Source organism: Urocitellus parryii, chromosome 4, assembly GCF_045843805.1.
Source record: "Urocitellus parryii isolate mUroPar1 chromosome 4, mUroPar1.hap1, whole genome shotgun sequence".
Classification (NCBI taxonomy): domain Eukaryota; kingdom Metazoa; phylum Chordata; class Mammalia; order Rodentia; family Sciuridae; genus Urocitellus; species Urocitellus parryii.
In genome coordinates, this window is record NC_135534.1 from 167,627,113 (window position 1) to 167,771,291 (window position 144,179).

The window sequence follows — 144,179 nt, forward strand, 5'->3', positions numbered from 1 at the left end:
ACTGTTAATCCCAACCCTTTTGCTAGATATTTAAAATAGGTTCTAACCAGCTTAACGAACTTACAATTGCTACTAATTTACTCATCATAAATTTGGAGGTAATCAAATCAATAAAGAATGGTCCATTCTTACTAGGTGACATTGTATACCAAGTACTGGAAAGCTAGAGATCTTAAAAACAATGAAAGTACTCCCTATCTAGAAGAGCTTACATGCTAGTGGTAGGGTATCCTTTTAAGCATAGAGAGGGAAAAAAAAAGAGAGAGAGAGAGAGAGAAATGGAGACCTTTTCATTTTCCACATCATTCTTACCTCATTTTTAACATCCCTCCAATCAGAACATTCTATGGGCCTGGCACTAGGCCTGGTGTTACATGTTTATAATTTTCAAACCCTGAAACCAAAATGATAGTTAATTTAGCATTTGCCTCCACACCATGTCTGGGAGGTGCATATTCCATAAAGACACACACACACACACACAAATCTACATTTAAAATAAAAATCCCCTGAAGGGCTTCTTACATCACTCCAGCTGGAGGGAGCCAGGTTCTCGCCCCTCAAACCAGGCTCCATCCCCAAAGCCCTCACAACTTCTGTTAGTTACTGAATTCCCAGCCTGAGGGCCTGAAAAATCATAACCATGGCCCTGACACAAAGCTCTGCTCACAAAGACTGTTCAAAGCCATGGGATGCTCTGGTTCTTTCATAATCGTAATAGATATTGAAATGAAGCACATTCTATTTTTTCCATAGGGAGAGTTCTTTCTTTTTTCCCCTTTTAGTTCAAAGACTTTTCCTCGTACCCTGATAGCATAATAATTTGCTTTTCTTTCCTATTTATGCATGCTTGTAGACAGAAACTCCTCTGTTTTTGTCTTATTTCAATAAAAATTATTGACACAAATTTTACAATGAATGGCTCTGATATAACTGATTGTTCTCCCGTTGAGTAATAATACTCATAAAAAGAAATGGAAAGCACGAGAAGAATCAGAGTGGGTAGAAATTGGAATCGGAGAGGGAAACTGTTTAGCATTTATAACTTCCATAAACTTAACCTTGTATTTGTGTCAGCTACTTTATAGTTTTCCAATTTACTTTTTAATTGAGTCCTTTTTTTAGCCATGTTTGGAGGACATAACTCTAAGTCGTCTTTCAAAGCCGTACCACTTTAGTTCAGTTCAATTGATCTCTCCTTGTATTTATTATTCTTGTGCCCAACATATATCACTTTCCATTTGGCCAACTGCAAATGCAATTTACCATGCATCAAGCCACTTACACAGCAGAATTGCATTAGTTAATATTTTATTTCGAGTGATCCTTTTCATGGTTGCTGTTAGCCCTGATCAGTGCCACGTACCAGGTTGTTTAAGTTATAAAGACAGAAAGAGTGACTTGAGTGAACTGATTCTCTTGACTGACTGCATAGTTTAACCATGTGAAGTGAGGCTGTTGCTAGAGGCACAGAAATGTGAGATAATTTTACTAGCTTTCATCCCAGATTCTCAAAATTCCATAGAAATGTACAAATTGCCCTTCCACACTTCCTTTTCAGTGTTTTCTCCTCAAAAAAACCCTGGAGCTGAAAGATCAGAGACCTGGAGTCTAGTTCTGGCTCCATGGCCCACACTCTCTGGACCTTGTGCCTTTTTCTCCTCCTTTGCTTTCTGCCTAGTACCTGATCTTAGGATTCCTTGCAAAGGCTTTCCAAAGGGAAGTTTCGCTGTCATTTCCTAGAAAGATAAATTGAGACAATTAATCTACAAGGAATGGAATCAAGTGAATATCAGAAAGAAAGAGGCATGGAGCCAAGGATGAGCATCTTGAAAATCCAGGAAAGGACAATTCAAGAAACTTGAAGTGGGAACACACAAACAGAAAGTGACCATAGGGTCATAGGCATTTAGAGACATTTAAAGACATATGTTGATTCAAACCCACACATTCAGGACATGTAGTTATTTGACCGGCTTCTCTTAATTACTTTCTGCACAAAATAAAGGCATTTATGGCTTGCATATTTGACTGAACACACCTCGGATTTCTGTTTATGTTGGCAAGTCCATTTAGGTTTCTCCTTCTTCTTATGTGCCCATCCCACTTCCCATTTGTATCTATTGCAGAATTTATCTGATTGTATTATTTCCACTGGCTCCTGGAGGACAATTATTTATTAGCCATTTTTATGTCACTGACACCGAATGCAATTACCAAGCACCTATCATGTTACAAGCACTGTGGAAACCCCTAGAGATAGAGAGATGATTCAGGTATTGTCCTTTTTTTCAGGGGTTCATAATCAGCGAAGCAGACATATTTACAAATGAATAATGCAATAGCATGTTCCAGGTTGCATCTGTTAGCATGCTTTAGGCTGCAAAGTGTCAGAAAAGCCAACCCAAACTGACTTTAAAGAAGTGTCCCAGGACTTTTAATCTTTATTTCCCTTCCCTTCTCTCATTAACTTTGTTTCCCATCTTGGGGCAAAGATGCTGGCATCTTCTCCCTTTGTCCCTCCCATGTCCCACCATGCCGTGGCAAGATGGTGGGACATGGGAGGGACAAAGGGAGAAGATAACAGGAATACTTGGAAGATTGGGTAAATAAGTCAACTGAAGAGCAGATAAGTAAAAATATACAGAATAACAGGAACCAGCTTGTCTATAAAGGGATTTTACAACCATGGAGAAGGGAGGCTAAAAAGAACCTTTAAATATTACACTGGATTTAAAGCCTCATAGGCTTTTTGACAAATACATTCAGATAAATATGTGAATTGACATTGGTATAGATGTGTGTATGCACACACACCTACTGGCCCTTTCTGAGAAGGCCTAGAAGCAGTGGCAGCCTGATGACAGGGATCACATTGAACACCTTGCTAAATTCCATTCTGCACTGGAGGATAGTCATGGGGAAACATGGACAGGCCCAAATTAAAAGTCATCCTTTAAAAGTAAAAATCCACGTTCTTAAGAGCATGAAGGATGTGCAAGTCCCATCCAAACTGAAAGAGACTGATGAGTCCCTGACAGCTAAATGCCCCCGTGTTCTTAGGTGGGTTCCTGGACCAGAAAGGAACAAGAATTATGGCAGCAGTTGATATGGAAGGAAGTTTGACTGTATTTAGTGCCTCCGAGATTTTATTAAAAGATTCAAAACTAAAATGACTTAAGTCAACTGTTTTTACCTCTTGCAAAAGTCTAGTCCAAAACTTGCAAAAGCAAATAAAGGAGTAGTAACTGATACATCTGATTTAAGAAACATTGATCCTGAGAACATTACACAAAAGCCTTATTGCTAATGGCAATATGATGAGGCCACATAGGTATTAATGCCAAAATTACAATTACTTAGTCCCTCCCCACATTGCAGATCAAAATAATATACTTGTACCCTTCAATACTTCTGAGTCTATTCTGTTCTTCCTGCTCTAATTCTTCGTCAGCCCTAAAGCTTCAATAGCTCTAGGACCATACCAGGGCTGTGGGTAATGGGACTGGAGAAATATTGGTCTCTCTGTGGTCCCTGAAGCTGCAGCATGGGAAAGATGCTCCTTTGATTCTTTATGATAGCACAGAAACTCAGCTTCATTGTTTTTTCACAAAATTCTAAAATTTTACGTGAAAAATAAAAGGGAATTATATTACACCTATTCATTCCTGATACTATATGTGATATACTGAGACATGAGCCTTAGGCTCTTCCTCAGTGGTGTTTCCTACAGTGTCACCTTGCCTATCTTATGCCTCCAAAACATAATCTCCACCTTGTTCCCCTGCCACATGTTCTAGGCAATTCTATAACCCTAAGTCCAGGCCCATCTTTCCTGAAGCCCAGGATTTTTTCTCTCCCTAATCCTTGCCTTGACTTCTAGATGTTGGGTGGGTACTGGAGTTTGAACTCAGGGACACTCAACCTCTGAGCCATATCCCCAGCCCTATTTTGTAGTTTATTTAGAGACAGGGTCTCACTGAGTTACTTAGCACCTGGCTTTTGTTGAATCTGGCTTTGAACTTGCAATCCTTCTGTCTCTGTATCCCCCACCTCCAGCCACTGGGATTACAGGCATGAGCCTCTGTGCCCAGCTTTTTCCTTGAGTCTCCCCTAACTCAGGCTATATCACCTCTATGTACTCAATCACCTGCATCTTTTCCTTCTCTTCCCTAGTACCCATCACTCTCCTTTCTTATCTCTGGATCCATCTCTTCCAGAACAGTGACATTTACTACATGAGAAACCCTGACCATAGGCTTAACCTATGGCCTCAACAGAATAATTGCAAAGTGATCAACTCTGAAAACTCTAAAAAAAAAATCTAGCTTATCACATCTGAAATAATGTGTGGGATATTGTCATGATCTGAATTATGTCCTCCCCAAAATTTTACATTGAAATGCTAACCCCAAGTACCTCAGAATTTGAGTATTTGGGGAGATAGGAACATTAAAGAGGTAATTAAGTTAAAATGAGGATGTTAAGGTGGGCCTTAGTCCAATATGACCAGTGTCCTTATAAGAAAAGCCTTGGATATAGATGCAGATGGGAGATGACAATTTTTAAGACACGGGGAGAAGACAGCCATATACAAGCCAAGAGAGAAGCCTGGAACGTGTCTTTCCCTTAAGGCTGTCAGAAGGATGCATCTCTGTCAACACCCTGATCTCAAGAGTTCCAGCCTCCAGAGCTGTGGGAAAATGCACTTCTGATGTTTAAGCCACCTGGTGTATGGTTCTTTTTATAGCACCCCTTGCAAACTAACAAAGACACAGAGTTTGAATTGTGTCATGCCAAATCCACTTTCCTTCTTCTGATCCCTTCTCCAGTAGATGGAAGATAATCTCCAGTTCTCATTTTTCTCTTTGGGTCTCATACTTTGCTAGTGAGTACTACCAGGAAAATGGAATTTTCCACATATATGAAAAGTCTTAATAGGCACAAGGTATTCTAAATCTAAAATTCACATGTGAAAAATCATTTTCTTCTCTCTTTCCCCACCTTCTTAAAGAATATAAAAGCCAGTTAAGTCTCCAAAATGGATTAGTGGCTCAGTAAAATAGCTGTTTATATTTTCAGACAATAAACTAAGTTCCAGAGTGTGAAAAATATACCTCATTATTTCCATTAAATACCTTTACATATATGTAAGACACAACAAAGGAATGATATACCCCAAAGAGGAACTCAACACTCCAACCCATAAAAAAAAAAAAAAAAAGATGAGTTGGTTTGAAGCTTTGAAATAACTCTGCTCACTTTTGGCCAATGGAGGGAGAGATGGCATACCATGGACTAAAAGGAATCCCCCTTCTATTTTTTCCCCCATCCTTTTTCCTTGAGTCTCCCCTAACTCAGGCTATATCACCTCTATGTACTCAATCACCTGCATCTTTTCTGTCTCTTCCCTAGTTCCCATCACTCTCCTTTCTCTGCATTGCTCATGTATGGATGTCACACCTATGTTCTGAGCCCTAGTTCATAAATTCAACATGACTGAAAGCCATCAACACTCAGAGCATATGGGTTCACAGTTGGGTAAATGGCCCAGTGGCGGCATAAGAGTTCATTTTAGGTATTTCAGAAATGAATTTTTAAATTAAAATACCTGATAACAGGTATTTTCATTTAGATGTATGTTAGACAAAAAATAACAGGCACATCAAACCTTTAAATCTTGGCATAAAGATACATAAATAATTTTGAAGCATAACAGAGTCTTCCAGATGTCCTTAAATTAAACTACATTAGATTTTATAAGTCTAGGTATTTTTTATAAATCTAAGCATCATGCCCTAACCACTAAAATGTTGCAGGTCTCATTGTTATAAAGTATTGGAGCACCACATACCCATCCTTTACAGCTCTTAGTCCAACTATAATTTATTCTTTATGTAACTACTTGTCAAGGGACCATCTTTAGTACCAGACAGTTGGCTGGGAATACATCCCATGACTTTGTGCCTTACAACACACTGTCTGGGAAATATTTCCATTCCTTAAGTGTTCATAGAATAAATGCATGAAGAATGACCCAATCACACAATATACCAAACACTTCCCTGAGAAGATTTCTGAGCAGAAGGAAACCATTATCTGAGAATTGGGCTCACCAAAAACAAGTGCACAGTATAAAGAAAAGAACTACAGGCTCAGAGAAGTATGAATTGGGAATTGTCATTCAAGGAACAAACTTTTGGTTGTACAAATCAATAAGTTCTAGAGATTTGCTGTACAAAATATGACCTATAGTTAACAGTGTATTGCACATTTTAAAAATTAAGAGATTAGATCTCATACTAAGTGTTCTTATCTCAAATACACACACACATACACACACAGAGGCATAAAAAACTTTCTGGCAGTGGTGAATATGCCTATTATCTTGATTGCAATAAAGGTTCATCAATATACATGTATGTTAAAGTTACTCACAACCTATGCATTAAATATGTTTACTTTTTATATATCAATTATGTCTTCATAAAACTATGAAGAAAATGAAGTAAAAATGATTCAAGAAATATATCATTTTCTTCACAAACAATAAATAAATAATTCAAACTTCACATCGGTCCCCTATTCCTCTAGTTGGACCCACGAGAGGTCTGCATGCAGAGCTCTAAAGAAATGAGTATGGTTTAAAAGCTCCAAATTTAGAAAAGTCGTGTTTCTGTGGAAATGGTTTTGCTTAAAAATAGCAGCATACACAGAGATGTTCCCCCATTTGCCTTCCCTGTGACATTGGCACACAATTCTTCCAGGACCAGAGTTGCTGTGATTTCCACATGCCAAGAAACTACACCCATGGGAAGAGATACGCATCCTCCAAGAGGCTCACCAGCTTACCACGCACATCTGCCCATGTCCTTCAAGACCAGTCTTAAAAAACTGGACAAGCGTCACACTCTACAGAAGTTGAAGACAAGATTCTGTTTTGAATTTGTTTCCCAAACGGTTGGTAAGATGACTCATTTGATGCTTGAGAATGTGTCTTTGGAAACAGCATTGATATTTTGCCACATGACACATAATGTCTCCAGGTGGTACTTACAGGATCCGTTCACGGATATGCACCTATTAAACACCTAAATTATGTTTTATATTTTTTCCTTTTCCTCTTCCTCCCTTTTGTTCGTTTTCTGGTTTGTTGTTGTTATTCCTAATCATAGAAACAATGCAGATTCACTTTGGAAAATTTGGAGAAATGAGAAGTTTTAAAAAATTATTCAGAGTCCCACAATCTAAAATAAATAACTATTAACATTATAATGTTAATCATTTTCATGTATGTCTAATGATTCAGTAAAGTTCTGCTAGACATTTCCCATTTGATTGTCTTTCTCTGCAATTGAGGTCCTGGGTGATATGTCAGAAATGTTTTATTTTCAGACATTGGATTTTGTGCTAATTACTCAAGAAACAATTTTGGAACAGTGTAGCTCCTTTAGTAAAACAAAACAAAACAAAAAAGCAGTCCTATCTTATAATCCCTAGCCAGTCCCAATTTACAGTCACCTCCTGACAGTATCAGGGAAACCTCATACTCCAGGTGAAGTTAGGCACCTACTTATGTACTCTTATAGTGCCACCTGTGCTTTTCCTTCACGGCAACCATCACAATCAACCATGTGGATCATCTGCTGTTCTCAGTAACTAGAATGTAGGCTCCCAGAAGGAAGTCACTGACTGATTCCCTGAAATTCTCCAGTAATTGAGTTTAATGTAAATGATTACATGAAAGTTAAGTAACTTATAGCAAAGGGATAAATAAAAGAAAGATGAATGAATGAAGCAAAGAACAAACCTACTCAGGGATTCAATGTGGGACCATGCCTCAATGAGGAGATGAGACTAGTGAGACAGTGTGATTACATAGATAAGAACTGAGTTTATACCAGAATGAGTTACGTCTTTAATCCCTCTCAGACACCAGGACACTGAGGCAAGATCCCTGTTGAGGACAGTATGTCTACTCAGAGGGAATTTATCTGCTATAATACATGAAACAATGGGACCTCCGCCCTGGACAAGATGGAGTAAACAAAATAGAAACTTGAAACAACTTCAAAACAGTTTTGGGATAACTACCACAAAATAGGCAAGATGTGGCTTTTAGTCATTGGACATCAGATGGCACAGAACAATGATCTCTAAAATAAGGAAAAAATAAGATTGAGCCATACGTGCATTATACCTTATGGCCTGGAAAGTTTTCACCAAGGGGGATCCTGGGAACCCAGCTGCACCTATATGTTCCCTGAGTTGAGGAGATGGAACTGGTTGCCTAGGGAAACTAAGGCAGCCAATGTTCATAGAGCAACCAGGAAGAGCTGCACACAGACAGAGCCCTAGAGATCTGCAAAAGGTCCTCTGTGAGTCTTCAACTGAATCTATACAAATAAAGAAACCAACCGCAACAAGAAGAAAGAACCATGAGAAAGGAACAGAGGAGACCATCTTTGGTACTCACACAGGACTAGGAATCATTCTTATTCTCACTGGTTAGAGTGAAGAGCCTCACCCTTCATGGCCATTAAGCAGCATAATCAGAAGAGTAATGCCTCCCTGGTGGGGAAAAACAGCCCCAATCTAAAGGATGTTCTGATCCCAGCACACCCAAAAGGAGCCAACTGTTTTCACCTAGCCGTGTGCACTGTAACAGAGTTCAATAACACATTCAGGAATCCAAAAATATCTATCACCTACAAAGATAAATTTACAATATCGGGCATGCCTCATTAGGCATGAAAGAAGCAGGAACAGATGACCCATAATGAGGAGAAAGACAATGGGAGAAATGGAATCTATGATGGAAAACTATAAATCCAGGCAGAATACCCAAAACTTAACAGTAGACAGAAAATATGGAATATAAAAGAGAACAAGCATTTGGATTTGCAAACCAGCTCCATTACCACAGAAATCTTACTCAAAAAACTCTTTTCATAACCATTGTTTCTCTTCTACTTATTGACCCCTGTAAGGACTGGGAGAATTAAGGTGGGTGTACAAAGAAAACTGCTTGAATCCAGGCAAACCTAGATTTTCTATTTTGGATGGCCAAGCCTCCCGCACCCCTGAAGCTGCTCCCACAACCTCGAGTTTGCAAGAACTGACAACCCCCACCACCCCAGAAGAGGAGGTTGACATTTTAAAAGGATTTCTACAGTCTAATCAGTGTTTGTCCCCAAAGTTTCCACTCATCTGTCCTGAACTTTGGACTCCTTTTATTTCTTTGCTAGCAGTTTTCATAACATGATTCAAAGAGGATGGATTTTTCATCAATTAAGTGACATAGCACATTGCCCTCATACGTCATAAATTTCATGGATTTCTCAATATCTTGTCATGAAGAACCCAAATTTAGCAATATTATCAGACTGTAGCTCTACATATCAAGATACTTAATGTTTGTGCCAATAACTGAAATTTATGGTTTCTTGAATTTAATGGACCCGATGCCACTGTTTTTTTTTTTTCAGATTGTTTCAGCAGGGGCTAAACTTTTTGAAATCAATAAATTATTTTCTGTCTTTAAGATAAACTCCAAGTGTCCTCTCTTAGTTTGCTTTCATGGCCAAAATATTGCTTCTCTCCTTGAGCAACGTGCTATTGTGAAGAGGTAAGTGAGCCACGGGACTAGGTTAGATTATAAGAGAGGGACTCAAAATCACCCACAGTTACAGCATCGGTGGGAGCCCACAAGGGAAGAAATCAGCGTGTTAGGTGGAGCCTCTGAGGACCCACGCAACTAACAGAGCCAATGGTTACAGGACCATCGTCTCCCTCATCCATAGTCCCCACAGACATCTTGAGTGAGAGAGTAGTCTTGAGCTATCATTCTCACAACCAGTGAGTTAGAGAATACCTAATTAGGAAAGCCATAAAATGGCTGAGGGTCATTAAAAAAAAAAAGCAATTAGGGAACAAATATGGATTTTTAGCAGAGGCAGAGTAAAGACAAAAGCAAATCCTAGCACCTGTTCAATCACAAAAGGAACACAACCACCAGAAGTCAAGCATGTGTGTGTGGATGCACACACACACACACACACAAACACACACACACAGAGACCCTTCACTATACTCGGAAAGACAATCCTCAAATTGAAGATATACTAGCTATTAAAATCGGCTTTTCAAACAGGATTTTCTAATTTTTTTGTGGAAAGATAACCGGTGTCACAGAGTCCTCATTTTGAAAGTCACCTATGCCGATGACTTTTGAAAGTCATTCCAGGAAATAATAAAGTTATATGGTCCCTTACTCTGATTCTCAAGACATGAAACGAAGAACATATACAGGTCACAATTCAATGTAGTCAGGAGAGGAACAAAGGTAATAAAAACAGGAAACAAATGATTATTTCTCACACTTTATTGTCTATCTTTTCCACTATGCTTCAGATGGTAGAAACTTCCTTTGGCTAACCACTGAATAGACAGTGCTTTCTACAATGCCTGATGTATAGTAGATGTTCAGTGGGATCTACGAAATGAACTGAAAAGGATGTCATGCTGTAGAGAAACAGAAAACCATAACAAAGACCTAGTTCTTCAAAGTAGAAAAAAAAAATCGGTTTGGCTTTGTTAACTAAGAAATCTAAAACACAGGTGGCTTAAGCAAAATATAATTTCCTCCTCGTTCACATTAAAAATTCAGAAGGTAAGCAATACTGAAGCTGGTACTGTGGTTACGTAAAGTGACCAGAGGCAACACCAACACACTCCTTTGCTCTCCCTTCATCTAGTCCTTTTCCTCAAGGTCCAAGATAGCATTTAGAGTTCCTGCCATATTTTTTTTTTGAGAATCAATTAAAATCTTCTCTAGAATGAGGAAGATGGAAATCATTTGTTATTAACAGCATTTTCTCTTCTGTTCAGTGTTCTTTAGAAGAATAAGCTAATTCTCTTGAAATTTTTAAGAACATAAAATAATTACCAAGTTCACATACTTCTCAGCTAAGAAAAGATAAAAGGAAAGGAATAAATGGTTTTTCTCCTTTGTTCCACTGCTTTATAAAAGTCCTGCGCAAAGACTACTTGAGCTCAGGGAGCTGGCCATGCCCATGTTTTTGTTCCCAGCAATCTGCAGATCTGTCAGTTGGATGGAAGCCAGGATCAAACTATTCTGTCCCCACCAATTTTCAACCAACCACCACCAACACCTGCCTCCTTCAGAGGGCTTAACTTCTCTTAACTCCACCCACAACCCAGAAAGGCTTGTGTGTTTTTCACTAGCAATGGACCAACCCAATTTATTGTGATTAAGAAAACTGAACTAGAAAGGAAAAATACAATAATAAGTTCCAACTAATGTTTATTTATCTTCCCACTCAGGATTTTAGCTGATGGTGTCAAGCTAAATAATTTTTAGAAAATAAAACAAGTGCAAAGAAACATCATTAAGGTCATACTTTCAATCTGAAAGTTTGAATATCTGAGGTTTATTTGAAATGTGAATTCATGAATCAAAAAAGAAGAATTAAAAAAAAAAAGCCTGTGAGAGACTTTTTGAATTTTTGCCTGATGACAGACAAGGCAAAGATTTTAAAGTACGTCCCTCAAATTTCTAATCTTCCTCAGCCTAGTTAGAAGGAACAGAAATTTTTAGTGGCTCGGCATGAAACAATAAAAATTTCTATAATTTTTTTCTGCTGTAAAAATCATAAAACCATTTTAAACATCACAAAACCCTCTAATCAGATGAATATCTAAATTGGATAACCTAAATACTAGGGTGGCTTGTCTGGGTTACCAGGAAAGAATGTGTTTCCTAATTCAGGAACTGAGGTTAGAATGGAATATCAAGGTCTTAAGGATTCAGTTGTAGGGAGCTCTATTCTGGGGTGATATTCAATATCCTTAGCAAATAGTACTACTTAGGCAGAAAGCCATCCAAAATAGCCCTGGCCAGGTGTTAACTCGGGGAATTGGAGGCTTCCTGCAAAGCCACACATTAACTCTCTAGTTTCTGGCTTGCGAGGAGCAGGGCAGGACAGTGTAGAGGCTCAAATCATCAGACACTTACCAACCAGTATTTTCACACTGTCTGTGGCAGTCCTGAGGCAAACCAACTGCATGTCGGCTCCAGCCTCACCCTTCCCGACACTGTAGAAGCCAGGCCCCTAGTCATTATGTCCCCACCCTTGCTTCCCAACATCATTCTACATTCAGAGGGTCACTTAGCTCTTGCCACTTTCTACTAGTGGCCATTCAGTTCTAGAGAGAGCACACGGGAAGACACAGCCCTCCATCCTTTAGACCATAAGCCATGGTCACATTGGAAACATCCCAGTGGAGACAGGAGTTTCCATTTAGTCTTTGGCATTCCCATATTCACTCTGGACTGAACAGAAATAGGAAGCAGTAGCATTTTAAAGGCAAGCCCAGAACAACATTCAAGTATTTACTCTTACTTTAATCATGTCCTTCCCTACTTACATCTTGGTCTCCTCTGGACAGGAAAATTAGATTAGAATATGTTCTGTGTCTTCAAGCTGCCTGTTTAAATCAGTGTTGCTTTAATTCTCACTTTTGAATCTGTTCGAATAAGATTATGGAATTATTAAGAGGGAAAAACACTTAACAAGAAAGACTCATTGGTGACACCAATCACAGTGATCAGGATATAGTGACTCGTTTAATTATTGTCAGGAAAAGCTTTTTAATAGCTTTCTGTTTGATGTCTTCCAATACATAGTAAATCCTTTTTCCTCCCTGTAGACTTTCATTTTTAATAAAAGTTTTTAAAAGGATTTACTAATGGCAGAATGGCTACAGAAGTTTGGTTTTGCTCCCTGTTCTATTATCAGTGAGTCAAGTCCCTGACTTATTCAACCATTCTTCATGTTATCCCTTTTTCTATGTCTTCATTGTCTCCATCTCAATCAGTTTCTTTCCAATCTCTGTTTTGTTGAGGTAAAATACACATCATACAAAATTCATCATATTGTACAATTCAGGGAAACTTAAAAACAGTCAAATATGCAGAGTTAGACAATAAAATGGTGGTTGGGACCTGGCAGGTGGGATATAGATTAAATGATACAAGTTAGCAGATATGTAGATGAACAAGGCTAGAGATCTAATGTACAAGATGAGGACTATAGCTAAAAATACTCTATTGCATACTGGATTTTTGCTAAATGAATAGATTTTAACTGTTCTTGCCACACACTAATAAATAAATAAAATAACTATGTGAGATGATGGATAAGTCAATTTGCTTCACCTTAGTAAACATTTTATTATCTATAATTGATAGAAAGGAAAGGGATGTGTGCACACCTCTGCATCTGCAGTGCCAATCAGGCCCATGAAAGCCACATATGAAGTATTTCTTGGACAAATTTGTGGATAGGAAGATTATTTATTGAATATGTTATATTTTCCTCATTACCCCCAGGAACTTCAAGTGGATGAAAGGTGATAGGAAAGAAAGGTGATAAATTTGCCTCAAGAAACATACAATCTAACTGGAATTTTAGAAAATAGTAGTAGTAGGCACCAAAAATGATACAACAAACTTAAAGACCTACTTGCAATACAAGTAATAATAAATGTTGGCAAAGATATCTGGGGAAAGGTACACTCAAGCATTACTGGTGGGACTGCAAATTTGTGCAATCACTCTAGAAAGTAGTATGGAAATTCCTTAGAAAACTTGGAATGGAACTACCATTAGACCCAGTTATCCCACACCCTGGTACTTACCCAAAGGACTTAAAATCCACATACTACAGTCATACAACCACAGCAATGTTTATAGCAGCTTAATTCAAAATAGATATGGGACCAACCTAGATGCCCTTCAACAGATGAATGGATGAAGAAAATGTGATACATATACACAATGGAATATTACTCAGCCATAAGGAAAAATGAAATTATGGCATTTGCCAGCAAGTGAATGAAACTGGAAACTATAATGTTAAGTGAAATAAGCCAAACCCAAAAAACCAAAGTCCAAATGTGCTCTCTGATATGCAGATACTAACAAACAGTAAGGGGGTAGAATAGAAGTTCATTGGATTAAACAAAGGGGAATGAAAGGAAGGGAGGGGGCATGGAATTAAAAGAGACAGTAGAATGTACATAACTTTTGGACATAAATTTTGAACATTCCTATGTTCATATATGAGTACACTACCAGTATAACTCCACATCATGTACAACCACAATAATGGGAAGTTATACTCCATGTATGTAAAATATGTTAAAATACACTATACTGTCATGTATATCTAAAAAGAAAAAATAAAATAAAAAAGCTATTTGCCATTTTGTTGTGATTCTAGAATCAGGAAACATGTAATTCTAGAACATAGAATTAGTGTTCCAGAGCAGAGTTGTTTACATTTATAGGCAGAAATATGTTAAAGAAAGCAGAAACAGAGAACAGATTGTGGACCAGTTATTTTGAAGCTAATTTCTTTAAAGGCTTAACCAGGGAGAAGGAGTTCTTATGCTGAATCACGTTGATTGCAATCTCCTATTCCCTCAAAAATTGGACCATTTCAAAGTTTAGTTTGATCAGGTGGCACTTCACACAAGTGGATGCATTCTGCTTTGGTCTGGTCTGCCAGGGCCTAGTACAGAAGGCTTGTCCAAAACAATGACCTCCCATAAATTTTGTTCAGCATAGGAGATAGCCTATAGAGAAAAAAACTAGAGTGAGAGGAGAACGATAATTTTAATATGTTGAACCACACATAGGGCACCTATGGAATGCCCAACTATTCAGAAGATAACTGGAGAAAGAGCATTAGAATTTGTGTGAGAACTCATTGGTGTTAATGTATGATAGGTAAAGATGTTTTCTCCAAAGACAATGGATGGTATAGGATTCAGCTCTGGAGGCAATGTCTTTGGTCACAAGATATCTTAGAGAAGGTAAATTTTCCAAGGCCTAGAATCATGCTGAGTTTTCATAAAAATGAAATAAATGTTAGTGAAAAATGATGGACAGAAGAGCTAAATGAAACAGAAATAGGAAAAGACAGAGAAGAAGAAAGCTCAGGCGCAAAGACATGGGAATGAAATAATATTGCATAACCATAAAAATAAAGGCAAGAAATGCTTCAAGGAGAGAAGACCCAATGGTATCAAATATCCCAAAGAAATCAACACAAGAACCTGAGAGTAGCCAGTAGCTCTAGCAACAGTGAGGTGTCATACAGCAAGCCCCTTTTGGAGAGTGATAAAAACACAAGCCAGATACCCAGAATGGAATGAAGGCCACAGGGGAAGGAAGACAATGACAGAGTAATGCAAAATAAAGACAGCAGCAGTTTTGCTCCCCTTGTTTCTCATGGGTAGCCAGATGATTGGTTGTTTCTTTTCCTGAATGAGAGTAAAACATGCAAATTTAAAGACACGTTTCTGAGAAGAAAATCACTTGCCTGAGTATGTCATGTGCCAGAGTTGTGCAGCTGGGCAGCTCAGACCTCATCAGGTTGGCCTAGGAAAGCAATTCCTTCCCACATACATACACACTCGTCACATAGCCATGAGAATGGACGAGACGGTCTCACGCATGAAGATGTTGAATCTAACTAATCCTTCAAGTCCACCCTCTGTCAGCTTTGCGGTCCTGGGACTGGGACTCTGGAAATCAGTGTTTTCCCTGCCCAAGGGCTGGTAGCTGATTTCTGCCATTTCTCCCTACTGTGGTACTTCAGTTCTTGCTCTTTACTTTTTCAGTTGTTCAATACCCTTTAGCAGTTGTTTATATGAAATTATCTCTGTTAAAATAATTGAAAAGGTTCATTTCCTGACTAGACCCTGACTGATCTAGTTTCCTAGCAAGTTGCTTTCTGGTCCTGTTTCTCAGAGCAGCTACAAAGAAGTCCATTCCCATTTCTGGGAAGCCAACAGTGACCACTGTGTCCACTCTACCAAGAAATGTGGTCTTATACATTCTCCCAACCCTTGTGTGAATCCAAGTGCTTATAGCCTCCAGAGAAATCAATCTAAGGAAAGAGAAAATCTAAAAACTACACTCGTAGATTAGTGTTATACTGGAGAAAAGTGTGAAAATAGAATTCAAGTACTAATGATGATATCTAATCTGAAAAAAAAAAAAGACATAAGACGGAGTCTTCATGCATATGAAGGACTTTCCTGCCGAAGAATAATTATACATATTCTGAGTGGTGCCTGAGGGCAGGCTGGAACATTTGATCTGTAGTCCGTCTTCTCAAAACGGTATTCAGTAGGATCCACAGCTATGGGTTGGGATCATTTATGCTTTGTGTATAGTCATTCTGAAGCCCAGTCTGAAGGTGTAGTGGCTACTTACAGATGACCTTTTCATGCTGATCAAGCCAAACACAAGCACATACAAGTCCTCTGTTCACATTTACCGACTAGCAGGCCATGTCCAAACCAAGTCCCATAAAGGTGCCCAATTCCAGTAGGATGTACACTTTACCCAAAATGCAGAGGCCTTGTATGTAGCAAAGTGTATGATTGTATTACCACAAACTGAAGCAAAGAATTAAGTCTAATAATCCAATCTCTAACAACTTCCAAAGTCTTTTCCAGTGCCCCAGGGTTACATTTCATTTTCTATGACAGAGATTCGTGAAGATGTGTGAACTCACAGTTATAATTTTCTCTCCTCAATTAACTTCCCAAAAGACCATAGATAACTAATTTCAGTCAAGCCTATCCTTTTATTGGCCCCTCTTCTTTCACAGGATGTGTTTGTCCTTCTCTCTAACCATGGTCAAGCTTTGTTCTCAATTTCAACCCCAAAGTCTCAGAGACTTTGATTCATCTTTATTGCCACTTCTTTTCTCCTAAATCTTTACCATAGCTTATTTTCCAATACACAATCAAGCATTTGACGTGTGATTTTTAAAATAAAAGCTCTTCCATGACATTACATCTCCTATAGCAAGCATCTTCTTCCTTGAATTCGTGTTTCCTAAAAGAATATATTTACTCACAGCCTATTTCCTCTCTCCCTATTCATTCTACAGTGCTCTAAAATCTGACTAAAACTGTTTACACAGAGAACAACAAGGAGATCATAATTGCCAACTTTACTATTTATTTTTGGAAGGTTTGGTGGAGCACAAGAAAGTATATTTTTCTTTTTTTCTTTTTTTAATTAGTTATACATGAAAACAGAAAGCATTTTGATTTATGGTACACAAATGGAGCACAACTTTTCATTCTTCTGGTTATACAAGATGCAGAGTTGCACCCTAAGTGCAGTCATACATGAACCCCGGGTAATGATGTTCATCTCATTCCACCATGTTTCGTGCCCCCATTTCCCCTCCCTATCCTCCCTCCCCTTTGTCCAATAAAAGTTCCTCCATTCTCTCCACACCCTCCATTATGGATCAGCATCCACTTATCAGAGAGAACATTTGGCCTTTGGCTTTTGGGGATTGGCTTACTTCACTAAGCATGGTATTTTCCAACTCCGTCCATTTACTTGCAAATGTCATAATTTTATTCTCTTTTAGTGCTGAGTAATGTTCCATTGTGTATATGTGCCACAGTTTCTTTAACCATTCATCTTTTTAAAGGCATTTAATTTGCATCCACAGTTTAACTATTGTGAATTGAACTGCTATGGACATTGACTGGCTGTGTCACTATAGTCTGCTGATTTTAAGTCCTTTGGGTGTAGACCAAGGAGGGGGATAGCTAGGTAAAATGGTAGTTCCCTTCAAAGTGTTCTAAGGAATATCCATACTGCTTTCCAGAGAGATTGCACCAATTTGCAGTCCCACCAGCAATGTATGAGTGGACCTTTTCTTCACATCCTCGTCAACACTTATTATTGCTTGTATTCTTGATAATTGCCATTCTGACTGGAGTGAGATGAAATCTTAGTTTTGACTTGCATTTCTCTAATTACTAGAGAAGTCAAACATTTTTTCATATAGTTGTCTTTCAATTGTATACCTTCTTCTGAGATGTGTCTGTTCAGTTCCTTAGCTCATTTATTGATTGGGTTATTTATTTATTTAGGTGTTAAGTCTTTTGAGTTCTTTATATATCCTGGAGAAGAAAGAGTACATTTCTACTTTATGGAATTCTGCATCAGAAGAGAAGGAAGAAAAAATGATGAAGCTAATATTGAAAAATATGGCTTAGATGTGAGAACCAACAGAGCTTATCAACTTCCTACCTCCTCAGGACCAGTCAACCCAAGGATAAGTTTGAGTCTATAGGGCAGACACACTGAACCCTGCTTTCCATTTTATTGTCTTAGGTAGAAGAGGAAGGAGGAGGAGTCCAAATCTCATCCTGCTCCAGTGGTCGTGTTTGTTAATATATAAGCTCCAGTCCAGAAAAATGGTCTAACAGCTATTGCTATTGGTCAAAGAAAGAGATGAGAGAATAGGTATAAGTACATGGGAATTGCACCTTAGAGAAACAAGGGGACTGGAAAAGAAGTGCTCTGCTGTGAGAGTTACTTTTTTGATCTTTAATTTACTTGACTTATCTGGGATATTTGCACTACTCTTCTTACTTTCCTCCAAAAAAAAAAAAAAAAAAAGCCTTTCCTTTAACTTCCAAGAAACCTCCTTTTCCTGGAATAATATTCTATTCTAATCTATTTTATCATTTGAATGGAGAGTCCATAGGAATACTGTTTTGACTACTGTATCCCTTGGAAATCCCATTCATTCCTGCATCTTTAGCCATAAATCACGTACTATAGATCAGTTTAACTGGACATTCATCTGTGTACTAGGCTTTTCATTCAAAGATGCCCATATACATCTCAAATGCAAAAATGCCAAGGTAAGAGTTGTCATTTTTTCCCCAAAGCAAGCTTTTATGTCCATGGCCTCTGCTTCAATAAGTGGCACTGGTAAGTATCCACTCAGTCTTCCAAAGCAAAGCTTAAGGAACATCCCGACTCTTCTCTGTTCTCCCTCTCAGCCCTCTCTATCATATAAATTTTACTTCCTAAATAATTTCCCTATCACTCTCCCTCTGTGCATGCCTACTACCTCTACCTTAATTTAAACCCTTGCCATCTGTTCAAATCTAATTTACTAAAATAGTTCCTCAACTAATATAATCTATTTCAACCTTCTTATAATGAACATATTTTGTTTTGGGGTTTTGCAGGGTTTTGTTTGTCTTGGAGTGTGGTATATGTGTTGATTTTGTTGTTGTTGTTGTTGTTGTTGTTGCCTAAAATAATTTTTCTCTTCTTTTGTTAACAGCACCTAAATTTTTCAGAATGAATATAAAATACCAGTATGTCTTTTCATTTTAAAAAGTTCCTTTCAATTGGCATTCTATGCATGATGTGTATGACAGGTCCCCATGGACTAGAATATTTCATTAACCAAAACTGTTTATTGCTTAATAATGGTGGTGAAGAGAAAAATTATAGGATGTGTTGAGGCTCAGGGAATTAGAGAACAATAAAGGATTTCATTATAAAAATGAAACCCATCAAACTAGAGGATCAATGATTCTGTAGTTTCCCCTTCTTGGTCACTAGTAATGTTTTTAATATCCTCAGGGCTCAATTGTGTAGCTTCTGTGGGTTTTGTTTTAAGTGAACACAGTTCCTTTGAGTAGTATTGCTTCTGTGGCAATATCTAAGTCAGTTAAACACACTCTATAAGCTTATGCTATACAAATTTGTGCTTTCATCCCTGTAACTCCTCCTAAAAGACTTCATCAAAGTAATAGTCACCTTAGATATATGTTCAAACCCACCCAAACATAAAGCATTCACTTTAGTCTGTCACACACTGTTCCCTCCACCTTACATACTGAAGAGAAGTCCTTTGGTTAGAAAGCTTTGCTACTGTTTGAGAAAGTAAATCACTTTCAAGTTCAGGGTAAATGCTTTCAAAAGGATTTTTACAAAGGGTCTTAATAACAACACAGTCTCTCTTCCCCCACCCTCAACTCAAACCTGATTTTGAACTCTTTAATTCAATATGAAGCTTAGATTCTCAGATTATAAGAGCTGAAAAGAACTTTACATTCCATCACCATCTCACCCACTCATTTGACAGTCAGGGTTGACAGTCAGGGGACAGAGACATTTGTTCATAGCCTTGGTAGGCTTGATTATAATTGAAATTTATTTCCCTGATGGTTTTGGGATTTTAAACAGCAAGGGAGTTCAATACCGTCAGATTCTCACACCTGTTCTATCTGATCCCCAGGCCTCTGACTCCAACTTAGGTGCTACTCATGTTATCCCATAAAAGGTCAACTTCCTTCTCTTTTCCTTAAACCTGAAGGGCCCTCTTCAGTTCTATCTCACAGAGAGGAGCCATGGGGCAGGATGATTTCTGCTGAGGCTCAACAAAGAAACATGGCTTCTGGAGGCTGATATTCCTTCCCAACCAAAATGTCCATGGTACTAAAAGATGTCACCAGAGCCTCTAGCTCAGAGAAGCAGCTGGGTATTTAAAATGAGAGACAAGTGATGGATCTAATTGTGCAATTATGGGGACAAGGGAAGAGGAGGGGAGGAGTGGTGGCAGAATTTCCTCTTCCCAAATCATAAGAAGAAAAAGATTAGGGTCTCCCTGTTCCTTTTTGCAATTCCCCCACATATAAACACACACACACACACACACACATACACAAAAACTATAACAACCACTACCTGTCCTAGCCAGCTGTCATTCATAATTCTGTTATCTTTTCATACTTGCTAACCTAAAAGTAGGGTGGGGAAACAGAGATATAAAGATGCAAGCTAAATGCCTCTAGGATAAGACCCATAGAGGTCCTGAATGTCAAAAACACTCTGAAGCCCAGATTTGAATTTTCTTTCTCCAAAATTTCCACTTTCACTTTATAACCTAATGAATGCATAAGGAATATGCATGGAATAATCAAGATTCCAATAAACTTCTAACTTTCTACTTCTAGCAAACAGGAAGTACAATTGTTTGCTTTCCTTTCCTTTTTTTTTTTTTCTTTTATCACCCAAGAAGACAAGGAGTGGAGAAATTTTAACTCAAAATAAGAATGTCTAAGAACTAGAGCTTCATACTATTATACCATTAAATGAGATGTACCTGGGAGCAATACTGTTCTCATCACCAAGAATATTTGACTAGGGGCTAAAAAAAAAACAGCTGGCCAAGATTTTTATTAGAAGGATCTCAAACCTCTAGCAAAAGGAGAGAAAAGAAAACCTTCAAGTTGACTTCAAAGGCAGTTAGTCTTTATTTCCAGTAAGTCTACCGGTATGCTGGGTGAAAACAGCATCTGGGATGGGAACATGGGTTGTGTGGGTGGTCTTGCAGCTGAAGAGCAAACAGGTCAACTTCAGCTTCACTAGTAAAGTCAAACTCCTCCCTAATATCTCAATCCTACTTCATCTTTGTTGGTGGAAAATATTCCTAAAGTGACTGCTGTATGTTAATCTCAGCTTTCTAACCCCTACAGAGCCGCTTGTAGACATACACTGAATGCAGTTGCAGCATTAATTGGAAAGTGGATTACAAATAGGAACAAAAAGTTCACAGCAAATCTTCATGGAAGCTAGTGATGTGGATTTCAAGGTGATATCTGCTCTAGAAAATAAAAACATCAAGGCAATAAGTCCTTGCTTTAGTCAATATTTATTTTTCAAGTTAATCAGTCCAGAAGTTGGAAAAAAAAAAGAATTAAGTGTCCTGGCTATAGCCTCCATATACATAATCACTTAAGCAATACAAGTTAGATTGGTGTCTGTCTGCATAAAAATTGACTATTGGGGATGTTCTTTCTGCAAACATTCTAAAAGTAAAACAACCTAAAAAGCTTGTAAAAAGTCATTATTCTCTTTCTGGGAATTGAGTACAATTATAGTTAAGGCAAACAATTGTCATTAAACTCGGCAGCAGCCAATGGGGAGAACCCGTTTGTACATGTGAATTGACTTGTTGATGCTATTGCAGAGTGTCATTGATCCTGGACAGTGTGACTAACAGCAAGGCTCACTTCTGTCTCCTTTCCCATCACAAGTAACAGCTCTGTTCTTGTCATTACCATGCTTATTGTCATTATAGGGAGAAAATCCATGTCGGTTGAAAGGTGACCTTCTACTGCACAACTTCCTCTTCAGAGAGGAAACCAGGCAGACAAAATGGGTTCAGAATAACATGGCAGAAGAAAACTTCAGGATCTAAGAGGAGCAGTCATTTAACGCAACAAAGACAAATGAAAATCAGTGTGGGACTAGAACAAGAACTCTGCATTTCTGAGCCATGGTGTGCAAAGGGTAGGAGTAGGTATTTCACTACTGACAATGTTAGAATTGCTGGTTCATAGTTACAATACAAAGAAAGTCAACATTTGATATTTTGCTATTGTTTTTCAGTTTTATAGAGACAAGTCATTCCTTCATTGCTGCACTCAGACAGAATCCACCCTATCCTCACCCTTGGCAAGGCATTGGCTGTGAATATTCCCCAGCCTCTCTTCTCTACAATCTCTCTCCAACACACTTCCTTTTAGAGAAATGTGCCATCGTTGCCTGCTAGTCCTCTGGGCCTCTAGTTTTGTTAATCGGGATAATGAATTAGAAGATTTGAGAAATGAAAGAAGTCAGAGGTAAACTAGAGGATTTTAATTAAAAATTTAAATTTTTTAATTTTTTAATTTAAAAAAGGTAGATTTCCAGAGGAACTGAGAAGGAACCAATCCAAAATTTTGCAATGAATAAGAGACTGCCTCTGTCTCTCCCCTTCTCCTACCATGATCACCACACTGGATTTAGGAGTGGAGACAGGATTCAGGAGTCAATATCTTCATTGGGAAGGACTGAGTTTTAGGAAGAGATAGGAATTGGAAGTGAGGAAGTTTTGGGAGCAATATCTCAGAAGCCATTTAGCTTACATAAACAAGACTGGAGAGATTGCAAAAAGAAGAGATATGCTACAAATAAGCAACCTGGTCTTATGTGATCAAAGAAATTGAAAACTACTTATTTTGGGTATAAAATTGAATTTTACCAAATGATTTATCTGCATCTATTGAGATGATCATATGTTTTTTATTCTTCATTCTGTTAGTGTGGTATAACCTGTTTACTGCTTTGCCTAGGTGGGTATTTTTTTATTTTTTGTTATTGGTTATACAGGACAGTAGAATTATTTTCACATATTATACATACGTGGAGTATAACTTCCAATTCTTGTGTTTGTACATGATGTGGAGTTTCACTGGTCGTATATTCACATATGAACATAGGAAAGTAATGTCAGATTCTTCTACTGTCTTTCCTATTCCCATCTCCCCTCCCTTCCCTTCATTCCCCTTTGTCTAATCCAATGAGCTTCTATTCTTTTCTCCCCCAACTCTTATTCTGTGTTAGCATCCCCATATCAGAGAGAACATTCAGCCTTTGGTTTGGGGGGATTGAGCTTTGCCTATTTTGAACCATCCTTACATTCCAGAGAGAAATCTCATTGGATAACAGTATGATCCTTTTAATATGCTGCTGAATTTGGTTTGATAGTATTTTACTGAGAACTTTTAGATGAACTTTTAGTTCATCAGGAATACTAGCCTCTATTTTTTATTTTCTGTGCCATGAGCTTATCTGGCCTAAAAAGACACTGGCCTACTCTGAGTGCAGAAGTATTCCTTCCTCTTTAGTGTTTTGGAAGAGTTTAATTTGGATTGGTATTAACTCTTATTTATTATTGGTCTGTTCATATTTTCTATTTATTCATGATTTGGTATTGAAAAGTTGTATATTTCTAGGAAATTATACATTTCTTCTAGGTCATCCAATTTCTTGGTGTAAAATTGCATATGGTAGTCTCTTTTGAACCTTTTTTAATATTTCTGTAGTATCAGTTGTTATATCTCCAGTTTTATTTATGATTTTGTTTGAGTCTTCTTTTCCCACCCCACCCCCCACTTTTTTTTTCCTTAAAATCATTCCTTTGAATTCTTTGTGAGGCAATTTATCAATTTCCTTTTCTTTGGAGTCTGTTGCTAGGTAGTTATTATGTTCCTTTGGATGTTACCTAGGGTTTTGTTTTGTTTTGTTGTGTGTGTGTGTGTGTGTGTGTGTTTCTATGTCGGTATTTGTGCATTTGGTGGGTTAGTTACCTCTACCAATTTTATAGGGTTGCTTTCTTAGTAAAAGGCTTTCTGTTGGCAGTGTGCTCTCATGTTGATTGGATATACTGTGTTGGCTTTGGTTCCAGGTGGGTAAATTAATGTGGTGTCAATGCAGCTTTTCAACTTGAATCAATGTTGGAAGTATCTGCCAATGTCTCCGTAACCTAGGTTCTAAGAGGTTTTAGATTTTACTGTCAACTGGAAATATAGCTGCCTTAGGCAGGACAAGCTCACTGGTAGCTCCAGATTTGTTGTATCCAGCTTTGTTATACCCAGATTTGTGGTTCTAACAGGTTGTGTAAGGATGGGCCATTCTAATGGGACCAGTTAGGTGGGACATTATGCCCAGTAGCAGGGTGCAGTACCTGTCTGTGTCTGAAGGCTCTGTAAGGTCTGGATCACACCAGTGGGCCCATACAGAATCCTTGCAGTGCCCAAGGACAGCATGAGGAACTTTCTGGGGCTTCTAAGGACCAACCCGCTTAGAGATGTCTGTCCAACTGTTTCTTATGGGTGAGGATGCATGAGCAGGGTCAAGAATCTATACTTTTCAGTGTCTCAGGGCTAATGCTTCTGAGAATGCTTCTTGTGTACGTGAGGATGGGCAGGGCTCAGTGAGCCAAAACACTTAAGAAATGTTGCTCAACTGTTCCCCAAGTTTGGAGGTGGGTGGGCTCGTCTGCTTCCTTGGATCTCTGGATGCCAAACCACTCCAAGCTGATTTCCTGGATGCTTCCCAGGGCTGAATGTGCTCACAGGACACCCAGATGCTTCTAGGACAATAGGAAGTTGAACAAGGCTGCCTGGTTGCTTTTTGGGGCCAAGAGTGGGTGGGTAAACCCATCTGAGCATTTCTGGGACAGCTTGTGGGTAGAGAGGGCCTCTGGTTGGTTTGTTGATCTGGGTCAGTCAAGCTGCCAAGGGCAGCTTCCCAGCTGCTTTATAGGGCCCTGTGTAGTAGGGTCTCAAGATGGATCCATACATCAAGAGTCTGAGTGGGGGAGAGTACAACATTGGATGGGCCCTTTCTCCAAGGCAGTGCATCAGTGTGGTAACCTGACAACTCTCCAAACTGGGTTCAGGGCATGGATAGGGCACAGTGTTCTCCAGTAGCAAATGCCTCAGAGACTGTGGTGTGAGGGGGGACTGCCCAGAGCTCCATGCTTATCCTTTCCCCACTGAATAAAGCCCCACTCAGGGTTGATCTTAAGAGAAAAAGCACTAGATGCTATGTACTTAGTTCTCTTCTTTATAAGGACATCATGCATTTCTATGCTCTGAAACAACTGTGCCACTACATCCCCACTACACTCTGACACTGTCCCAAACACTTCAGTGCAATGCCTTTCTCCTTGTTGTGGTATTTTGTGTGGAGGGAAATTTAATAAGCCCATCCAGTCAAAGTTCTTGCTGACATCCTGCTGCATTTCTTAAGGACAGCCTTGCCAAGTATTTTTGTTTATTACTTTTTCTTTCAGCACTTTAAGCATATCACCCAGTTCTCGTCTGGCCTTTGTAAACTTTCTGCTAAGAAATCTGCTGATTGATAGGCTACTGGGAATTGCCTGTGACAGTTCTCTTTTCTCTTGCTGTTTTCAAATCTTTGTTTTGATTTTGGCAATCTGATTATAATGCATTTCAATGAGGCCTTCTTTGGGTTGAACCACTTTTGAGACCTTTGAGACTCACATACCTAGATGTCCTTATCTCTTGCATCATTTAGGAAGTTTTTAGACATTATCTCTTTAGATAAACTTTCTCCTTCTTTGTCTCTCTCACATCTCCTTCTGCAACTTCTACAATGGTGAGCAATAAGTCCTGTATGTGATTTTTTTTTATTACTTTTCTTTCTTTTCCCCTCAGTTGCCACTGTGACTTGGATACAGTTTGAATGTCACCAAAAGGTTTTTGTGTTGGAAGTTTGGTCTTCAATGTGACAATGAGAAATAATAGGGAACCTTTAAGAGGTGGGGCCTAGAGGAAAGTCCTTAGGTCTTCTTCAGAAAGGGTTAAGATAACTCTTGTGGGAGCCCTGAGCTCTCATGAGAGTGGGTTGTTATAAAAGCCTGAGTCTCAACCCTGAATCTCTCACTTCCTGCCTGGCAGTGTGATTACTCTCTCACACCCGCTCCCAGCATTTCATCTTCCATGAAGTGACAGAGCCAAAGGGAGCCGCCCAAAAAGTTTACATAAGGCTAGTTTGACTTTGTACTTCCAAAACTGTGATCGAAATAAACCCTCTTTTCTTTATAAAGTTAGTCCACCACAAGTATTTAATTATAGTATCATGAAACTGACTAATACAGACATGCAGTCCTTTGTTGAGTTCTGAGCTCTGGTTGCTGTCAGTTTCCTGTTCTCCTCTGCTCCCAGCCTCTCTGATTCACTAAGCCATGCTGATTTATTTAATATTCTGGACAGGACAAGAAGTAGGTAGGTCCCTTGGGCAGTGTTCTATACATCTAGGCAATCCAGGTGCTCATTCAATATACTTCTACTTTTCTGTAGCAGAAGAATCATGAGTTGAGGGGGTCTCTCTTGGCATGAGCTGTGCTCCCTTGGGTGGGGAGGGAGATGATATAGGTGAAGTGAAATGGTTTTTCTTACCCTCTTAAATGCATCTATTCTCTAAATTTTTGCTCCAACAGTGTGTGCTAGAACTTCTCTGCTGGAGTCCCAGACTCCCAAAAAATGTACTCTTTACCATGGGTCAAATCAAGCACCGTGGGGAGATAATATTAGAAAACTTCTTATTCTGCCTTCTTGCTAATGTCACTCCAGAGTTGTTGGATTTCTAGTTATCCCTAATCTCATGTTCAAACTACCATACTACACAATATAGGAGCTGTGGATGAAAATGTTCCTCTCTCAAATATTCACTAACTTACTTTCCCTGATTTCTTTGGATGTTCTATACTTCTAACATTGCCACCATTAGGACAGGTTATACAAAGGAACTAATGTACTCCATAATCCATTGGTTTAACCATTAATAATGGCCACATCAGTATCCATTCCATTTTATTTTCCTTGTTTCTATAAGGAAAAAATTTTTCTGTCTCTCACTTCCCTCTACCCACTCACATCATCTCTCTCTGTACTTACCAGAGAATGATGACATATTTGAAAAGCACATTTTGATAAAGAGAGGTATGATCTTAAACACCAGATGTGATATACATTGGAATATACCATCTGAAAAATAAAGCCAACATTTCTAAACATAACACATATCTAGTTCTTATCTGCTTCTCAACCAATCCAATTTTGATCCCCAGAATGAAATCCATGCTACGTAATTCTCACATTGTTTTCATCTCCAAGTCGTCTCTAGTGCATTTTATTGGCCTTAAATGTCTTTTCCCAACCCCTTTCTGCCAAAAATATGAGGTGTCCCCCATAAGCTCATGTATAAAACAATGCAAGAAAATTTGGAGGTTAAATAAATGGGCTTGAGAGTCTTAATCAGTGCATTTATCCACCGATATGGATTAACTAAGTGGTAACTCTGGGCAGGTACATCACTGGGGGCATAGCTTTGGGGTTTATATTTTGTCCCTGGTGGGCAGATCCATCTCTGCTTCCTCATTGCTATGTCCTGAGAAGGCTTCCAACAGCATGCCGCCCTACTGCTATGGTGTTCTGTCTCACCTCCAGCTCAGAGAAATGAGCTCAGTTGGCTGTCTATGTACTGAGACGTCTGAAACCACGAGCCCAAAATAAACTTTTCCTCCTCTACTTGTTTTTGTTAGGTCCCTTGGTCACAGTGATGACAAAACTGCTAAAACAAATGTTCTACAACATCACTCAAGACTCAACTCAAGAGCCTTTTCTGTAAAGGGTCCTAACTTCAGCTGAAAAGCATTCATCAGCAGCTTTTTCTGTGTGCCACCTATTTGTGCCTGATTGCTCTTATATCCTATATTTACATTTTTTCCTTATAATATCATGCATTCCCAATACTTTGACTTGTTTTTTCATACCCATAACCTGCTCTGACGTATATTTACATAGCAGGCCTTCACAAATGAATAAACGAATGAATGAATGAGAGTCTATCTTCCCTTTGGACCCAAATAAAATTTCCAAATTACTTTAGGCCTTTCTCGTGAGACCTAGAAAGCTAGCAACTTTGCATCATCATTATTGAAGTCTCATAGGTTATCTGATTTGATGCAGAGAAAATTAAAATAACAAAAGCAAAGATCTTATCCATTAGGAAATGTGTGTAGTGCTGATGCTCTGATATTTATCTTTCTCACTTCTAATTTCTTCAGATCCCTCACATCAGAGAAGCTAAGATCTTCCCTTTTCTTCCCTTATCTCTGAATAAATTAAATTTCTGATTAGAGCCAAAGGAAAGCTTTGCATAAAGGAGATTTTGTAAATGAGAAAATTCTTAACAGGAGTGATTTCAGAGGTGGATCCTCAGCTGCAACAGGACAACATGTCACTGACCTTTAACCTTAAGAAAGGATCTGCAGCCCACAGTCTTAACTCTTCACCTCAGAGTGATGGTGTGAATGTTCTGGGAGTCTTGCCAAATGCCCATCTCTAAAGTCTAGGTCTCCATGGATAAACAGAAGGAATACATAATTTCCTACCACTTTAACCATTCAAATTTTCATTACACAGTTAATTACTGATCTTTTTGGTTCTTTGTGACCCAGAAATTTTGCCGTTAGACTTCTATACTTCTGTAGTTAGATCACACTTAGTGGTTCAAGGAAGAGTTTAAAAATTTAGAAGAGATAAAGACAATTTTACTTGGTGGATAGCAGTAGTTTGGAGGGACCAGTAGCCATAGGTTTGACATGCTAAGTATACCCTTTCTCCTGCCTTCTGGGACAAAGGGAAACTTTCCAAGTATGGAACAAGAAAAGAAAAGAAAAGAGAGAGAAAAAGTTATCTTAAGAGATATGGGCTTTCTAGTGACAGATGTGTTTTCTTTCTGCTTCAGTTTTCAAGGACAAGACAAATAATCCCTCCCTAGACTCTGAGACGGAGGGATTGTCCATATTCAAATATCAAAAAGAGCTGGCTTGTAGTTCTATCTGGATTATAGTTAGTGTGGCTATCAGGCAGTGTAGCCAAAGTAGTCAGAAAGTCCTGAAAAGTGCTTTGGTAAATGTCATCAAATCTTTTCTGGAACAGTATAGATTATAATAAGCAAATCAATTAAAAGGCAAAAATATTATTGAGATCATTAACCCAAGATCCATATAGCCAAACAAGCGTTTGTGTTCATACTCAGCCGAGAGTTATAAGCAAATGGTCAACAAAAAGTGCAGCCTTATCAGAAAAGACACAGAAAGCAGCTCAAGAATGAGGCACAAAGATCAGGAAGCTCTTCCCAGGCAACTGGAGGGCTTGCACTCTGAGAAGTGTTGCTTGTAAAGGTATGTGACAACAAAGGAATGTAAAATCACAAAGAGATGAAGAAGAAGGAACAAGAAAAGAGCAATCAATAAAACAGCAAGAGGTAAAGCAGAGAAACTTCACATTTAAAAATTAAATAGTAAATGTATAGGGAAACTAATGAGCCTCTATATACTAATAGACACATTTTCCTCTATGTAAAACTGATTATTAAGGACCTAATGAAGGGATGGTCCCTATGTTCCATAGATGTTACCGGATTCCCAGATTCTAATACTGGAAAACAGTAGTTTAACAGAGTCATGCCTGTAGATGGGCCTAAGCAAATTATTCAGAAAATCTGTTTATACTTCACCCTTTTTGTAAGTCTAGTTATGGTCAATTAATTCCTTTGTGGCTCTGATCCCCAAGTTAAAGGATCCTATTCAAGTGTGAAAGGAGAAACACTTAAAAAGAAAATGAGCAAACCAGATTAAAAAGGAGTCTGATTTCAGTACTTTGGCAGCAGTAGATGAGACAAGGTTTTTCATAACACTCGTACTTGTGAATTTCTTATGCCTAAACCAAAACCAGGATTCTGCAACTCAACACATTTGGCATTCTAGACTGGATATTTGTTGTGTGGAGCTGCCTGTCCATTGTAGGATATTTAGCGGCATCTCTGGCCAATTTCATGCATGCACGCTCAAAAACACATACAGACATACACACATATTCACATATACTTGTGTTAATCAAAAATGTCTTGGAAAGGGGGAGAGTACAAAAATACCTCTGATTGAGAAATAGGAAGACTAAATCTAAATCTAATTTAAACATTGCCTATCAAATAATGGTGATAATTGCTACTCCACATGCTGTCCGTGGAGTAATTCAAATTTAGATTCTTGGGCTTATTAATCTCTTCAAATCTAATTTCCAAAGGGGTCTCTTGTTTTTGCAAATGTCATTATATATTTGCATGCAGGAAGTTAATTAAAGTTAAATTGTCAATGTTGAACTAAACTTCCAAAACTTTCTTGCCACAATACAAGTGTAGTGGCACAAGAAAGAAATTGAGTAATGCAAAATGCATGACCTTTTGGGGTTTTTTGCTATTGTTTAAAAATATTTGCATTTGGAAAAAGCATTTATGATCACTCTTTGAGGGACATTAAAGTCTACTCTTGTCACTCTGAGAACTGTTTACTTGATTGTCAAATATAATTCAAACTAAGAAAGGAAGAAATGGTCCTGAACTCTGATAAGCACTTTAAATCTATGTAAAGTTGGGCTTAATCACCTATTGACCAACAGTTTCACTGCTTTCTAGGGCATTTCACTGGAGAATGAAAAAAAAAAAATAGCAGAGATACTGTCCTAATAGCAAAGTCATTTTGCAATGGTCAAATCCAGTCATATGGTTTCCATGAAATTGGCTCATAAAGATGTATTCTTACAAGAAGACAGAATACCAGTAGTTAAATTGTGACATTCAGAAAAAAAAATGAAATGTGATTGTATTTTCCATAATAGCCATGTCCAGGAAGGAAGTAGCCATTCACACTTTTTCCTTCAACATTTCCTTTATCTTGAATGTCCTTACTATCCTGGCCTCTGATCCATTCACATATCATACATTGACCAACTAATAAAACTTTATTCTACAACATGAGGTTAATAGTGCACCTGCGGCTTTGGAAATGGCATCTGCAATTGGTCTCATTGGCCTTTGATGGCCTTCTTTCTCAAATGCATTTTTATTTAACTTGTTCCTCTTATCTCTTTGATCCTTAAGACCCTCTCCAGTTTTAGAATATAATCATTTTGCTGACTGATGGGTAAATCCCCTAAATTTTTACATTTCCTTTATGAATTATAAAAACAGAAAAAAATGGCTATCAATAAAATACAAAGGTACATGACCTACTTCAAAATTCTAAATCCCATTTCACCCTATTTTTACTACACTTTATTTCAGATTGTATTTTTCAAAAGTGGCAGCAATATCTTCCATCCCATATACTCTTCTAAAACATTTCCACTTTCCCTATCATGAGGTCAAATCTATGGCCTCCTTTTGAACATGGATGGGTCATTGTGATAACCTTAACCAATAGAGTACAGTGAGGGATACTCTTTCCAACTTTCAAGAGTAGGTCATAAAAATGCCATGCATTTCTGCCTTGTTCTCTTAGGACACTCACACTTGGGAACTCAACCACCTTTCTCTAAAACAGTCAAAGCAGCCCATGTAGAGGTTCATGTGAAGAGGAACTGAAGACAAGGCACCAAACTAGTTCCCAGCTGAAAATCAGAACCAACTTCGTAATTGAGCCATTTTAAAAGTAAACCTGTCATTCCCAGGTGAACTTAACTGGCACCACAGAGAGATAAGCCTGAGGCAATTTGAACCCTAATTAAATTGCACATCTATGAGCAAAATGTTTGTCATTTTTAAGCCACTAAATCTTGGGAGAGTTTTTTATGCAGCAATAAATAACTGGTATATACTTTCTATTTCAAAAGCTAGCATATATTTCTGAAACACAAGGAATTCTATGAATTTCTCCAGATAAAACACATGGACAAGGGTTTAGTGAATATTTTAATGTGATGTCTATCATGTTACAAGATTATTAACATTAAAGAAAAATTCATAGAAAATCAAAATGCCCAATAAGCAGGAAAGATGGTGGAACATGATGGATATCATTACCCTAGGTAGATGTATCACTGCACAGACGGTGTGATACTACAGTGTGTACAACCAGAGAAATGAAAAGTTGTGCTGCAATTGTGTACAATAAATCAAAATGCATTCTGCTGTCATATATACCTAATTAAAATATTTTTTAAAAAATGCCCAACAATTGGGTACTGTTTCAAAAACACTGCACAATGTACAGCTGGGCAATACTGGATCACTGTTTCAAAAAATGACATTTATGTATATCAAGATAGATATTTATTAACAATGACCAAAATAATAGTCTTAGAACTCCATGCATGCAATGAGTCCATTTCTGTGATGTTTGTGAATGTTTAAATCTATATATGGGAAAAGTCTTAAAATCTATTCTCTAAAATATGTGCCAAGGTTCTGTGTGAGGAGTGTATGAGTAATTTTCATGGGGCTTTTTTTTTCCTGTTCATCTGACTAATTTTTCTTGACTCATCAAGATCTTTAATAATTTTTACAGTCTTTAAGAAAATTAAATCAAGGATTCTTTTTATGATTTTAGTGCAACATAAAGAATGGTGTTGGACCATCTTGCTTATAGGTGTTTTTCTAGGAAGCAGATTGACCTGAGGATTGTTCAAACACATACCATGGTGAGCTGTGTCATAACAGGATTCCACTGCAATTCCTGATTCCTTATTTCCCCCTATTTGATTTTTTCAGAGCCTCTAGACCAGAAGGATGCAAATTCTTCTTCTTTCCAGAGTATCAACTAGGAAGCCAGGAGTGCAAAGGCAGGCAAAGAAACTCCTGTGTGAAGGATCAGGGCCAGCTGCAGAAGCTGCAGTAGGCATGTCAGTGTGCAGTGGTATGTTAAAATCTGTCACTATGGGGAAAGCTAAAGTGATGGTTTTGTGTGGTACAAAGGTTAATTCTTTGCATTTGAAAGGGCAAGTCTAGATAAAGCTCGAGATGATAGGCAAAGAGAAGAAATTGGACCGCCAAAATGAGGCAAGCCTATTTAAAACAATTAAAACCAGCTCTCAGAAGCAGGCTTTCCCACTTCCCACTTAATTATGTACACTCTGCCTTGTTCAAAAACCCTCATTTCCTTTTGTCTTCAAAAAGTACACTCAAAAAACCAAATGTATGTGCTGCCTTCCCCTGCTTACACGAAGAGCCCATATTATTAATGCATTAACACATCACACCTCAGGGCTTTGAGCAGGTGTGTGTAGAGCATGTGGAGTGGGGTGGGGGGATGTCCTATCACAGGTCCTGTTTTCTGAGCTTGAAGCTCATGCACTTCAAGAAAAGGATTTCTGACTGCATAATTGAAATGGCTGCTTTGAGCATGGCAAACTCATTTCTTCTGGAAGAAAATGAAAAAGTAGCTGCTATACTTTTCTCTATTCATACCCCTTTTCCACCTCTGAAAAGGATCTCTTATTGATCTGCTGTAAGACACAAAAATTCTCAATATTCTCTTGCCACATGGGCTGGGGTTTCGCTGAAATCATCTGATCTGTCATCAGAGCCCAGCCTTAGAGACTTCAACTCTATCTAAAAGCAGAATTGGTCCTGATGACCTATACTGGATCACCAAGGATTGAAAGGGAAGAGCTGCAGGTTGGAATGTATTACCTGGGGTAGTTGCCTACCTGGGTATTGTCACAGACTTTCCCAACCTCACGTAGTTTAGGATCAGTATTTCCAATGTGAAGAGGTGAGGTAGGAAAGAAAACCAGAGGAATATCATTTGTCAATTGCCTATTGACTTTATAGTGGCCTAAGTAATTAGCTACCAAGCAGGAAATATACAAACTTTACAAAGAAGCTTTGGGATGCTCCAGTGTTGAGGTTTTGTCCTTGTTCTACCACTTAGTATATAATGTGTAATTATATACTAAATAATCAATTGTTTACCCTCTGTGATGGTTAATTTTATGTGCCAACTAGTCTGGGACATAGCGTGCACAGATATTTGGTCAAACATTATTCTGCACGTGCCCATCAATTGTTTCTAGATAAGATTATCATTTGAATCAGGGGACTAAGTAAAGCAAATTGTTCTCCCTAATGTGGGTGGGCAGGTCTCATTCAATCAATTGAATACCTGACCCGAACAAAAAGACTGAATAAAAGGTAAATCCTCCTGCCTGACAACTGTAGCTGGTACAAACTTACATCATTGGCTATTCTGATTCTCAGGACTTTAAATTTGTTCTGGAACTTGCAGCATTGGCTCTTTTTTGTCTCCGGTTTGCTGACTATAGATTTAGGAATTTCTCAGCCTCCAAAACTGCACAAACTAATATACATGTGTGTGTGTGTGTGTGTGTATGTGTGTCTCATTTCTGTTTCTCTGAAGAACTCTGAATCATACACACTGCTTCCTGAACTGCAATATGTCAATCACACCTATCTTTTCATGCCTCTGCAAAAGAACTAAAATGCAATATATGGAGCCTAGTAAATAGTAAGTATGCAATACATGTTGACTTTACCCTAGCCCCTAATTGCCTGCATTAAAGTTTACTTGGAAGTTCTCTTCTTAGTAAATCAACAGTCTAAGAGATGTTTATGCCAACTTCACTGAGTATGTATTGTCAGGTGTATATTAATATCACTTTATTGCTTTTATAACAATTTTATTCAGACCCAGATATACATTCTAAAAGACTACAGGCAAGTTGTCAGTCAGTGCTGATATTTTTTCAACTCTCAGGGCCTAAGCAGAATCTAGAATATTTTATGGTGTGGAAAATCTCCAGATAACTGACATTTCCATTTCACTCTGTGAGGTCCAGAGCCATCAGCTTCAGTACCGTGCATGGTTCTCTAGAATTTGGGCAGAGGTTGAACATCTTGGTGTTCAAGGACTCCACTTGCCCAGTATCCGCTCCTCACCCTGCATGGCTTCCATAATTCTGAAACCTCCTCAGGCACTGCTACTCCACAGGGATCTACTTATGTGAAAATACTCATATACATATATCATTTGGTTTGAGAAATTTTAAAATGTACTGATCAATGATTTAATAAGAGATACTGAGGGAAAAGACATACTCCCTGAAGAAAAGGAGAGATAATTTCTATTACCATCTTGTGTTTTGGGTAAACCTAGTTCTGGAAACCAATTCTCAGCAGAAGTCTGGAGTGAAAATAAATGGTACTTACTTTTGAAGGATTAAATAACAGTGTTTTATGATCCTATCCTTCACAAACCAATGCCATTGAGGATGTATAGTCACAGTTTTGAAATTCATAGTATTTGTGCATCAAAAAAGTCAGAAGTGTGCTCATATAGGTAGTAGTAAATATAGCCATGAAGAAGCATAAAGAAGAAAACTGGCAGAAACAAATTCTTTTTAAGAAATCATACATTTAAAATATTTTAAAATAAAGAGGTAGAATATAAGACCAAAGATGATCAATGGAGTGTCTATATTTTAAAGAAAGTATTTGAGGTATGCCAGATTGAAAAGCCCATTCAATTGTGTCACTTGCAGCATACTAGCAACTTCAAATCAATTTGACACCTAAGACTGGCAAACTTGACAAAATTTCACATGACACAAAGCTGACAGAACCAAAGTTCAAAATCATCTTGTCAATATGAAACATGTTTCTGAAGGTTAAATCTATCTATGTACAATGATTTTCAAATATTCTAAACCAGGAATTGGGATTTTAAAAATTAGCTGTTCCTGTACACCAGGCTTAGTAGCCTTTCCTAACAACAGAAAAAAGAAAAACAAAAGTGAGAGATTTTGATTCATGACAATATACATGTAGTCTGTATAACACACTATAGGTGAAAGATAAATTTCATCTTACATTAAAGAATGTATAGATAATTAAATCATCTATAGAAATCACTAAGTACATGCCAGTCACATCTTACCTAAAGAGCCATGTTCATGTCTCCATACTAGGTTCTAGGAATAACACAAACCAGTATAGAAGGTCACTAAGAACAAACTGCATTACTGCTTGCCCAGCTCCACTGAAGGAATAAACAATCGCTTTGCTCTGTACTCACCTCCACTCAAGAGTCAAGCATTCTGGGAAAAGGCAACTCAATGACTGAGCTGAGGTCCCACCACCAATCCTTTAGTAGACTGAAGTGGTGATGGAAAGGACCTGGGTAAAAAAAAAATACAACAGTACCCACAATCTTCCTTGACTTTTATAGCAAAAGTGTTCACATGTGGACTTACTGTGATACCAAGACAGCTCACACAATAAAAAAGGGATAAATGTATTTAAAAAAGAAATTTGAGGGCTGGGGATGTGGCTCAAGTGGTAGCGCGCTCACCTGGCATGCATGCGGCCCAGGTTCGATCCTCAGCACCACATACAAACAAAGATGTTGTATCTGCCAAAAACTAAAAAATAAATATTAAAATTCTCTCTCTCTCTTAAAAAAATTTGAGAAGAGATGCTGAGAAACCAAAATATTTGTTGCTAATAGATGCAATGAGAACCATTTTAGATTAATAGAGGAGAAAATTAACTGTTGCCTTATAAGTTAGCTATTTTTTCTCTCTCCCTACAATGAATACAATGACTTTGAGGAAATGATAGACTTTATTGTTTCTCTTTGAGTCGTATGTTGTAACCAAAATCCCATAAGTAGTAGGGGACTCTTAGCTTGAACACTTACTTGTGTTCCCCTTCACAGACAGACACTGATAGGCAAGCCCACTAATGAATCTCAAGAGGAATAATTCTTCCTAAAGAGACACAAGGACAATAGACCAGAAACAGGTAGAAGGCAGTTTTGAACACAGTGTAGTACTTATTAACAAGAGTTATCCTCCAGGCCAGCCAAGCCCAAGGGGCTCAGTCCCAAATCTAGTAGAGAAAGCAGCCGTGGTGTAGAAAAAAGTTAAAGGGCACCTTGAGGCTACAGTGGCATCTTTAAGTTCACAGTCTGTCTCCCCTGCATACCACGGTTTGCTCCAAACAAAAAGCAATAGTGGATGGTATTCTTAAAAAGAGAATCTAAACACATGATCATATCTGTTAGTGGAGAATACAAACCAGAACACAGGCAATAAGTGGAGCTGAAGCTACAAACTCTCTGGGCTCTGGGTCTGATACCTGTCAGACACACACCATAAGGGACTGGGGCTGGTCTCTCCCAAAACCAACAGCTGGCCGGGCATGATGGCGCACACCTGTAATCCCAGTGGCTGGGGAGACTAAGGAAGGAAGATCTCAAGTACAAAGCCAGCCTCAGAAACAGTGAGGTGCTTAGCAACTCAGTGAGGCCCTTTCTGAAATAAAATACAAAATAGGGCTGGGGATGGGGCCCAGTAGTCAACACCCTTGAGTTCAATCCCCAGTACCCCCCCGTACCCCCCCCAAAAAAAAAACAGCTAAAGTGGGACAACTTTGCCATGAAAAGAAGCTAACAATGCTTACCAGGGCCATGCTGGGCCAAGTTGGGCTTCATTCTACATAACAGCTGAATAACTGAGATGTGTAGGGAAAACTGAGGCAAACACAGCCTCCCAGTCATGATCTGGGCCAACCCACCTCCTGGCTTAGTGACCATGTGAAGAAAAGTTACCATAGCACCTCTGAGGCCACAGACAGAGAAAGTTCTGCTCAACAAAGTTGGCCCTTGACTGTCACTGCAAATTAGGCACTCATGCCTTAGCTATTAAGGGAGGCTCTCCATACCCAGGCTGCGGGTACCAACAAAGTGATTTGTGGTTAACACCTGCCTTCCTTTTGGGTGTCTAGAGCTTTGGTGTGAGTTAAACAAAAGGGGCCTATATGATCAAGCCCCCCAAAAAGTCTTGAGCTCTAATACTCCAGAGGCTCCCTTTGGGAAGAAATATCACACATGTTTCTACAGTGTTCACTGTCAACACACACACACACACACACACACACACACACACACACACACACACACATTCATTCCATGGGTCTCCTCATGGGAGGGAAAGCATCTAAAGACATGTGTGAGTGGATTTCTCCAGAATCCAACTGGCTTTTTTCTTCAGTGATTCTGTCATATATCCGATAGTAAACTTTAGCCAAGAGTCCAACTACATGCTTAAATCTAAGAGTGCTACTATATAACCTTATAATGACCCAAACCTAGAGCTTCCCTAAAACTGTGATAGCCATGAGATGCACTAAAACAACTCCCAGTCACTGAAATATGGCTACAGTATTATTCTGGGGAACAAAAAAGAAGGGGAAGGGCATGGTGGAAGGCTGGTGCCCTGACAATTATGGAGTTATCCACGATTCGAAACAGCCGCTAGAAGGGGCTGCAGGTATAGCTCAGTGGCAAAGTGTGTGCCTGGCACACAAGGAAGCCCTGAGTTCAATCCCTAGCACCAGATAAAGAAAACACACACATACACACACAGAGTAGCTGAGCTTTTTAAAAGTTACCTATGAATTTTGAAAATGATAGATTCAATCCCAGGGACTTGGTTCATTCTCTGGCTATTTGAGGCCATGTCAGCTAAAATAAAAAGAAAAGTCTACCTAATGTCTTTGCTTTTTCGTGCTCTTCAAGTGGAAAGGAAAAGAGCCCAGCTATTTTTAAAGGTGGGTCTTGAATGACTCAGAAGAAATAAACATGAACTGATTATTTGCTCTCTGTCCTCCAAGCAAGAGAAAAAGGGAACTACTCAAGTCGTTTCTCCAGCAGACCCTAATGGCAGAACCCCTTAAGCCTTTGCATCCCGGTTGGGATCTCTTTGTAGCTATAATTTAACTCTGTAAAGGCTGAATTCACTACTAAGGCTTGGAACAAAACTTGCTATGAAGAAGAAAAGGATTTTGTTAATGGCTTTGTATTTTCTGGCTACTCCATCTATGTATAATAAAAATTGATTTTAAAATCACTGTATGATTTCATATGTGCTACAGAGAGAGCAGCCACAAAGAAAAACTGTACATAGCTCCTTTTGTTTTTTCCCATACATGGGTGAATGAGGTGAAATTTAACACTTGGAATTGAACTGAACAAATCTCCATAACTGATGATTTTTGCTATGGCTTTTGTCTATTGGAGCCTCTGAAGAATGGGATAAAACATGAAAATAGAGGCACTCTCCAGATGGAAATATACTTTTGTAGTTTTGAAAAGCAGTTTTGAGCTTTTCTTAAAATCAAATGCCCAATCCTTAAAGGCTCATGATTTTTCAGCCTAATGTGCGTATTTGAGAGTGGGTCAGTTTGGACTCTCAGATCAGATCAGGTGAAATGGTTTCAGGAAAGCCTTATGACTTGAATTTTGTAGATATCTGACTTTTCAGTGCCTTGCATTTGCTACTGCAGCAGAAATGCCACTGGCATTTTTTGGAATTCTGAATTCCAGATCCTAATTACCTAGACCTGACTATACAGTGAAGCCAGCTACTGTCTGCTCTGGATTGTTTCAGGCTTAGCACTAATACTGCTGAACCGAAATTAGAGATCTATCTACTCAAGGAATGAGAATCAGAGTTTGGGACTGTTGGAGGTTTAGCAAACCCCTCAGTGAAGTCACACTGAGAGGACATTGTGAGAACATTGTGCGTACTGAATGGCCTAAATGAGCTACATAGAACTGCCCTGGAAAGGGGCTTACTCTCTTTGGGATCATTTGAAAATGAGCCGCTGGCTGGCTCTATACTACTGATACAGAGACTAACTGCATTCATAGCTGTGCCTCCTACCAAAAGCTACAAGTTGAGAGAGGACACATCACTTGAGGAAGCCACTAGGCTTTCTAAGATAAGCCTTTATGGTTAATGGGATTTGTTTTAACTGGCTAAATTCAGGACCCCAGAGGTCATGACAAAGTCAATACTGTATAATTTGCTGTAAAAATGCCTTGGATATGGGTGAAAGGAGTAGAATGTACACAAAATAGCTGAGTAGAGGCTTGGAGCTATTCTCTTTAGGGCCTGCTTACAAGGTTGGCCCTTAGCTGGCATCTAGGATTTAACACTCAGATAGGTCCCTAATACAGAAAGCTCACTGTGCCTAGACTGTTTATATAAACAGTTTGGTCTATAGTGAATACCTGCTTTTCTTCTTGGAGCCTGGATTTTTGGTACATGCTAAAGCAGAGGGTGCCTATGTGCTCAGACCCCAATAAAAACCTTTGACACTGTGGTGAGTTGCATAGTGACACCCCAACATTCATGTCATGTCCCAGTGAGCCCCAGAACTTATAAATGTGATTTATTTGGCAAAAAAAATCTGGGCAGATGTAATTAAATATCTTGAGATGAAATCATCCTAAAGATAAAAGGGCCTTCAATCTGATGGCAGTTGTGATTATAAGATAAAGACAAGAGATTTAAAACAAAGAGACAATGAGAAGAAGGTCATGTGAAGATGGAGACAGCAATTGGAGTGATGTTTCCATAACCCAGGAAGACTCCCCATTGCTGGAAGCCACCAGAAGCCAGGAAAGGGCACAGAATTTCTCCTCCCTCAGATTCTCCACAAGGGACCAACACTGTTAACACCTCAATTTCACACTTTTGGCCTCCAGAACTGTGAAAGAATAGATTTCTGTTGTTTCATGCCACAGGTGTGTGATAACTTGTAAAGGCAGCTCTAGGAACCTCATGCAGGCACAGAGTTACCAGTGGAAAAACCCAGGTAGAAATGTTGAACACATCTGTCTGCATTTTCTACTGCTGGAGAAAGAAGCACGCAAGATGTGTCCCGTCATGGGAGAAAGAGAGTATAAAGAAGTTCGTGCATGGATTTGTCCCTTCCTGATCCTATCACATAACCATCAGTAGTAACAAACCTTAGGCATGAGTAGAACTATATACTGAATTCCATGAGGCTTTTCAGCACATCATTGAACATGTTGGTAGGTCTTGAGAACCTATAGAATAGACTGGAGGGATAAATAACATCTTCTGTGTCTCAATAGAACATGAGCTCTGAGTCATAGGTCCAATAATGAGGGGCAGACCTCAAGCTACCCAATAGGGGAAAACATGAACATCCATATTCAGGGTGGGGCTAGTACAGAGGAAAAAAAATTCTTACTCAAGATAAGACTGTAAATACAATTTCAAAACACATGAGAAAATTAATGGTGAGAGAGAGAACCTAAAAAATCTGCAACAACCTATTAACTCCTCCCTTAGCCCCACCAAAAAAAAAAGAAAGCAATTTCAAAATAATTTTAAAATATTATTTTTCATTTTTAAAGATAAAAGAGGGAATAAATCTGTGATGGACAAAACATGAAACAAAAACTGGAACAAGGAAAAAAAACAGTTGAAAATCACCAGAAATGTTATATGAAATATAAAGTAACTAAAATTTAAAAATTCAGATGAAATAGATGTCAAAGTCAATTAGACGGAATAGAAGTTAAGTTGGAAAATAGTACACTAAGGAAATCAATTTAAATGTGGCATACGAAAATAAAAATACCAAAAATATGAATGGATCCAACACATACTTACATAGGAGGAATGAGAGCTCACATAGAACAAAATAGAGGGAGTGGTAAGAAGTAAAATTGAGGGATTAAAAGCCAGAGCTGAACAGATAAATCCCCATTAGCACATCTAGAGACAATGTGAAGCATGAAGGATAAATTAGGAAAGTCTTAAGCCCCATGAGCAACAAAATGATCCACAAAGTAATGACAAATGGACTGAAAGCAGATTTTTGAGTCAGTAACAATAGACAGCAAAAGACAATGAAATAATATCTTCAATTTACTGTAAGAATTGTTTCCAAGAATTTTATTATGCTGTTCAAATTACACATAATATCTTCAGTTTTTTTTTTTGATATAGCAAAACTAATTGGGTTTCTATATAGTCTCTTGCTTAAAAACTAATAAAAGAAGTGTTTAAACAAAAAGAGAAGAGATTTAAGAGGGAAGAAAGAAAAGAAATCTGGTTGTGCAGAGAAATTAACAAATTGTTGAAGTTAGTTAACTTGACTATAAAAAAATAATAAATTCTGTGTAAAGTTAAAGCAACACTAAAACTCGAGACAAAAACAGGAAGAAGGGGGGATTGTTTCATTGGTATCTGAAGTATATTAAAGTTCTGTATTATGAAGGAGCCAAAAAAAAACGTTGTTACAAAAATTCATAGTTAAGTATATGTGCTATTTCAGAAAAATATATCATGCAAACACATCTTATAGGTAATACAACTGTGTATTTAACAGGTATAAATAGATTTTGTACTTTAGGCATATATTAAAATCCATAGTTTCCAACCCATTAAAGGAAACCAAAAAGAAAATAAAACATTATGGATCCAAACAAGGCAGAAAAGTAGAATGAAATACCAAAAAGATTGATTGAGAAATACAAGAAGACAATAGAAATTAAATGTATCTGTAATATAAAAGATAGGTACACTGGTTGAAAACAAAGATGCTTGAACCTATTTTTTTAAGGACAAATGAAATGTAAAACAATATTAGATAAAATAGAATTTAAAGAGGAGAATCATTAATATGTATCAAGCAAGACATAATAAAAACTTCACTATGAAGATGTAAAATCACACAATAATGTGTCTACCAGTAATTGCAAGACATAGCACAATAAATGACAAAATTATAAAAAAATGAGAAATTAGATCTTAATGTGTCCACTGCAGAAATTGATATATGTAGAACCAATATATCATGTAGAATATTTTTAATATACAATTAACAAGTTTGTTCTGAGTGGTGCATAGAACTCTACACCTAATAATGAAAAATAACATACTCCTTTTCCAGAATGCATAAAAATTCGCTATGTACTAATTCACAAAGAAACTCAATAAATGTTACTATATTATCTTTCACAACACAATTTTTAAAGTTATTTTTCAAAATAACTAATTATCATATGTAAATTTAAAGAGCATACATAATAAGACTGTGATTCTCAAACATTTAAAATTATGAGCCAGGCGTGGTGGTGCAAGCCTGTAATCCTCCAGGCATGAGAGGCTGAGGCAGGAGGATTTCAAGTTCAAAACTAGCCTCAGCAACTTAGCAAGGCCCTAAGCAACACAGTAAGATCCTGTCTAAAAATAAAAACTAAAAAGGGCTGGGGATATGGCTCAGTGGTTAAGTACCCCTGGGTTCAATTCCTGGTTCTCCCCACAAAAATAAATTCTGAGACAGAATGACAAATTGAGACAGGTATAATTGAGCTAAAGAAGTAGTTAGAGGTAAATTTATAGCCTTAAACTAATTGTTTAAAGGAATAATTAAAATTCAATGAAATGTTCAGTTCAACAAGCTAGGAAGTAGAAAAGGAACAACAGAATAAAGCCAAAGGAAATGTTCCTTGAAAATAGCTATAAAATAGTAAAGTGATACTGAGACCGAAAATAAAAGACCAAGCAGGAAAAAAAAAAAAAAAAAAAAGCCAGGTGTGGTGGGGCACTCCTGTAATTCCAGCTATTTTGGGAGTCTAAGGCAGGAGAATCGTAAGTTTCAGGCCAGCCTCAGCATCTTAGCAAGATCCTGGGTCAAAATTAAGAATACAAAGGACCAGGCTACAGTTCAATGATAGAATGCCTCTAGGTTTAATCCTCAGTACAGGAAAAAAATATAGTACTGTTAGCATAAATTACAACTGGGACCCAAGAGGGAACATATAACCAAAGACCGAGTATAGATTTATTTAAAGTGCTTGATAAAAATAATTTTACATCAATAAATTCTCCAGAAAATATAAAAATTAAGAAGACAATACGAGGACAGGAGGAGAAAATCCCATATGATGATGAAAACAGAGATTAGCATTACGCAACTCCAAACCAAGGAGTACTATTGGCTGTCAGCAGCAACAGAGGCTAACAAAGTTCTGGAACAGACTCTTCCCCAAGCCTTTGGGAAACCACATCCCTGACACCTTAACTTCATGTATCTAAACTCCAAAGCTGTAAGATAAACCCCTGCTATTTTTAGCCATTTACTTCCTGGTGCTTTAATACAGCAACCCTGGCAAAAACTAATACAAGTTAGATCAAGTTAGAAAAGATTTAAACAATCTGGTAATTGTTTAAGTAACAATTTAACAATCTGGGTAATAGGAATTAAGAATATGGGACCAGTGTTGTAGGATTCTCTATACTTTAAAGATAACTTATAGTATTAAAAAAATAAAATCAGACCACCAGTTAACACACATCCATGAAAACACAAGGCCTGGGTACTTGAGGTGCACGACAGGAGTGCTGAAATGCACTTTTCCTTCTTGGGGTTATTAGAGGACCTCAGAAATAGTAAGTAGCCTGAGCCATGAGCCAGGCCCACAATATATGGAATGAGGAAAAACAAATGTGACCTGATTCAAAGGGATTTATGACACAGGCCTTGTATCAGTTGTCTATTGCTACAATAATGCTGCATAACAACCACACACAATGGCTTGAGATAATTAGCATTTATTTATTTAGTCAGTAGTCTGAGTTGACTGAATAGTTCTGCTGGTCTGGCCCAGACCTGAATGATCTCAACTAGGTTCACCCCAGGAGTGTGCATTCTGGGGTCCTGAGTGAATCCCCAGAGTAGCCTCCAGAGGGATGAAATGGCTTTGCTCCACAAGGCCTATAATCCTTCAGAAGACTAGGCTGGCCACATTCTCATGGAAAAGGCAGAGGAGCAAGAGAAGAAAAAAACTTCAAAGTGCTTTTGAAGTCCAAATTGACCAAAGCAAGACATATGCCAAGCCCCTGGAGGGAGTCAGAGTGGAGCAGCCTATAATGTTATAAGGCAAAGGGCAGGGAGGGCACTAAGTGATGTCATCAATGAAATCAATCCACCATGACAGCTTTCATGATATTAAAATCAGACAACCAGAACAGAAAAGAAGAAAAGTTTATAGAGACAGTGTGGTTAAGTCCAAAAATATATCATCATGATAACCCAGAGGGATACCCTCAGTAACTCTCTTTCCTCTGTGGCTTGTATTTGGTATTTGGAGGAGACAGTACAGAGAGAAACGGAAGAAACCTACATTTATTGATAGCTTTTATGCCCAGAAGAGATGAAGCATAGCCAGACAGACCCCAATGTTATCTCTTTGTCCCCACATACAGTATTCTCCTGGACATGGCTAAATGGCTGATAGTTTGCTGTGTGCCACATATACACACTTCCTGGGAAAACAGATGTGATTAATCTTTATTTCTATAAATGGACCCTCCCTCCATTATCTCCTCCTCTAAATGCATCGAATAAATCACACTGGATCCAGTTTCCTTATACCTTCATGGACAAAAACTGTAAAGAGATAATGGCAACCAAGGACATTTACTGAACATATGATTCCTATCCTCATTGAGCAGTCAGCACTAAAGTAACTCAAATTGTAGATAAATTTCTGTGAAGCAGTTAATTTCTAATTACTCCATGATATCTAATCTCTGACTCCTACTGGACTTCCATTATAGATCCTTATTTTTTTTTGTTGAGAGAGAGAGAGAGAGAGAGAGAGAGAGAGAGAGAGAGAGAGAGAGAGTTTTTAATATTTATTTTTAATTTTTAGATGGACACAACATCTTTTTTATTTTTATTTTATTTTTATGTGGTGCTGAGGATCGAACCCGGGTCCCGCCCGTGCTAGGCGAGTGCTGTATTGCTGAGCCACAATCCCAGCCCCCCATTATAGATTCTTGAGAGAACATGCATCTATTTTGATCCATCCAATGGAATAAAATACCCACTTATTCATATTGACTGACCTGCTTTGTAAGCAGAATGAGACAATGGGGAATTTTTTTTTTAAGATTTAACTTAAAATACACAAATCTGAAGTGCACGATTCAGTGGAGTTTTACATATGTGCACACCCACATTAAACTACTCAAAAATATATTTTCAGCACTTCAAAGTACATTCTCATGCTCCCCACCATTAGTATTCCTTAAAAGTAAATACAGTTCTAACCTCTCTCACTGTAGATCAGTTTTATCTACTTTAGGGTCTTATATAACTTCCATCTCTCTATTTAACATGTTCAATCTTACCTCCGTTTTCTTGAGCATATGGTGTATGGTTATAATAACTATTTTCATTTCTTAGTCTGCTAATTCTATCATCTGTATAATTTCTGAATCAGTTTCAATTGGTTGATTTTTCTTCTCATTATGGATTATATTTTCCAACTTTGTTACATGCTTGGCAATTTTTTATCAGATGCCAGATATTATAAATTTTACCTTTATGAATGCTGGGCAATTTTTTTTATTTCTATAAATATTTTTGAGCTTTGTCCTGGGACATAGCTAAGTTACTTGGATAGAGTTGGATTACTTTTAGTCTTGCTTTTAAGCTTTATTTTTTGGTACCAGAGATAGGGCTAATTTTTCTCAATTGTTGAGTTAGTTCTCTACCCAAAGTCCTCTGGATAATGAGGTTTTAAACTCTGGGAAAATAAACCATTTTGACCACAAAGTGAGCTCCAACCATTGTCTCCACTAATCTTTTTGGATGGTTCTTCTTACATGAAGAAACCAATAAATACTCAGTTAAAGACTCAAAGGAAGTCCTCTTTGAACCTCTGGATTTCTTTCTCTCTTCCCCACTCTCAGTCTTGAGAATTCTAGCCAACTTGACTTCTTTCTTCTTTTACTAGGGACACCACAGGATTCCCCTCTATCCCCTTTCCAATGCTTCAGTCAAGAAACGTTCCAGAAGGCAGCAGAATGCAACAGACACTAGTATGGCAGCATGTAAAAACGTGGATGTGTAACCGATGTGATTCTGCAATCTGTGTGCAGGGAAAAAATGGGAGTTCATAACCCACTTGAATCAAATGTATGAAATGTGATATGTCAAGAGCTATGTAGTATTTTGAACAACTAATAATAAAAAAAAGAAAAAAGAAACTTTGCAGGAGGAAGCTGGGCTTCACTTACTTTCTTTGCCATCTCTCAAGGGTCACTGTCCTTTGCTGCTTGCTGGCCAATGTCTTGAAAACTGTTGCTATGTTTTGTCTGGATTTTAGTTGTTTCAGAGAAGAAAATAAATCTGATCCTGTTATTCCACTGTGGCCAGAAGTGAAAGTCCTTGGTTGCCTATCATCAAATTTTATTTAGATGAAATCCTATCGTATGTTTTTGTGTGTCTGACTTCTTCAACTCAGCATTATGTCTGATCTATCCATGTTGTTGCACGTATCTATTTATATTTTGTTTTTGCTATTCATTATTTCAATCAATAATAACTTTAAATTGGTATCAAAGTTATTGTTACCCAAAGCAGCTTATGGGAATGATTATTAAATAAAAGCCTTGTTTATAAATCACGGATTGTAATTCTGGGTTTGACATGTTAGCTATATTTCCTTGAAAGTGTTACTTAGTTTCCCTATAATCTTTGTCTCAAAATGAATTATTTGGTCCAAGTGCTTTATAAACTACTAAAAGCTCTAAAAATATAAAGTGATTTTAGCTTGTAGAAACAATTTTTCCTAGTTTGTTTCCCTTTCTTTGCAATAAATCAAGAATTTGAGATCTAGCCCATCCAAGTAATTGCAAGACTCACAGAAGGGTTCACTGAGTGACAAGTGGGAAATAAGTACTATCCAAACACAGAGTTCTAGGAAATGCTTTAAGAGAGATAAGCATCACATTTAGTAGCCATAGATTACTACTCCGCTATCATGCAATTAAGAAACTTAACCTCCCCTAGAAGATCACCATGGTAAAAACAATATCCAAAAGAAATCACCTGATTATGAATACCTTTCAAACTCCAAGGCACACTGAGTAGGCACCAGCAGGTACTATGATTGGGTTTTTAAAGGACACTAAAAGTAGAGCTTATGCATTTTCCCTTTTGCATGTAACTTTTATTTCTTATAATGAAGTAAGAAATTCCATTTATATAAAAGATGAGCATTCTCTGATAATTTGGTTATAATGACATTGAGCTCAGTAAAGATAAATATACTGCAGGAATCTATTCTGCAAATATAAATTCAATTTCTTTCAATGCTTTGAGTTTTCTTCTTTTCTTAATTTAAGTAGCTGAACATTAATTATTCCAATATCAGATAACATACTTTCATCAGTTTGAGAACAAACTACTCTCATCAAATGAAAGTGTTTGAATTTCACTTGCATCAACACAGTCTGTAGAAATAACACACTGGGCTGAGCTTTGCTTTCTAAAGCACAGGTCTTCTGAAAGAAGTGTGCTGCTCATCTAACCCCTATCAGCACTTCCAACTGACAGCCAGGTGGATGAACTATATACTTTTGTTTTTCCTTTCAGCTAGAATCAAAATAAAGAAAAGGTAAGTGCATTGGAGAGTGGCAGTTAGTTTGAGACAAGTGGAGTTAAGACTATTTCAGCCATTTGTTGGCTAAGCATCCTTGGGAAAGTGATTAAGATCTAAGTTTATTTTCCCATATGTAGTAGCAGTAACCTTATAAATTAACAGAAGCATTAAAATTCTGTACAGTTGACTTTTAGCACCATGCCTAGTACAGGAGCTTAGTGTTTACTGTGGTTGTTAACATCAGTGAATTTGCTTTACCCATTCATGAGTCTCTCTTGCAGAACTGCTGCCCAACTTACTGCAGTCAAGTGGGGAATCATCCTGATTCCCAGGTAAATCCAACTATTCGTCCCCAAACCCAAAACAAACTGAAAGCTTACTCAGAATGATCATTTTCCTTCAAATATTTCCTTGTTCTGAACTTCACATGTCACTTCTTCTTCTGCATCCTATTTGACTTGTTTGATTTCATTTCCTGAGCATTTTCAGGCGATAGTGATTTAGGAAAGCACATTTTGGAATCTAACTACCTTGTGTTTAAGCTACATCTACAACTTCACATCTGTGGGATTTATGACTATTACTTAACCTTCTCAGCCCTGTTTTCCCACCTGTAAAATGGGGATGAGAAAAGAACCATGTGGAATTACTATAGACTACGGTTTTGCAGGTAATATGGATTCAGCACAATGATGACACTAATAAGCACTCACTAAATAGTATCTTCTCTTAAGATATAAAAAGTTTAGATCCTATGTTATCAACCATAGAAAGTACTGTTTCCAGGTAGTCTGCCATTTAATTGTAAGGGGCAATTTTCATCTCCTCAAAACTTCCTGGTCCTCGTGGCCCTTTGTATAGACAATCTCCTTCTAATAATGATGCCTTCTATCAGGTTAACATCAGAGTGTCTGTGTATGTACCAAAGATCTACATTGTGTTGAAAATGAAAAGTTGTAACATGTCATTTAGATGAACAGAGCTGGCCTTTGGAATGGTGAATGTCCCTGCAAAAGGTTAAATACCTCATAATTAAAAGTTCAACTGGAAACTTTCCAAGGCCTGACCTTCCTTCATACAGTCATAGAGATTATTAAGAGACGTTTCCTAGCATCCATCTTTGAGGGGGAGTAAAGTAATTTGATGCTGTTAACAATTAAAGTAACTTGGAACAATTCCAAGTTGCTTTAAATTCTCTTCTGCAGAAGTTTCAGCCATAGAGGCCTCCAGGAAGTTAAGAACTTACTTTAATATTTTTAAATTAGTTTTACAAGTAGGTGATGAGGAACTACTTCTAGTACCATCTGGCCCTGTTGTTTAGTAGCCCTTTAATCTTTGTGGTTATCTTCTAGATTCATTTTCTCTTCCACAATAATCAGATGGGCATTTTTGTCATTTAAAAGAGATTCAGAGTGCCCCAGCAGCTGATGCTTTGGCTAACCCTGTGCACCAACTCTGTGCGGGTCAGCCTTTGGGGAAGCAGGAATACAGATGTACTTTCTCCTTTCCTTTAGTCCCTATTTCTCCCTCTCCTTTTATGGAAATGGATGTGAGGTCAAAGGAGTGTAAACTCATAACCTGAGTGAGAGGTGCAGTTCTCCTGTCTTTATTGACTCTGCCCAAGACCTCTCATTGCCAGGGCCCTCTGCATTGCTCCAGGTTCCTGCCTACTGTACCTCTTTTTCTACTTGGGACTCAACTTTTTTGAGTTGGAAGCCAGCCCAGGGCCATATGAATGGCCTTTATATTTTTGCCCTCTCACATGATCCCACTCTGACATCAATTGATCCAGATTTCTGTTTTCTCCTCAGCCAAATTATCGTCTACCATGTGGAGCTAAGTTGTGTGTGTGTGTGTGTGTGTGTGTGTGTGTAAGAATATTCAAACCTTAAGTAGAAACAAGTTAACAGAATATTAGATTGATTATTTGGAGAAGTTAGCAAGGAGATAAAGCAAGGGAAGGAATGCTTGTTTCTATAAAGTGACTTATTGAGACTATAATTTCCTAGTAAACCTTGGAAGAAGAAAGACAATAAGGGAATTTCCAAGAATTTCCTGGATGCATGGGTAAAAGGTTATATGTTGTCTGAGACAAAAAGGTAACAAGAGAAAATGGCACATAAGGGATAAAAGTCAAGGGAACTAATTACCTCAGACATTCACCTTGACTCTATGGTTTCTAAATCTGGCTTTGCTTATTTATAAAAGAAACCATTTGTTCAACCACTTTGCTCTAAGCTATCCCCACACTCTGTCCTCCACTCAAATCCCCTAAATGACTACAGATGCATTTAACACTGTTTGCAATTAAAAAACAAAGGGGGGGGGGCTAGGGATGCAGTTCAGTGGTACAGTGCTTGCCCAGCAGGCACAAGGTCCTAGGTTTGACCCCCAGTACCATAGAAATATGTTCTCCACTTTGAAAAACAATTGAGAAACTGTTTCCAAAACTATAAAGAGATTTATACCCTCTGACCCAGTAACTAACTCTAGGGAAGGTAATCAAGTGAAAGAAGCACTATATACAAACATGTTTATTTTACAATATTTTTCAAAGAAAAAGAAATTGGGCAAATAGACACTGGAAGATACCAAAATCTTATCAATAAATTATATGTTCATTAGAAACAATCATTACAAGACAGTAACAGCAAGGAGAATGTTCAATTTTTAAATTTTATTCAAATTCTGGTTATAATTACATAAAAATCATATCTACATATGATCAAATATCAGAAAAGACTCAAAAATTAAAAGGGAAAATCTTTCATGAGTAATTTTGCCTTTTTGTTCTTTTTAACTATAATGTTAGAATAGGAAAAAAAATTTTGTTAGGAGGACATGAAATCAAAGCTCAATCATGAATCTAGTAACTTGAGAAGGGTAAATCTGAGATTAAGATAACAATTGTGCTGGTCAACCATCTGCACCTCCTCTGACAAAATAATAATAATATAATAATAATAATAATTTTGACACAAAATTGCAGGTAGAAAATCTATAAATTGCCCTTCTCAAAACAAAGGAAGCTACTTATCCCTAAATGCTACTATATAAAAATAGTACATTAAAGATAGGCCCGTGAAAAGCTAAGTCAGATTCATTCCACTGTTTTTTTTTAAATTTCCTGTCCCCGCCCCTCGCTTCTTTTCATTCTCCTTTGTCTAATTTACTGAACTTCTATTCTTCCCCTCCCACCCTTGTTATGTGTTAGCATATACTTACCAGAATCAAGGAAGCAAATCCCATGGTATTAAAAAAAAAATGTCCCCATGGGAAAGTTTTACTTTGGAGGGAAAAAGAATATTTGGAGAAGTATTAAGTGAGGGCTTTATACTTAGGAGATTATTCTAAAGCTCCAGGAAAAGGTAAGACACTGTTGCACTATTAAGAACGGGCTAGCCACAGGTCACAGGGACTGGAGCAATCTTCCCAAGGGCTTCGGCTGTCTACTAAGTGAGTGGGGAGTTACCTCTTTGATGATTTGTTGCATTCATCTCAATGTCAATCAAGTGTTTAAGAAAGCCAACTAGACAAGAACATTTAGCCTGAGGAATCTTCCCAGAATACACTGGTCCCTGGGCATAAAGAGATTAAGAAGCATTTTGGCTGGATCAAAGAAGCTGTCCAGTAGGGTGAGGAAAGGCCTAGAACCCAGATATGACTGAGTTGTTTCTCAGAAGAAAGCACTGAGAAAATACACAACTGCACACTTCAAAGTATAAAAGAACAAAAGAGATCCAGAGGGAACTATGATGCTGTTGGCCTTGGGGTCAGGTCAGGGGGATCAATTTGAGGAAGCACAGGATTCACAAATAACTTCACCCAACACAGCCTGGAAGTGCAATCCCCCATCTGTGTAAACACCCTGAGAGTGACTCTTGTAATGGAAACAAGAGCTGTGACTTACTTAAGCTGGAAGCAGTGGAGAGAAGGTGGCTAACTAGATTCCAAACAAGATCTTTTCCTTGTGTTTAAAGAAGAGAAACTGAAGCACAGAAAGAGAACTTGTTGCATGAGAAAGGAAACTACTTCTCACTAACACTGACTGGCCAGATCATGGACCATGACTGTTTCAGACAGGAGACTAAAAGTAATATGAGAAATACCAGAAGCTTCTGATAATACTAGGTGGGTTTCCTGATTTTGGTTTGTTTTGGGTTACTTTTCTTTTCTTTTTTTTTTTTCAGTGTGTGTGTGTGTGTGTGTGTGTGTGTGTGTGTGTGTGTGTTTTAACTTAGAAACAGAAAAAGGTTCATGTTCTTATCCAGTGTTCCAGGATGATAGAAACCACTATCTTCACACAATAAAACTGTTCACTGTAGCTACACAGTGCCTAGGAGTACCCTCAATTTGTGGTGCTGGGAGTAAAGTTGAGAATGCACAGTGGGAGGTAAGGAGACCAAGGAAGTCAGAATGAAAGGGAACTAAGAAAGGCTAACAAAGATAATGGAGACCAAGCAAGCCCCTGCCACTCAGTGACCAGTGTTGAAAATAAGAAAGAATCAAGCAGGCTCCAAATTCCAGGTAGACTCCAACTCCACTGACAAACTTAAATTCTTGCCCCAGGGAAGTGGAGAAGGTGGGCCAGGAGAAGTGGAGATCTAGCCAAATTATCTTGGGCAATCAGGTCATGGCGTCAGAATAGCAGGCCAGAGGCAACACAGGAAGGGTAATGTTTCACACTCAGCAACCCTGGACAAGCCACTGCAAAAGTGAAGTCACCAGAGGGGAGATCTGCTAGCAAATTCCAAACTGCAAAGCCTACTATATATGAAAAGCCTCAAGGGTTTTCTTGATTTTGTTTTTGTGTTTTCATTCAGTGTTCACGGAACCTGAGGGAAGAAAAAGATACTCCCACCCCAAGCCAAGACTCTCCAAGGTTAACTAAAACTCAGAACCTGGATAGAAAGGGGAAGTTTGGGACTTCCAAAAGCTTATCTTTTACTTCACAGAGGTCTTAATGGCTAGCCTCTTATATTCCCCCTCCCCTCCTTCTCCCTCTCTTGAACGAGGTCTGCACATGTATTATCTCCATTTGCAAATGAAAAGGAACTTGAACAAGTATAGAAGAAACAATGTTAATTGACTTATATTGAAAAGACTGTGGTGATTACCATCAATTTTCCAGCAGCAGTGTACCCACCCCAGATTTCTGGACTATTAAAGAGGACTGAAAGTATCAAATAAGAAACAAGCAGAGGAGCCCCCTTAATGACACAATAATGTATCCAAAGAGACTAAGGGCCTGGATTTTCAACTGTCTAATTCCTAGTGAGAGTTCTCTTAGCAAGACCTAATGGCCACGGTCCTCCAACCTATAATCCATCCCTTCTGGAACACACAACAGAAGATGAGGCAAGGCTTCACTTTGTAGAATACCAGTTTGATGTAGGTCAAAATAAAGGGCATTAATCAAAACCAAGAGCAGGATGAAAACCAGTAAAGCAACTTCCAATATCTCCGCTCCTGGGAGAGACTTCAGTAATTATCACCGCTATGTGTTTGAATCAATATAGAACAGGGAGCACTTTGAAATGGAAGGGAAGTGGCCTCCCCAATCCCCAAAACACCCCCACCAATATCCAGCAACCACACAAATCACGCCAGGATTGAAATACCTCCATTCAGACCATCCACTGCTCCCACAAAAGGTGAAAAGACCATCTCATTCTGGAAAGCAGAAAACCCTCCACAAGGACACCTTATATAAGAACCACAGTTGTCATCTCCATCCTCCATTGCTGAGGAGCCCACTTACTACTTGCCCTAGATTGAGCAAGCAAGGGAGGCACATCAGCAGGAAACTCAAGTAAGATTCCTCCACTATCTAGGCCAGCCACCAGTGGGAACCAGTCCATCTGCCTCGAGGACCAACATATTCACACACTGAGTCTAGAACCCCAGAGATCTATGGTTTCCTTTATAAAGGATGCACAAAAGCCCAAGAGGAAACATTCCACACATGGATAAGAATTGTTTGGGGGGTTGGTTTTCCATCTTTGTCTATACTATCAGAAGACTGAAATGAAGTGAATGAACAGAAGGAGATATAGATAAATGTATATGATAATGCAGGCAAGATGCTTGCTTGGGGACATTTTCTTCCCACATACATCCCCCCTTTATGCTTGTCATCTTTAGTATACACCATAGTCACTGGCATAGAGCAGATCGTTGAATAAATGAAATCCACTCCAAGTTTGGCTCTGATTTCTATGTTTCCTGTAAAATAAAAAAAAAAAAAATCCTACAAAAATGGATTCAGACAGGGGGTGGAGGGAACACAGCCGGGAGAATTTTAAAGCAGAACAGAATACAAACCCAAGAATTATTAAAATCTAGATCTCAAAAATTGTAGGGACTGAGAAACCCATTTAAATCAAGAACACCCAAAAGGCTTTGGAGACCCAGAACAAATCTTTCCTTCCCTTCCTACAAGGCTGAGATCCATATAACTGGCACATATAAAGTTGAGTTAATATTAATATCTCAGGCAGTCTCTAATGAGGAAAAGAAAAGCAAAGTTTTTGTGAGAACAAGCCCAATAGAAATGCCTCTTGAGACCCAGCCTCCAGAATGACTGTGCTTTACCTTAATCATAGGGCTGTGGTAATGATCACATTCCCTCTTTTAAGTGAGATAATGCTTTGAGCTAAAGATGCAGATCCCCTCTGACAAATATATAAAAAGGTAGCAATATTCATTCTATAGCTTCAAACTACTTTTGTTTTCCCTTTGGCACAATATTTTCACCTTTTTTTTAAAATTTCACTTATCTAGTTCCATTATAGTATCTCATCTTTGTGTGACACCTTAAATCATTTTTGGAACAAGGCGATAACTTTTTTAAAAAAGAAGTCATAAAGTTCTAAGAGCAGTCCCAAGGCACCTGAGAAAGGGAAATGCTGATAGCCATTCACTGTCTTTGTTCCAGTGGTATAGGGCTCATGCATTTTCCCTGCATGAGAGCCTCCTGCTTTTGCTAGCAGTGGCTGGGATAACTTTGTCTGCTTCTCTTACTGGATGGATCCACTCACTCTCTAAGTACTCTTCCAATCTCCAGCAGTTTGGTCTCTAAGACCAGTGCCCAAGAGGACAGTCAGACATGGGACGGGCCAAGCAGAGGGTAACTGAGGGACAGTGACTACAGAAGGACACATGAAAGTTAGCCAAGGATGGAAAAAGATAAAGAGCATCCCCAGTGGACGGAAAGGAGCAGAACAGCTTGAAGACCTTATGTGGTAAGTGCAAATCCAAAATTCATGAAAAGAGAAGTGGTGGGACCAAAGAAAAGACAGCTATGCAGTGGTCATGTCTGCAAAGGCTTTGCCAGCTGGGTCTATATCCTCTAAGCAATGGGAAAACAAGGAAGGGCTTTAAGTAAAGGAATAACTGGATCATATTAATTTTGGAAGAGTGGCTTTGACCGGGTATAAAAATGGACCATTTGGTGTGGGAGCTGGAAGCAAGGTCGTCCAGGCAAGGGTTAGTGAAGGTGCAAACCGAGGCAATGTCAGTGAGGTGCTGAGTCAATTCCAGAGATACTTGTGGCACAGAATTGACAAAATTTGGTAGCCATACTCATATAAAGGGCATTAATGTCCTTCTACATTAGATTCACATTGTTCCCGACAACTTATTAGAGGGTGATGTCACTTGAATTAGGAAGTGGCTAGGATTGAGCCAAGGGTAAACAGAACAAGATAATGAATACAGATTATTCTGCTGAGATTCCCAAGATACCTTTCATATGTCCATGACTGGACATGTGGCTGTGATCACAATAACCCACAACAGGATTTATGTAGCCTGAAAATCTGGGGGACTATCTTTAGAGAGAACAAGGGTTAGAGGGTAGCAGTGATTTTGTGTCAGTCTTCTTTTTGCTCATCTCCACTGTCTGATCTTTCCATAATATGAATGATTTACTCCCATAGTTTTTTAAATAGCTTAGATTTAAACAAAAAAAAAGAAAGAAAAAAATATCAGGCCCTGACCCAAAGAAATAGGCCTGGGGATAGTGCAAACAAAGTATGTAGAAGTCAGTGTGGTTATGTCTAGGGCAACCAAGAAAGTGTGTGCAGGGTGAGCCAAGAGCTGTGAATAGATGTGTGAGCAACTAGAAGATACAGAGCAGGAGGCAAGGACCCAGGAGAAAGCCTGGATGCAAGCAGTGTCCCAGAAGCCAATGCTTCTAAAAATTTTAATATTCTAGCTTCTAAGTTATTAATTATGGGGCAATTTCTTATTCATATTTGAACTCCCACCGGCACTCTCCGTCTCCTAGCCAGAACCCACAGAGTGGTGGCTAAATAAATGCCTATAAACAAATATGATCCTATTCACCTCTTAGCCTCCATCATCTGGACTCCTATGGAATATGCTCTCTGGGACGTTTTCTCTTAGAATATAATTAGAAAGGGTTTGCAGAGCTCATAAAATGAGAAAAAAAAAATCTTCACTCCTTGGGAGACTCATTCTCCTGGGGAGAGACCATTTAATAAAGCATAAGGGAAACTTGAAACCTCTATTCTAACCAGTTTGTGACTGGCTGGTCAGACAAAAGAGCAGCAATACCAAGGACCAACAGCAGAGTTCACGAAGAAAGTATTTACTTCCAGTCTTATTAAAAATAAACCTCTCATGTGTGGTCATAAGCAGAAAAGCACCATGTGTCTAATCAATACTGACAAATCCTCAGTCCTTCCCCCCAAATTGATCCCAGGTGCAGCCAACTATGCAGAACTATAAAAATTTTACTCAAATACAAAAACTATGTAAATATCTCATCCACTTATGAATAAGGAAGGAAGAAGAACAAAAAAATGTAAAAAAAAATAAAGTTTTCTGCCTTGGACTTACTCATAAATATTTTATAGCAATAATAGAAAAATGAAAACACAACAATTAAAGGAGTGGTGGCAGAAGAGGAGAGTAACTGCACCTTAGGGAATCTGAGTTCCCATGGGGCCCACAGGAACCAGAAGAGGGTTTCAATTATAATATGCAGAACATGGCTAAATGACCAGAGAAAAGGTGGAGAAAAGAAACCAAAGATCTTCCTTTCCTGAAGCTAGGAAGTTATTCATGTGTCTATTCAGCAACTGCTCAGAACATTGAAGTGTTCTCCATGGAAGATTTCCTGGGGAAAATGGAATTCTACCCTCCTAGAATGCAGAAAGTGATTTTTGTTCAGTCTGAGCCACATAATCCTCAGGCCTCACCAATGAGGACAGAGAACTTTACACAAGCCCTGTTGAACTTCAGAATGGAATGAATTTGAAGAATTTCCCCCTTGGGTTTTCCTGTAGAGATTGTTAAATTTGTGCCGTTGTAGATTATTACCAACTGAAAGTCAAGAACACAGGAGCTCCAGGGACAATGGACCCCCATATGAGGAGAATTCCCAGAAACCATTCATGCCACTGCCCAGAGAGCTTTGCCAAGAGGAAGAGCCTCAGAAAAATGATGCTGTGGAATACACTGAGCCACAGGCCAGAGAGAGGTGATCCCAACACTATTGGGCCGGAGGGCTGGATCCAGCTTTCCAAAAGAGGCTAAAGGGAGGAGGTGTTGGCATTCCTAGTGGGATGGACATATAGGTGACTGCTATATGGTCCTTTGGGAAAACAAGTATTCCTGAATAGGTACAGAGCTGACAAAAGATCTGGTCTCTGCTCCTTGAGGGTTTCTCTCCCAACACTGAATACATCAGGGGCTCATGCCTGATATTTACAGTCACCTAAGCAGAGATTAAGGTGCTGTTGCCATATCCTTAGAGTTGGTCACTGCTAGGGCCACCCAGAAAGCAAACCAAAATAAATAATCTTAAGTCCAGTCCTTCATTTCACAAAGGATACACCAAGTCCTCAGTGATAGGAAGCCCTTCAGACTGAGAACAAGGGAATGGAGACCCCAACAAGTATTTTCTCTTTGACATTGAGTACTCACGGGGGAATTCTAGTCAGTGGCAATAGATGCCATTGTGATTCTCACTGGCAGGCTTTGGAAGCTCCATGTTTCCTCATCAAAACATAGCTTTTTTGTAGGGATTATTCAGAGGACAGATGGATATAAGATCATGGCTTTAAGAATTCATAGAATCAATGTTTTCTTAGAAGCAAGAACTTCACTGAAGACTCTAGTTTATATGCAAATGCCTGGAAGGGTTCCAGAGTAAATGCAATAAGTAAATATGTGCCGAAGATAAACTGAAACTATGATAGGTATTGAAAAACCCAAGGATACAGGGGAGTGACTATAGAGTGCTGAAGCACCCCCACAAGCAGCATTGAAAATTTTCTTAATTCAGATAAAACTAGTGTTTTAAAATTAACGATTGAAGAAGGAAGAGGTGTGGGGGAGGTATATGGGGGCCAGGATAAAGCAAATTGAAGGGCACCTGTTGAACCCTGCTTTGGCCTTAATGAGGTAGGGTAACAGTAATATGAGGCTTTTTTAAGGAGAATATTCCAGTCTGTTGAAGCAAAGGCTCCCATATTTGAAGGCTGAAGACAAGGAACAGAAAAGAATATCCCATCTCCCCAACAATTTCTGAATTTCTAAGGCATGAAAATCATCAAAAGTAGAGTCTACAAGAAAAAATAACCTACAAAGTAGGTACAAAATTACCCACCAATATAAGAAGGTACAAAATTACCTACCTATCTAATAAACACTCGAAATAGTATGAATACTCCATGAGTGCATGTAAAGTTCCTCCAAACCTGGAGAGAGGAACAAGACACCTGGGCTTTCTAGGGAGCTCAGAATATACACAAATTTTCAAACCCACAAGAGAAGGGGAATTTGTTCTTCTGACTATCAACTGATTCTCAGGTATGGCCTCTGCAAATCCTTTCTAGTTATATTCCAAGAGGAAAAGATAGAGTGATACACAATAGTCAGTCGAATCCAGATGATGAAGGGCAGTGTGGCCTAGAATATATCAAGTTGCTTTCTAAGGAAACTACCATACCTCTCCCACCCCAGAAAGAGGAAGTTTCCACCACAAACTTCCTTAAAAGCAGTGAGCCCCCAAAGGAAGAGGAAGACATCCATTGAGATAAAGAGCCTGCGGGCCTGGCTCTGCAGGCCTTCCATGCTGAAGGCACTCCTGGTATCCTCTTTGTGGTAAGTAAAGGCTTTGCCTGCTCTGTAACATACTCCATCAAGTGATAGATCAGACATATCAAAAACAAGAAAAAATGTGACCAGGAGGACAGAAGGGCAGTGCTGCACAGTGACCGTTGTGAATGTTGGCCTCTTTCTATGAGCCTCCTCAGGCTCATAAAAGGGTGGAGGTGACTCTGTCAGATGATGGAGAGCTGACTTTCCAATTTCCTATTCCCATCACCAAAGAGCAAGAACCTCCCCGACTTCAAATGGTCACACCAGCCAAACCAAGATTGAACCACTTCTATATTCCAGGCACAATATTTCTCAATCAAAAGAAAATGAGATCTAGAGTCCAGATCTCAGAGTATGTTCCTCCTTGCCCAAGATCAGAGGCAATACCTCTGTCCCTGGTACAGAGATGAGACCGATGCATCTATTAAGAGTAGAGAGAGAAGTCTACTGACAAGAAACTGAACTAGGGGTGGCACCTGTGTCCTAGGCAACCACTCATGGGCAAAGGCCCCTCATTTGGGTTCTGGTTCCAGGGAATTTCCTCCCCAGGTTGTTTACCCTGGGATCACGTGTGTGATTTATACATGTCAGTCTGAAGAGGAAACATTTCCCAAGTGGGTCCAGATTATTTCTCTTTCCTCCAAGAGAGAAAATAGGATGTGGTTATGAAAAGAAGGGAGATGTGGCCCCAAGGTTTGAAATTAGGTGAACTCTGGTCTCAGACATGAGGCCCAACAGCTCTACAAAATCAGTATCAGATATAATATATATATATATATATATATATATATATATATATATATGTAATTCTGATACATAGCTCACACAAGGTAGGCCTCTTATTGATAAAGTGATACACAATAAATTTAGGCATTCTATTAGATGACAAGGTAAGATCCCTATATAGTCATAATCAGGGTTGAAATTTTTCCAACACCTGGATTCTCAGCAGAACTCATAATAGCAAGAAGGACTTCCTTATAGGTATATGCTTCTCCTATTACAGCATTAATGTCAAATCTTTAAAGTCAAATAATTTTCTGGTAAAATTAAGGTCAATTTTAAGGGGGAAATTTTTTCAGACAATTCAACAGATACAGGAGGTTTGGGAGCTTACTGAACATTGTCCCGGCAACTTTCCTTGGAGGATGATAAGAATTCAGGGTTCTTTTATTTTTATGACATCACTGTTTTTTTTTTATTATTATTAAGACCAATTGGAGGAAACAAGCTCCTTCTTCTCAGTTGGCTGCCTCCCTGAGTTTCCATTTAGTGGTTAGCAGCTTTCAACTGCAAAAGAAAATCTAGGACTACAGAATTCAAACAGTGGATCAACTTACAGAGACAAAAAAAAGAAAACAGTATGCTGGTCTTAGGATAGTGACTATAGATGGAGTCACCAGGTACAGTAGAGATATGTCCCTCATTCAAGTTCTAAGGGATTCATGCTGTCTATTTAGCAGGAGCAGGAAGCAGAAAATATGTATTTCTGACTGCAAAGAGTGGAGGCTCTAAGACAATGAAGAGAGGAGAAAGAAAAGGAGCCAAGCAAAGGAAGTAAGGGGAGAGAAGCAGAAAGGTGGCAATCTTATCAAGGAGAAGGAAGGAGAGGAGCACTCAAGAAATCAACCTCAGAACTTCTAAGGGGGAGGAGTGCAAGGTGGGTTGTGGCAACCTGAAGGGAAAACAGTAAGGGTCACAGGGCTGCAGGGAGAAAGACAGAAAATGAACATTTATACAACACTATACAGCCCACCATCTAGGATAGAAGCCAATCCTCTTTTTTAGCTCCAGTACCCACTCCTCAATGAGGCTGCAGTCCAACCAAAGTAAAATTTCATCCAGTTGGATTCAACCCAGGGAACGTCTATGGAATACTTATCTCAGGATGTTTTCTAGAACCATAAGTGTTCAACGTGGCTTTGCAGATATTCAATGGAAGTCCAAATTGTGGTAAATGTATTCAAGGCAATAAGCTAAAACATTAAAATCCCCAGATTTGTCTGGAACATAGGCTTGTTTATAGGGTTAGGGAGGAGGGGAAAAATGAAGGGAAGGGAGAAAACCAACAGAAGGGGAGACCCATTCTCCAGTATCTACACAGGCTCCTCCCAGGATGAAAAGTCTTGCCAGGCCCGCTCAAATCAGATCAGAGCCTCCTGACCTTTCCAGAGTTGCCTGACCAAGCCTTCAACTAGTGCTGATAAATTGAGAATGGAAAGGGAAAAATCAAAGAACCTTGAAGGACTCTTGAAAGCAGTGAGTGTCAGGGCTTCTTTTTTTATGTATCAGGTACTTTTTCTCTGAGAAAGGAAACTAAATGGTAGTGAATAAATGGACAACAATGCTTCTTTCCAAAACTCAAGACTGGGCAGGGCTAAAGAAGAGAAGTGAACTGTTCCACAGAAGTTAGGCAGAAGAGAGGGGACAGAGGACCCTTCCTGAGGGTCCTCTTGTGGAGCAACCCTTCTCAAGTGGCTCTCAATAGGATTACCATCTTAGGAGGGCCGTGGTGGAGCAGACAAAGGCCTTCAGGCACTAAGGAACCCTGCAGAAAGGGGCATTCGTGATTCCGTCTTTTTTTTTTTTTAGGTAATAATCCTGGGTGTGGGTTTCCAGAAACCCACCTGTAATAAGACCATTATTTCTGCAGATATTGGTCAGGATACAAACTAGAACTCAACTGTAGAGACTAATTTCCCAGATGTGCCAGCTGTTTGGGGGATGAAATTGATCGTCAATAGGGACTTCTCACTCCATAGGGTTGGTTTAGGAAACATACAAATTTCTAATATAATCTCCCCCACACACTTGATATCAAAAAAAAACAGGACTACAATCACATCACCAGTGAGGGGATAAAGTGGAAAGCATCATCTAACTTTGGCCCACTCGAGTGTGTGCCCCCCTTGTTGACAAGATAACAGGAAAAGGAACAATTAGAAGCCAATCTCTAGGTGTAACATGACACAGAGAGCAGGGGAGATCCAGAGATTCAATGTTGAATACAAAGTTGTCTGAGTTAGGGTCCTGACATAAGCCCAGAATTGGCCTATAAGATGGAGCCTTACACCAATCTGGACATTTTTTTTTTTCATTCTTGGCTGTCAAGACTACTGAAGTTTCTTCTTCCTGAGAGGTTTTCTGGACTTTTTTTTCCCCCCTCTTAGGCTAAGTTGTAATCATACATACAATAAATATGATAGCCAAGCCCTTTTACTCTTCCAACCTTGTTATCAAGGGACCCACTTCCCTCTAAGAGCTTTGGGTTATCCTACAACTAGAACAGGTGCAAAGGGACCAGCTAAAGGGCAGATGCAAAATACCTGCAGCACCTGTTCTGGACTCCTGCCCAGTCCTAACCCAGAGATTCAGGTTTCTGTAGTAGCTAAGCCCATGATTTAACTTCCCTTGCATGTACGTCTTTAATGAGGCCCCTCCGTACTTTCTATAGGCTCTGACAAACTGTAATGGTGGAAAAGGACTTGACTCTACAATAGGAAGAAGCTACAAAGAAGCAACTTTTAATTCAATATTTGAGGAGAGAATTTGTCGGGAAGATTCTACAAAAGATCAAACAGCCTTAGACAAGATGGCCAGGCGAAAGAATTAAAGCAAGATGGGTTAACAACCATCATGGACACTGAAAGAGGATTTTTGCCTTAAACGATTGACTTTGATCTCCAAGATCTGAACTGCTAGATCTCTGTGGAGGAGGGGACCACATCTTATTCATCAGCTTCAAGTGGAGTACTTGAAGTGCTTTAATTAATCTGCTCATGATTGTGTGTCCAGGGGACAGGCCATAGCAGTTGCACAGCACAGGACTGTTGTACCTTAAAGGACCCAACCATCTCATGCCTGAGCCTGGTCGGTGCACAGAAGCAGTTTTCAGTGAAAGGGGTCCAAAGAAGTTTCTGATTCTTGCAGCCTTGGTTGAAAATGTATTTTCCCCAAGTCCAAAGGGTCAGCCATGGAGCAAAAGAAGAATGTCCACTCATAAAAACAGCTAACTGGTACCGGGAAAGAGCAGGATGAGAAAGCTATGGCACTTGGGATGGTTATTAGTCTTTGAAAATGGCCCCTGACCCACCAATAGCCCTAATTCCTCAGATTCCTAATGAATGCCATTCCTTGATACATGACAAGGCTGATTATTCTTCCATGAGGGACCAAGTTTCTAGAGCAACTGGTCCTCCATTAAAACTTATTAACATTTGAGTGACTAATATGAATCTCCTTCCAGAGTGCAGACTGTGACCGTAAAACGAAAGCTGAGGTCATAGGTCATGATCCACCTGAAAAGGAAGTGAGTACAGAAAGAAGAACTGAGGAAAGGGGAATCTGAGTACTTGGAAGACATTTTTTTTTTATTAATTGGGTTTTTAAAACGAATTCATAAAAACATTAAAATATACATATTAATGGGGAAACATGATGTTTAGATACATGTATACATTGTATAATGTTTAAACCAGGTTAAACATACCTATCTCCTCAAACATTTATCATTTCTTTGTGGTGAAAACTTCCCAAGTCCTTTTTTCTACCTTTTTGAAATGTTCAGTACACATTATTGTTATCTGTAGTCACTCTTCTGGGCAATAGCACTACAGCACTTCTTATTCCCATCAAACTATAACTTAGTACTCATTGATTAATCTTTCCCCATCCCTCCCTCCCCTTCTTTCTATCCTTCCCCAGTTTCTGGTAACCATCATTTAATTCTGCTATGAGATCAATTTTTTGGTTTCCACATATGAGTAAGATGGTGTAGTGCTTCCCTTTCTGTGCCTGGCTTATTTCACGTGATATAATGATCTCAAATTCCATCCATGTTTTCACAAATGACAGGATTTCATTCTTTATATGGCCAAATAGTATTCCATTGTGAATATGTACCACATTTTCTTTATCTATTCATCAGTTGATGGACATTCTTGGTTGTTTCCATTTCTTGCCTATTATGAATAGTGATACAATGATCATGAAGGAACAGACGTCTCTTTGACATACTGATTTCATTTTCTTTGGATATAAACCCAATAGTGGGGTTACTGGTAGTTCTACTTTCAAATTTTTTGAGGCATCTCCATATTGTTTTCCATAATGGTTGTACCAATTTACTTTCCCACCAACAGTGCACAAGGGTTCCTTTTTCTCCACATCCTTGCCAATGCTTGTTATCTGTCATCTTTTTTATATAAGCCATTATTACTGGGGTGAGGTGGTATCTCACAGTGGTTTTGATTTGCATTTCCCTGATGATTGGTGACATTGAACATTTTTTCATGTTCCTGTTTGTATTGCTTGGAAATATCTATTTAGGTTATTGCCTTGGAAGACATATTTCTCCTTGGTTTCACTTAGACAAAAAACAAAAAAATCACATAATAAGCTTTTTTTTCTTGTTTTGAACTTATATATTCAAACAAAAAATTGCCAAATTCCATAAATGTTATCCTGGAAAAGGCATATCTTTATCAAAGTATTTAATTGCAATAAATTAGTATTTTGTTACCAAACACCATATTAACGTACCTACAATAGCTACACAGGTTTCTAATACCCAAGATATTCATGGGTATTTAACTTCAATCCCATTTCCTTTCACTATTCCTTGCTTTCCTTGGATCTTGTCTGTCTCTTCACCTGCATATTTTTATCTTGATGCAGAAACAAGATAATTTCCTCGCTAGTCAAATTATTTACTACATTAAGTTCAGTTAAGTCCCCTTTTTCTCTCAAGATCAATTTAGACCATTCCAAGTCCTTATTCAATCATCTCTTTTAATCATCTCTTTTCTGATCCCCCCTAAGTATTTCACTGATTACCAACAAACTCAGCACTTATTTAGAGTGCTCCTGTTCTTTCTTCAGTTCTGGAAGGCCCAAAGACAACAAGGATCTAGGCTTAGGGTGAAAATGGATACGTGCAGTCTTTTCTGCCTACTCAAGTCATGCTCTGAATCTGTCCAAAGGCTCTGGCAGGTATTGTACCCACAGTTGTCTTCTTCATAGAGTATGAACTCTCCCCTGGATACACTGAGACACATAGTACCCTGTCCCCCTCCTCATTTGTGGCAAAGGTGCCAAATATCTGCAGTAGCTTATTCCATTTTGAACACAGCTAAATTGCAGTGACTCCCCAAGCATAATGTCACCCCAAAATAGGCACGTGAAACCAGATGAAATCGAGCTGGTGAATAAAATCTCTGGGTAAGTTCCATCTGCTCATGGACTAAACACGCTCAAAACACAAACATTGGCTTTTGGCACCACACATTCTTAGGAACTACTCTTCCTTAAAACAAACCTGTGCCTATAATTTTTGATTTAGTAAGTTCTTCAATGGGTGCAAGGGGTGGAGAGGGTTTTGGTATGCTTTATTACCCAGAATCTGTCTCTTAGATTACTGGTTTCCAAAACTGTGCTAGGAGTATCTATCTACAATCAACTTAGCCCACATGTAACTGCTTTGCATTACTGGTCTTCTCTGCCAACAACCAAAATAAAATCATTCCAATATCATTCACAAGGAAAAGCCTTTTAAAATTTCTAACCCAGAATGTCAAGCAAAGGATGTTGCTATCCAGCTTTTTGTGAGGTTATTTTTAACAGTGGAAATTCTTCGAAATGATGCCTCTGAACCTCTACCCAACCCTTTAACCTGTCCCCAAACAGATCCACACTCTATAACTTTACTGTATTGCCAACTGACCTGTGAACCAAAGTCTGTCTTGAACTTATAACTGGGGAGCTCTGAGTTCTGCAATTTTACTGCCCCCTCCCAGATAACAGATGTAGTCATTTTTTATCTGACCTGAATTCAATAATATTTTATTTTTAATTTTTAAAAATAAACTATTAAAGTGCTCTCAAAATTAACTAGAAAAATGATCATATGCATATCTAAGTTTAAAGGATGATTTCTGTTTGCAGTAGTCTTCACATCATGAAAGTTGCTCAGGTCCACTGGTAGATAAGTCAGCAACAAGGGACCAATTAATTCACCTTCTTCAGCAGTGTGACCACCATTACTTCCAACATAGCAGCAGTGATTTTGTATCATAGAACTTACCCTTAAAGCAGAAAGTAGGAAGTGTACTTCCACAGGGCATAAAAAGCAATTCTTCCATCAAATAAACTTTTCCTCTTTAAAACAAAAATGTGCTTGAAATTTGTAGTATACTATGATGTAAATGACAAGAAATAAAGCACATACTGGAAATATATAGCTTCAGACACCCTAGTGTCAATACAGAAAAGGGCAGGAAATCCCAACTCAAAATTTTGAATATAGCAATGAAGGCTAAAGAAGAGAAAACACACATTCATACCAACCATCCCACGTAAATGCATTGATACTTCCTATGGGCGTATTCACACAAAAACGAGCATCTGATAGATATGTTTTGTCAATATCAGCAATAGTTATAAATTACCTCCTAGATTTGTATAATGTTTCCCTTTGCCCTAGACATGAGTGGGTAAGATACAAATAGAGCAATTACATTCCATCCCTCTCACACTCTTGTTTAAAATACACATTTAAAATGGAAAAAAAAATTGTTCACTGGGGAAAAGCAATCCCAAAAGGTCAGCTGCAAAGTAATATTCATATAACTATTATTTAATAAAAATTTAAGGTTAGGAAGAGTATCCAAATGTTTTATTAAAACTAAAACAATTCCTCTCTTTCTCCCCACCTATCAATGAGGTAAATATGAAAAGTTTTTCTCCCTAACAGACGAAAGCGAATTTAATTGTTCTGAGAAGATTTTTTTTTGTAGACACACAGCATATAATACCCAAATGGGATCACTCTGCTAGTCTCTTCTTCAGACATCACACTACATCATCTTTTTAAGTTTCTCCTACTGCTGCTAAGTTTTATACAGCCCAGCCCAGCCAAGATGCCCACCATTTTTGCTTTTTTCTCTCATAAAAACAATAAAGTTTCCTTAAATCCACTGAGAGACCAAGAATGAAGGCCAGAAAAATATCACATGGGAAAGGTAGACTAAACTACATGACACGTAACTCTTCCTTTATATCCAGGGTGACAAAAACAAAAAAAAAGCTGATCTTATTCCTATCCACCCTATTTAGTAATATGCTTGTCAGAAAGCATCCAAAAGGGAAATGAATGCTGCTACGCTCTCACACATTCTTTCCCTCCCTCTCTCCTTCTCTCTCTCTCTCATACACACACATACACACGCACACACATGCATGCACAATCACATGAAGTGTACACAGTAGAACCCATACCCAAGGACATGTGACCTCCACAAAGAGGCCCATAGCCCCATACACAACCTTAAGCTTCTCTCCAAAACTGAAATTCTGCGCAAATTTAGAATCAGTCTCTTGAGAAAACAATATTTCTTAATGATCCAGAGCCAAGAGTAAAATCAACTTGTATAAAAGATAGAGAGGCTCCCAAATCAGAACATGGTAGAGATAGCAGATGGGAACACAGTAAATGCACTTTTTCTCAGAAATGGGACTCAATCATGCACAGGGTGAGACTGACAAGAGAGGCCAGGAGCAGGCAATGGGCAGAGATACACCAGGTAGGTAAACATCAGAGGCCCAGTGGTCAGCTTCTAGGGAAAGAACTGACCAGGGAGGGGGCAGAGCACTGCATCATGGGAGACTGGCAACCCGGACAAGCAACTGGCAGCAGTCACTGGGCAGCAAGGAGTGGACAGCCAGCTATGAGGACTGAGGCCCAGTGTCAGGATTCCTACATCCCAAGAGTATGAGACAATCCAGGCAGATCATGTGCTAATGGGATACAGAGAATATGGAACAAGACAGAAAGCTGTTACTGGAATGTGGATACAAGGCTTGGGCCATAGGAGGATCGCAACAAGCCACGTGCCCTTAACAATAGCTGACCAGACGGCTTCTCTGAAGTTGAGGTTAATCTCAAACCCCAAAATTCTCCAAAAAAAAATGGAGCACTTCTTTCTAGACTTACTCTTCAGGGCCAAAAGGCAATGAAGGGGATACTAAAGTAACAACTGCATAATCAACACAATGTCCACTGAAAACATTAAATGTCCAGAGCAAGACGACCACTAGAATATTCCCTCACATTCACCCTCTTTCAATCTTTTAATCTTTATATGCAACAAATATTTATTGAAAGCCTGCCATGTGCCAGAACTGTGCTGAAACCTGAATAAGGCATAAACCCTACTCTCAAGACGTAGGCAGTCTGATAGAAAACAGGAGGGGGCCCCTTTATGACACCAGCCCCATTACTGTCCAACTACCTCTGAAAGGTAGGAATGTGTAGGCCTGATAGTGTTTCAAGAAGGAGGAAAGGAACTTCTTATGTCAGACCCTAACCTCAACTTCTTCCTCAAATCAAGTAACAACTAACCCCAAAGCTAAGGTAGCCATCACCGGGTCATGGCCAGGCATGGTTTTGGACAGCCCCACCCTGTCAAGAAGAAACAATCCTCATTGGTATCCCAGGTGAAACCTGGGCACAGGCTATCAAGGATCAGCTATGCATACACTGGTTTTTACTTCTGGACACTAAGTAGACACCAAAGATAGACCAGGACTGGGTCAAAAGTGCAGAACAAGCTATGTGATCATCATATGGGGGGTCTTCAAAGAGAATAGCTGAGAGGCAAGCAGGGCTCCAAGGAATCAGCTTCTTTAAAAAGACAAAGCCACAAGAAGGGTTGATCCAAAGTCTTGGAAGTTGACCACTCTTCCTATATGGAGCCTCCTAGCCCCCCAAAATCTTAACCAACTATAGCAGGCCCTTAGGGAAAGAACCCATCTCTGCAAAGAGCAGCCTCTACTGTCAATACCTGAGCTGGTAAACTGATGTCTGGGCATATTAATGACTTGTGGGATGTGGAAGCTAACAAGCTGGTCTTCCTCCAGGAGGGAGTCTGAGGCTTAGGCCTGAAAGCATGCTTCACATATACTCTGCTCTCAAGGATGACAGGGGTTGAAAATTCAGAAAAGGGCAGAGTCAAAGACCTTGAGTAAATTGCATAGCTGCTAGCTGGAATCCCAGGGGAGTTATGCTACAAAATGGAAGAGCTGGCACCTGATGGTGAACAGGGGTAATGTGATATGCACCCCCCTCATTCCCATAGATGCTCACACAAGCAGAAATCCAAAATATTGTACCAATTTACAAATATTTCTTGTGTTCTGTGAATATGGTATAACTTAAAAGCTAACATACTTATGATTCCTTGGTTCTTTATTCATAAATTTAAATAGGCAAGGACAAAAGACAAAACAGATTTATAATTAATTCCCTTTGTTTACTGAAATACAATATTCTGCTGTTTGCATTTTTTTAACTTAATACATTTCAAAAGATTCATTTTAATCTTATGACATTGATTTACCATGTCATGGTTGTTGACCACTTTGGGTTTATGGATTCCAATGTTTCTTCTTTTACTGTTTGTCATCAGCCAGGTCCCTTTCAACAACATGTTTTTGGCTACATTAGCCAGTAATAAATATTTTCTTTCTGATACTGTGTTCAAACTCCTGCCAATCCATTTTTTTTTTCACTTTCCTAAACTTGGGATGAAAGTATTTCTTAAGGTTGACATTATCATATAAATTAAAGCCATGCCAAGAGACAAAATTGGCTCTTGTAATCTGGGTTTTGTTCAGGAATCCTCTCATGACAAAGACTCAAAAGTCCCAAATGAAAGCACGCTGCACACCAGAACGCCTTCTTCTCTCTGCTCTGGCCATGCAGAAAGACTGCTGTTTCTCTTCATCCTTCAGTACCTCAAACCATGAAATCATGGGATATGCTTCCAGGGCATTAGTGGAACCATTCCTTTGTGGCAAGATTGTTTCCAACAACAAAGACTACAGGAAATCTTTCCACAGACAGACCAATTTCATCATCGTTCACAGGACTGTCTGTAATTTGTCTCAATACCTTTGGTGTTTGTTCCTATGATATGGAATGCCTTCTGCCCTGGTCTTCTGCTGGACAAATCCCATTTTGACCTTCAAGGCCTAGCTTAAGGTCTGCCTTCTCCCAAAATATTGTCTTCATCAACCAGGCCTTTATATCCCCAAACATCTTTAAACATATGTCTTTACAGCAAGGAATAGCCCCGGGAAGGGCACTAATCTCAGAGATGTGATGGAAGTACATGAAGACAACTTAATGGAGAAAGTCTCTGATCCCTGACAGTGGAGGTACTATGGTACGGCCGAGTTCATGTGGTTTAGGGAAAACCAGACCTAAGACTGAATCCTTGCTTTGACACTTACTAGCTATGTGGCCTTAAGCAGATCACTTTGCCTCCCTGAGCCTCAGTTGCCCACTCAAAGCTTTCATGGACTTGTTGTGAGTCTGACATGGGTGTAGGTGACAGCCACTTCACTAAACAGTGGAGCTACAAAGATGAGTGTGATGAAGCTCCTGTCTTGAAAAACTTCACAGCCTGCCTTAGGTGAGTTATTTGCAGTAGCTTCAGGTTTTTTGAGGGAAAAATGGTTACATAGCATTTAGGAAATAGTAAGCTGGAAACCGGAGGGGAGAAATTGGAGGGGGAGAGTCATTGGAAAATGAAGCTACTCCAGAACTGAAGACATGTGCTGTTAAAGGCTGGGAAAGGATGATGTGAGACACATTCCAAATGAAATAAGATTACAGGCTTTGCTTCATTTTGGATTTAAGAGGATAGAGATTGACTAAGTATCTTGACTCAGATTTCTCTTCAAGAAGACAGGTACAGGACAGGTAAAAATGGAGTCACTGGGAAAAAGCTCATTTGGGATGGTGGAAGAGATCAACCTCTACAGGGTCTACAAGTTTGTGTGTCTCACAGACAACTAATGCCACCTCAAAGTCCAGCAGCTTCTTTCACAACCCATGGAGGAGTTCTCTCTCTCTCTCTCTCTCTCTCTCTCTCTCTCTCTCTCTCTCTCTCTCTCTCTCTCTCTCCCCCCATACACATCTTCAGCTTATCTATAGAAAGTTCAGTGGTGAGTTGAACAATCAACAAGATTTGCTGGACCTAACCAGTATATACCACCAATAAGAAATAAAGCCCTTCCAAATCTTTTTTATTGACCCTACTTTTTTAAGTTAGCCTAGAATAGCCTATGTTCCTCTTAATCATTCCTCCAAGATTATAAATATCCAACTGTCCTCCAAAGCTGTCAGGGCAAAGCAAGGCAGTCTGGTCCGTTTCAATTGGAAGTGATGCTTCCAGGTTCTGAGCCAGTAACTGCCACTGAGGTCCAGCCAAAGTCAGCCTTCTTTGGAACTCCCAACCCCCACTAGTGACTGAGCATGCTCACTACAGGTCAGACGGATGACTCTTCAGTCTCTCTATACATCAAAAAACAAATTAATGCATGCATTTGCTTTGATCCAACCATTCTAGAAATTTATATTAGGGAAATAATCAGTGTGTATATAAATATTTGGCTGCAAACTTATCAAGACATCCCTTTAGATTGAAAAGGGGGGGTTGTTTTAGTTACCTTTTGCTTCTACATGACCAACATACCTGACAAGAAGAACATACAAGAGGGGAAGTTTATTTGGGCTCATAGTTTCAGAGATTCAGTCCAGACTCAGCCAATCCATAGTTCTGGGACTGAGGTAAAGCAGAATATCATGGTGGATGGGTGTGATGGAGGAAAGCAGCTCCAGACATGGCAACCAGGAAATAAAGCTCTACTCACCAGTGGAAAGAAAAATAAATCCCAAAGACACATCACCAATGACCTACTTCCTCCAGCCACACTCTACCTGCCTGCAGTTACTACCAGTTAATCAATGGATTAATTCACTGATTGGGCTATAACTCTCCTAATCTAATTATTTCATGTCTGAACACTCTTGCATTATCTCACATTTGAGCTTTTAGGGTACACTTCATATCTAAGTCATAACACAGGAATGTTCTGAATGTAAAGCAATAAGGTAGTATTTAAATTGCCATTTGCCTACATAATGGACTATTACACAGACATTCAAAAATCATCCTGATGACATGTAGAAATATTTAAAATACATTTTCATAAATAAAAAGGGAGCAGAACTATAATTTTGTTTATAGTTTTGTTACATCCATACACATACATATATTTAAACAAATATCTATACCCTATACCTATTCATACACACACCATACACACATGTGCACACATATCCAGAGAAAAATAACCTGGGAAGATATAACTATTATCAACTCTAGGTAGAGAAATTAAAGATGATTTTACTTTTCTTTTTTCCTTCTGTATTTTTCAATTACCTTTTGAAATCTTTTGCAATCAGGAAAAAAAATTAAAATAAAGGTAAATTAGCCATGAAATAGGCCATGACTAGGGAAGGAAAAAACCTCTGAGGATACGTGTGCCATGCAACATTTATTCCTATGTATGTAGGGGAATTTTATCATTGTTGTTGTTTGAGCCTGAGATGATCAATCTTTCCTTCTTTTACAATAGGATGCTGAAGAGCTCACACTCACCTGGTTCCAGCCCACCCCCTACCATATGCACTCATACACACAAACATACCTGAAGCTACAAAGGCCTTGAGGGAAATAGGTCTTGCTCATCTTGCTCTATTACTCCTATTGCTGGCAGTTGACTAAATATTTTTGCTGTATCAAACTGATCAGTATATATTTAAATTAATTCTTTGTCTACTAGAAAGTACAGCTGTGTAATTGTAGCTGTATATTTTATGACTGGCTCTTTCCCACCTGCCTCTGCCCTCATTTTTCTTGCACCACAAATCCTTTCATTCATTTTAATAGCTTTCAGGAAGTAGCACTGTATTTTATGGGACAGTCATGATGAGATGTCTAAGTTGTTTCAACCTAAGACTCCAAGAATAGAATTAATCTGGGAAAAGTTTAGGGAATCACTATTTATTTATTCTACGGTTCCCATTTAACTCTTCTGGGCAGAATATTTTCTGCTCTTTAAAAAATGTATTCACTTCTAAATGAGGGCAAGAATTTCATTTTCCTAGGTCACCTAGCCCAATTCAATATTCTTTGTTGCTATGCTCAATTACAAAATGAAAAATTGGAAGAAAACCCCATTTTATTATATAATACTGTCACATGAATTGGGTTGTAAAATATTATTCACCATATCCCTCTAATCACGTTTTTGAGCTTTTAAAAAAAATAGCTCAGCAATACTTAATGTTGTTAGTATAACATACTGTCTGGATTATTTCTTTCTTGAAATGTAAATGGATCTAGTAGCTAAGGCTTATTAAAGGGTGAATATTACACTGAAAATCATGCCGCAGGAGTAGGGAATGGTAATCTCTAATAAACGACTGCCTATTTTAGATGTCACCATGTTGCCATGGTTGAAGTCTTCCAGAGAGAGAGCTTGGACATGCAGCCCACACAGGCTACACACACTCATATATCTTCAGGTAATGGGAGATTCTTTTCTGAAACAAGCTTTAGGTATCTAATGCAAACTTTAAAATGTTTAGCCTATAATTTTCATTAATTACTGTCTCCAATATAGAGTGCTGCTGGGAAATTAAAACATAAAAGCAATGCACTTTTTTTTTTTTTGCTTTGTATTTAACGAGCAAGAAAAAGAAATGAAACAATAAGAGATACACTAAGGAAAAGCTCCCAGTTCGTAATATATTAAAGGCATTATTTTTAAATGTGCTTCTTTATTCATCCTGGGCCAGCCCTTTCCCTGAACATGGATAAGCACAGCCCACGCTCCTACAAATGTTCTCTAGCTTTCGCCAACCATCCTCCATGTACCAGGCCTGCTTTCCCACAGTCTTGCTTTTAAAATAGCTAACTTCATTAGGGATTTTAGGAGGGAATCGTGTCCTATTGAGACAATTAAGCTTTGGATTTCTAAAAATAAAATGAAGAACAGATAAATGTGTTGGCAATGGAATAAGGGTTATTTGGAGTATGAATTTTCAAAGATTCTTGTCTGAAAGTGATAAACTCTAATTATAACTGACTTCTACCTAGGATAATCGATCTTTTCCCCTGTGTTTTGATTGCACTCAAACAGAAGTATTGTATAGGTGGAATAAATCTGAGTTATACAAATTAAGGCATTATATAATTAACATGGCTTGAGAAATTGCAAATATATCCTAACCCTCTACAAAGCTATCCACGTCTTTACCCAAATCCCCGTTACCATGAGCTTTGATGCTCACTTCACTTTTACATCTGTACAGTTGAGGCTCACATCTTTTAAACCACTCTGAGGTTTCTTCCTAGCCAAGTGACTTAAAGTTGCATGACTGATGTTATTTTTTTTCTCCCTAAGGAAAGCAATCTTGTTATGTGTCCCTTCAAACTTCTATACCATCTTGGTGCCCTCAATTTTTCATCAGAACCTCCATGTTTCTCTAGTCTTGGCCCAATTACAACTTCTCCGTAGCTTCATGATCTTTCCCAATCCTGCAAAGCCTACCTCCTCCTGAGGAGCCACTTTCCCATTTTTTATTTCCTTTGTTGGCATTGTCCTTTGTTCTGTCTTCCTCAAAGGCTCCTTGTGAGGACAGACTATACACAGAATGCAGACAAACTCCTTTCTTCAAGATCACAAAGTAGCATAGGAGTTTGAAACTCTGAACAACCTGGATAGAGATCAGAGTTTTACAGTGTAAACATCAAATGCACTTTCTGAACCTCACCATCCTCATTGGTAAAGTGGTGGTCCCCATGAGGATTGCTGACAGGATCCGGTGAGGGTTCACTCATGAAGATATCAGAACACTTACTGACATGTCACAGATTCTCCCTCTTACCCTCTTACCCTTAATAGTTCTTCAGTTCTTGTTTGATTTGTAATCAAAGACCATTATTTATTCTAACTATAGACTTCAGGATGTTAAGTGACTCATGCTTCCTCTAACTCTTCAGGAATTCTTTGGACTTGCCATTAGTCTCCCCTAACTTCATCTCATTCATACATTGCATGTTTATCATAAATATATCCTAACTGCTAGTTAAGAATCAAGACCTTACTGTACCCCTGCTAGAAAAACTATATGAAACAGCAAAGAAACACAACTATGGTTTCTAGGTTTTGAATGCTGTCTTCTTTTTCCTCTTTTCCAAAAGTTTTGTCCAACAAAAACATTTCAAACTTGAATTCAGCACTTTTCCTAAGCAAGGCAATCAGTATATACCAATACCAATTTGGCATAGCCTTGCACAAATGTAATATTCAATATAAAAGTAGGTTACAAGAAGCAAAGAATCAGAAATTGTAATAAAGTAGAGGAGGGGGAAATTCTAATGGAGTTCAGGACCAAAATTGAGCTGTCCAAATCTATTGTTTATGTGTGGGCTTAATTTCACCAGAACTGCTTGCTCAGCTTAACATAAATCCAGAAGGGGGAAAAAAAAAGTCACTTTCACATGAAGAAATATGAACTGGAATTCAAAGATATGGCAAGAAAAAAAGTTCAACTCTCATCCATCTACATGAGTAAAATTATTTCACTAATGTTCTTTCTGATTCATTACTCCTACTTTGTGACAGTTTTAGATAGAGTCCACAAAAAATGAAAAGGTCTCTTTTGTAGCAAAAGAGAATGAGCAATTTGCTCTTCATATTAGGCTGAAAGATGGCAACTAAGTTCCTATCATCTCCAAAGATGAGGTATTGCTGAATGTGCAAGATTACCCTCTTAGACTGGGGTAGAATTGGGGGATTCTGAAGTCCCCTCCAAAAACAGGTAGCATGATTTTGGGGGGTGGGTGCCATGTCTTGCTTTATGTTAGACCTTTGACTTCTTCACAGTTCAGGGAATATAAACATGATCTAGTGAGACAAGGCATTCAAAAGGAAGGCTGAATATTATCCTCACCACATCTGCCCTCCCATCCCAACCTCCTTTTTATTGTCCTAATTATTTTTAAAGTTCAGGGAGTGCGGGGATTGAATACACTTCTAGTCTTGTGCCAGCCTTCCTTTTCACATCTAAGGATGTGAAAAAACTCTCTCACACTATGGGCTATTCAGGGACCAGCACCCAGCAGAATTACCAGGGAGGAAGTAGACAGCTATGTCCTCATAACATTCTATTGAATCATCCTTTGTTAGAGTGAGCCATAACCTGATTATGATTTGGGCTACTTGTCTGGGTTTTGCCCTGTTGAGTTGTGCAGAAGGTGTTCCAGCCCAGCTTCTCAAAGCCTTGAAGTCTTGTCTTAGGTTTATTTTGTTCTTTATTAAACAGGACACCTTGCTTCCTTATAGCCAATTCATTCAGAAACCATCACACTTCCGTACAACCACAAAAATATGGCACTTATATCTTGAATAAGGAAATCTATCTATAGGGGACAGTCCTAATCCTTCTCTCCCATAAATAATGGTTTTTCAATGTAGCTGGATAGATTCATTTATAGATGTCCAAGAAGAAAACAAATGCTAGAAATATTTTCCAAAACAATCAACTTTCATAGAGTTAAGTCTTAGCCCCACTGGCAGATTTTCATACAGGAAGTCTCCAGTCCTTTCTTGACACCCATGCCTTCAGTATATAATCATCCCTTAGGTCACATAAGTCAGTGGGTTAAGAATCAAGAGTTACATTTCTAAGGGGGTCTACAAAGGAATTCAGTACAGAGAGAAAGCCTAGATTGATCAGAGATGGACTTAAAACTATCACGTTCAAAGCTACACGTTCAATGCCACTATTGTAAATTAATGGCTTCTGATCAGAAATGATAAATTTTATTGAGTGGCATCCTAGATTCAAGCCAGATGTACTGTGTATTCATGTGATAACAGAAGATGAATGTTTTCTGCGTAGATCATCCTGAACTTCATTCTTTATGAAATATTGAACAATTTTCCCTTTGCTTTTGAATTTATCAAAGACAAAATATATAATCCATTCTTTAGATGAAAAAACAGATTTTGAATTATTATTCACTGGATTTTTTTTCTTTGTATTACAAATGTTTATGCTTTTCTTTTCCTAGTCTCTAAGTCAACACACTGTGTGGTCTGACCTAAGCCGTAAAGGAGATAAAGCAGAGATCTCAGATACCAACATAACGCTACTGAAAAAACACAGAGCAGGCTTGCTTCTTGAAGACAATTTGGTGCATTAAGTTTCCACAAAGTTCCCATCAGATGTCATCAAATTCAACACACTGTGCAGATGGGAAAGACGAACTATTGAGACAATTAACTATTGTGAGTCATTTCCTCAATCTGCTTTTGTTTTAGCCAATATGTCAAGTGGTGACAGACACTGTTAAATTTCACAGACTCTACTGTCTTTTTGGAAACAGCATAATACAATTGACATAACTCAGCCTGATAAGTCTGCCAAACTAATGGTAGCCTCTTTCCTTCTACTTTTCAATGCCAAAATCTAAAGATATTATGCAGAATCTGTTCAGCAAGAAGAACATGTAGTCCATTTTATTCTACGTGAATACTCCCACTTGATCACCTGCTGGTTCTTAGTTTCCCAATCTCTTTTAATTGAGGCTAAAATGAACAATGTAAACATTTCATTTTTCAGTTTCCTCTATCTCAGAGAAAGGTCAGCATGGAGCCTGAGTTGTCCTGAAGTCTGTCACATGCATCAGGTTGGTCTGAAAGTTCACTACTTCAATTATTTTTGGATGACCAACAGCCACTTGCCCTATCCTAACTAAAGCATCTTGGTGCACGTGACTTTGCCATTCATGTGCATCATGCCATTGACAGTCTATGGAAGAGGGAGACAAATCCACAGTTGTTGCCCTATAACAGTCTTGTTCCAATCAGTTAAAAAGATTCCTGGGAAAAGTCTCCAGCTCAAACTTGCAACTCACAAACTTTATCACTCCTTCATTTGCATGGCACATAGCTTACTACCTTCTAGAATTTGTCTCTGACTGACTCTGGAGGAAAATGCATAAGGCCTCAGGAACTCAGAGAAGCCAGAAATCCAGCCAAGGCCCATTGTCCAAAACCAGCAAGAAACTAGGATATCCAAGCCAGCTGCAGCAGCCAGCTCCAAGCAGATGAGGAACACCATTCCAGTTAAACATAAGCAAAAACTGGCCCAAGACTGAACCAAATGGAGCAGCTGGTAAGCAGGAAGAAACGCAGAGTGGGGATTCTGGAAGTAACCAGGAAGGCTGTCCAAGGGACCCCAGCCAGCATAAAGCACACCACCACACTGACAGGTCTCACTTTTAAATTCACAACCACTAACCTCAAATGGGTCCTTAACATTCCTGGCAATCATTCTAAACTTCGGTAACACATTTAGTCTCCCACACTCACGAACAATTTTTCACAACTCCCTCTTCCCACACCTCCCCAACAACATCTTTCCCATCCTATCTCATAACCTTATTTCTCCCTCACTTAAAAGATTTTTTTTAATCTAGAATAGAACCTCCATGGATTTCTACCATCATGTCTACCTACCTGCCAGCATGTGTACTCAAATAACCAGGTTTTCTGTGAATGAATATATTCTTCACACAACTGACTAAAACTGATCCTTACACCTGAGCACTTTTAGATCTTTTAAAGCACTGAATGTTGTGTCTACCTAAAATTCTTATGCTGAAATTTTTTTCCCATCTAAGACAGTAATACTTACAATTAATTTATGAACCATCCACTGGATAGGATATTAAACAAACAATACAATTAAAATTTTGAAGACAAATTATAAATATAGGTTTTCAAAATTTTTACAATTGAACATATTTAAAGAGTACAATTTGAGGTTTTGATATCTGAATACATTATATAGTGATCAAATCAGAATAGTTAGCATGCTCATCATCTCAAGCATTTATCTTTGCTTTGTGATGAGAATATTCAGAAACTTCTATTTTGAAATATACAATACTTACTGTTAAATTTAGTCACCGTAGGGTGCAACAGAACACCTGAACTGTAGTGGCGCACACCTACAATCCCAAAGGCTCAGGAGGCTGAGGCAGAAGGATGGACAGTTCAAAGCCAGCCTCAGCAAAAGTGAGGCACTAAGCAACTCAGTGAGACCCTGTCTCTAAACGAAATACAAAACAAAAAATAGGGCTGAAGATGTGGTTCAGTGGTCAAATACCCCTGAGTTCAATCCCCATTATCCCAAAAAAACAAAAGAAGGTCCAAATTTATTTCTCCCATTTGAATACAACTTTGAATCTGTTAGCTACCCTCCATGGTGTCTTCCTCCTCAGGTTCTGATGACCTCTTTTCTACTCTCTACTTCTATGAGATCAACATTTTTTTATTTCACATGCGAGTGAAATCAGGCAGTATTTTCTTCCAACTTTTCATTCAAATACGATATTAATTTTCTACCTTAAGAAATAATATATATAACATATACATATTACACACACACACACACACACACACACACACACACACACACACCATACACACACCTCCTAGGGACTAAAGAATCCTTAAAGATCATCTGGGCTAGTGGTTCTCAAACCCAAGTAAACATTACAACTCCAAGAATACCAATGCCTGGGCTCCTGCTTCTTCACAAATTCTGATTTAGTTTACCTGGGAATCTGTATTTCCTGCTAACCTAATATACATCCAAAATTGGGAAACACTAGCCTAAGTATTTCCTATTAAATGAGGTATTGAAAGCCCACAGAAGTGAAGCACTATATCCAAGCCCAGACAAATCTTCAGTGATAGGGGCAAGACAAAACGTCAGCCTAACCCCTTCCCAGTCCAGTGCTCTTTTGACAACATCAGGCAATATGTCATATGCACACATAAATGTAATCATTGACAAAGAGCTGTGAATGGCACCAGAAGTAATGAACTTGCTAATTATTCATCTCCACTGAGAATATTAGCCTTTTAGTCTCCAGTCACAATCGGAGAGCTTAAAACCAAGATGCTGAGAAGGTGAATGGAGTAGAGAACACAAAGAAAACCCTCTCATGGTGGCCACAGCAGATGTTTCAGAAGTTTGGGGATGGTGAGGGACCTGGGGGAGGGTGCTGAAGAACAGCATGAGGTACAGCGTGATAAATGAAGCTGTCTTTTTCCCATTACAGGAACATAGAAAGTTTTAAGAAACAAATCAGAAACCTGGAATGATTAATTGTGTGGTCTACAATGAGTCCTGTTGTGTTTGTCTATGAATCCCTTTGCTCTGCAGATCACACACACACCAGGTGCAGAGAAACACCTGGCTATGATGAACCTTCTGAATTTCATAGTTGCCCCATCCAAAAAAAAAAAAAAAAGGTGAACAATGATTTTGTTTACAGGTGAACAGTAGGAAGAGAATCAAAGCTACTGAGAAAATTGATATGGTGGAATAAGAACAAAAGCATCTCTGTAATATCAAGGCAAGCTGCTGCAATACCTCTGGGTCTGCTTCCTCTTTTTATAAACCTACTGGGAATGAATGAGGAACAAAATACTTTAAGGAAGTCATACCTTCAAGTCAGTATTCCCACCCACTGAGTCAACTGAGCTGACATTCTCTATAAGGAATTTTCATATGATGACCTCCTGATGGCTGTACCTCTGTCTGCCATGATGTCTAGCTGATCTTTTTTTATTGTTTGATGGGTGATTGGGGATAACTGCCTTGAAAATTTCCCAGGTTAACAATCATTTCAGCTTAAATGGCATAGGTTTTTAGAAAAGTGATCATTGTTTGGCCTTGCATTAGACTGTTTTCAAATTAAATTCTAAGGAATCTTTTGTCCCTGCCCAGCCATAGATGCTCTTTATTTAACTTAGGTTGATGGAAGATGGCCATCCATTCAGCGACATGACTGCTCAGACTGTGATTGTTATTGTGTTTATTTGCCTTTAACTAATGCATGCAATATCTGCATTTCAGGTTTACACAGGTAATGCAAACTCAAATTTCTATTCTTTATTCTTTATGAATAAAGGAGGGAGGGACAGAAAGAAAGAAGAAAGAGAAAGAAAAGCTCTGCATTCACAAAGAATTTCTGAAGAACACTCAGTCCATTAATTCCTTTCATGTTTAAAAAATGTATTATTAAATGAAGCCAACTCATTTTGAAAGTTAGTTTTAGCTACATATTAGTAGTAAGTAGCATAAAATTTGAGCTCATGGGTTTCTGGGTCCAGGTCCCATATCTTCCACTAACTATCTATGTAACACTGGACAAGTTATCTATAGTTTTTTTTTTGTTTGTTTGTTTTTTTTTTTTTTGCTTTTCCACTTACAAAATCAGACAATACGTGTCCAACTTGAAATTGTTGTGAAAACGAAATAAGACATGGATGTTAGCAGTTGTGTTTTTAAATAACATGGCAAGGATTATTTCTAAAACTTTTCTTTAAAGTATTTAAGGCACTTTAACAATACCATTTACAAACCAATGAAAATACGGTTGTTGATCCTTCCTTAAAGCTGATGTTTAGTTTTTTTTTTTTTGAACTGTCGACAAAGACTTAGTAGAAAGACCCAGATTCAAATATCAGCTCTACTGTTTACTAATTGCAAGTCATGAAAAAGTTATTTACTCTCTTTCTATGCCTCATCTATTTTTAAATAGTAGGAAGAAAACTAATTCATTTTCAGGGTTGTAAGGATTAAATGACAACTTGAAAATTCCAAGTATATAAGAGTTGTCTGTAATAAGGGATAGTTGACATTGTAGCACACATATACTTTAAGGTAATTAAACTGCTCCCCACATTTTAAGATTTCCTAAATGTTTTCACTATTTCAGAAGATCATTTCTCCAGATTAGTTTTAATTCATTATGTCTTGTCATATTGTTTAATTTGAAGTAAATCCAGATGACAAGTGACCATCTTAGAACAGCTTTTTCTGAGGGTGTCATCTATAAGAGGTTAGGGTAGATACAATCTTCTCAAAATATCCACAGTGGTAGGGGGATATATAAAACCCCTTTTAGTCACACCACATACCCTTAAGAGGAAACTTTTATATGTGTCTTCTCTAAGTGTAAATAATTGGGTTTAGATTAATTGAAAGAAAAGAGAAAAAAGAAGACATATCTATGTAAAACAATATATATGTCAAATGTCTTCCACTCTATCTTGTCAGTTTCTAAGAAGTCAAGGAAGTAAATTGGGTTTATTTCCTAAAGAGGTCATTTGGATTATGTTACCATCAACAGGATATGTCAGTATCTGAAAGTCAAAGACTCAAAAAACATACAGATATTTTTACAGTCTGCCATGCCAATTTCTACGTAAAGCTGATGGTGCCTCAGGCAGGTTCTGAGACAAAGGTTCACATGCAAGTGGTTTTTGAAGTAAGCGCTCTCAGAAGAATATGGGAAGGGAGAGACAAAAATCAGAGAAGGCAAAGAGATGTGGTAGGCTTATCCCATGAGGGTAGCTTTGGCCTGGTCCTGCAGGAGAACTCTGAGGGTAAATTATACCTCAGAGGGCCCCACTTGGAACAAGAGAGCTGAAGCATTCCTACAGCTGCACCTGTTGGTCACCAATTAGTGCCATCCTGGGAGATGAGAAGTGACCTCCTAGACACTTCCTGCTCTCGGGAGCAATTGTCCCAAGAAAAGTCCAGGTGCTGACCCTCAGAAATCAAAGCCCATGGACCCTGCAAGGAAAGCACATTGAAGCAGGGAGAGGGAACTTCACATGGAGCAGGGAGAAGATGAGATGAAAAGAAGGAAGGAAGGAAGGGAGGAAGGGGGGAGGGAAGGAGGGAGGGGGAAAAGAAAGAAGGAAAGAAAGAGAATGAATCAGAAACTATTAGCTTTCCATTCAACTATTCCAAAGTCATTTTCTTCCTCCATTATTCTCTAGTTTTTCTAACATGGGTATTATGAACACAAAACTCAAAACAGTTGAGATATACATTGTGTCCCATAAGCGTTGCCATCAATCCAACCTAAATTATGATAAGCTCAGAAAGAAGCTAGAGTGTTCACATTGAAGATTTTTATGTTACACACATGGTTAATTTCAAGTGTATACATAGGCAACTTAATATGAAGAATTGCTCTTATTTGTTAGGACTGTGGGACAAACATGTAATTTAGAGGTGTAGGAGTGACTCCTTATATTGACTGCCTGTACTCACACCTTTAGTCAGCAACTATCTTGCTTTTTATAAATCTCTTTCCCAATGTTATCTTGTTTTGATTTCATTTATCAAAAATCAATATGCCTGTTGAAACTAAAAAACAATTGTGTTTGTATCTTATATGTCTTTTATTTCACTTTTTTAACCCTCCTTTTGTTTTGTGTTTGATCACACTGTCAGCCCACAACAGATTGGACATTTGAACAAACTTGGCTGGGCACCACCACAGAAGCTCTGCTCGGCCCAGGCGCAGACGCAGAGGGGAGCCCACGCAGATAATAACGACACCGTAATAATTCCAACCCTGTCTGAGACCTGGGAACACGATTCCGGCTCGGATACAAAGTCCGCTTCATCAATTATGAAACCGAAGCCAAGACTGCCTGAGTTCTGCAGTGAGCAGAACAAGTTTTCTCAAGACGGGCGCTGAGAACGAAGATGAAAAAGTCAGGGCGCCATCTCGTGGCGACATCAGCCACTGCCAGGTCCAGCTGAGCCTCCATCCAGCCCACCTGAGAGCCAGGCCTCTCCCCCCCCCTCGGGGCCTCTGGGTGGTTTTTGCAGAAACTCCAAGCACTCTTTTCTTTCAAAAACAGAACTCAAGAATAAGAAAAACACCCCTGCCTGCCCCACTTTGCTTCCCAGCAGAGCTCCATGCAGCGAGACGGGCTTTAAGTCGGCCTCTTTAATCATGGCACATAAAGATTCCACCTGCTTCTGGCTGGAGGGAGCCCCTCCGCGGAGCAGAGGCCTTTCTGTCCCCTCCGCCCAGCTGTTTTTCTCCATCTCTCACCTGTCACAGAAAGTCGATGAAGCAGGAAGAAGCCTGGGGGCCAGCCCGGGATTAGCTTCATTGTGTGCAACAAATGGATGGTGTGTGGGGAGGGCTTTTAAGGCAAGTGCTGCCACAAACAGCACTGTTTGGAGGAAATTACGGTTGCGAGGAATTTGGGAAGTCATCTGTCACTTGTTTTCAAGCAGCACCACACAAAGCCGGCTGCACATTGGAATGCCAATCCTTTTTACTTTTTTTTTCCAACCGTTCCTGGAGACTTAATTCACTCTATAATAACCATTCATACCCATGTCCTTATATTGAACATACGTCTCAACCCCTGCTTTCAGCACTCAATGGAAATGAAGAGGAAAATATACAACAAATCTCCTCTTTAGGTTTGAATGATATATTCATTTGCCTTTTCCCGGATTTCTGATTTTTCTAAAATGCTGGCCATATTTTAAGGCCGTTAGCAGGACACCCTTCTAAGACCTTAGGCTACCAAGGAAAGAAATAAAGAAATATCACTTGAACCCCCTGAGAATAGGGCAAGAAAAAGAAAAGGATTGACCCACATCATCTGAATTGCATCGTAGGCTTCAGGCACAGCTAGATCCAGGGGCTCAAAGAATGCCATCAGGTACCTGTCTTTCACTCTGACTCTAGCTACACTTCTTTTTGCATGTGGCTTTATCTTTAAGACAGGCTGCAGCCATTGAGCAAGAGTAATGATCATCAGCCGTGGAGCATTCACATCTGAGAGAACCCAGGGCTCCTGACAGCCTGAGCTCCTTCATGTGGAAGGGTGGGAACTGTGCCTCTGTGTCCTCTCAGGGGACAGAGATAAGGATGGGGAGGCTGTCCCTGAGGTTTTTCACCCCCAGGACCTTGACCTCAAAAAAGCCTAAAGTCATCTCCCATGGCCACTTAAGCAGAACAGTCTCCAGAAAACTACTCTGTTTGGCCTCACCTGTGTTACTCCTGGTACCATGAATGATTGTCACAACAGAACCACTCACAGTACAGCAAGAGGGTTCAGAAAGGAACTGGCCTATAGTTGGGGTAGACACTGAACATTCTTTACTGTACGCTTGGGCTGATCTTAGCATAAGTGAAGCATCTCCTGCCCCCGCAATCCTGACCCTGTCTCTACACCCAGGGGTGAAGTTTGGTTTTCAATAGTCATAGCCGTGTCACATTGGGTACCTAGAGGAACTCCCTGATTCCCGATCTGGGCATCAACATGGCAAACACAAGGAAAGAAGACATTGCCTTCACTGTCTGCATCCTGAACAAAAGCAGGCACTGGATCAGCAAAAGTGTCACCTCTGTGCCTCCTGAAGCTGGTAGCACAAGATGGAACCCAGAGGAAAGCAGCTAGCTTGCTTCTCATCACACACTTCATGATTCACCTCCTGTAGGAAAGGAGCATTTTTCGTACTTTAGGGGGAAATGAGTAATATACTAACAATGAAAAATAAGATCCCAGAATCAATGGACCGCCTGGGTTCTAGCCCTCAATCTGCTCTCATCTTGCTAGACACCTTTAAGCAAATAAATGAGCCTTTCTAGTTAAAAAGAAAAGGATAAAAAGAAACATCTGCGGGCAAAATCCTTTCTGTATCAGGAAGTCAAAAGGGAATTTTCTTTTTCTATTGTTCTTCTATTCTAAATAAGGCCCAAAGCTAAACACTAAATAAAGGCAAGCTCCTCACAGTCTAAAGAGAGTCTTCAGCTTTGGGGACCAACTATCCCTCCAGGGCTTTCTGTGAGGCCACTGCCACCCATCACCTCTAACCTACCATTGTAAGAGGGCTGTAAGGGAAAGAAGAAGGCAAAGCTCTTGGAATGCTGCCTTCCCAAAGCCAAAGAGAAAGGCACCAAGAGATGTTTGCAAACCTGGGGACAGCCTTCCCATTCTTATCTCTGTCCCCTGAGAGGACACGGAGGCACGGTTCCCACCCTTCCACATGAAGGAGCTCAGGCTGGGAAGGAGCATGTCAGGAGCCCTGGATGGCCAAGAAGGGATAGGCCCATATCATAAAGACTTGCTTCTAAACTCATAACTTTTTGCTACTTTACAATGATAATTGGGCAAATTATGAATGAAATCGTGAGCTATCTACAAACGCACTTTGAAGGAATAGCAATTAAAAAAAAAAAAAACTGAGAAGAGGGGACAATGAAAGCAAGCAAAAAGGACATTGGATGCCCTCAGACAGGCTCTCCATGACAGCAGAGTCCAGAATCACATGCTTTCAGCTTCATAGAAATTAAAAACATCCTCAAGGAAACCCTTAAATCCCCCAGTGGCCATTAGGACAGCAAAGGCCCTGGTTGGAACCACCAACCAGGGTCCGTAAGAACCAAGGTCCCCCTCACTGGCATCTCAGCTGTTCATTCCTACTCTGTCCCTCCTCTTTGTCCCTGAGCAAGTGAGCCAGCACCACAAAGCCAAGCTAGTCCTTTCTTTCTACTTTCTAAGCAGCTGAGATCAGAGGTGGCCAGTGATGGGGGTAAGAGGCGACTAACTACCTTGAGACTCAACGTGCAGGAGGCTGTGACACAATAGCAGAGGAGCCAGAGGGATGAGGGTGGGCATGGTGGCTGGAGCAGCTCCCACACAGACCCATGGAACAAGAGGGCTGGTCTGAAACCCAGGAAATGACCCAGGATCCCAATCCTAGCCTGAGCATGGTAAAAACACAATTCTGGAGCAATCCGATACTGAGATCTGAGGTTTGGCTTCTGTTTGGGGCGTTTATGCTCCTCTTTATACAGAAAGGCAGTGCGGTAGAACCGATCCCTAGCCTACCCTGCCACAATTTAATCCTGGCCATTGTATGTTATTGGGAAAGTTTCCTAATCTCTGAGCCACAGGTTCCTCATCAACAAATGGAGACTACAATAGAATCAAGTCAGAGAACTGTGGTGAGAATGAAGTACAAAGAACTGTGCCTGGCATACAGAAGTGCTGTGTTACTGACACCATCATTACCTGGTACTCCGCAGGGTTACCATCACAGACATCGAGAGTGGGAATAAAGTTGGCAAATTTCTCAAACAGAATACAGATGAGTCCTTCAGCGAAAGACACTCAAATCACCAAAGGACTGAATTATCACAGCTATATTTTCACTCCTATATTGGGTGCATAGTTTGGTCTGATCTTTTCATAGCTGAATCAGTGAAATTTCAGTTGAGGTTAGAAAATGTTTCAAAGTATTTCAAGTCCCCATTGGATAAGAAATGCTGCAGTATTTGTATTAACTAGCATATTGTCTAATAAAAAAAAAATAGAGGGATTGTTCCTTTAACGTGTATGAACAGAACAGAATCCAAAGGATCCAGTCTTCTCCACTCCACACCACGCTCCACAAAACAGCCAGAATGATCCTCTACATCAGAAGATCAGATCCTATTATCCTGCAGCTGGAAACTCACAAGGGCTTCTTCCATTACACAGAGTGAAATCCAAACTCTTTCTTGTGACCTGCAAGCCCCTCTGCGGACTCCGTGCCTTCCTTCTCACTGGACTTTCCAAGTACTAGAGTATTCCTCAAAGGTGTCAAGCTGTGTCTCTCCTCAGGATGCTACACCCCTTGTTCCCTCTGCCTGAACACTTTTCCCAGGGTCCTACTCCTCGTGCAGAACACCACTCAAGCACCACCTCCTTGGAGAGGCCTCGAGGAACACCCTCTTTAAAGCAGACCCCTCCACCCCACCATCCCAGGACTTCCTTATCTGACATTATTTGATAGCACTTATCAATAGCTTGATTAGCTTTTTTGTTTTGTTTAATACTGCTCCACTAAATAGAATGCTCAGTGCCCAGAAAAATATGTGGCACACAGAAAAGAAGAAAGAAATTTTAATGCAAGGAAAGGAAGGGGGGGGTCCCTTTCTCCTAAGACAAGTCGTTCATTCCATCTCTCAACTGCAAACTGCCTGCCTAACTTTTTATGCATTATTTCTAAGTGCTATCTTCTGGAGCAAAATACTGGATATGGATCCTCATTTGACATGATAAATATGTGTTTAATAAATGGGTGGATAGATGCATGGTTGGATGGATATGTGGATGGATGGATGGATGGATGGATGGGTAGATTTTTGCTCTAATTCGGAATGCTGAACTACTGTTCAGTTTTTTTTTTTTTGCTTAATAAGTACTCAGAAACAAATTATTTTCTTTTGATCCTCATCTGTCATCTGTTACTGTCACCATTTATTAATTAAAAGACATAGATTTTAAGTAATCATTTTCTTGGCTAGAAGGCTCCCATGAATATCAGCACTTGGAAAAATACCTAGATATTTTCCATATTCAGGAAATTTTTGTTATGTTGGCCTCTCTCTCCAAGTTTATAATGTATTTTATTGCTATCAAGAGAATTTTTAAATTTTATCTCCAAAGCAATAATATTGCCCACCTGCTGCATAGTATATAATCATCAGTTCTGGCAGTTCCAGAAAATGGTCCTCACTCCATACACTTCCACTTTCTGTCAGATATAACACTCCCCCCACACACATCTCTCACACACAGCCTTCCACTCCTCTCACACAGCCCCCATCACCTGGGCCTTTCCTTATCTCTACTATCATTGTTCTTCACAGGCACATTTCAGCATGAAGTCCTCTTCTTTCAAAGGTTCCACCACGTTCAGAGGTTGCATCGGCAACATCGCTAGTGATCAAAACTCTGTGGCTCAACTCCATCCATCAAAAACCTATCCACATATCCCAGCTCTGCACAATGATTTGCAGTCATTTGGATTTGACAGAAAAAACTAACCATGTAGAATATTTGAAGGTGAGGTGAAAGAAAAAGAAAAATGGTTGCAGATTTGGTCTTGAAGTCTAATCAAGAATGGTAAGGAACTCCTGCCAGAAACGATTTCACATTGCCCAGTGACTTTCCAGATAGAGGATACCGCTCAAGGTTGACAGGATTTATCCAAGAGTTAATCAATAGTGGCTCAGAGCTCAGAGCCACACTTGAACTGTGGCTCCCTGTTTGTCCCAAACCTTTTCCAAAACAAAGTGCATCCCAAGCCTACACACACACACACACACACACACACACACACATACACACACACACTGTTCGCTTTCTAGCCCCTCCAGCTCTTAGAATAATATCTGGCTCATCATAATGATGACCATTTATCATCTACCAGATGCTGTGCTGAGCATTCAAGAGAGTATTCTGTTCAACTTTCCAACTACACAAGGAGTAGAACTGATATTATCCTCAATTACACATGAGGAAGCTTTCAGGTGGTTCTCTCTCCTATTTAACTAGCATCTGTAAAGAAGCTCTTACCATGCACATTTTCCAGACAAAGAAACTGAGTTACAAAGAAATTAAATAACTTGACTAAACCAAGGTCACCCATCTGATAAGTGTTGCCAGATACATTCAAAACCAGAAACTAACTCTACAATACATACACTCTCCTTGACAAGCAGCCTGCTTCCCAAAAGTCAGTTGATATAAAAATATGAAACCTGACTATTTAGGGAGCAAAAAGACATTTTAAAGAAAAGAGAAATTAATGTACCAAAGGGCTACAATGAATTAGTTGCTACAATTGAGTATTAATTTAAATGTGAGCTTTCGCATGCCTGCTGTAATAAAAATTATCAGTGTTGCTCTGGTCCTGGGAGTGAATCAGTACACAACAGCTACACTGGAGGGTTAACTCTGCATCTAGCAGACGTAGTTCTTAGATATCTAAGAATAATGTGCAATGTCCTGCCTGATGCTTTAGAAAGGATGAATTTGCTTTAAGTGCGTATGTCCATATAGAGTTTCCAGAACCTATGTATACATAGGATACAGGGGTGATTTATAAGTTCCCCCATCACAGAATGCATGCCTCCTGCAGAGCATGCAAAGGATAGCACAACAGACAGAAAACAAAGACACAAAGAAAGGAACCACAGGAGAAAATGAAAATGTGCTGAAGTATTATGCCATCTCAATGCATGGTCTCTGTTAACTCTGTAAAACAAGCGTTAAGAGTCACCATTTTATACTTGAGAATGCCGAAGGCCAAATAACAACTAAAAGAATAGAATTCGCTTGAATAGTAATGAGGGGAGCACAATCTGAACCTGGATCGGTCACCACCATCTCTGAAGGAGTCAGGAGACAGGCGTCTGGTCCCCACTCCACCTCTCCCTACTTATATGACTGATGCAAGTCACAAAACTCCCTTGATACCTGACTCATCTTCTGACAAAGGACTCGGTGGGTTGGTGGGAGAGTGAAATGAAATAATGAGTAGAAAACCAAAGAATAGAGTGCTTCGTGAATGTTAGCCTCATTACCTCCTATCCACCTTTCACAGTTGAGCTCCAAGTCATGTCCTCGGGGAAGCTTTCCCTAACCTTCTTGTCAGGATTAAGTCCCTGTTTTATATCTGCTCCTGTGTCTACCTTTTCAGAGTCACAGTGTTACATGTGCTTATGGCTGGCTGGCTGCCTGTCCAGTCCATTGCTCCATGAGGGCAGTTGTTATGGTAACTTGGTGCTTAGCACAGTGTCTGCCACTCAGGGGGCAAACAATACATACATGTGGAATCAATGCATCCATATATTTGTATTACTATCAAACTCTACATTTTTAGAATCACAAGGTAAAATTACAAGAAGAAAAACTGGCACCCTGCTGAGAAGCCACACTGTCTAGTCATCCTAACCAGTCAGAACTCAAAAGAAAGAAAGAAAGAAAGAAAGAAAGAAAAAAAAAACTCTTCTGTGTGGAAAAGGATTGTCATAAAGTCCACACAACTTGTCTCTTTAGAAGAGGTGGATCCACCCTTGAGCCATCATTCTGACAATGAGTCACAAAATAAGGCAGGAGGTGACAGCAGCTGGGGCACCTGACAGCTGCCAAAGGGACAGCCAACAGCAGCCGGAGGAGGCAGAATGTAGAAGCTCGGCTGGCTCTGCAGCACGGCAGTCCAGAGACATTTAACCTGGGGCCACCAGCCCACACACCTCCGGTGCCCCTAAGGGATACCCTCTCACCACTCAGTGCATGGTGCTGATCCAAGTAAGGGCACCAAGTCTTCCACGAAGGGAAAATAATGTCTGAGACACTCAGTGTATAAACAGCAATACCCTAGCAATGTGTGTCTACAAGAGAAAAAAAAAATGAAAACCGTTTCAGCAGAAAATAAACTTCCCAAAATGAAAAAGATGTATGCCACTCCATGACTGCTTTGCTTAACAGAGGTATTAGTGCTGCATGGCTTCATCAGGCATACGTGAAGACCAATTATTTGTGTTTAAACTCCCTTTCTCAGCAGTTTTCACACCTACTAAGGTCTTATAAGTGATTCCCCTAGACTTCAGAGAATGGCAATACTTTCTTGTATAAGTGATCCATGTAACACATAATTCAGTCTCCCATCTCCCTTCACCAGCTGGGGAAATGTGGAACCCATGCCTACCTGCAGGGCAGAAAGGTGGGGTGCAGGGCAGGCAGGTAGGGGGCAGAGGAGAGGAGAAAGGGGATAAAGATGAACCTATCTGTGACCATTTGTAGATTCAAATAAAGAAAATGTCTTATGAATTATTTTGTCACCCATCACAAGGTTAATGGCCAAGACCTTTATAACAAAAGACAGATTGGCAAAAAAAGAAAAAGCATACAGATTTATTTAATCTAAGTTGTATGTGTCATACGCACCTTTGGAAATGAAGACCCCGAGAAATGGGCAAATGTATGTATTTGTATATCAAGTTTGGTGAAGAAATGGGTAGCTGTAGATGAATATAATTGGAGAAATGATATGATCCAATGGTAATTGACTATGGGGAATTTAGCAACGTCTTTTTGTGCAGATTCTTCTTGATGTCTCTGTGTCTCTAAGGGAGGGCACCTCTGGAATGAAAGTCTTACAATCCACTTTACAGGAAAGTCTGAGAATCCTTTTATCTTTTTGCATGAGGGGTGAGGTCAAAGAGAACTTCCTCTTTCTTCTATTTCCTCAAATGCCGTGGGGCCATATTTTGGGGTAGTGTATCCTAAACCCAAGCACCGAATTGGTACAAGAGCAAGAAGGGGTCAGTAAGAAGCAAAGTGGAGGAGAATTTTAGTCTCTCACTAGAATTCATGAATCCATTCATGTATTCCACTTACTGTTAGGCAACTCACGTAATTACCCTGCATCTCATTTTCTATACCTGTAATATGGGAAAATGACCATACTCACCCCATAGGGTTTTCAAGAGGATTTAACAGCTTATATATCTAAAGAACAGTCGCTGGCACATAGGAAGAGCTTTTCAAGTGCCAGTTATTCTTCTTGTGAATGTCATTATTACCACTAATCACCTGCTGTGTTATGTACTGAGCAAGGCAGGGTGGCTAGAGCAGGAAAAAAGACAGGAAGATGATGATAAACAAAATCAGTAGTTATAATTTTAGATAAGTGGGTAAAGGAAATGAAAAGGTTGCCATGGTACAGAAAATGGTAGTGAGGGGGTAGTGAGACTGAGTAAGAAAAGCCTCTCTGAGGGGTTAACATCTCAGAGGAGAAGGCAATTCTTTCCTCCTGCTAAGGCCAGGAGGAAACTTGTTTCAGGCACAGGAAACAGTAATTGCAAAGACCGTGGAGCAGAAAGAAGAATGGCATGTTGTGTGGACGTGCATCCAGAGACCTAACGTGACTGGAGGGAGAGGGCAAAAGTAGTGAGGAGAATGCAGAGATGACTGGAGGTGAAGGACATCACCCCAGTTCCAGGGTATCCCAACTTAATCACATGCCCCCCCCAGTTCTGTAAATAAATAGTATACTCTCCAAGATAAACACATGAAATTGACACTCATGACCATTTTGTGAATATCACCTTAAATCCTAATAAGGAGAAAAGGTTAGAGAAAAGAACCAACATTTATCCAGCCCCTTCCATGCAACAAGCCCTGTTCCAGACACAGAACAGATATGTTAAGTCACTTAATATCTCACAGCTGCAATGCACCTCCACTTTGCAGAAAAGATACTGAGCTTAACAACAGAGACATGGAGTGATTTGTCCAAGGTGACTCAGCCAATAGGGTAGAACTTGAATTTGAACTTAGAACTCTCTGGCTCCACCATCAATTCCAGCAACAACAATTCATTCACTATTAAGCATTTTCCATGAGTAAGATTTCATTTAGTTAGCTCTTGCTGGTTTCCCTCCGGCAGTTGACATTTGACCTTTCTTGTGACAAGAAGCATTGCACCTAAAAGCCACAGCATTGACAGATCTAGCTGTGAAAGGCAGTCATTCATTGGAAATAATAAAAGCCACCATCAAGAAGATCTGTAAGAACAAATCCACTCAGAACTTCTTTAAGAATAAGCATTTCACTATGAAACAGAAGTTTAGAGGTCTCAAGCATCTTGCAAATAGAAAGCTAATTTGCCTTATCTATTTTTGTCCACTGTGCTTGATCCTCAGGATAATTTGTGAGCCACTGTATCAGCCTCACTTATATTGTAGTCTTTTATCATATGGATGCAAGATATATTTCTTGCTGTCAAAACTAATCAAAGCATCTAAAGAAACCAAAGCAACCTTATTTACTTCCTCAGAGATCACAGCAAATGTCCTCTTGGTATTTTTTGTTTTAATAAGTAGATTTTTTTTATTACACATCAAGGTCCTTAAATTAAGGACAATATATCTTCATTTCAAATGTTGGTGATATCCCTTAAATGTTTGCTTTTCAAAAAATGAATGCACGTCTAAAGCTGGCAATAATGGGCACTGTATTATTAACAATTTAAATCAAAGTTTAATGCTTTTGACATCACAAAGACACGGATTCCACATTATAATAACCTTTGGTAAATGAATAGTAAACTAAACGTAAGCTTCTGAGACAGCTAATCTCAACAGGTATGATACAGAGGAGAATATTTAAATACAGAGATTATTGATATATGCTCTCATTCCAATATAGGAGAGGGATAGAGGTTGTTTAATTTTAATGTCCCCAGAGGTTGACTTTGCTCGTAACATTTATGAAATATTGAAAGACAAGAAATGGTACAGATGTGAATTCCGCAGTTGGTTTTTTTCAGTTGCCCTTGAAAGCGGCTGCCATAAATCTTGGATGAAGCCAAATAAGGCTGATGATTTTGATCTTCAATTCATTCTTTTCTATCCTTCAAAAGGTAAATGATCCTGATGGAATTAGAGCTAAGCAGAATGGCTTTCCTCTGTGATCTGCATAACCAACGATGCGCACTGCCATCATTAGCAAAGCGGAGCCCGTTCCCCTGTGTGGCTGAGCATGTGCACCCAGGCTTGACCAGTTTCGTGAGTGTGAGAGACACTTAAAACACTGAGCTATCCCCTCCCCCTTCACTTTTCCTTCTCCCTTCCCAGTCAGCTCAGCAGAAAGCCCAAGTGTGATGAGAATCAAATACAAAATTCTACCACAAATTCCTGGATTGGCATTTGAAAAAAAAAAAAAAATTCAGCAAAATATTTTTTAAGCAGCCTGACTTTGAAAAGATCTTGGACTATGAAAAGTTGTGGAAGAAGGATTTAAAGCAGTTCACGGATTCAGAAAACAGAAAACACCAGGGCCTTTCCCACTGGAACATGTAAATTGGATGAGTCTTTTGCATCCCTATGGTAAAACACAATGTCACTTTTTTAAGTCCCACTCAGTCATATGGAAGACATGACATCCTGACATTAGGCATGGCAATAAATGTATTTGTGTGGGTTTGCAACTGTGCTTCAGACCGCAAGGCAAACCCAGTTAAAACAACCACAGAGAGAATCATCTATCTTCATAAATTCAGTTGCAAAGAGAAATTCATCATGTTTACTGTCTTTAAGAAAGAAGCGGGTCTTGTAATAAAATGTTCTCTGGTCCAGATTCTTTGTATTTATAGGGTCCTTTTCTTTCTGCCTTTCACAGAGAATGGCACATTCTAAACCACTGGCTGAACCTTCATTAGCATAACATAATAAATAAGTTATGTGTCTCAGAATGAAGAACGTGCTTAGAGAGGGTGAGAAAGGGGTATCCCTTCCACAGTCAGTAACATCCTTGAAAATCTCCAGGTATGAGAAACTACAGGGCTCAGCATTTTAAACCCCGCCCCCAAAAAAAAAGAAAAGAAAAAAAAAAAACACAAAGAGCCTTTGTGATGAAGATATACCCCTTCCTTTCTTCCTTTTCTAAATTGCAGAGAATTATTGTGGAAATGTGTTCATCCATTCAACAGACATTTATTGAGTAGTAATATGTGCCAGGCAATACAAAATAAGCATGCAAAAATAAGGAAATAGCTTAGAAATAATATCTTTGTTTTAACTTAAAAATTTTTGTTGTGACATGCAGACAGACATGAATTCTCACAATAAGAAATGATCAGCTTTATAAGAGACATGACTCAAAATGGGCTTTCGGGCCCACCAGTCTTTTTCTACCTTCCTGGGCTCCCCAAAAAGAGGTGACAATATTGTAAGCCAAGCACAGAGCCAGAGATTTTCAAGGGCTGGGAGAATGTCCCTGAGCCACAGTTGGCACTTTCATGACCCATTTTTCAGACACTTTGTGGTTGTTCCTTAGCTTTGTTTTTTAAAGTGTGAAATTCCACCAAATACTGCTAGTTCCCTGGAAAATTTATGTATCTTTATTGCCTCACTTTAAATGATTTTTGTATAAGACTGGGTATTTTTTTAAATCAGTTTCCTTCATTTTCAGTTTTTAGTGGTTTTTGTTTGGTTTTGTATTTAGAGTTTTTTAGTTTGTTTATTTTTTGTTGGGTTTTTTTTTGTGTGTGTGTGTGTGTGTGTGTGTGTGTGTGACATTTCAAATGGGGAAAACACTAAATTCTAGATATCAGAGAAAACTGGAGTTCCATTATCTAGGTTTGACTTTTTTTTTTTTTTTGTCCCTCTACCTTTTATTATCTTTGAATCTTTGGGAAAGCTTTTTAACTTACTATAGCTCACTTTCTTTATTGGTAAATGTGAGTACTAATCCCCTCATAGAATTATGGGAATTAAATGAGGCAAAATTTGTGAAACACTCAGATGAATGTCTAGCACATACTAAGTATAAAAATAAGCAAAAACTGTAATAAGACTGGTTAGTTTAAATTTAATTCCCAATAGGAATAAAAATATCTCAGGATAATTAACCGACATCTTAAAAAAAGACACAGATTCAATGAATAATGGGCTGATAAGGAACAAATTTGGCAATCGAATCTCACTGCACTGAATGATAGGCCACGTAAGCTAGGACAACACCAGGACATGGTGTTTCTTGAATTCCTCCCAAGTCACTGGTGCCCTGATGATCAAGAACGGCGTCAGACCCTTCACCAAGCCAGAATACTTCTCAGAGTGAACATACGTGCACCTTAATTACACTAAGTAGCTAACATAAGCCAGGACTTAACCAGGTATCCAGGGACTCTCCTGGGCAAACCAGGCTGTATGGCCATGGCATCCGTGACGTTCTCTGGATAGTCATGCAGTAAGCGTGGGTGGTTAAGCTGAGTTCCTTCTAGTTAAACAAACCCCAAAGGAAATGATTTGCGAGAACACCTGGGGCTCCGTCCTCCCACCCAGTCTCTAACATTTTCAATAATGACCTGGATAACGATATGGACAGCATATTAATCAAGTTTATAAATAGCATAGTCTGGGACAGAATAGCTAATGTGAGAGCTGTCAGAAGAAAGGTTTAAACTTATCTTTAAACCAGAGCATTAAAACAAAGACAAAGTAATCTTACAGAAATAAATATAAAGTCTTACATTCAGATTCAAAAAAACAAATTACACAAATGGGATGCAGGAAAGGTTTGCAATCCTTTGTATAAACCAAAAAAAAAAAAAAAAAAGCCTACAGGTTTTAGTTAATCACAAGTTTACTGTGAATTTTAAAAAGGCTGTCATGTTAGAGAATACAATTATCTGTTTGCCCTGCTTTATATCATAGAATATAATCGAAACAATAGGCTAAAAAAAAAAAAGTCAGCAGATTTTTAATTCCATAGTGAAACAGGCTGACTCGTGGGAGAGTGAAGGAATGCAAGTCAAGACTACTGTTAAGGTGGCTGTGGATGGGCATTGAGGAGACTGCCCCCAGATGAGTCCTAGAGTTCCTTCCAGTAGACCTCTGCTTCTGGTCTATACTGTAACACTGCCAGGCGCACAAAGCATGCAGAACTACTAAATTGAATGAATTTTAGCACCTCATGAGAACCAAGCTTGAGCATCCCATTTTAAGGCTATCCTCTTCTTCCAGGCAGTTTATCACTCTCTGTTCCCAAAGCATTTTGTTCTTCCTCTGTGTGTGTATTTGTGTGTGCATGTGTGTTTGTGTGTACGTGTGTATGTGTGTGTGTCTTAGCCCTTAACATATTGAATGATAGAGCTGTTCCTAATCTGCTTTCTACCACCAAACTACATACTGCCTAAAAAGCAGAGTCTGACTTCTACGGGTGCCTAACTGAAGAATAAATAAATGTTTAGATAAAGGAACAAGTAAATGAATGGATGAAAATAAATCTAGACTTTCCTATCTTTCCCAGGGGATATTTCTACCATTGTTTCTAGAAGAAAAAAAAAATTCTTAAAAAAAAGAAAGAAAGAAAAATAGAAGTGCTAGAAGGGATTTAGGCAGCCTTCTACTTAAAATGTCCCTGAATTTGATATAATTCAATCCAAGTGTTTTTCTCTGTGGAACAAATGTTCAATTCTCCTACAAATTACAAACTAATGTGACTATTTCCCCTCTATACAGAATCTCTTTTTCCAAGTGCAACAAACTCATGGCCACAGGAAAGCTAATGTTTCCATTGTATTATATTTTAGAATTTAAAGCAAAGATGATCCGGCCTACTTCCCTTGGAATATCAGGACAGGGTCACACATACACTTCCCCAGTGAGTTAGTTATTGTAGTTGTAAAAACCAAATCCTGTGTAGCCCACACTAACACTGATTTAAGGCCCAATTCTCTAAGCACAAAATATAAATCCTTCCAGCCAAATGTCCACTGATCTGGAACTGGAAGCCACAAGACAATCATCTTCAAAGAATCTTAGAGTGCAACTAATGTAATGCAATAAATTTAAAAGACCGGCTTGCTCCCCTTCCTCTGCCACAGTGGGGGAAAAAAATGCAGAAAAACATGCAGGAAGAACATTTCACAATGCAGCTGGATCAATAATGCATATTTTTTAAAAATTCCTCTGATTTAGATACCTGAATTTCATTTGTCTCATCTCTGGAAGCTTTGCAAGAGTGGCATGAATTATGTGATTTGCTAATGCACTCATATCCATGATCTTATGAAGTATAGAACAACACTGATATCCTATAATATCAACTATCTATCACAGCACAGATTCTTGGGTTTGTTTACCATCTGAGCATCTGTTAAACTTTTTGAGTGCCTCACAGATAAATCATTAATTTGATTCTAGTTGCTTCATTTCAACTGAGTGTCAGTACAGTCCTTTTCTTACCTAGTTTCTCCATTTTCTTTTTCCTTCTTCCTTTTTTTTTAAATTTTTACCAAGAAAAAGGGAAAGTGCTTTAATCCTTCACTTATCTTTAACTAAAATGTTCAGTGATCACAGGCAAACAATAAGTCATAAAGTAGACACAGTAATTCAAGCAGTAATCTATGGGCACATAGATCATCCTGTGATGGTACATTAATCATCACACTTAAAGACAGGGCAGGAGGGATGACATTTTTTCAATTGTGTCTATTGCAACTCAGCAACATTGGAGAAGTTTTCATTTGGACCATTTCTGCAAATAGAAATGACTGAATTTTCATCTAGAAACATATTCCAGCCACGCCCCTGAGCAGGATGAAAGCAACATGAGAAAAGTAGAACTGTTCCTGAATACAAAAAGATTGTTTTAAAATAGCTAAGAAACTAATAGGAATCACATACCTTTCCAAATGATTCAGTCCTAAAAAAATAAAAAGGATCCATGGCAAAATCCAAGGTCTGCCTCCTGCACACAGTTGGGATCTTGACCAAGTCCTCTTAATCCTCTAGTCCTTACTGTACTCATCTGTTACCTGTGAGGAACTGTCAGTTCTGTAGTGTGATAGAGAGATAGGCATGTGGGGAAACCATGTATCACTTTTCATTTTCAAGTGCAGGAGGACTGGAAAACATAGGCAGACCCACTCTGGTCAGGACTCTAGGGCTACAAGCGCTGAGTAGATGGTGAAAAGAAGGCTTTGCACATGCTCAGAAGAGTAGCCATGAGCAAGAACGAGAACTGCTGGGTGGAGTTCAAGAGAGCAAAGAGCTGGGTGCAATATCATAGGCCTATAATCCCAGCAGCTTGGGAGGCTGAGGCAGGAGGATCACAAGTTTGAGGCCAGCCTCAGTAACTCACGGAGGTCCTAAGCAATTTAGTAAGAACCTGTCTCAAAATAAAAAAAAAAAGAGCTGGGATGTGACTCAGTTGTTAAGCACCACTGGGTTCAACCTCTAGTCCAAAAAAAAGAGAGAGAGAGTGAGAGAGAGAAAGAGAGCATGCAAATGAAAGCTTCCAGTGTTAGGGGATAAAAGTAGAAATAATCCTTGAGAAAGGATCCTACAGCAAAGTGAAACGAAATGAAATAATATCTGCGTCATGGTGAGCACAATGGTTGACACAGAATATGTACTTAATAAACAGTGGTGATGAGGATGTTGGTGATATCATACCTACCAGACTATGGAGTCCTCGAAGACTTCCAACTATAAGACCTGTATTTTATTCATTTTTGCCTCTCTAGTATCCAGCTCAGTGGCTGGGAGATAGAAGATAGGCCCTTATTTGTTGAGCTGAATCGACTAAAATTGAACAAAGAAACACCCCTAATAAGAAAAGGGAAATTCGAGGAAAAGAAACATCAAATAGCTCATGTTGAAAATCAAGGTGTGCAAAAATTAAGGGACAGAGGCAAAGATCCAGCCACTGCTGAACAATGTTCTGGATGAACAAACGCCCCCAAGGTAACTAGGCATTTGCCTCCTCTGAGTTCCGCAGCCCACAGTCATCTCAACCCAATGTGAATTAAATCATTGTTAAAAACATGAATCTCTTTGCTTTTCACAGCATAAGACTAGCTTTTCCACTCAAGTAGGACCACTCTTATTGCTAAACAGGAAAAGGGCTAGACATTCAGGAATGTCCAGCAGATTCTGTTTCCCAAAGGCTAGTGACCATGTCTGAATAACAAGGGGAAAAAGAATGTCCTGTCATAACTAAGTGCAGATAATAACCTGCCTCATCGGTAACAATGACAACCACCAGCATTTTTTTTTTTTTTGGCTGAACTCAGGGTGGAACTTAGGATCTCACACAATCTAGTCAAGCACTTTACAACTGAGGAACATCCCCATCCTTTTAATTTTATTTTGAGACAATCTCTCTAAATTGCCTCCAACTTGCCTCTTGCCTCAGCTTCTCAGTAGCTGTTATTATAGACAAATGCCACCACACCCAGCTAGCAACAATGACAACCACTCATATTTTTTAGGGCAACCATGTCCCACATCCTGCTTCCGAATAGCAATCCAACCAGGTACATGGTTATTAGTCTCTTTTTACAAAGAGGTTCAACAGCTTAAATCATTTCTCACACAACTAATAAGAGGAAGACTCATGTCTTGTCTAGAGACTGAATCTTAAGTCATTACCATAAATTGCAGTCTATCATTATTTTGCAATATGATGTGCTCGTAGGTCCTACTGTATGCTTTATATACCATTTCATGAGCATTGCCTTTGGCCATAGGTTTTCTAGCCTGCAACCATGGACCGCAAGAAGCAATTGCTCATATAGAATTTCCAAAAGCTCGAAGTAACATATATGAGGATATTGGCAGGTGCTTTTTTCTGTGAAGAGGAAAGTTTATTGTAATAGCAATTCTTAAAGGGATGGGGCTTATTCTCTATCATCTTATTGCTGATAATACTTCTCTGAAAATTAGTGAAGTTGGACAAACACTAAAGTGGTATGGGTGGGATCTAAATAAATTTAAGTCTGTTCAGGATGAACAAGCAAACGAGAAAAACAAATACTGAAAAGATAATTGTTCAAAGAGGTGTTATTTGAGGAAAGCCAACTATGTTAGCTATTCTTAAAAATAGTTATATTCTGAAATGGATGGAGTTAGAGAAGAACAACATAAGCACCAGGCAAAGATAAAAATAGGGAGCTCTCTAGTGCAGCACTACCCTTGAATCTCATCTCTCAAACAGGGCCCAAAAGGACCCAGCTCACAACAGCTGGTAAACGGAGCTGCAGACCCATCACATGGGCCTGTGCAGGGTGTCTACCGGTGATGTGAATCTTGGGCAGTGGAGAATTATGCCTAGTGAAAGCAGCAACCCTCTTTTCAAAATCTACTCCCTTCTCAGCAAGATTCAACTACCCCAATTGCCTAATATTGTCTTTCCAAGACTATCAGGTATAGGTAATAGTAGGCTGTTCCTCATATAGATAAAATTTTCCCCCATTTTTTTTTCTTACTGGTACTTCCCAATTCTCACTTTCCTTTTGGGGTAAAGCCATTTTTTGCATACACACACACACATATAAGGTGGATGCTACATTCCTGTCTAAAGAAGTAGGGAAGATGTTCTTCTGTTGGCTTAAACTGCTTACCCAATGCAGCTTTCCAATGCTTTCCTGTCCTTCACTTGCTTTAACACATTTGTCTCTGCAGAAATATTATTTTCCTTTAAGAGAATGAGGAGTTTTCTCTGGAAGCATGTAGTTAGTAGTGTGTCTTTTTGTTTTGCTTTGTTTCGCTTTTTTTTTTTTCTAGTAGAGCTAAGCATATGCATCTTAGTTTTTATTTTATTTGGAATCAAAAGAGGTTTTTATCCCACTGGGAAAAAAAAATAAGATAAAGCAATTTGGCCTTTCCAATCTCACACCAACCCTAAGGTTTGGAGGTCCACCTTTCTCCAAAAGGAAAAGTGTCAAGGCCAAAATGCACCCAATTTCACCTAATGTTCTGTGCCTCCCTCTTCAAGAAGATAGATTGAGATGGTTCACCTCACTAAATGGGCACAACATACTTGAGAAAATAAGAAATGTAAGCCTCTGGTTTAAGCAACTGCACTGTTCAGAAGCAGGTTTTAGGCCCTCTGTGCAGTTCTCATTTTATAGCTGACCGGGGCCAATTGTGTAATTATGCAGAGCACTCCTTGTATTGGCAAGATCCATTGATCCTTAAGTGTACACTCTCTGGCATCCAATAAACTAGGACGATGGGTGAGCAAGGTTTTCAGCTCTCAGAACAGTGAAGGGCTAATTAGTTGCATTTGCAGATTAATGACTTTCAACTAGAGAGGGCGAATGCAAAGGGATAAGCGGCTACCACAGTGACAGAATGCAAATAAAAGTATTTATAAGGGCAGGAGGAGGGGTGGGGGCCATGAAGGGCCATTGATTGCTTTTACCCTCTGTACCTTGACACATTCCAGTGAGGGAGGGCATTCCGCCAGCCCAACTGCCTTCAACAAAGCTAGGCATAAACAGAATCTGTTGATAGATATAAGGAAGGCCAGGAGGAGAGACAGAGAAAGAAATTCTCTGCAGAAAGAGCAACAGGGATCAAAAAAAAAAACTCTCTCTCTCTTCTCACCCCAGCCCGCCTTTGCCTTCTCTTTGTCAGAGAAGCCTTCAATTTCAGCTGGCTCTCCTTCTGCCCTGTCTGTCACCCTCATCTATATAAAGGTTGACTTGAGAGCTTGCTAGGAAACTTCCTAGCCAGCACACAAAATAGCCTGTTTAAATTCTCTGTTCATTCCCATTTCCTGAGACGACATTATGCTTCTTTGCATAATGAGTTTGTTTGTCTCATTATTATTTTTAATCCTGTCTCCCACACAAATGCAAAGGTACGACCTTATTCCTTTGACTTAATATGTTAGGAAAAGGTCTTTCCTCCATTCATAAAATGAAAAGGAAAGGATGAGATGGGCATTACCCCAGGATTGAGATCACTAGTTCAAGACTGTGGGATTTCTTTTAATAAGAATATCCTAAATGAAATTGGAAAGACTAATGTAGAATTTAAAATGCTTTATATCCCCAAGTAATTCACTGATAAATTTGTTTATTATAATAATCATTGTGTAAGAGAAAAAGTGTCTTAAAACTATGAGAAAGTTAGGTACACCTTTAAATACATAGCTTTGAATAGAAAAGCACCCTATTCACTCAGATTTCTCATTTCCACATAACATTGTTATGATTCATTTCTGACCAGAGTATAGAGGTCATGGTATTGAACTCTAAAAATGGGAGTCTGCACAGAGTCTGGGAGCCTAAGTGTCACATCTTTGGGCCAGCCTTTCCTGGTCTGAACCCTGCCGACAGGCAGATTATGATCCCCTTATAAATTCTCATTGCAATCTGAACTTTTTTTGTGTTGTATTTATCACAACTGTTATAAACATATTTTTGTTTGCTGTCTGTTCTCTCTTCATTCACAATCTGTCTCTGAGATTTAATATAGCACCCACCATAGGCACACAGCTTGTTTTTCTAACTAGATGAAATTAAAATCTCATTCTAGTTTCTGTTCTCCCATTTACCAGCTAGGTAACCATTGGTAAATCATTTAATCAAGCTGTTTCTTACCTTGCCGAGCTTGTTTGGGAGAATCAAATCAGATGATGCATGTGAATGAGCTATGTCAGCTGTAAAATTCTATGTAGCTGAGATTTACCAAAACAAAAACAAAACAAAAAAGAGGCTTCTCTTTCTTCAAGTTATATTTCTCCACCTACGCAATTCTGTTACTGTCTTTCACATCAGGCTTGCCCTGGCAGTTATATTTCCCCTTCCAGTAAAATTATAACACCAAAGTTGACCTCAGATTTTCAGAAGAGAATAATAAGATCACAATATTGGACATAAAGCAATATGGTTTCTAGTTCTTGCTCTTCTAAAGAGTCATAGTACCCACTTTGTTTCTGTTTTTTGATCAATAAAATAGGGGACGTAGGCCAACCCCCAAATTCCATCCATAGGAATGGTTTCATCAGGATTATTATAGAGGAAATAAGTACCACATAGCAAAGACTTTACTCTGTCATTTAATATGTATTCCTGAGCATTTGTAATCTGCTAGGCACTTTTAGATAACTTAATTTTCTTTAAATTATTCCAAATAAGATAATTTAGCTACCTAAAGTTGTATTAAAAGAGAATATTACCCCATTTTTCATACTATGTTTGACTACCTCTCTGGTGTGGAACCCTGGAGTCATCTACTAGATCCCTTAGTTTGTTTTATAACGTCTCTCCCAGCATTGGTACTCTCCAGAAAGGTTCCCCCTCCACACACTGATACTGTAGATGAGAATAAAAGGTTGAAACTATTCTAATTCAATTCAACAAATGTTGACTGAGTGCTGTAAAAGAAAAATTGCAATCAAACCAGTTAAACAGGCAAAGAATACATTATTCAACATTATTGGAACAGGAAAAAGAAAGTGAATTCATCTAAACTCAAAAATAGGGGTGGTGAATTAATGGAAAAGTACTAGAGGGGGTTAGAGGAGCGCCAGTCAATGTGATGAGGCCATCTTGTTTGGTCATTGTCCCTTATTGAGGATAGACTCATTTCCTCACCAGACTGGGTACAGAGCCTTATCTCTCTTGGTGATATTCCAAAGGGATAGCTCTCAGGTCTTTGAGAATAGTGCTATGATAAACATGGGTGTGCAGTTATGTATCTCTGTAGTAGATTATTTCATTTCCTCTTGATTTATACCAGAAGTAGGATCACAGGATCATGTGGTACATCTATTTAATGATGTCTTAAACCAATAGAATTTGATGGTAAGGCTGGAAACAGGATCTCAGACTTGGGTTTAAATATATTTTCATACAATCATGATATTTTCTCTTCTTCTCTAAATGCAGTTATAAACTATGTTTTTGTTTGTTTCTTTGCAGTGATAAATCCTAACTTCAGGGTCTTTTCCATTCTACACAAATCTTTCTACCCCTATCACTTTCTATACCTATCAATCTTTCCTTTGGAAATGTTTGCCCACTAATATAACATCAAACTTACGAATAACATCCTGTTTGAACTGTCAGTTTCCTTTGGTGATTTTTATTTCTGTCACTTGTAAACCCATTGCTCCCTGATTTGGGCATTTTTTTGCCTACTCTGCAGCCTTCATCTCCTGCCACAGCACTATCAGCTGCACTTTAAATGCCCCCCACCTTCCCTTACTACATTTAATCACACGGTAAATTTAAAAGATGAGTCCAGATAAAGAAGGCTCGTTAACTTTAATAGGTCACTTTTTATATCTGGGTGAAAGGCCTTAAACCCTTGTAAATTAGGCTGAGATTTATAAACCATGACAAACGTGATGACAAATACTGATTTCCTAGTAAATTCCTTCAACACTCTAATCCCCATCCACGATGAATTGGTAGTGCTCCTTTCTGCCATTATTTACACAAATGACTTTGGCATTGTCTTCATAGAGGGACAATATACTTAAACCGATGACAGATTTCGTAGATTGGGGTAGAGCCGTATATTTCCCTTATTAGACTTCTACTTAAAAAAAAAAAAACAAGACTAAAATATATATGTGCATGCATGCACAGAGAATTAAAAACATACTTTATACCCTGTTTAAAAAATAAAAACAGGCCAAACTGAGAGGGAGTCAGAGTTTCCCACAGAACTGCTCAAATTACTGAGCAGTGTGGTTCTATTTCACAAATTATACCTCTGTGGTAAGATTCCTCTTCAAGAAAACTATAGAGATCAATCAGCTCCAGCCATAACATCCTTAATCCTGCTGTTAGACTTTTATAATTTTCTGCCACCAGTGAGTTATTGCTTGACAAGTGTTTAAATATTAGACATTGTGCAGTTTAAATAAAGAAATTATTTACACAGGAATATAAAAAAGTATATTATCAATTATATAGTTCCCTGAACACTTAATCACGCAGCCAAGTGGAAAACCCTTCAGGAAGTCTGTCCTCTACCATTTCACCATAATGAAGGGCGCCTCAGGAAATAACGCATTTAATCTCTGCAGCCGCATTTCAAGCACCTAATCTCACTTTGCAGTGCACTCTGCCACTTCTCGTCATCCAAACAAAATGCAGGTAAATGATGGAGAAGCTTAGCTTATACCCTTTAAATATTTACTGGCTAGTCGACTCTTAGTAATACATGCTGTAGTGTGAGACTCAATTTCATCCTCCAGTGGTTGGCAGACAATTTGGACAGGCTTACTGAGAAGTGGAGGATCTTTCCTTGCTTTGCCTTTGAGGAGAAGCCATTCCCTTATCGTAAGTGAATTAGTTTAAGAACTTTTCCCTCTAGTCCAGTGTATCAACAAATCAGCCAGACCTGCTGGCTGCACTGACGGCTCACTTAACCCTGCTCTGTTAGCTAATGGGGAAAAGTCCTGTGAAGGAGGGTCCCCACTGCCCACCAAGCCTTGTGGAAGTGGGTCCCAATTACACAGGGGTCCCTCATTTCCCAAAGGGAATTTGTGTAATTTGCTGGACAAAAAAAAAAAAAAAAAAAAAAACTTTATTTCTGTGTCATTTTTTTCTCCGTGTGTGTGTGTGTGTGTGTGTGTGTGTGTGTGTGTGTGTGTCTCCTGAGTCAGAGACCAGAGGAAAAGCAAGCATTGTTCCCTAACCATGCCTGAGGCCATCTTTAATAACAGAACCATTGCCAAGGTCACCAGAGCCAGAGCCAAAGCCACTGGATGCAGGTGGTGATAGAAACCCCCCACCCCTCTGCTAGTTGTCTGGGTTTTTATTGAAAATCAGAATTTAAATGTTTCCCAAGAATATGATTCTCATTCTTAATAAAACAAGGTAAATCCATATACACTAACATAAAAAATATCAAAAGTATGCAATCAACTTATATTTATTATATTTTTAAATTATATTGTATAATTGGTAGGCATGTATATATTTTTATATATTTATATGTATGTGTGTGCTGTATTTGTTATACAAAGAAAAAGTCTGGATGGAACTACTTTCAAATCCTATCGGTGATTACCTTAAAGAATGAGATTAAGGGAATCAAAAATAGAAAGCCAGAAATTTTACTATGAATTTTTGCATTATTAGAATTTTTACAAAAAGCACATATTGCCACTATCGTTTTAAGTGTTAATATAATCTTTATTAATTTTTTCTTGTTCAATTTTTTATCACTCTGGCACATTTAAGCACTGGGGCTCAATGTTAGACTACAGATGGAAAAGCAGAGCCTAATCTTCACAGCTCAGAGAGGACAGATAATCTGCTTCAAACAGCTACAGAACAGACAGCAGGCACGACCTGGAGCCTCCACGTGAGTTTTCAAGATCTTATTCTGAATCATTCTCTGAGCATCCTGATACCAATAAGAACCCAGCTTTGCATGCTTTATGCACAATGAATCAAATGCTTTTAGAGCTTGATCTTATCCCTCTCTTTTCAGAGCATCTAGTTTCGAATATAGCCCATGCTTTACTCTGTATTAGTCTATTTCTGGCTTTGAGAAAATATTCAAATAGCGATTTGCTGAATTTTCTTAAAGATATTTGTGAATAAGAAAAGAAGATGAAATCCCTGGGTCCCAATTCTGCCTCAAGGCTCCAACAGACATCAGAAAGACCTGGTGGCTTTCCTGAAAGCAAAGGAAGGCCTATTGCCCTATAATTACTCTCTTGTGCAGATTGGCACAGTCTTGGTGCTAACACAACAGAGTACATAAAAGACCAGGTTATAACATCTCTGCTGCTGTAAATTGAAATAATAAACTTTGGCAAACACAGAGGACAACAAATTCAATTTGACAGTCCTCTCAAAGCAGACAACGAACAACAGAGGGAAGCTGACTAAATGGGATTAGAATCCCTTTTATTTGATTATTACATCATTGGATGAGGCAACTTGTAATGCAATTCTCCCAAATCGTTAATGCAACATTCACAAAATAATGGTGGAAATCAAATTATCATTATGTTCTATATTCAAAATCACTGATTTTCAAGCTGGAAGGGAATTTTCTAATGCCTTTGGCTTCAAGAACTCTCTCTTTAAGCAAACACACAGGTGGAAGTCCAATATGTAAAATGGATAAATACAAGTTTGCCCTGCATGATGGGAGACGAAGGACCATAGCTGCCCACCTGTCCCATTTCTGCAAGTCCTTTTCCTCCCCAGTCCCCCTGGAAAAGCCTTTGGGGAATACTGGGTGTCCCTCATGGGGCATCATTTGGAAATGATCACTCCTCCAATTCAAAGATGCAGAATTTAACTCTCTTTGGATTTCTAACAAATAATAGCGCTAAAAGGGTCAGGGAAGGAAAACCATATTAAGACAAAAATTCTTATTGGAAAAAAATCAATAATAAATTCACCTGTGATGGGATTTAAGCAACAATAGTCAACTTTTATTGATCATTTGCTACGTGCCAGAAATAGTGCTGAGTACTTTATGAGCAAGTGTTAACCCATATAATTTCTACAAAATCTCTATGAGATACTAGGCTATTATCACTATTAAACAGATAAAAAATACTTAAGCTCAGAAAAGTTAAATGACCAGAACAAGGTCACATAGCTAAGCAGTGGCAGAACTGGTGCCAAGCCAGACAGTTGGCTCAAGTGACAATGTGTCTTTGACGGTGCTCATCCACCTGTGTTGCCCAGTCCCTGGCCAACACCACTTCTTGGTTTTTTGCCCAATTATTGTACTGATAAAATGGCAGGAAGGCAACCCTGGCTCTCTGGAGACCTAACTATGCATATCTCCTACTGGAACAAATCTTGTACTTGATACCCTACAGAGACACTGCCACAGCAACCACAGCAGTGTCCCTTTTCTCATCAAGCCAGCCAAGGAACAGACTATAATACATCTAAAGCTGTGACCAAGTGAATCAGCATCACAGACCCTGAAAGACCAGAATACAATTTAAAGCAGGCATGACTACCAGAATATATACCCTGTAAGAGAAGGGGAAAAAATCAGGTTATATCAAGCTGGGGCATTTGGGGACAAAACCTGGCATGGATAAATAGAGGTGCAAAGAGACAACCAAGGACCAAGTGACAAATAATCCCAGCAGGGGTCAGAGGAGACAAATTGAGTATGAGTCAGCAATGAAGTACTGTCATCAGGAAAAAAGGAAAATTATTGTGGGATGGAATGCCCTGGTAGAAATGTAACTTGCAAGAACTCTAAAAGAAGCCTTCCGATGGTCTGTTTATCAGCTCACCCCTTAAATGTGTTCTGTGTCCAGAACTGGCCATTTTGCTTTTTAAATAATGGAGAGAAAAATAGATAAAGGTTAAAAAAGGCATAACAATGATGACTAGAAAGAGGACAAGTTCTTTAGCGAAAGATTAAAATATTTAGTGTTATTTAACTTGAGTAAGATGATATCAAGAAGAAAAAGATCTCAACTCTAAAATCTCCCTGCAATAGAATGCTGATGGATTCGTCTCTGTTTACACAAAAGCACTAATTAGTTCTTTGGAAATATTTATCAACTACCTAGTATATGTGTGGGGACACAGGTGTGGAAAATGCTTCCAAATCCCCTTCCAATCTTGAAAGGGATTCAGAGCCATGTAAGTAAGTGTTGAACACTGCAGTGTAATGGGTTCTATCATAGAGGTATATAGGAAAAATAAAGGGGTGCAGAGAAGAAGTGGTCACCCTTTGGCGGTGGAGGGTTGGGAGCAGGCCACTGGACAGTCATGAAGGAAGAGGGAGAGGTTTTCTAGAAATGCAAGAGGGGAAGAGTGTTCCAGGCAGAGGCAATAATATATGCCAAGGCGGGAAGATGGGAAACTGGTGCTTTCAAGAATTTGTATTTAGTTCAACAAAGCTGGAGATTGGAAGACAAGAGATGAAAAGCAGGAGATAAGCCAGAGACACAGGGTGAGGTTAGATAATGGAGCAGTTTTTACATCAACTAATAGGCTGGTCTTACCTGCAGTTACTTACAACATCTTGTTACAAAATCAAAATACATCTACATCAATGGGAATAGGCTCCCAGGTTGCATCCTCCACTCAAGACATACCTTACCTACACTGGAACTTTCAGGCCTCCCCATCAGCCAGGAAATAAAGGGGAATGCCCAGGACTGGAGACTCCAATCTACTTTCCAGTTCTACATCAGTGTCCCTTCTGATGTCATGACAGTCACTAAAATCATTCAATGTCACCTCTGCTAACATTTGGAGACTTTGTCCATCAATGAAAGGGAGTTTGAAGCACAGATGACACATGATCAGACTGACATATATTTTTGTTTTTTAATTCTTGATTGTCAAAGTAACCAAAGGGGTAATAAAGCTTCTCTCCATGTAGATAGTTTAAAAGATACACAGATGGTTTTAATGCTGCTTGGCCTATGAATGAAGGCATAGGATGACTCCAAAAGGGTTTTCCCTTCATTTGTGAGACTATTCCGTGGTCAAACATTGGAAGACACTGCCTGATTAAATGTTCCTGTTATATCTCTGAGGGAGAAGAAGAAGGTGAAGGAGTTGGTTAGGCACTGTCCTCTATGAATACCAACTTCTGTCTCATAAGCTACAGAGGTGTAGACATTGTTTTGTATTGAAATTCTTTTCACACTGGTATGGTAGGTAACCCCTAGCAGCAGGTAAACCCTGGCAGTCACCCCCTGTCCCAGATCTGTCCACAATGTTGCCCTCTCTTCACCAGAGGTAGCTACAGAGCTGGAGCACACAGGCAATTCACATTTTCAGGGAAAGGTAGGCAGGAAAGTGCCTCCAAGGGGAAGAAAAGAGCTTCAAGGTCACCCAACAAAATGCAAACTGTATAGGGATCAGAATACATATTCATCTCAGAATCTCATCACTTAAGCTATATCTTTCCATAAGTATTATATTTTACCTAAATTCAATCATATCTAAATGATATTATAAAAAAAATAAAACCTCAGCTTTTTCTTTTAAAGAAATTTGCATTTCTTGGTAAAACACATAACCCTAGTCTTAAATTTACCCCTGCTCATTTTTTTTCATCTTTCAATTACCTGCTGATCTACTACTGTGCAAGCATTTTTCTCCTCATTTACTGAAGCTATCACTTTTTTTTTCTTCTTCTTCTCTTTTTTTCTCCTAATGCTCACCTAATTAACAGTTGAGCAGCTTTTCATACAAAATCTCCAAGCTTTAAAATTTTCCTTCTGATTAGAAGTTTAAAAAAAAAAAAGAGCTGTTGAGTTTCAAAATACTTTTTTCCCAAGAGTTTTATATGCTTAACCATCAGACCATCCATCTTGAATTCGGCCAATGTGAACCACAGCTCTGAAACTCCAGAGATTGGAAGATCTATGTTCTCTGAGATGATCTGGGATGTTCTAGGGGCAGGGTCCTTTAAAGCCATGCTGTGGCAATCTGAACCTAATTACAGGTAACACAGTGGAGCCATCATCAGAAAAATCCTGGTACATTTGTTATCGAAACTGGGTCCTTGTCCCAGATGGCAGTTCATGCCAATTCAAAAACGAGGACACGATTTTGAGGAAAAAAAGATTTTTTTGCTTTGCTAGCAAAGGAGAAGCATAGGGAACTCTTGTCCCAGAGGCTGTGATTTAGCAACCCACGAAGGAGAACAGAAGGTTTTAGAAAGAGGACTCAAAGGCTACATTCTGGGTATTCTCTGACCAGGGGTCTCAGGTGTGCCCTGATGGTATGTTGAATTTCACATGTTAATTTGGGAGATAGTCACTTTCTAGATCTTCCAGAGACATCTCCTTCCTGTGGTGAATGTGTGCTCAAGGACAGATAATTAGGCCTAAAATGGGGGAAAAAAAGATAAATCTGTCTCCATAAATCTTATTAGGGAGGGGAGAAAGGGAAAAACAACAACAGCAAAAAAAAAAAAAAAAGACATGTCCCTTTTTAAATAAGCCTCAGTGGCATAGCAACAAGGGCTATATTCATAGCATAAGTTGGACCACTGTTACAGATTCAATTCCTTTTTATTGTGTTGTCCTAATGAGTTAGAAGAAGCTCTATTTTAACTTGTATTAATTCATTCAACAATCATTTAAAGAGCACCAACTAGGTGCTAGGCACTGAATTAGGTGCTGGAATATAATGATAAGAACATACAGTTCTCCTTCTAATGGAGTCCACACTCTGTAGCGATTCTTAACCTTGGCTACATGTTAGAATCCCCCAGGGAGCTGTGGCAATTATGATGCACATCCAAGTCCTGCCCAATTAAATCAAAATTTTCAAAGATGAAGCCCATAACTAAAAGTTTCTTAAAGGTCCCCACGTGATCCCAAAATGTAGCCAAGATTGAGAACTAGACACGTCAAACAAATAGATTTAAAATGATAACATTAACAAACACTATAAAAATATGGCATATTTTCAGAAGGCCTCAATGCCACTCATTTGTATATGCCAACAAGATTTGCCAAGCACTAGCTGCTCATTGGAAGATACCAGGCAAGCAGATGCTATGGCATAGCCTATAATCCCACCAGCTAGGGAGACTAAGGCAGGGGAATTGTAAGTTCAAAGCCAGGCTCATCAACTAAGCGATGCTCTAAGCAACTTAGCAAGACCCTGCCTCAAAATAATAAGAAGAGATTGGGGATGTGGCTTGGTGTTTAAGTGCTGGACTCAATACCTGGTACAAAAAAAAATTAAGATACCGGGCAACATACTATGGGCCATAACCTGAAGAAACATTGGCCATCCTGGCCATCTTTTATTTTTAATGGGTCAGAGCTGAGCAGTGAGCATACAGGGATTTCTGGTCTTTCCCACCAGTTCAGATGAGTGAGCCTAGGGGCATTGTATCAGGCAGGAACCTAAGGCACAATCAAAGGCCCTCCTAAACACTGGCAGGACATCTGGACAAGGCCACAAGGTCGGTGCTTAGGGAACCAACTGGAGGAGAGGGATGTGGTATGATAATTTGGACAGACAATAGATGTCCAAGAAAGAAGAAGGAAAACCTGATCCACTAGGTCTGTTTGCAGATTTAAAGAGGAAAATAAAATTCTGTAAGGCTCTAAGCAAAATTGTCCGGGATTTGCTAAGGGATATGTGCAGAATCCTTATATAATGAGCTTCTTTAAATAAACAAACAGCTTTCTGGCTTTACAAAAGCTTCTGGGTACTGGAGAGGTTATTAAAAAGTAAGAGAGGTGGTGATTTAGCCTTGCCACCGCTGCCGAGAGTGGCCTTGCTGATTTGAACACACTCCTGCTCTCACTATTTGAAGCACTGTCCCTTAAGAGGATGCTTTTTTAAAATTATTTTTTATATTTTTCATTTTCATTTTGTGATTTTAAAAAAGATTCCTCTGGCATTATCATGGGATTTACACTCTGTTGGGTGAAACCATACCTACAAAACCTCCTATTTAGTCATGGTGTTCTTCTCTTCATTTCTGGCCCTCTAGTCTATAAGTTGTAAACAGGTAACTACAGCTGCTGTCCCATTGTCACAAAGCGGATGAGGTTTCAATATTTATTATCAGTGATACAAGGACAAATATATATCTCTAACAGAGAAATCATTCTTTAAAATCCCTCACCCTCCAAATTTTAATTATGTAACCATAATATGATACTTCTAAAAATGTGTACTCAAGGGGCTAGAGTTGTGGTTCAGTGGTAGAATGCTTGCCTAGCACACTTGAGGCACTGGGTTCAAACCTCAGCACCACATAAAAATGAAATAAAGATATTATGTCCACCTATGAATAAAAAATTAATATTTTTTAAAAAGATAGTAAAATTTTAAAAAATGCACTCATAAACTCTTCAAGTAGCAAATGGCCTAAGAATTTGCCATGCCCTTCTAAGATCCAAGCAGAAAGTAACTGGGACTGGATGTTACTCCAAACAAGGAGAAAGCTTCACTTTTAATAGGTATTAAAGATTTGAATTTATTTTAGACAAAACACAAAATCCATACTGTGAACACATCAGCTTTTTACTGATGCTGTATCACACGACTGTCCCCTGGAGGGGGAGCAAGATGGAAACACTGTTGCCAGATGGAAGCCAGAAGCTCCCACAATGAAGCTGTTGATCAAGACTCACCATCCACACAAATCCTCTCAATTTACAGTTTATAGGACAAGTGTGAATAAGGTGAATAAGGACAATAAGGTGAATCCCTGAATAAGGTCATTATGTAAAGCTCACACTCTAAGTGTCTATGGTAAAGGCGGAGCCTTGGCAAAACTTTTGAGGTATTGGTCAGGTCTGTAAAGTAATGCTGGGCAAAATCTTCTCAGGCCACTGAAGGCTTCCTTGTGCTGCGAAAAGCTTGAAGAACTCTCCTACCATGTTATTTCAGACATCCCCATCCCAGTCCCAGTGCTCAGGATTGCCATCTTAAAACTGCCCAACCCAGCTCTACCCATTATCATGTGTAGTCGGCTAGACCATGAGCCAAAATTAGGTCCTCTGAAAGAACTATTCTTGATGTAATTAACATTTATTACAAGCACCAAGCCAATTTCCCAGTCCTTATAATACAATAGGATTTATTCTAAATGAGTTTTAAGGTTGTCGTAAAGAGATACTTCTTCCTTAAACATCATTTTTTGTTTTGTTTTGTTTTTTTCTCTTATGGTATGGTGATTGAACCTAAAAGTTGCACATGGTAGGCAAATGCCCTGCCACAGAGCTGTTACCCCCAGCCCTAAGTTGTCCAGACTGGCCTTGAACTTGTGATCGTCCTGCCTCAGCCTCCAGAGTAGCAGGGATTACAGATGTGCACCACCATGCCTGACTCCTTAAGCCTATTTTGTAAAACAGCATCTGACCATCACTTATAAATTTTTTTTTTCTTAAACTTGGGGCCTGGTTAGCACCTCACAAAGGACTAATCTCCAAAAGAGAAAGAAACTATAATAAAGGGGACCATCTGAATAGAATAATAAAGAGCTAGTAAAGACACAAAAGTCAAACTCCAAAAATATTTCACATAGTATTTTCCTGTTTTTCTTCCAACTTTTCTTTCTGGACATGCTGTACATAACTTGATCATGTGTGGCCTTGTCAAGTGCAACTGTTAAGGTGTGTCACCTGGAATCCATGTGTTAGAAAATTAATCCCCCAAATCATACACTAATATATTTGAAGGTGGGGGCTTTAGGAGGTAATTAGTATTTGATGAAGTCATCAGGGTGAGGCCCCGTGATTGCACTAGTGGCTTTATAAGAAGTAGAAGAGAGACTAGAACTGTCTCTCTATGTGATGTCCTTTGCCATCTCTTGAAACTCTGCAGAGCAAAATCCCCTCCACTTTGGACTTTTAAAAACTATGAAAACTATAAGAAATGAACTTATTTACAAGCTACTCAGACTATGATATTCAGTTATAGCAACAGAAAACAGACTATAATATCTTCCAAACTTATAAAGTTTTTCTTCTATTTTTGGGTGGCACAAGTTTACTCCAAATACAAGATCAAAATTCCTAAGTCCAAATATTTTGAAAAACCAACTCATTGAAAGGAGATGAGCTTAGTTTAGGATATGATACCTGTACAAGCAAATGAGCTTTCCGGTTTCCCAATGGTCTTAATGTTTCACTTGCAGAAAATTAAGCAAATAAAACATATGTTGTGAACTCAGTCACACAAACCACTACATGGAAAATTCCAATTCAATGACAGTTTCATAAATTCATACTTAAATTAAAAGATAATGATGTTCATGAGACAATTTTAAAAATAAGATTAAATAGAAAAAAACAGAGTTGGACTTTAATGAAAATTGGGAATCAAATATGCCAAGCTTATTTATCTAAAGATATATTTGGAAAGTCTTGAAGCTAAAAGAATCAAAAGAATTCTGGTCAGCATTTCTTAGGAAGGAGAGTACACATCACAGAAGCCATAATCCTCCTCTCCCAGGATCACTGAGAATGCACTCTTCCTCCAAGTAAATTCCACTTTATCAAACCCTAGGAGGGTCTTATACTGCAACAGCAACCTGCCCTAAAGTGATTTTTCACTGAGACAGCTTCTTTAGGAAGATGCTGTAACAGTGACCCTCAGGAAGGGGAGTCACTGAGCATAGATAGGGAGGCATAAAACTTTCCTTTTTAGAGTAGAGTCAAGGCCCAGATATCTGAATGTCTTGAGATAATAATCAACATTTATTACATACTCAGAGCACTCTGGTCTTTTGAGAAACATTAACTAAGGAAAAACAGGGAAGTAAATGTGCTTAGAATTCTGCACATGGAAGCAAAAGTGGTGAAAGGGTCCAAAAACAATGGTTTCTATGTGCCAGGCATTTTGCCCAGTGTGCTAGGCAGCTCCAGTTTCTTGGTCCAGACTACCTGGTGACCTGAAAGTCTAACCCACATGGCCTGCATCAATAGGCACTCTTTCTCTCTTGCTCTTAGCTGGTTTCTGCCAATGGGAGTAAGGGCCAGGAGGCTGGGGGCAGGTAGAAGATTCAGGTAAGGGAGGTGAGGGAAGGCAACAAATAATTGAGTAGGAACAGAATCAGAGAGAAGGAGAGACAGCCAATTGAAATGGAGAGATCAAACCAGAAAGATGAATCAGATGTGATGTTGAGACCCTCAGGGAGGCAATAAAGAAAAGATGGTACCAGGTAGGTGGGTTTGACTTTCCTGGGGAGAAGAGGTCTGGAAATCCAGAACTGCTCAGTGTTTATCCCACAAAGGGCAGGGCTGTGCATGGGATTTATATGCCTGGATGCCATTCTGATGATCATATTTCCAAAGGGATTTGGTTGAAAATGGTGTCTCCATTTTCATTGTGAGGTCTTCATCAGCCTTGGAGAGCTGCTTTAGATGTGGTCTAAGAAAACTTGGCAGAGGTCATGGCTGAAGGGAAGGGTTTCTCCCTCGTGAGTTTCAAAAAGAGAACAAGAACAAATAGTTCATGAATCTACTGCAATGCCACATCTTAAATATTTCATTTTAATACAAGCCATTTAGAGAAGAGATGAAGGAATTGGCACATCATTATGACCAGAAACATTTAAATGTTTTAATATGACATGAGACATAAATCCATACTCTACTCCCCATTATCTTCCACTCACCCAAACTCTTATGTTTCAAAAGCGCTCACCAAATTCTATCCCTTGAAGGAAAACATCTTAGCATACAGGACTATCATTTATTCCTGCCATATTCTCGTGAACTTGAATGATAAGCAATTGTGTTCCCCTGGATGTGCATAAGAAGCCTAGCAAATAAGAACATAAAATAATGACAGGAAGAAAACAAACCAAAAGCTAAAATTATCAGTGGAACTGATTAGCATATGTATAAGAGACACTTGTACAGATGTGGGCTGCTTTCTTTAGAATGCAAGTTCTCAGAGTAGTGATTCTTAATCATTTTTGGAGTTGTGACATCTTATCACTTATTTGCTTTTTATGATCATCACCAACCTCCCCCACAAGCATATTTTTAAATGAGAAGGAGTAATTTTATTCTCAGTTTTATTCTCAAGCGTTTACTTTTATTTTTACTCTCTCTGAGAATCACCCTAGAGGATTATATCAGTCAATATAGTCATCAGTGGTTAAGAACCCAGAGACCTTTGCCTTTTGTTCATTTGTTTGTTTCCTGTGGTGGATTTAATAATCCACTGACCATGGTGAAAGGTGTGGACAGAGGAAGAATGCTGGAGTGAGAGTCATTCCTACAAGAATCTTTTGAAATTTGTAAAGCACATTCTGAAAGAGACCTAAAAGCAGAAGGGGTGCATGTCAACATGTTTTTCCATAAACACGTGTATACTCTTCCGGTTAGGTGAAAGTTATAAGAGCTAGGAATCTATCTTGACAGATTTCAGTGATTCACCTCACTGCAAACTCCATTGGGCTAAACAATTTTCATAGGTTTTATTGATTATTTGTGTGAATGTGAAAGAAAAGCAGCCTAATACAGAACCTTTGATTTTGCCATTTGTTTTAAGTCAACATTTAATTCTTCCTGTAAGGTTTTACCAGAAGCTCTCTGTACAGGCCAAAATGCAGGGTATGAGGCAGAGTAACTGATTTGTCCAGGGAAAAGATAATCTTAAACAGGTTTCTTAGAACCAGAGTTGAAGGGATCTTTTCTAATACATAGAGTTAAGACACTACACTCATAACTATATCTTGAGACCACATATTTTACTATATTAATTCCAATAAGTTTTAAATTCTCATTAATATTCATGACCCTTTTGTGCCAGGTGTGCAGCCACCTGATGTTAATTCCAGTTATCTAGCAAAGGTGCAAAAAAAAAAGAAAAAAAGAAAAGAAAAGAAAGGGAAGTCCTTCATCATGTAATAAGTTCAAACACCATTACCCTGATATTGCCAATCCCTATTCTTTTCCCAGTGATTTTTTTCTTGAGTAATAAGGTCCAAAGGTCCAAGCATAACTTTATCAGGGAAATAAAATCTCAAAGGAATGATGTCAACACACAAAAGTGATGAAGTCAAACTCTGGTAGCCACCCTGGAACCAGACAGAACATGAGGTCTCTCCACACCTCAACTCACATTTTGGCATTACCACAGACTGAGAAACACTCATCTACCTATTAAAAAAGCAAGGGCTCTGTTTGACCCATTTTAAAGTGGAGAAACCTATGGGAGAGAAAATGCCATCTAATTTGACTGGTTGCTTGCACAAACCTACTACCTAGTCTGATCCAAATCATTGACTTTGAAATTACAAATCAATTAAGATCCATTCTTTTAAGCTTTTATCTACAGAACTATTTATGCAAACAACACTTCTCTGGGGGGGGGGGGTCGGTGGAGAGGCAGGGGGACTCTTCATAACCTTTAAAAACAAGGTTGGTGTTTTAGTCATAACAAAACGCAAAAACAGGCAAGATATTATAATATCATTGCAGGAAAAAATGGTTCAATTCCATTTAGAGGAAATGTCATCACTGCCTATCATACATCCAATTGAGTTTTGCATCAGCCTGGTAAGAACGATGCCACCACAAGACAAAGAGCAAGGGGAAGGGTGGGGCCAAAAGACAGGGAAGGAAGCTCATGCCAATAAAATGAAAAAGGGAATAACCTTACAGCTAAACAGTTTACTTTTCAAAGGCAGCACAAGGGCAAAATGCTTTGTGCAAAGAGAAAATTAGTTTCCAAAACGTATGCATTCTACAAAGAGCCAAGTTAATTATTCAAAGCAGAGGCCCATGAATTCCCACAATTTAGTCATTCTATTCTGACACATTCAGGCCCAGCGAGCTGCTTCTTATCACTAAGACTTTGATAATTGGCTTAGACATATCAAATAAACTTTCTGGAGAATTCAGTCGTAAGCAGGTATGACATCCTAATAGGGGTTTTATTAGGCCTTTCTCTGTGCAGTAATGTATTAGCAATCACTGTGACATTTTCTGCTCTGGGGGGTTTTGGCCTTGCTCATTTTTTACACTTGCTAGAAAATAAATTTATTCACGGTAGAGATCTAATCCAATACACTACTCTGTTTACCCTGGTTTCTAAAGGAACAGGGCTCTCAGAATTAATGAAAAGTGACATATACATCATAGAAGAAAATGCTGTCTTCAGCCAGGCATAACTGAAGAGCAGGAATCCCTTCTGATTCTGCAAACTTGGGAATTTAGTCAGCGCAGCCTCGATGTCCCTTTCCCTGATCACACATTTGCCTCCGATCCCAACTCAGAAGAAGAAAAAAAAAAAACAGAAAGAAAGAAAGAAAACAGCCAATAGCATGGGAGATTAAATTTCTCCTCCTTAGCAGCAATTGCAGCTTACAAAAAATTTCCCTGAGAAAATATCTACTGCTGAGATAATATTAAGGTACTTTTATCCCATAAAGAAGCATCAACAGGGGTCATCTATGTGAAATCACAGTAATTTCATGTTCAGTATTTTACCACCAACTTCCCACTTGAAACATTTATGAGGACAAAGTTAATATGGGAAATTATACGGGAAATCTATGTAACTCATTTTAACCTTTGTCTGTCTCCTCCCTTATCTAAGTTCTTTCTGGCCTCCTACATGTTATAGTTCAGAGGCATAGACAAGGTCTAGTGCCCCCTCAAAATATCCCCTCTCCCTGCTGAATGATCCCTGAAATTTCCTAAGCATTGAATGTGATGCTTTGTTAAATGTTAAAATTCAATTATTTTTGTAAAGTTACTACGTGAATGTTTGATCCATTATTTACCAAACACTATAAAGAGAGTTTTATTATTCCCATTTTACAGATGAAAAAACAACCAGTCAATGATTACATTGTAATGAAGGCTAGCACTGGAACCCAAACATCTATTAATAGAAAGAAAGATTATATAATGTTTATAACCATTACATAACATGTATATAATGATGACATAATATTATGTACTTTCAGAGATAATAGGAATGGTGATGGTGACATCTCATTGAACACATTAGTTAGGCACTGGGCTTGGGATTCTCCATATTATGGCCTTAATAATTTCTCACAACCCTTAGAGATAAGTATTAATTTTATCTTAATATGAAGAAACTAAATCTTAGAGAAGTTATATAACCAGTCCAAGTACCCATGGCAGAACTACAGAAGTGGAGAGACTGAGATTTTACTCCAGAGGCCGTGCTCACTCCACAGGCACCGCCGTGACAGTCCCTGGCAACTGAAGGGTGGAAATAGTATCTGCAGAAGGAAAAACAATGGCCCCCAACAATGTCTCTGTACTAATCCTATGAATATGTTTGTTTTCATCACAAAGGAGAATTAGAGGTTGCAGGTGAAATTAAGGTTGCTCATGGGTTGACTCTGAGATAGGAGATCATTTTGTATCATCTGAGTGGGTCCAGTTAATCAAGGGGGTCCCCAGTGGCAGAAGGAGGCAGAAAAGAGAGATGGTCGCAGGAGAAAGATTCTGTCCCATGTTACAGGTTTTGAAAGCAGCCTGAGTGAAGGAACACAGCCTCTAGAAACTGATCCGAGAAAATGGATTTCCCTAGAGCCTCCTGAAGCAATGACAACCTGCTGATACCTTGATTTTAGCCCAGTAAGACTCTGAGATTTCTGATTTCCATAACTATAAGATAATAAATTTGTACTGTTTTAAGTTCCTATTTTGTGGTAATGTATTATGCAACATTAGGAGACTAATACAGGATCCCTCTAAGTTAGAAAAAGAGCAGAGAATTGCTAAACATTTGTGCAAGAATTCATTAGCTCTACTAAATTCCAAATTTTACTGAATGACTGATATAAATGTCCTAGGGACATGGGTTGAGGAGGGGAGTTGTCATTGTTTTGTATCTTGGTAGAATTCGTATTATGTTTAATGCTTATTTTACAAATGTCTTACTGTTAAGTCTGAAGTAAAGACAGTAATAGGATAAGAAAAAGGAAAGAAAGTATCTTTCAAGTTCCTAGAACTATTGAAACATGTGCTAGGACACGGCAATTCAGTAAAAGCATCATGCCTTTATCCCCACAGAGCTTTTAAAGGAGATGGATAACAGAGGCAGGGCAACGCCAGCTCTGGTGGAAGTGACTGCCATCAGGGAACAAATCCTACCTTCAACTTGGCACACACACGGAAAACGAGGCATTGCAGAGGCTACACAGAAACACAGATGAAAAGCTGACTCTCCAGAAGTCATTTGTGGCAGACACCCTGGTTCCCATTCCTCCCCATCTCCCTTGCTTTACAGAAACACTGTTCAGGTTGTCTCTCAGGCAATCTTGTAATCAGGAAAGGTGGCCACACTCAGTGCCCAGTGGATGACTCTTGATTAACCTTAGCTAATTGTGTTAGTTTCATTCCTCTTACAAGTAAGCAGTTGAAAGATAGCCTGCAATACAAATCTGGAAACAAACGGAAGATGAGAATTACAGGAGGCTTCTGGGAAAGTTTTCCCTGTTCTTCTAAACAGCCATGAGGAAGGGCCGCTTTTTCTTCTGGTTTTGCATAGTGGTCTTTACTTCAGCTGCTGCAGAAAGTGGATACACTACGAGACAAGCCCAGCACAAGGGTCAATACACTGAGTGGCAGAGTAGAAAAATGGAAAGAATTTGGGCCCTTGATGATGTTATTGAGCCACTGAATTGGCCAGTCCAGACCCTTGCCTATAATTCCAAACTGAAATAATAGATGTCTAAATCAGTTGAGTTGGGGTCCTAATTATTTGCAACAGGAAGCATTCTCAAAGACACAGTTGAAAGTAAACCAGTCTTGGTGCGACATTTATCATGTATGGTTTGATCCCGTTCCTGGCCTGGCAAGCTTTGGCTTTAAGCTATTTCCAGTAAGCAGGGGCTATCATTACAGCTTCCCTGAAAAAAATATGATGCATCAGTGTGTTAGGAATATTTAACCCTTGGGTTAAAAGCTAATGCCTAAGATTCCTCATTCTTAAAAGTCTGGATTCATTCAGTAATTGTGGATGCAACACTTTTATTGCAGTTGATATCTCATAGAGATAAGACTGAGACCTGAGTACCACTAAAATGATGGTTAGTCAAGAATACTTACTCTTCCTCCTTTTATGATAGGTTTGGAGGTTACAGTATCAATGATGAACCACAGCAAAGTCATACTCCTTTATTCATTGGGCTTAGGACACAACCCTTTGGTAGGGAGTTTTATTCTGTCACAAAGAATAATGAAATTATATCACTTGTAGGAAATGGATGGAACTTGACAATATTACATTAAGCAAAATGAGCCAAGCTCAGAAAATCAAGGGTTGTATATTTTCTATCACATGTGGAAGCCAGAGAAGAAAAAGAAAAAAAGATGAGTAAATCTCCTGAAAGTAGAGTAGAGGAAAGAGATGGTGGGGGTGGAAGCATACTGGGCAAAGATATTTGCCAAATTATATCGTTATATTGTGTGCATCTATAAATATATGACAATGAGTCTCACATTATGTACCTCTGTAATGCACAAAAAAACATGGAAATTTTTTAAATTAAAAAAAAAAACTCCTTAGTAAACCAAGCATTAAATTTAGTAAACCTCTGGGTTGGGTATAGGGGCCTAAAGGGACTCACTAAAGTCAAATCTACCTCCAGCTTTCCATTTAGGGTTAAAAAAAAAATTGAAGAAGGCCAGTTGTAATCCCAACTACTTGGGAAGCTGAGGCAGGAGCATTACACATTAGAAGCCAGCCCCAGCAACTTAGTGAGACCCTCAGGAACTTAGAGAGACCCTATCTCAAAAATAAAAATTTTAAAAACAGACTGGGGATGTAGTCCAGTGGTACAAGTGTCCCTGGGTTCAATTCCTAGTACCAAAAGAAGAAGAGGAGGAGGAGGAGGAGGAAGAGGAGAAAGTCAATGCTCCCAGGTACACACAAGTGGGAGAAAAAATAAAAGGGAGTATTACATGGTCTTAGCTTCTGACCATATTGCTTAGAAGTCATACAAAAAAATGAAAATGGAAGAATCATACCTACATAAGTGATCTTTGTAGAGAAATAGGAACACGATACACACTGTTATGAAATCTGACCTACAAGATTAGCGAGTCCTCCTCCAAGGGAAGGCAAGCAGGTTGAGAAGAGCAGCTTCTTCTGAGACAACTCAGTGGTCTAGCCTCTAAAATATCAAAGTCTTCTGGGACTGGGGTCATAGCTCAGCTGTAGAGCACTTGCCTAGCAAATGTGAGGCACTGGGTTCAATCCTCAGCACCACATAAAAATAACTAAATTTTAAAAATGAAGGTGTTGTGTCCAACTACAACTAAAAAAATATATCTAAGTCTTCCCTTTTATGAGCAGTCAATATTGTACTACCTCTAAAACTTAATGCAGGCTTCACTCTTAGCTGACTTTTACTTCCCCCTACAGCCTGGATTTTCTTTTATAAGCTATTAAATTATAAACACTTCTTTCTCATGGCTTTGCTAAAAACTGAAAACTCATAATCACAACCAAGGCCCGACAACATGCAGAGTAACACCACAGTGACGATTCCTTACTAGAGCCTCCTCGATATACACAGATGGTGTCTGTGTGGTGGCTAGCACATTCCTGGGATGAAACAGCTGGGCTTACTGACTTTTTGGTGAAACTTCATTTTGGGTGAATAGATGGGGGGGGGTGTTAGCCTCTCTATGTCCCACAGTTCACCAGGGTACAGTTTGAGCTCCAACCTAAACCATGAAAGAAGCCATGAAGACTGTGCTCCAAGAACATCTGGGCTCCACCCTCAGATCTATCTCATCATCCACATCAAGCTGTTTCACTGATGCCCATGAAATCTCATTTTCTCATTTCCACTTTTCTTTTCATTACAGTCTTTTCATAGTTTAGCAGCTAAAATGAATATTCATCTTTGTTGCATGCAAATTCTTCCTCAGTCTCATTCTAACTTACCTTTCTAGATTTGAGTCATATTCCTGAAGACTCTGCTCCAGTCAAATGATTTTTCTTTTTCCCCTGTTTTTCTATTATATCCTATAAATAGCTTCTGTGTTCTTAGTGGAAACATCCTAACATAAGATCTAACCCAAACTATTTATTTTTATCTGAGGGAGCTTCATCTCAGAATTACTGGAAATGGAGAATACAGTGTGTCAGTCAGCCTTTGCTACATAACAACTACCTCAAACCTGAAGATTCAGTATTTTTTATAATTTTCTGAGCTGGCTGAACAGTTTGTCTTCTGGCTGCTTCCTGTGTCCCTCATGCAGCTGCATGCCACTAGAGGATCAGCTTGAAAGAAGGTCTAAGATGACCATACTCACACATGGAGAAACCAGTACTGTTGTGGGCAAGGGTGTCTTGGTCCTGCAGGAGCTTATTCTCCAGCAGCCTTCCTTATATAGTGGTTTTGGCACAATGGTACAAGAAAAGGAAAGGCTATGTTATAAGGCTTCTTGGAGTCTAGACTCTGAAACTCACACAATATCAATCCCACTGTACTGTAACAGGTCAAAGCAAGCAGCAGAGCCAATGAGAGGATCAATAAAGTCATGCTGCAGATCACAAAGCATGTGAGGATGGGGGGGGCATCATAACTGTTAAAAAACCCATCTTAAAAGACTAGGGAGGCAGCAGTTGCCAGGTTGTACTGATATGGAATCCATGAAGTGCTGAGCAAGGGTTCCTTAAAATGCTTCTGTTTAGGGACAGGATGGATCCAGGGACCGATGTAGATAGGGTAACAGGGGGGAGTCAAGTAGATCATTTTAAGCTGTCTTGCCATTGTGAATATGATCCTAGTGCAATTTCAAAGGACATTACTACAAGATACACTCTTACTAAGGGAAAGGCAGGAAGCTGGCTATAGACTGCTCCACCCATGTTGGCAGTAAGTAAGGGCGGTCCCCATGCTCCTGAATCAGATCATTTGCTTTTTAAACTACCAAACTCAATTTTCAATATGTCATAATCTGGTTGGTATCCTGGAAACTGGGCCATGCTAATCACTTGTATAAATATTTCCTTAATTTGCAAAGACAAGGAGTCCATTAAAAGTTTAAAAGCTTTTACTGCTGCTATAAAGCAATGTGAAGGAAGATACAACTCACATTCAGAAAGTAACTTGAGGGGCTGGGGTTGTGGCTCAGTGGTGGAGCACTTGCCTAGCATGTATGTTAGCACTGCACAAAAATAAATAAATAAAATAAAGGTATTGTGTCCATATATAACTAAAAAAAAAAAAAAACTTGGGAAGAATAAGATCTGTTAGAGAAGCCATGTGATGTAAGGAAAAGACCATGGACTGCCTTATATTTACCTGAAAGGCTTGCTGTAAGAATTAGAGAAGGCCCTAGAACATAGTAATATATATAAATAGTGATTACTTAAATAATTATAAAGAGATGCCAGGGATAGTGGTTCATGCCTGTAATCCCAGCAGCTCAGGCTGAGGGAGGCAGGAGGATCGAGAGTTCAAAGCCAGCCTCAGCAATAGTGAGACACTAAGCAACTCAGTGAAACCCTGTCTCTAAATAAAATACAAAATAGAGCTGGGGATGTGGCTCAGTGGTCAAGTGCCCTGAGTTAAATCCCCAGTACCAAAAAAAAATTACATAAAGTACTTAATGCTATTGTAAATAATTTATAAATATACACTTTAATATCAAGTACCCTAACCTCTAATTGCTGGGTTACACAGTGAAGACCCTCTGTCCCATGGACCTTAGTGGGACACTGCTAACATATTTAGAGAAATCCTCCTGAAAATTTAAAACTTTGCATGAAACATTCTCTGTTAAACTTTCCTGGCCATCTAATATGTAAAGGACTTGGGAGCAGAGGGAAAGAGGCTGTAGGAAGTGTAAAGCGGCCATAATTTCCCATGACCTGGATGGAATGTACCCACTGAGGTATGAGAAACAACTCAGCTGATCTCCCAAGGATGAAGATGTTACTAATGAGGTTTTATTATAGAGTTATAATTGCAGTTCTTAATAACTACAGGTTAAAAAGAATAATCAGAAGGCTTACTGATGTCTACTCCAAAATCTTCTTTATCTAAACTATTAATTATAATTATATTGAACCTTTAGCCCCTTTCTTCCTCTATCCCTGGCCCACCCTACCCCTCTGTTGTTCTTTTTTATCCTCAGTATGTACTCCTTTCTAACAGTAATAGTTTAAATAGAGGGTTTTTGAGCAGGTAAGAATCATGGCAGGGGGCTGGAGTTATGCCTCAGTGGTACAGTGCTTGCCTGGCATGTGTGATGCCCTGTGTTCAATCCTCAGCACCAGATATAAGTAAATAAATAAAATATCCATTGACAACTAAAAAACATTAAAAAGAAAAAAAAAAGAATCATGGCAGAAACATGACGTCATGATTAAGACTGTAGGTTCCAGGAGGCAATGAAGAAGCCTCAGCACCTGTTAGTATGACTCCTCCCTAAGCCTCATGTTTCTCATCTATAAAAAGGAGAACGAATATAAAAACCAGTTATTAAAAGCGAACTTCTCTGTACTCGATATTCTTAACTATATCAAAGTAGAAAACACATTGCAATTGTTTAAGCAACACAAGTCTGTTGGATAGAATTCAGGCTGTCTTTAGAATCAAATTTTGTTCTTCTATCTGGGAGAATAAGTCACCTGTTGCCAAGGAGAAGGCAGGACACTTACCTTAAACAATGAAAAAAAAATGTTATTCTGAGCATTTTGTTTCATTTCAAATATGCAAAGAGGCAAAGAAAATCCTTTTCTCTCAAAAAAAAATATCATATATCACATCTACTGGAAGGTCAAGCTTGTCGATTCAGCCTTTCAGTGGTATATGTTTATGCTAATTTATGAAGGTACAATCTGTTGATTACAAATGAAATTATTTTGCTTGGCAGTCAAGTGCAGGAAGACAAATATCAAATCTCGGTAGCTACATTTCCAGCTGTTTTGCAAACAGAAAGAAAAGATAATCCCTAACTAAATAGCATTACTTTCAAGATAAAAATCAACTTTCAAGTGCACTGTTTTGAATAGAAGAAGCCAGGTTTGTTCCAAAAGTTTCCAATAATTGGAGTTGAATAATATTTATTAAAAGAACTTGGGCTCTGTGTGGAAATTGACAGGAGAGGTGCTTTTTGGCTCAGCATGATGCTAATATCTGTAATTAAGGAAATGCTTAAAGAGCATCTGCAAAGTGAGTGTTTAGTTTGATAAATCTCCTCACAAGTAAATTTACTAAGTTATATTTTTTTTGTTTTTAACCAAAGACACATTAAAAATGTAGAGGTCAGATGGCATCATCTCTCTTCACAAAGCTTCATGACTTCTAAGTCTCGTTATCATTCTTGAATTATTTGCACCACGAATACCACTTTGTCTATCCTTACCATCATCTTCACTTCCAACATCAGCTCTGCTCCCTCCTTACCAATTTCACTTCTACAACCTCTAATACTACCTCCACCACCAAGAACACCATCAACTCTGCCACCAACGATACCCATTCAACCATCAGTATTGCCAGTGCCATCATCATCCTATGTCCATCTCCACATCTCACCATGATTACCAACACTACCCACCAACTGTCACTACCATGTCTACCACCTCCAATCAGTCACTGCTACGGTTCTCCCAGACTTCTCGTTATTTCAAGTGCTCATGCTACAGACTCCAGTGGTTTCCCCTTCCTTCAATCCAAATCATTTAACTGGTCCAAGTGACAGTACTGCACTTTACTTACTTAGCAGTTAATTTATATTTATTTGTAAACTCAATTTATGCCAAACTACACACAATTTAGAGGAATGAAATAATGTGCCAATAAACGGGACATTTTTATACTCATTTTTTATTGAGCAGGTTTGCCACTGCCAATTTGACATCATTGTTTGTTTGTTTGTTTGTTTGTTTTTAAGGTGGCCACCATTTTTTTAAATTCATCCATTCTTCTTCCTCTCCCTCACTCTCACTCTACAATACATCCCTGGGAGTGGGTTCAACAGGAGGATGAAGCTCAGGTTTAGGATAAAACTAAATAGTTTGTAGAATTGGTAATATTTCTAATAAAAGCAGAAATTTGAATAATAAAAATATGCTACAGAGAAGCTATGTCGAAAACCCCTTGGGATCAGAAGTCTACAGTGAAACACTTTGAATAATCTTTTTTCACATGTAGACAGCTGACAAAAAAAATACATTAAGCACTATGATAGTACTAATGCATTTCCTACAAAATGTCAAGTTATTTTTTTTCTAGTGATTCAAAACACCAATTAAAATATAAATATTCTCAGGCCCATTAAGTAATTCCCCACCTCATGTATCTCAGCAACTCAGGAGGCTGAGGCAGGAAGATCATAAGTTTGAGGCCAACTTCAGCTAGTGAGACTCTCTCTCAAAATAAAAAATAAGGACTGGGGGTGTAGCTCAGTGTCAGAGGGTTTGCCTTATATATGTGAGGTCCAGGTCCAATCCCTAGTACCACAAAAACAGATAATAAAAATGAAAAGCAGTGGGGATGTAGCTCAGTGGTAAAGCGCTCCCCAGATTCTATCCCTAGGACCAAAAGAAGAAGAAAAATTCCCCACTTCCAATTCGTTCATGTGAAAAAATTTGATCAACTAATATTTCTCAGGACAATCACCACACTCATGCTTTACAGTCAAAAGTACTTGAACACAAATCAATCAGAGTTTAAAGCCTTGTTTTATATAAAGATGTTACCTGGCAAGAAGCAAATGGAAGATTTGGGGAAATGGAGAGAGAGGATTGTCAATTTTTGCTGAAGAACAATCCTGCTGGGTGTCCTTATTACCTCCCCCTATCCTCAGTCTATGTTGTGCCTCTTTTTGTTCTGCATCTGAGGATGTCCACCCTTGCTGGCACATCATCTGATGAAGCCCATCATCTGGGTTCCCTTGCCAACTGGCTGCTAGTCAGAGACAGCCCATGAGAGACAACAGAAAGAGAAGCTGCGGCATCTCTTCTGCTCCAGCCTCAGTCAGTCTGTATGTCCTGCCACCATCCAGCTGTAACCAGCAGGTCCTCCTCCCCTGTGGCTCCAATTGTTACTGCACTACCACAACACTCTTTCCTTCTCTTGCTGTTTTATCTTCTTGGGTGACAGGGATCCCCCATCATCGCTGTCTGAGTGCCTCAACACCTGTCAGCCTGCTCACACACTAAAAGTAATCACTAGAGGACAGTGCTTTGACTTGAGCCATCTGGGACAAATTCGACCTCCTGTTAGCACTCTGACTGAGCAACAATGAAAAGAAGATGTGGTTCTGATTCTGCATTTAAAGCACTTTGAGAAGAGTCATCACCAAAATCTGGTAAAAAGATTAAAATACTTCTGCCATCTGGTTAAAATTAGCATTAAGGGAGAATGGTTGGGCAAGAGGTTTTTCCCCTGCTGGATAGAGCTCTCCACTTTTAGCTCTACTTCCTTGTCCTGAATTTATAGAAAATAAAGGGGGAACTTTACAGTCTACTTGTTTACCTCAATCTACAGAGTAGGAGGCAGGGATTCCAGGTAGAGTTCTACCTAAACAGAGAATGGTATGTATGTAGAATATCCTTCATGCCAAACCTCTTGAGAATCTAGTGAGACTCCAGGCATAGCACATGGATTCAGTAAAGGAAGGAAGCACTATAATTTAAAAAATCGCTTACATTTTTATAATACTATAATTTCCACAACAGTTTTATATATTTCATATGATTTGACTGAAATATTGTGTATTTAGGAAATCAAACTGTAAAGAGTCTGAATGGAGAAGGCAAACCCAAGAGGAGAGAGAGAACATTGACTAATGCTGTATTATAAAAAGTAAATAACATTTGGAGAGTAGGTATACAGGACAATCTAATGCAATTGTCCCAATTCTTATAAAGAAATTGACTATAAAGCAATTTTCTTTTAATCAAAACCTATTTTTTTCCATTGACTTACATTACAAAGCCAAAGATATATTCTCCACAGGAAATATTTTAGCCCTAAGTCTAAATAAAAATCACACTTAACAAAGCAACATACTCCTGTAAAGTCAATTATCTAAAGGAAAAGGTATGTTTTTCTGACAAAACAATAATTATTGGGGAGAGTATTTTCTGAATTATTTTGAGTATAAATTCTCTAAAGGATAGAATCACATAAAAGAAAAATAATCTGGAAAAGCTTTAATATACCCCCCTACCCACACACACGTATAGTAAAACTGTGTTCTTGTTTAAATTGAATTTTAATTATTATTGGGTATTTGAAGAACCTTTGAATGCCCCATTCAAAATTCTTTCCTACACTGCTGTATGATATTTCATTTCTAGTGACTTATTTCTTGGGGTTAAATACTCCCTTCTCACAGAGTCTTCTTGCAAACTAGAAAAATTCCTTCAAAAGTACAACTTGTTACACCATAGAAGCCCTGTTCTCCAAACTGTAATCTTCGGGCCATCTACATCAGAATCACCAGGGATGGTTATAAAAAAAAGATGCAAATTCTTACCCCTCGCCCTAGACCTTCTGAATGAGCATCCTAGGGATTGGTCTGGGAGTCTAAAATCTTAACAAGCTCCCACGGGCATGTTAACATTTGAAAACCACTACTTGGTGAATAAGATTATCAAACTCTTTCCCTCTGTACTGTCCCACAGAGGGGAAAGATATTATCCTATTCTGTGTATATTCTGTACTCTGGGTACACAAGTGTTCTTTATTCTCAGAGATGATAGAGCCCTCTGAGGATGTAATCACAATATCCTCCAGCTGCAGGGGCTTTACAGTTTGTAAAGCATATTTTATTCACTCTATTTTTAATCTTTACAGCAGTCCTGAAAGGATTATTTTTATATCAATTCTCTATATGAAAAAAAACAGATTTTCAGAGAAATTAAATCTCTCAGACTTACATAGAACTGAGATTCAAAAACATATCTTCTAATGCTAATTCTCATGTTCTGAGTTGGCTTATATCACTTGAAAAGTTAAATAACCCTTAAAAAGAAAAAAGAGACTGGAGGGGTTGGGGAATGGGGGGGGTGAGAGAGACTTAGACTGAGATCTCAAATAATCAAAAGATGAGAATACAGAATGGGATTTTAAAATTCTTATGTTGGACATTATAATTCAAAGTAAATTACACTGACTCTTCATAGCTCAGTTAGATTGTAATACCACAAAAACACTTGACTCTAATCAAAGGCCAACAGAATATTGGTTGTTCTTAGTCATTTGATTTTACTTTAAGCTCTAAAGATTTTTCTCTTGGTCTAATTTAGAATTTTATATATTCTGCTATGGACACAGTGTAATGAAACAGTATATTTTGGCTCAGAAAAATATACTTTTCTCAATCTAATTTTTATTAAGCAAAATTCTAAACGTGCATAGAGAGAATAGTAAAACAATCCCACTTGTATCTATCACCCAGCTTCAACAATTATTAAGATTATATTATTCCTGGAAGGAAAAAAATGTAATTTTAAACACCACTCCTTTAAATCATATAACAATATGTAAATTCAGAATTCCCCACTGCAAATCTCAAAATATTTCCTAAGTAAAGAAGCAAACATGCATATTAACAAATAAATTTATACACATACATATTTTTAAGGGGAATGAACTGTTTCCCTTCTGGGGATGCATACAAAATGCCTGCTTACATCTCAAAAATGTGTGCATTTCCACAATCTGTTTGATGGCAGGCACTAATGGTCAGAAAAAATAAAATTTAGTCTTTACAGTCTGTCCTGTCTTTAAGCAAAATGTGTGCCATTTACTTGGGAGCTATATAACAGATGTGGATTTAAAAGGAAGAGACCAGTTATAAAGCACTTGGGGGAAGCTGTGCAGATGTCCCTGTTTTTAATGTGTTACTATGCGGATCCAATTTATCTCACTGCTAGTGATCTAGGACTTCATGAAACAGCTCCAGATTATAGATCGCCAACACCCTTTATAAAAGGCCTTGTGTTGCAAAAAGAAAAAGCGTTTTCAACCCTGGCCATTCAGGCACACGGGATGGTGTCCTGGATACATTAAATCTGATAAATAAGATGGAAGGAAGGAAATGAATGCTTGGGGAACCTCCACATGAGCATAGAGAATACAAAAGCATGTGTGGACAGGGCTTAGGCCCTTACAGGAGTGCCATATTGGAGTTCTCCTTGTGCATTGGTTAGTTCATCACACCAGAAATGGAAATCACTTCATTATTAGGAGGATGAAAAAGTATTTCTCTGCTTCCCAGAGCTCTAGCTTTCTACAGATCCAGCAACTATCGAATATTGACTGCTTGCTTTGTGCCAGGCACTCAACTAGGACCCTCATGTATAAAGATTATCTCACTTCACTTATGTAATCCCTTCTGTTGAGTATTATTAATGAATTTCAAACACAAGGAAACAGATTTAGGCCAATGTTAACAGAGGCACAAAGTGATTGGCCCCAGGATCTGCACTGGGTTCTTGAACTCTCATAAACAGCAAGAGTGAGTATAGTTGATGTAAGACTTTTTAGGACCAACCTGGCAATCTATCCCCTTGTTGGATTCAGCAGTTGCCTTTCTAGAAATATTTCCTGTGGGAAAAATAGAACAAGGTTCCAACACAATATAAACAGAGAAAATCACTGCATTGTTGTTTGCAATATTAAAATTTAGTGATCCCAAAACGTCCATTGAGATTAGACACACATTGGACAAGTCCATTTACCGAAACAGTATACACCTGATTAAAATGAAGGGTAAGGGATACATTGATATATTACCTCTGTTTATTTTGGGATGAAGAAGGAACATTTTAAAAGAGAACTATAATAGAATTGGATGTGTGTAAGCACTGAAAGATAACAGGAAACTCACCAGTGGTTCTGGTTTCTATGAATTATTTAAATTTTCAAACCCCATTATCAGATAAAAAGAATACAATTTTTTCATTTGAAACACTAAGTCCCTGTTTTGCTCTTCACAAAGCCAAACCTCTGATCTAACCCTGCTTAGCTTTTCAAAGTGCATCAGGGTTGTTTTGTGGGAGATAAAGGGCTTGTCTTCATCCAGATGTCACCTCATTTGCAGTTTCACCAGAAAGCTGAAGGCAGAAATAGGTGCCTCCCCCTGAGCTCCCAGGACATCCTGAACCCTTCCTCATGATGCCAGTTCTCTTCTCTGCTGTGAACATTTGGGTTCTACCCAAATGACTCTTGAGAGACCCAAGAGGGGAACCACTCCTCTTTCATCAATCACAAAGCATAGGTTTAGTAAATATCCAATGAATAAATGAGTGAATGAAAGGAGGAATGAATAGTCAGTGGATGAGGTTAAACTTAAGAAAGCCTAGTGTTCCAAATCCCTGGACTAGAGATGTCCATTAAGAATCAAAGCCTGAGCCAAAGGTGCTACTGCTAAGAAAGAGCCCTGGGTCATTCAAGGATGTGGGCTTCAGGGCTGGACAATCGACGTACATCCTGGATTTGCCACTTGGTTGTTTTGGAGAAAGTCTCTTCATCTTTCTAAGTCTTAGGCTCTCCATCTTTAAAATGGGTAGGATAACACTGAAGTTTCAGGTTTGCTGTGAGGATGGTGTTAGATATGGAAAATGAAAAACCCCAAGATAGTGTGGCCTGGGAAAGGGAAGTGAAAAAGAAAGCCATACATTGATAGCTTTTATCTCTTTCAAGATAAACCCTTTTCAGACGCTGGTCACAGGTGGGGAGAAAGTGGTTCAACAAACCTAGAATGACAGTCTCTAAGACACACTAATCTCTTCCAAGATAAATTCTTTCCAGGTACTGGCCACCAACCCCCCAACCCAAAAACCCAAATGCCTGAGTGCCCAAACTGACACACTCACTAAATAACCTCTTGGTAAAACCTATAAAAACCCAAACTCCTCCTGCGTCCAGTAGCTCATTTTCCACCAGGAAAGTGGTTTCATTGGGGGTGTAATCCATTTCCTGAATAAAAGGCTGCGATGATCTGTGAAGTTTGTGTCCAGCCCGGTCTTTTTGTGCTAACAGATGGAATTGAAATATGCATAAAGTAGACATTCAATGAATATTTGTTGACATCATTATTCATTACACAGCCGGTTAGGTGAAGAATATTTCTGCTAACGTTAGCTTCTAGGAACCCAAGAGCACAAAATTTAGGACTGCTTTAAGGCTGCTGGTTCAGCATTAATTGTTCCTGTTAACAGTAATATCCCCAAATCTTCCACGTAGTCAGCTGGGTCCCCTGGGGGCCGTGTCTTGTGGGGCACTTATTAGACCAGTTTGATTCTTACATGAAGAAAAATGACGGACTTGGAAAATATCTCCTTGACCCCAAAACCGAAGTTTTGGGTGGCTTCTAGAAGACTTGGTTTCCTATAATCAAAGACATTGTCTAACATACAAAAAAAAAAAAAAAACAGAAGCAAAAAAAAAAAAAAAGGAATGAGGATATTAAAGACTCTAAGGAACTGTTGGTGGGAAAAGACTCTGGAACAACCTTTCCTGGAAGGAGAAAGAGAAATTGACATAATCTATCCGTGTGTAAAGTACACATGCATTACTCTTTGATTCAGCAATCATTCACCTAACAATTTATCCTATGAAAATTTCTGCAAAAATGGACAATTCTACAGGAAAAGTGTGAAGCACTGTTGGCAGGAGTGAGAAATCAGCAACAACCCAAATCAATAGGGAAATGGCTAAATAAATTATGATACATCCCTCCAGTGGTGTACACTGTAGCTGTTAAAATGAAATATATCTACATTTTCATGATAAGAAATGTGCAAGATGTCCTGAATCAGTAAAAAAAAAAAAAACAAAGAAAAGAAATTGCAGGACAACTTATTGGAAAACTTATTCCAAATTATATTCTTAGAGTGCTATGAAAGGGCTTTCACATTTTATTATATGCAATACCTTTTCATTTAAATATTATAAATGAACATGCCTTACTTTAGTAATTACAAAACAAAAACCAAATTGTGTATTTTTAAATCTAAGCTACTAAATGAAGAAAAGCAAAATATAGGACCAAGCTTGCCTTGGTGGAAGTGATGATTCTAGTCTCCAAGGCCTTTGACCTTTAGCCAGAGAACTGGCCATGCCCCATAATTCTGTTAGCTAACCTGATAGGTCTGACTGATGGTCAATGGGACAGGAGAATATCAGGAATGTTCTTTCTTTTCTTTTTTCAAAATGAACAAAGGCCTAATATACAACCTGGCTGTGAAATATGTAATTGGAAAAAGTATTGCCCCTTGGTTAAAGAAGTGACCTCCAATGGGCAATAATTCCTTTAGATTGAACATTTTGTTACAATTGTCCACAGAAACTTAAAGAGGTTATTTCCTTGATCTGCAGGGCATTCATTTTCTACTATAAGCATCCCACAGTGTAATGTATATACCCTACATATAGAAGATTAATAGCATTTCTTTAGTGCTTTTCCACTGAACTTCTTGATACAAGTGCTGTTCGTGAAAATGATTTGGTCTGCATCACTCTTGAGCCCAAGCATTCAAGCATTCCTAGCCATTCTCTCTCATTTCCATCACTGTCGCATATTGTTTTTTTTAAAATCCCTACCCACTTATAATTGTAAAAAGAATGAAAATAAAAGATATTTCCCACCTACAAAATTGGTGAAGACTGAGGAGATGGACAAAATATCGAGGTTTGGTGAGTATACTTATGCACTGTTTGGGCATGTAGATCAGTACACTTGTTCTACCAGATAGTTTGGCAATGTGTATCAGAATGGAAAATTTGAGTCCTTTGGACCCAACCACCTTCCACAGGAGAAAGACATACGTTAGGTGAAAAATGTAGAAACAACCAGTACAATCATCAATGCAGAACAGGTTAAAATGGTAGAATATTCAGACAACAGAAGATTGGTACTGAGACATAGGTGGGTAGGATAATGTCTCCTTAAGATTTATGTCTACCTGAAACCTCAGATTGTGACCTTATTTGCAAATAATATTTTCAGATGTACTTAAAAGTCTCAAGACAAAATCATCCTAGGCCTAGAGTGGGCTGTAAATCCAAAGACTGGAATCTTTATTTTAAAAAGATGAGGATAGAGAGAGACACAGAAACATGCACAGAAGTCCATGTGAACAGAGGCAGAGATGGAAGCAATGTAACTACAAACCAAGAACCCACAAGAATGCTGGCATCACAAGAGGCAAGGAGAGCTGGCATGGAATAAATTCTGCTTTGGAGCCACCATAAAGAATCAACCTTGTCAACACTTGACGTCATTCTGTTTTCCTCCTGATTATGAAAGAATACATTTTTGATTGTTTAAGTCACTCACCACGTCGTTATTTGTTACAGCAGACCCTAGGAAACTAAAACAAATATGGTGCCTGGCATTTGTTTTCAAATTATCCAGTGATGAGGTGGGATGGGGTGAAGTCAGAGGGAGACATAACAAGAAAAAAAGTTAGATAACAGGAACAGAGGGGTATACAGTATTATGAATGCTTTTGTATATAATTGAAAATTTTTCTTAATAAAATGAAAAAAGAAATAATATGTACATAGAAATATATCTATGACTATATTATTCAGTTGAACAAAATAGGTCACAAAACTTGTTAATATATTATGATTTATCCTACAGAGATTTCTAGAAGGATGTGTATCAAATTTTAGATCTAATCATTTCTAGGTAGTGTGATTTGGGTTGACTTCTTTTTCATATCTCTTCATATTTTGGAATTTTTTATAGTAAGCATGATTAGTTTTATTTTAAAATGCTAACCTATTTTCAATAATAATAATAATGAGAATAATAATGACCCTTTCCAATTTATACCATGACAAAAAAATTAACTTCTTTACCCTCGCCATGCCTGGGGTAAGGGGATAGTTCTATCCCCCTTTTAAAGAAGATGTAGGCTCAGGAAGATAACCACCTATTGGGATTAGAATGTGTTCCCTCAAAATAATTTGTGGGTAGCTTAATCCGTAACACAACCATGTTAGGAGATGGCATCTAATGTAAGGAATCTCGGTCATGACGGGTCCACCCTCATGGATTCATTAAGTCAACTATTAAAGGGCTTGAGTCTTCGAGTTGGGCATCTCTTGATCTTTCTTGCCATGTGGTGTATTCTGCCATGTTACAATACAGCAAGGAGGCCCCAGCCAGATGCCAGCACCTTGATATTGAACTTCCTAACCTCCACAGCTATGAAAAATAAACCTCTTTTCTTTATAAATTACCTAGGCTCAAGTATCCTATTATAGTAGAAGAGAATGGACTATCACACCTTCCTAACATCACCAAGAATTTTGGATCAGAATTCCAAATTAAGCCCCAGATTTACCAAAAGTAAGCTAGTATCACTGTCAGCTGTGACCTTCTCACTTTCAGCCAGGGACTTTAAGAAGTTTGATCCCAGTTAAGAAATCAACAGATTCTGGCTCAATAGTAAGACATTTGCCCATCCTCTGGCTGTAAAGAAGATAATTCAAGGTCCATGTTGTCTCCACATGTTTTTTTAAAATATATATATATATTTATTTTTTAGTTATAGGTGGACACATATCTTTATTTTTATGTGGTGCTGAGGATCGAAGCCAGCGCCTCATGCGTCCTAGGCAAGCACTCTACCTCTGAGCCACAATCCCAGCCCCTCCACATGCTTTGAGAGAGCCAAACTTTACTACAGTGCATTTAAGTAATGTCAGGGGAGAGAAATTATATTCAGGAGGTTCTCTTCCCTCTAAACTCCCTCATTTCTCCCAGCCAAGCCTTAGGGATTTAAGGAAAAAAAATCTAAAGAGGGTTTAAATTCTAATAGATAAAAGAAAACACTAGTAAGAACAGCAAATTCACAACATACTTGCTCTCCACTCCCAGGTCTGTGACACCATCAATCGACCCTGGCATTTTTTCAGACTGGAAATTGGATGACAATCTGCTTGAGATCTGCTTCCCATAGAGCTGGTTCAGAAGACAAAGCCTCTAGCTCCAATTCTGGTTCAAATTCTGACCAAAGGCCAAAGGAGCAGGTGGCTGGCAAAATGGCAAAGTAGAAGTGAGGGGAATCTTGGAAAAGGAACAATAATGTCATCTGGGAGTTTGGGATTAAATAAAACCTCACCATCGCCACAAATTTCATTTAGTCTTTACTAGCACCTACTATGTGTGGGTTCTAACGATACAAGGAAAACTCAAACATAGTCTCTGCCCTTGAGGAGTCTCTAGGAGAAGATTAATAAATTGCTCTGGAAATTAGGAAGGTAGGCTTCAGAAAGACTAATACAAGTTTCTGTCAGGGACTCCCTCTCCTTGCCTACAATTGCACCAGTCTAAACACAGACTCTGGGCTTTGATTTCTTGCAACTACAACCCAGGGACTACTCCAGCCAAATGTGCAGGCTTTTTTCTTTGCTTCATCAGGAAACACAAAAAAATGCAGGAAATCCAAAGGTGCTGCTTCCCTACTGATTACTACTATCGTTTGTTGAACAAGTGACATGCGTGTTTCCTTTACAATCCCTAATCCTTATGGTAACTGACAAGACAGGTATTATTTTCTTTATTTTACTCACAAGGAAAATGGAGTTCTGAGAGGTAAAGTAACATGGCCAGGAAACAGACTTTACAGGGTAGAAATGAGATTCAAATGCAGATCCCCTGGAAGTCTCTGCATTGCACAACACCACACAGCCTCAGAAAAAGGGATCTGTGTGAGTTCTGTGAACAGGTTCGCTATGTGTATGTCTATGTGTATCTACATGGGCATGTGCCCTGCATAGGCCAAAAACCGTGATTACTGAGGACATCTGCATTCCTGCAAATTACCAGACCTAAATAGTAATGGATGCCATGAGCACTTTGGCTGTAGACATATAAATTGAAGAATGTGGCTATTAAGCATAGGTACATCTCCAATGCCTTTGAGTCAATGACCTTAAACCAGGAAATAATTTTTTATTGTACTCCTTCTCCAGTGTTTGTACAGCAACCAAAATCCTAATCCTCTTTTTGAAGATGCCAGACTCTTAAGAAAACAGAGTGAGCAGTGTATGAAAAAATCGCAGCTGCAGAAATATCTCCACCACCTCAGTGTTGGGTTTGCTACCACTTCCTTCTAAATTACTGTAGGGCCAAGAGACAGAAAGGAAACAGAACTAAATAGAACTAGCGGACTTTGGAGGAAGGTCAGATGAGGATCAAAAGACTTACTACATCTCTCCAAAGGTCTCTAATAGAGAAAAAGTATCTCAGAAAACTAGACCACTTTGATTCAAAGGTACCAAAATGGGGGTTGGGAGAACTCTTTGTATCAAAAAAAGACCTTTCTTCTCAGAATTAAAATCTCAGATTAGGTATAATTACCCAAGATTAAAACACACAATTTTTGCAGTTTATTTTATTTTTTTTTTGTATTGCCAACATGTTCCAATGTTCACGTCGAAGCCAAAGATTAAACATCCTTATATTTTGTTGTGATTTTACTGCCAAATGCAAATGTCTAACTGTAAGTAAGTCATTACTCTCCCGCTGTTGTGGTCTGATTAATTCTCACAATATTAGCCAGCAATTCATTTTATCCCTTGGCGTCACAAGTCCAGTTGAAGGAGATAAGTGGCTGATAAAAGATCTCTGAGAACAGTTATAAATGATTCACTTTAAAAGAATAATAAAGCAGCCACCGGATAAGTGCAGCAGAGTAAACCTTCCATACATTGCACAAAACTAATTTAGTTAAAAACTTCAGCAAATTATAGTCAATAATCTTCACTGTCACCCCGCTGTTCACAAAACTTTTGAGAGGAAACTTAATGCTGAAATGCAAATATTTAATTAGATTTTAATGGTGAGGTTTATTTTTCCTAAATCTGGTCATCTGTCTCAATTAGATTCTCCATTTTTTACAGTTAACCAGGAATTGTCATTCCCATGGGCTTTGGTGATGTTTTCTCTTTCCTAAATCCTGTTTAGCATTCGTTTTTTGTGGTTTTTTTTTTTTCAAAAGTCCTGCTCTTGAGGAAAGGGTTTGGTTTGTTCTCTTCTCTTTTGTAAAAAAATAAACATTTGGCAAAAAAAAAGTATATATTCTGAGCAATGCTTTAAAAGCTAATTGTCCTTATGTCCTAATAACAGAGAATCTTCAGTAGCTAAACAATTAAATGTCTTTTTTCTACTTCACTGCACAGGGGAAATTAACATACATTTTTATTTATTTAACACCCAATTAAAGGAGTTCTGTATATACTTGAAAATCCTAAAGCTATATTTCTTTCAAATGTATTTTGTAGTTTCCATTTTACATTCATTTGCAGAAATCAGTGAAACACGGCTGTTCATGTTCCTTTCTCCAAAACTAATATCAAAGTCTGTCTTTCCTTCTGTTAAACATAAAACCCTTCAAAACTGGTGGGGGCAGGTGGTGGTGAAGCTGTGTTCCTGAGCTCCTCTTTGTTTCAGTCTTCAAGCTAAGCACCCTGCCTCAGATCCACTCTTCTATGCTGGGCTTTGTTAGCAAGCAGCTTCTCCTTTGCCAGCTGCTTTGCTAGAGTCTGCCAATAGGGGGCACTAAGGGAGAACGGAGGGAAAGGGGAGGAAGAAGGGACTCGCTGGTTTTCATGGCTCCCTGTACCTTTGAGCATCAGTCACCCCAACAACACTGCTTCACCCTGACAGCAGCCATCTGCTCCAGCAGCAGCAACTGATTCCAGTTTGCAGTTACCCCAGCACGGACAGCAACAGCCTCAACCCATACTCATAGCCACTAGCACCAGCAAGCAGTGTACTGCTCCAGAGCCCTGGGTTCCAGCTCAAAGGGCCCTCCTTCAAGCTTCTAGGTAATTTGATAATTCTAACCTCCTTCTTTTGTTCCCTGTTTGAGTTTTCCATCATTGTGCCCAAAATACCTAGGAAGAACAACTTAAAGGGAAGGAAAAGCTGGGTTGTGTGTGACTCAGTGGTGGAGCACTTGCCTAGCATGTGTGAGGCCACCATGGGTTCCTTCGTCAGCACCACATATAAGTAACTTAAATAAAGGTATTGTAAAAAAAAATAAATAAATAAAAGAAGGCAAAGCTCATTTTGGCTCAAAATTTCAGAGCTTTGAATCTGTGGAGGGTTGGCTCCATTGCTCTGGGCCTGAAATCAGGCAGATCATCATGGCAGAAGGGAACAGTGGAGGGAAGCTTAGCTTTTGGCAGCTGTGAAGGAGAGTTTGAGGGTGGGGAAGAGGCCAGAGAGAGCATCTCCAGTGGCTTACTTCCTCCAACTATGTCCCACCTCCCAGTTATCCATTCAGCCAGCAATAGATTAGTCTACCAATAAGTTCAGAGCCCTCATGATCTAATCACTTCCCCAAAGCCCCATCTTTGGCCCCTTTGGGGTCATTCCACATCCAAATCAGAACATTCACCAACCCAGTGACAGGTCACTCCTTACTTGCTACCTCTGTGATATCTTAATGTTCACTTTTTTTTTTTTTTTTTTTTGCACTTTCAGTTCTCAAACACTTTTGGTGGGATAAATGGGGGTGCAGTTTGCTGGGGATGGAACCAGGGCCTTTTGTGTGTGAGGCACATGCTTTACCACTGAGCTATACCACTAGCCACCTTGAACACCTTTAATATTCAATTCCATAAAATTAACTGCTGTGGTTTCAGTGTCCTGGCTAGATCATGACTACTAGCTACACCCTTACTCATTTGCACATAAATAGACCTGGGTTGGAATACCAGTTCTACCTCTAAGCTATGTGACCTTTACCAATTCCTTAAAATTTCTGAGTTTTCATCTGTCCTTACTGGGGAAAAAAAAAAAAAAGGGTATAGTATCTTCAAATTGTCAGGATTGATCAGGTAACGGAGGTCAAGTGACTTACACACCATAATGGCTAATAAACTTGACTACACTCCCCTTTGCCTTTTGTAGGCTTGTGTTCTTCTATTCACAGTAGAGCTATGCTCTCTCCTTGCTGAAAATAAGAGCATTCTTTCTCCCTCTTGAGAGCTTGTACTGTATGGGCGTAGGTTTTTTGTTTTTTGTTTTTTCTGTTTGTTTGGGTTTTTTGGTACAGGGGATTGAACTCAGGAGCACTCAATCACCAAGCCACATCCCCAGCCCTGTTTTGTATTTTATTCAGAGACAGGGTCTCACTGAGTTGCTTAGTGCCTCACTTCTGCTGAGGCTGGCTTTGAACTCTGGATCCTCCTGCCTCAGCCTCCCAAACCGCTGGGATTACAGGAGTGCACCACTGAGCCCCCGCACCAGTACAATTCTAAAGCCATCCTGGTTAACTCTTCCATGATGCCTGAATCCCAGGGGCACTCCTCGTCATGCCCAGTCAGTGCCTTTTCATGCTAACCATATTCTTTCCCATTGCTTTCAGATAGCCTATCTTCTCTTCTAGTTATTTTGCCATGAGACATTTTTTTTTAAAAACATTCCTGCATCCCTTATTTTCTTCCTACATGGGCTCTGGAGCTGTCGTTTCTTCCGTCCTTCCTACCTTCCACATGACTTCACCTGCAGACCCCATTCCTCACTCCCATTTCCTCACCTTCTGGAAATTTCACATCTTGGTAAAATAAATCCACATCAAGTCATACATGTCTTTTATAAACATCGGATTCCTCTTTGCCCCCTCACCTTCCCTTTGAAAAGTGTCAGGAGTTTGGTTCATAATAGGCCCTTGATAAATATTCACTAAATGAAAACAATGAAAGAAATCTCCATTTATCCCAACCATCAATCTTTTCTGTTTCACCTTTTCCAAAAACTTTGGCTTTTACCTTTTGAAAGCTGCTATTTCCTCACTCTGAGCAAGAAAGAATAAACTTGTGTCATATTCCCCTCTGTTCTCCTCTCTCCATTAATATTATTATACAAAAACAAAACTTCAAAGACACAAAGAGATATAAGGTATTCAAAGATATAAGGAACTGTCCTGATGTCCAATCCTCTTTTATTCAAAAGCACTCTACTTTCAATTTTTTGTGTGATCTATTGTTTAGTAAGACTCTTAGGCACAATCTGCATGGAAAAGCCATATAAATTATTGGCATCCAGTTATAGCTTTTATAGTTATTTGTATGTGTGCACATAAAAACACATGTGTAAGATATTTGGTGACTTTGCCTCATTTTTTATAAAATTGATTAATTTATTTCTATCTATCTTACTACTACTAAGGTTTTGAGGCAGATGGACACTGTTACAAATGGACATTCTTTCCATCTGATTACCTCTTTAATGGCTCAGTGTGGCTTATTCCATTTCCTGTGGGTAGGTCATACTGAACTGAAAGTGTCATAGTCTACCAAATGAGTATTCTATATTAATATTCTAAGAGAATGCTATGACTTCTCTGGTTCCTTGTGTTTC